This window comes from Pelodiscus sinensis, chromosome 1, assembly GCF_052426305.1.
Source record: "Pelodiscus sinensis isolate ZL-2025 chromosome 1, ASM5242630v1, whole genome shotgun sequence".
Lineage (NCBI taxonomy): Eukaryota > Metazoa > Chordata > Testudines > Trionychidae > Pelodiscus > Pelodiscus sinensis.
The window spans coordinates 232,920,790-233,042,685 of NC_143052.1; the positions used below are offsets into that span (position 1 = coordinate 232,920,790).

The 121,896-nt window shown below is 42.8% G+C and overlaps 1 protein-coding gene across 7 annotated transcripts; it reads left to right on the forward strand.

Annotated features, from left to right (window-relative positions):
• The first annotated feature begins 29,331 nt into the window (after positions 1-29,331).
• Positions 29,332-119,825, forward strand: UBE3A (ubiquitin protein ligase E3A). 7 transcript variants are annotated; one of them, XM_075916491.2, is made up of 15 exons: positions 29,332-29,704; positions 68,779-68,847; positions 70,303-70,395; positions 72,000-72,146; positions 73,822-73,937; positions 78,131-78,175; positions 87,065-87,375; positions 94,657-95,909; positions 100,073-100,217; positions 106,494-106,699; positions 108,051-108,215; positions 115,337-115,492; positions 115,586-115,659; positions 117,702-117,845; positions 118,159-119,825. In XM_075916491.2, the coding sequence occupies exons 5-15, from the start codon at positions 73,918-73,920 to the stop codon at positions 118,277-118,279; spliced, it is 2,640 nt and encodes an 879-aa protein (XP_075772606.2). In that variant the 5' UTR covers positions 29,332-29,704; positions 68,779-68,847; positions 70,303-70,395; positions 72,000-72,146; positions 73,822-73,917; the 3' UTR covers positions 118,280-119,825. The 7 variants fall into 7 exon arrangements, with proteins under 7 accessions (XP_075772606.2, XP_075772624.2, XP_075772600.2 ...); XM_075916509.2 differs by lacking the exon at positions 70,303-70,395 and adding an exon at positions 74,418-74,483; XM_089775372.1 differs by lacking the exon at positions 29,332-29,704 and adding an exon at positions 63,048-63,140.
• The last annotated feature ends 2,071 nt before the right edge of the window (positions 119,826-121,896 follow it).

Sequence of the window (121,896 nt, forward strand, 5' to 3'; positions counted from 1 at the left end):
TATCCTACACCAGTGAAAATTGCAAATATGTATCAGTAATACATAAAGGGACTGAGCCACAAAAATTCTTTAAAATCAAAGGGTTCACTCAGCTCAGACCAAACACAACACTTGAAAAAAATGCAAAGAAACAGGCTTTCTTACATGATCGTTGCCAATTCTGACTGATTGCTGAAAAGGCAAAATATAATGCAAATTCAAAACTAAAAATAAAGGAGGCAAGTCAGATATTTTTAGTTCAGGGACTTTTTGCTTTTTGCCTGGTACCCTGCCTACTCTTCAAGCTTGGCTTTGCCCTTCAGATTTTCTATAAAAAGTTTGATGTGAAAGTTCAAGCTCTTATCTCTCTGTACTGGTAGGAGACCAAAATCCCAGATTCCAAGTGAACTGCTGAAACAAAATAAAATAAAGGGAGAGAAAAACTGCTGAATCAGTGAGTCGATAAATAAGGTCAGCCCTGGGCTGGACAAGTCTATACTAGAGAGAGGGGGAGCAGAAAAGGAAAAGCTAGAGCAAAGTGCTAAGAATTCACCCTCAGCAATAGTTCTGTTTTCAGAAGCATAAAAGAATAGGTCAGTCACTTTGTAGGAAACTAGAAGAACCCTCTTTATGCAGAAGGTAATTACTATAGAACCCGTTAGAAAAGGCAATAGGCTGCAACCACTGCGGGGAATCCAAAACACAGTGGCGAAGTTAGTGGAATTATGCTGATTAACTTTACCTGAGGATGTAGCCCTCAGACCATGCTGATTTCTTATTGCTCTAGCCATAACTTTCTCAGTGCTACCTTGTGCTTCTCCATCTGTTTGTTGGAGATTATACACCTATATCTCTTTTCATATGTACACTGTTAGGTCTTTGGGGGTAGGGACTTTCCATTATATATACACAGTGCTTAGCATAATGGGAGCTTGATCCCAGATTTTGGGATGGAGGCGCCCTGGGGCACTACATGCAATAATAATTCCAGGAAATTCCAGCTACAACCACTGTCCAGTCTAACCTTAACTGACACAACTAGGTTAGGCAATAACAGTGCTTTTGGTGCCAGGCCAAAATTTTGTATACACAAGCACCTTATTTACTAGGTCCAGTCAGCTTTTAGAAATAATTATACTGCACAGTTCAGTTCTAGAACCAAGATTTCATCTGCTGTTTCTCTGGCTGTAACCTGCAAATATGTCTCAAACTTTCCTTTGCCATTTGCCACTGTTTGGAGGGCTGTGTACCTTCAGTACAGTATGTATGAAAGTTGCTAAGGCATGAGTCTGGAAAAATACAAAAAAAAATTTCTCATGATCATAAGAATGACCATATTGGGTCAGACCAAAGGTCCATCTAGCCCTGCATCCTGTCTTCTCACAGTGGCCAGTGTCGGGTGCTCCTGAGAGAATGAACAGAACAGATAATCATCAAGTGATCCATTCCCTGTCACTCATTCCCAGCTTCTGGATAACAGAGGTTAGGGATAGCATCCATGTCCATCCTGGCTAATAGCTATTGATGGATCTATCCTCTGTGAATTTATCTGTTTCTTTTTTTAACCCTGTTATAGTCTTGGCCTTCACAACATCCTCTGGCAAGGAGTTCCACTGGTTGACTGTGTGTTGTACGAAGAAACAGTTCCTTTTGTTTAAAACCTTCTGCCTCTTAATTTCATATGGTGTCCTTTAGTTCTTGTGTTAGGAGTAGTAAATACCACTTCTTTATCTACTATCTCTACACCAGTCATGATTACAAAGACCTCCTATCATATGCCTCCTTAGTTGTCTCTCTTGCAGGCTGAAAAGTCCTAGGCTGTATCTAGACTGGCCAGTTTTTCTGGAAAATCAGCCGCTTTTCAGGAAAAACTTGCCAGCTGTTTACACTGGGCGCTTGAATTTCTGCAAAACCACTGACTTCCTACTGTAAAAAATCAGTGCTTTTTGCGGAAATACTATGCTGCTCCCATTCGGGCAAAAGTCCCTTTTGCGCAAAACTTTTGTGCAAAAGGGCCAGTGTAGACAGCTGAGATTTGTTTTGCGCAAAAGCGCATCTAGATTGGCCATGGACACTTTTCCGCAAAAAGTGCTTTTGCGGAAAAGCGTCAGTGCCAATCTAGACGCTCTTTTCCAAAAATTCTTTTAACGGAAAACTTTTCCATTAAAAGCATTTCCGGAAAATCATGCCAATCTAGATGTAGCCCTACTCTTACTAATCTCTCCTCATACGAAAGCTGTTCCAAACTCCTAATCATTTTTGTTGCCCTTTTCTGAACCTTTTCCAATTCTAATATATAATTTTTGAGAAGGAGCAACCATGTCTGCACACAGTTCTCAATTCCATGGATTTATATAGAGGCAATATGATATTTTCTGACTTATTCTCTATCCCTTTCTTAATTATTCTTTTTGTTTTTTGATTGCTGCTGCACATTGAGTGGATGTTTTCTGAGAACTAACCACAATGACTCCAACATTTCTCTTTGAGTGGTAACAGCTAATTTAGACCCTATCATTTAATATGTATAGGTGGAATTATGTTTTCCAATGTTCATGACTTTGCATTTATTAACATTCAATTTCATCTGCCATTCTGTTGCCAAGTCACCCAGTTTTGAGAAATCTTTTTGTAGCTCTTTACAGTTTCCCTGGGACTTAAATCTTGAGTAGTTTTGTATCATCTGCAGATTTTGCCACCTCACTATTTACTGTTGACCCTTTTTCCCAGCTCATTTATGAATACGTTGAATGGGGCTATGGTGTGCTTAGTGTTACTATATTTAAAAACAGAGTAAATGATCCATAATATTGTAACACGTTAATGGTCACTTACATGTACCCTAGTTGCCACTCTATTTCAGATGACCACTTGGAATATCTTGATGCTAACAGGGATCAGAGCAAAAAGCAAAGATCCTCTACTATTTGACCAGATGGAGAACTGTCTTTAACTCTTGGCATTATAGGACCTAAGGCATGGAGCTATTCTTGCATGCAGTACAAGACAGTGGTGCACCCACAGCCACTAGCCAGCTTATCACAATTTTTAAAAAATAACCAGACTTCATTTCCCACAAACAAAATTATTGACACGTGTAAATCAAAAGCATGAAAGCTCAAACATGAGCAAGGCGTCTACCCATCCTCCTGTTTTGTGCATGGAAAATTGCATGATTATATATTTGTTCATGCATTTGACAAATTCTAATACTTGATATTTCCATAGTTTCTCCTGGGGGTTTCTGGCCAGCACACACTGTCATGATGGCCACATCACCTTAAGAGAGGGTGCAGAATGGTTCCTTCACTCTGCCATCCTAAAAGGGGAAGGTTGGGTCATGACCCTGGACCCAGCAGTAGGTCCCAAGAACCTCATCCCCCATGTATTAGGGCATCACATCAAGCAGTTGTCTTGAAGGCAGAAGGGTTAGGTTCCACTTGTTCAAAAGTCTCTCCTCCCCTTCCCTCTGATATAACAACCTTTTCCTGCTGCCAGCTCATGCAGTTAGTCCTCGTTTAAACACATTTTTGTGCAAGTATAAATTTCAGTTAAGTGGGGTAACTTTTTAAAATGTATTTATCCCAGCACAACTTTTGATGTGGATGCCGTTATACTAGTAGAAAGGCACCTTTATACAGGTGTAGCTTAATTCCCCTTCCCATATAGGAATAAGCTAAACTGTTATACATAAGCACATTCATACCTCTGTACTGAGCCCACAAGCGGAGTTGTGCCCCTTCAACCATACCTACAGAGTCAAAGCAGCACACCTTGTATGCAGTGCTTGCATTGTGTGCAGGTGGTAACAGTCTGTGTTGCAGTGCCAGAGAGTCAGGTGTCAAACCTTGCTGATTATGTGGGATAGGGAGGGTTACTGTTGAACATAGTAGATGTTTTTAACCTCATGTCCTTTAAAAAAGAAATAAACTAGGTCAGGGGTCAGCAACCTCCGGCACAGGTGCTATTTTCCTTGGCATGTGAGGTGGGAGCTCAGCCCTGCCTCTCTTCCCCCAGCAGCCGGGAGCCTGTGCCATTGTTCCTTTAATGTGCATGCCTATGTGGCGGCACACAAAAAATCTAAGCCTGCCCACCTCTGCAGCAGCACTCACTTTCCTTCTGCTCCTGAAAGGGATGGCCCAGGGCTCCATTGGGAAGGGCGGGCGAGTGGGTAGAGGACCTAAGAAGGGGGTATTGCAGCAACGGGTGGCCAGTGCTATGCTGGAGACTAGCTGCTGCTGGGCCTGAGGCTGCATTGTGGAGAGGACAGTGATTCAGGCCTAGAACACGTGGTAGCCAGGCAAGTTGCTGCCATGGCATGTTGAAGCCAGGGACGGCTTGGGGACTGAAAAGGGAGGGGTTTTGAAACTGTGAGTGGCCTGGGAACTGGAGGGGGGGTTTTGCAGCCACAGGCAGCCAGTGCCATGTTGGGAGCTGTCTGCCACTAGGGCTGAGGCCACATTGTGGGGCAGACGGCAATTCGGGTCTTGAACACATGGCGGCTGGGCGAGTTGCTGCTGCAGCATGTTGAAGCCGTAGCCAGGCGGGTTGAGGACCAGGGGGTGTTGAAGCTGAGGGCAGCATAGAGATCGTAGAGGGGGTGTTGAGGCCATGGGTGGCTTTGGGACCGGAGGGAGGGTGTTGCAGCTGTAGGCAAGTAAGTTGCTGCCGTTGGGGGTTGAAGCCAGGGGTTGGATATGTATTGCATATCCTGAAAAAACTATTGCTGTTTTCATATGCACAGTGCTGACTAGAAAAACTATCGCTCTTCGACTATCTCCTGCTTCCCCCAGGTGCACTAGCCTTGTGTTATTCTGAGGAAACCAAAGCTGGAGGGAGAAGAAGCAAATCCATCAAATTAGTAAATAAAAAAAAATTACATATATCCTGAGAGCAAGAAGAATTCATTCTCAGCAACTAATGGGATACCATCTCTGTGAACTATAGGGGCAGTGATTCTTGTGGCCATTTCTCCCAGGTATTCCCAGGTTCTGCTCATATTAACCCCATGTGCAGATAGTATACTTCTGACCCTACTAAAAACCGAGTATTGTTTTCCACAACCTGGACTTACCATACTGGTTTTTTGGAACATTTTCATTCATACCCACCCCCAAACCCAGACTGTAGGAAAATGGCTGAGGTCCAGTCCCCCTTACCAACACCCTAGATGGTCAGGATATATCTGAGCTTAAGAAAGCAAAGTTAGATGTTCGCTCATTTCAGCCTTCTTGGACAGACAAAGACAGATTTGTTCAACATAAAGATCATGCTGTTTGTGTTCTATGTTGTAAGAGAGTTTGCTGCACATCAAGTGTCGAATGACATTTTCAAAGCATGAGAATCACTTCAAGGATGAGGCGGACAAGGCTGAGTCAATCAAATAGGCCATCACAAGGTTCAAAAAGCAAAGCAGTGTCTTCACTAACTTCTCTGTTATTAAATATCAAGCCACAGAGGGAAGTTACAAAATCGTACATTGTGTTGAAAAACATGGAAAGCCATTTACAGACGGAGATTATATAAAAGAGGCTTTTCTCAGTTGTTGGGATATTTTGTTCAATGTCTTGCCCAGTAAAGACATAATCATCTCCAGAATAAAAGACTTGCCTTTGTCTGCCAGTTCACTGGTGAGGTGCATAGGTGAAATGGCAGAAAACATTAACAAACAATAGATGGTGGAACTAAAAGATGCAGTGGTATTTAGTATTGTGCTTGATGAGTATGTGGATTTAAGTGATGTACCACAGTTAGCACTTCTTGTGAGATGCTGTGCCTCAAACAAAGTTCAGGAAGAACTATGCTGCCTAAAACCCATGCATGGCACAACAACAGGAGAAGATATAGTGAAGATGTTTGTTAATCATTTTGAGGAAAGAGGAATTGACATCACAAAAATATTTTGTGGGACAACCAACACTGCCCCTGCTATCGTTGGAAAATGGAAGGGATTTGTAAGGATCATTGAGGATCATATTGGCCACCCAACAGTAAATTTTCATTGTATTATTCACCAAAATAATCTTTGTGCCAAGATTTCTAACTCTGAGCTTAATAACGTGATGACTACAGTGGTGAAGATTGTGAATGTTCTTGTTGCTCCATCTGCCTTGATGCATCAGCAGTTTCAAGCCCTGCTTGAGGAAATGGACAGTGATTACAAGGCCATTCTGCTTCACAGCAATGTTTGTTGGTTAAGCCATGGGAAGGTTTTGACTCGCTTTGTAGACTGTTTTGATGCAATCAATATATTTTTAACTTTTTCTGACAAAAACTACCCAGAACTGGATGATAAAAAATGGCTTCTGCAATTAATGTTTCTAACTGACACCACCATGCATCTAAACAAACTCAACCTCCGTCTGCAGGATGCAGGCCAAACTATTATGGGTCTTTTTGAAACATGGAAGGCATTTGTTGTAAAATGCCATTTTTTCTCAGGACATTGACACCTTGACTTTCTGCTATTTCCAACATCTTAAAGAACTATTGAAACATCACACCATCAGTGTTGCTAAGATTAAAATGTATATGCAAGAACTCGCATCAGAATTTTCTGTCCGAGTTCAAAATTTCCAAAGGTTTTGGCCCAATGTTTTCCTTTCTGATCAAACCAGACAACTTTGCTGCCAGCGACATGGATTCAACAGTGTTTCAGTGAATGAGTGTTGAGGATTTAAAAATGCAGCTCATTGAATTGCAATGCTTAGAATTATGGGCCTCAAAGTTTAGGGATCTGCATCACACACTTGAGACTACCAAGATAGATCATGGGGTCTCTATTGGAATTCCTGTTGGGATTCCCTGCCTGTGAAATTTGACTAGTTGAAGAAAGTGGCATTTTCACTGATCTCAGCCTTTTTATCTATGTACTTTTATAAACAGATATTTTCACATATGAAGACTGTTCTTTGTCCATCCCAGAGTCAGTTAACGACTGAACACTCAGAGGCTTGTGTGCTGCTTAAAGTATCAAACTATGAGCCCAATATCAGAGAATTCAGCGAGGCAAAGCAAGACCAATGATCACACTAAAAGGTAAGATCTGCATCTTAATTTTATTTTTAATGAAGCTGCTGTAAGTAGGACTATTATTGACTTTAAAAAGTATCACCGGCACTCGGACCTGTACATAAAGGTGAATAAGTCAAATCTCGGCATTCCACCGGTGAAAGGTTGCTGACCCCTGAACTAGGAAATGACATAGAAAAGCACCTAAGCTCTTTGAACAGCTTTTTGTTCTGTGTTTGTGCAGCACTTTGCACAATTATTATGGCTCTTCGTCCATACATGTTGTTTCAGTATGAATAATAATGATACATCAATGTTATTTTGTTTGCAAAGTCACGCACACATCAGGAAAACAAGACGTATGGCTCGGATGAAACCTTAAATTCTATCCTTTGTGTGACTTCATTATGATACAGGTTTTAATCCACAGTATGTTCACTGAATGCAGAAGGGACCAAATTAAAGTTGCACAAGCAACAGTAAATCTGGCATTCCCTAATTTATGAGCCCTTGACTTGATGCCCTTGATGGGATTTTCAGTGGCTCCTTTGTTAAACTTCTGCAACCAAACTGAAGCAATGATTGTGATGAGTTCACTGCTGAAGATGAACAGTATCCACTTTGGGGATATAGCTTAGGCTATGTCTAGGCTATGGTTTTATTGGAAAAAGGTACGCAAATTGCACTTCGTAATTTGCGAACCTTTTTCCGATAGTTTTGTCTGAAGAGGCTTTTCCAAAATTTGGCCTGTCTACAATGGGCCAACTTTCAGAAAAACCTCCTCTTTCAGAAGAGCCCTTCTTCCTCATGGAACGAGGAAGACAGGGCTTCCAAAAGAGCACTTCTGCTCTTCTGCAAAAAAAAGCAGAAGAGCAGACGCATTCCCTGGATGCAGCAGAGTTTTTCTGGGATACTTCTGGTAGCTCAGAAAAACCCTGTAGTCTAGACATAGCCTAAATCATGCCAGATTTTGTTTCAATTATTTTTTGTCTTTGGAATGAACAAGGGTATGTCTGCACTACAGCGCTAATTTGAACTAACTTAGTTCGAATTAGTTAATTCGAACTAAGCTAATTCGAACTAGCGCATCTAGAATTAAAAACTAGTTTGAATTAGCGTTTTGCTAATTCGAACTAGCATGTCCACATTGAGTGGACCCTGAACCGGGGTTAAGGATGACTGGAAGCAGTGCCGGCAGGGCATCAGATGAGGACTTAGAGCGTGGAGCTGCTGCCTCAGGCTAGCCGAGGGCTGTGCTTAAAGGGACCCGACCCCCACCCCGGACAGACAGTTCTCAGGGGTGCCCCGCTTGCAAAGCAGTCCTGGCTTGGATTGCCCTGAGTGCCCACACTGGGCACATCACAGCACTCGGCCATCAGACCGGCTGCACTTGCCGCAGGCTGCCATCTGGGGAGAGGGGGCAATTGGGGGGCTGCAGAAGAGCTTCCACCCCCAGAAGCCCGCAGAGCCAGCCCAGTCCTCCCCATCGGGGGCTCGTACCCCATTCCTCCCTCACCTCCTTCCACTTACCCTTCCCTAGCCCCCTTTCCTGATGTACAAAATAAAGAAAATGTGTGGTCAAAAATAGAATCTCTCTTTATCGAACAAAACTGGGGGAGACTGGGAAAAGGAGGTGGGAGAGGGGAAGAGAGAGGCTGGGAGAGGGGAGGACAACTACAATGATCAGAGGTTTGGAAGAGGTCCCATATGAAGAGAGGCTAAAGAGACTGGGACTTTTCAGTTTAGAAAAGAGGAGACTGAGGGGGGATAGGATAGAGGTCTCTAAAAGCATGAGTGGGGTGGAGAGGGTGCATACAGAAAAGTTCTTCATTAGTTCCCATAATAGAAGGACTAGAGGACACCAAAGGAAAGGAATGGGTAGCAGGCTTCAAACTAGTAACAGAAAGTTGTTCTTCACAAAGCAAAGAGTCAACCTGTGGAACTCCTTGCTGCAGGAGGCTGTGAAGGCTACAACTAGAACAGAGTTTAAAGAGAAGTGAGATAAAGTGATGGAGGTTGGGTCCATGGAGTGGTATTAGCCAGGGGGTAGGAGTGGTGTCCCTGCCCAAGGTATGTGGAAGGTTGGAGAGGGATGGCACGAGACAAATGGCTTGGTCACTGTCATCGGTCCATCCCCTCCAGGGTCCCTAGGGTTGGCCGCTGTCGGCAGACAGGCTACTGGGCTAGATGGACCTTTGGTCTGACCCAGTACGGCCATTGTAACCTCAGGGCTCAAGGTCGGGGGTCTCAGTGGACCCCCTTGATTTTCATGCACACCTGGTCCTGGGTGGCCAGGCTGGCAGCTCTCCTGCCCTAGACGGCCACTTTCCTGTGCCTAGTGCGGAGGTCGTGGACGAGGTCCACGATGTCCATAGTAGACCAGGCGGGTGCCCGCCTCTTGCGGTCCCGGGCAAGCTCCCGGGAGCTGCCAGCCTGGTCCCGGGAAGAGGGGGAGGGCTGGGGGGCATCGGGTGGCTGACTCGAGCCGTGCCAGGTGCAGGGTCTGCTAGCTGAGCATCGTAGCCAGCCCGTGCCCCTTTAAGGGGTCTGGGGCCGGGAGGGGGGCAATAGAGTTTCCCTGGTGTTGGCCACAGTGGCCACCAGGGAAAGCTGGGGAGGGCTAACCTCCCACTAGTTCGAATTAAGGGGCTACACACCCCTTAATTCGAACTAGCTAGTTCGAACTAGGCTTAGTCCTCGTAGAATGAGGTTTACCTAGTTCGAACTAAGTGCTCCGCTAGTTCGAATTAAGTTCGAACTAGCGGAGCGCTAGTGTAGCGCCAATCAAAGTTCATTCGAACTAATGTCCATTAGTTCGAATTAACTTTGTAGTGTAGACATACCCCAAGAGTGTACCATGTGTCAGATATTTTTAATACATTTTTCCAGTGGAAGAATCCTTTGTTCAAAGACTTTAACTTCCTCCCCAAATTTCATATTCCACAAATTGGACAAATTTGGAGCCAGTTCTGTTCAATATCTTCATCAAAGATTTAGATGATGGCATAGAGAGTCCTATTATTAAGTTTGCAGGTGATACCAAGCTGGGAAGGGTTGCAAGTGCTTTGGAGAATAGGGTCAACATTCAAAATGATCTGGAGAAACTAGAGAAATGGTCTGAGGTAAATAGAATGAAGTTTAATAAGGGCAAATGCAAAGTATGCCACTTATGAAGGAACAATCGGTTTCAAACATTCAAAATACGAAGTGACTATATAGGAAGGAGTGCTGCTGAAAGGGCTTTATGGATCATAGTGGATGACAAGTTAAACGTGAGTCAACAATGTGACACTATTGCAAAAAAATTAAATATGATTCTAGGATGCATTAATAGGGGTGTTGTGAACAAGACATGAGAAGTCATTCTTCCACTCTACTCTGTGCTGACCAGGCCCCAATTGAAGTATTGTGTCCAGTTCTGGGCACATTTCAGGAAAGATGTGGAGAAATTGTAGAAAGTCCAGAGAAGAGCAACAAAAATGATTAAAGATCTAGAAAACATGACCTATGATGGAAGACTGAAAGAACTGGGCTTGTTTGGTTTAGAAAAGAGAAGACTGAGAGGGGACATGGTAGCAGTTTTCAAGTATCTAAGAGTACGTCTACACTACAACGTTAATTCGAACTAACTTAGTTCGAATTACTTAATTCGAACTAAGCTAATTCGAACTAATGGATCCAGACTAAAAAACTAGTTCGAATTAGCGTTTTGCTAATTCGAACTAGCATGTCCACATTAAGTGGACCCTGAACCGGGCTTAAGGATGGCCGGAAGCAGTGCCGGCAGGGCATCAGAGGAGGACTTATAGTGTGGAGATGCTGTCTCAGGCTAGCCGAGGGCTGTGCTTAAAGGGTCCCTACCCGCACTCCGGACAGACAGTTCTCAGGGGTGCCCCACTTGCAAAGCAGTCCTGGCTTGGAGTGCCCTGAGTGCCCACACTGGGCACATCACAGCACTCAGCCATTAGCCCGGCTGCACTTGCCGCAGGCTGCCATCTGGGGAGAGGGGCCAATTGGGGGGCTGCAGAAGAGCTTTCACCCCCAGAAGCCCGCAGAGCCAGCCCAGTCCTCCCCATCGGGGGCTCGTACCCCATTCCTCCCTCACCTCCTTCCACTTACCCTTCCCTAGCCCCTCTTCTTGATGTACAAAATAAAGATAACGTGTCTTCCAAAATGGAATCTGTCTTTATTGAACAAAACTGGGGGAGACTGGGAAAAGGAGGTGGGAGAGGGGAAGAGAGAGGCTGGGAGAGGGGAGGGCAACTAAAATGATCAGGGGTTGGGAACAGGTCCCATATGAAGAGAGGCTAAAGAGACTGGGACTTTTCAGCTTAGAAAAGAGGAGATGGAGGGGGGACAGGATAGAGGTCTCTAAAAGCAGGAGTTGGGTAGAGACGGTGCATACAGAAAAGTTCTTCATTAGTTCCCATAATAGAAGGACTAGAGGACACCAAATGAAATGAATGGGTAGCAGGCTTCAAACTAGTAACAGAAAGTTGTTCTTCACAAAGCAAAGAGTCAACCTGTGGAACTCCTTGCTGCAGGAGGCTGTGAAGGCTACAACTGGAACAGAGTTTAAAGGGAAGTGAGATCAAGTCATAGAGGTTGGGTCCATGGAGTGGTATTAGCCAGGGGGTGGGAGTGGTGTCCCTGCCCAAGGTTTGTGGAAGGCTGGAGAGGGATGGCATGAGACAAATGGTTTGGTCACTGTCTTCGGTCCATCCCCTCCAGGGTCCCTAGGGTTGGCCACTGTCGGCAGACAGGCTACTGGGCTAGATGGACCTTTGGTCTGACCCAGGACGGCCATTGTAAGCTCAGGGCTCAGGATCGGGGGTCTCAGTGGACCCCCTTGATTCTCTTGCACATCTGCTCCTGGGTGGCCAGGCTGGCAGCTCTCCTTCCCAAGCTGGCCACTTTCCTGTGCCTAGTGCGGAGATCGTGGACAAGGTCCACGATGTCCGCACTAGCCCAGGCGGGTGCCCGCCTCTTGTGGTCCCGGGCAAGCTCCCGTGAGCCGCCAGCCTGGTCCCGGGAAGAGGGGGAGGGCTGGGGGGCATCGGGTGGGTGGCTCGATCCGTGCCTGGTGCAGGGTCTGCTGGCTGGGTACTGGCAGGCTTGCACCTGGCACGGGCACCGTAGCCAGTCCGTGCCCCTTTAAGGGGTCCGGGGCCGGGAGGGGGGCAGACGAGTTTCCCTGGTGTTGGCCAGAGTGGCCACCAGGGAAAGCTGGGGAGGGCTAGCCTCCCACTAGTTCGAATTAAGGGGCTACACACCCCTTAATTCGAACTAGCTAGTTCGAACTAGGCTTAATCCTCGTGGAATGAGGATTACCTAGTTCGAACTAAGCGCTCCGTTAGTTCGAATTAAGTTCGAACTAACGGAGCGCTAGTGTAGCGCCTATGAAAGTTAGTTCGAACTAACGTCCGTTAGTTCGAACTACCTTTGTAGTGTAGACATACCCAAAAAGGGTGTTATAAGGAGGAGGGAGAAAAATTGTTCTCCTTGGCTTCTGATGATAGAACAAGAAGCAATGGGAGGGTTAAGTTGGACATTAGGAAAAACTTCCAATCAGGGTAGCTAGCCACTGGAACAAAATTGCAGTTTTCAAGTATCTAAAAGTGTGTTACAAGGAGGGAAAAAATTGTTCTCCTTGGTCTCTGATGCTAGGACAAGAAGCAATGGGTTTAAATTGCAGCAAGGGAAGTTTAGGTTAGACATCAGGAAAAACTTCCTGCCTGTAAGGATGATTAGGTACTGGAATAAATTGCCTAAGGGAGGGTTGTGGAATCTCCCTCACTGGGGATATTTAAGAGCAGGTTATACAGACACCCTGTCATGGATGATCTAGACAGTGCTTGATCCTGCCATGAGGGCAGAGGACTGGACTCGATGACATCTCAAATCCCTTTCAGTTCTAGTGTTCTATGATTCTTTGATGATATGATGTTATGTTATCAATATACTATGTATACTTTTCAGAAACATGGTGTAAGCATTGCCAGCAATAAGTGCAGATGAATGTGTTTCTTTACCACCCTGATGTCTCCTTCCTTGGTTATAAGACAATGTCTTGTTTATTTTATTATCATTTTAATAGGCAAACAAATGAACATTTCCCATTCCTTCACCTCTCCACACACAATCCTGAAATAAGGGTTTAATCACCAGCTAAGGGGAAAGAATGCTGTGAGAACACTTTGTTGAAATATTGGCAGTACATCAGGGCTGTCCTCTGATAAAATGCTTTTATATTTACATAGCGACTTTCATCTAGCTGCATCCTAAAATATGTCTGTTAATTGATTTTTATGAACTACAGGTCAGATCATATCTAGCCTTCCCATTTACACATCTCGGAGCAGAATCAGGCTGATTTACATGAAGGAAGGCAGTAGTGTCAAATTGTCATCAATTCCCCACTCACCTGCTTTCAAATCAGTACATGATTTTCCATGCACACACCACAGGGTTGGAGCTCTGGCTTTGATGTGAGGGGACGTGGCCAACTGGAGGCAAATTAAGTCTGCTGTCAGCACACTGTGCAACTTCATTCCCCAGTCATTTCAAAGAACTTAAATGGGAAATTCCAGCTGGAACTTAATACTGACTTTTCCTGTATAAAATCTTCCTCTTTTGGAGGAAAGGGTAAGTGCAGGCTGGTAGTCTGTGATAGTATGACTGTTTAAAAAAAAACCTGGCTATCACATGAGAGGGTGGCCTAGACAGCAGTTGAGGGTGACTGATTCATTTTCTACGTAGATGCCCTAAGATCCATGGACTTTTTCCCACAGAACCTGAGAACTGCTTATTTATGTACACATGTAAACTCCTTTCCCCTGTGGGGCTGATGTCCTGAGAACTCTGTGCTGTTTGCCCCCACAGAATTTCTCAATAACTTCTCCCTATCTTTCAACCCCCCCTCCAAGATTTCCCATAGAATGGGACAATTTAATCATATTATTCATGACTGAATTACAGGCAACTAACCTACATGAACTGGGGCCTAATATGGGAAAACAAGACTTTGGCACTCTTCCAAAAGTTTGCTAATTCTCTTCTTGAGAATTCTAGTCACCTCAGTTGACCTACCCTGGCAATGTGCTGTATGTGCTTTTGGCCTTGAGCCATATTCCTAGGAATGATTTCTCATGCCACAGAAGATATTAGTTAACTAGAGATTGTCATACACTAAATAACAGGCTTATAAATCTATATTGGGGACCCTAATGGTGTCAACCTTATTCATGAGAGTAGCCCAACTGACTTCAGTGAACCTACTGGTGTGAGTGAGCGCTTTCCAAAGAGTGTAAGGGTTGAACAAATCATGAACTTATTATTTTTTAAAATAGTGTAAAGTTCAACTTTGCATTGCTGAGGTTGGACACCAGAAATAAAATGAAGGAACTTGTCTTTCCTCTGTTACTTAGGGTTACCATATTTCTCTATGCTGAATATGGGACACCTGGTAAAATTAGTCATATTCATGTGAGTTCAACTGTAGTCAATCAAAACTATACTGTACAAGCATTCAAATTAACATTAAGTTAACTGAGCCCCTATTAAAAAAACTACATAATTCGATTATTTTTGTTTACGCTCTTATCTTTAAGGCATCAGGGTTCAGAAGGGGAGAGGTGACACACAGGTGATAGTCAGCTACCAAAATTTGTTTGACAAAGTCTATGATATGTTGCATGACTACCACCACATGCTCCCCTTCAAATAACTTCTAGAGAACATATACTTTTACATAAAACTTCAAGAAACAGAACCTCTGAAGACAACAGTAAAATAGCCTCCAATAAAACCATGTGCTAGCACCAGACCTCTTCAACATATACACCAATGACCCGTCTGCATAGAGCAATACAAGGAGCTTCATATACGCCAATGATCTATGCATCATGTCACAGGAGAACTTTGCCACTGTCAAGAACAAATTGTGAGCACCTCACAACCTGAGGTTATGGAATGAACGCCTATGTGCAGTTTAATGCACTGAAACAAGTCTGGAACCCCAGGAGGATCTTTCCAGAGGGGTCATAAAACTGGTCAATGTGGCAATGGCTGAACTGCCTGTGCATGCAAACTGGCAGATTAAAGACTAACATGACCAAATGGGGCTCCTCTAATATAAAAAATACATGTGGGTGCAGTAAAGTGCAGACAACGGAGCACCTGGGCATTTGCCAGCTCCTTAGGGAGACCAGTACAAAGAAGAACCCTGCTGCAACAATGGAAAGAGTCATTGCTTGTGCACAGTGTCAGCAAAAAACATCTAGTTTGTGACAAGGACATGTGAAGAAAAATGGACTCGTCAGTGGTTTCTGGATGTTGAGACAGCAGTAGTAACCAACATTGTTTTTATCGTTTATATTTGTTATGGGCATTCTGAGCTTTTCTTTGAGATGTAACCTTTGCCAACTAGCCATGGTTACTGCAATGTACTTAACTTCGAGGTAAAGACCATAGCTATTTACTTGTGATACTGATACCCATTTACTTGTGATGTCTCTCACAGAGACCACATTATAATAATACAGTAATTCCTCATTTAACAATATAGATATGTTTCAGAAAATGACCGTGTTAAGTGAAAACGTGTTATGTGGGGTCAATTTTTCCATTGAAAATAATGGAAAAGGTGGGGGTTGTGTTTCAAGCGGTGGTGTCTGTTGGGACCAGGACATAAGATTGGGGAGAAAGGGGACTGGGTTACAACAGGGAGGGGAGGTGTTTGGCTCTGGGGATGGGAAGGGGAGGAGACAGGAGAGGGATTGGATTGGGAGGATGCCACTGTGACGGGTCTGCTGGGACCTGCACTGCATCCAGCGAGGGGGGGTCACCGGGGAACGGCGCGGAGAGTGGCGAACCCTCCGCCGCTTTGCAGGGAGGCGGGGGAAGCCCCACGCAACCGCCGGCGATGGGCCAGCTGGAGAAACCCAGCTGCCAGCCTGCAAGCAGGGGCAGAGGAGAGGGAACAAAGCATCTGGCGAGGGGGAGTCAGTGTGGAATGGCGCGGTGAGGGGCAAACCCTCCGCCGCTTTGCAGGGAGGCGGGGGAAGCCCCGCGCAGCCGCCGGCAATGGGTGGCTGGGGAAATCGTGTTATTCCAGGGACGGTCGTGTAATTAAAAAACCGTTCCCTAAAAAAAAATTGTGCTATCGCGAAAACGTGTTAAGCGGGCATGTGTTAAATGAGGAATTACTGTACTCCATGGACTTTGCTAGTTTCTACTGTATTTTCCAGGTGCAAATCAAAAAGGTGGTTTTGATCTGTCAAGCACTGTAAGCTAAAGTGCTTACTTAGGTGAAAGCCTAGGATTAGACTACAAATAATAGAGTTCATGATCTTAAGGAAAGGTAGAAGGGAGACCAGCACAATTGAGGTAATGGATTTCAGGAAGGCAGATTTTGATAAGCTCAGAGAACTTGTAGGTAAGGTCCCATGGGAAGCAAGACTGAAGGGGAAAACAACTGAGGAGAGTTGGAAGTATTTCAAAGGGACGTTGTTAAGGGCCCAAAAGCAAACAATTCCGCTGTGTAGGAAAGATAGAAAATATGGCAAAAGACCAGCTTGGCTTAACAAGGAGATCTTGCACGATCTCAAAATAAAAAAGGAGTCATATAAAAAATGGAAACTAGGACAACTAACAAAGGATGAATATAGGCAAGCAACACGGGAATGCAGGGGCAAGATTAGAAAGGCAAAGGCACAAAATGAGATCAAACTAGCTACAGGCATAAAGGGAAACAAGAAGACCTTTTATAAATACATTAAAAGCAAGAGGAAGACCAAGGACAGGGTAGGCCCACTGCTTAGTGAGGAGGGAGAAGCAGTAACAGGAAACTTGGAAATGGCGGAGATGCTCAATGACTTCTTTGTTTCGGTCTTCACCGAGAAGTCTGGAAGAGTGCCTAACGTAGTGAATACAAGCAGAGAGAGGGTAAGTTTAGAAGATAGGATACACAAAGAACAAGTTAAAAATCACTTAGGAAAGTTAGATGTCAGCAAGTCACCAGGTCCTGATGAAATGCATCCCAGGATAATCAAGGAGCTGATAGAGGAGGTATCTGAGCCTTTAGCTATGATTTTTGAAAAATCATGGCAGACAGGGGAGATTCCAGAAGACTGGAAAAGGGCAAATATTGTACCCATCTATAAAAAGGGGAATAAGAACAACCCAGGAAACTACAGACCAGTCAGTATAACGTCTGTCCCAGGGAAGATAATGGAGCAGGTAATTAAGGAAATCATATGCAAACACTTGGAAGGTAATAAAGTGATAGGGAATAGCCAGCATGGGTTTGTGAAGAACAAGTCATGCCAAACTAATCTGATAGCTTTCTTTGATAAGATAACGAGCCTTGTGGATAAGGGAGAAGCGGTGGATGTCATATACCTAGACTTTAGTAAGGCATTTGATACGGTCTCGCATGATATTCTTATTGATAAACTAGGCAAATATAACTTAGATAGGGCCACGATAAGGTGGGTGCATAATTGGCTGGATAACCGTAGTCAGAGAGTTGTTGTTAACGGTTCTAAATCCTGCTGGAAAGGGATAACAAGTGGAGTTCCGCAAGTGTCTGTTTTGGGACCCGTACTGTTCAATATCTTCATCAATGATGTAGATATTGGGATAGAGAGTACGCTTATTAAGTTTGCAGATGATACCAAACTGGGTGGGGTTGCAACTTCTTTGGAGGATAGGGACATAATTCAAAATTACCTTAGCAAGTTAGAGAAATGGTCAGAGGTAAACAGGATGAGGTTTAATAAAGAGAAATGCAAAGTGCTCCACTTAGGAAGGAACAATCAGTTCCATACATACAAGATGGGAAGCGACTGCCTAGGAAGGAGCATGGCGGAAAGGGATCTAGGGGTCATAGTGGACCACAAGTTGAATATGAGTCAACAGTGTGATGCTGTTGCAAAAAAAGCAAATATGATTCTAGGTTGTATCAACAGGTGTGTTGTAAGCAAAACTTGTGAAGTCATTCTGCCACTCTACTCTGCACTAGTTAGGCCTCAGCTGGAGTACTGTGTCCAGTTCTGGGCGCCACATTTCAAGAAAGATGTGGAGAAATTGGAAAGGGTACAGAGAAGAGCGACAAGAATGATTAAAGGTTTAGAGAACATGTCCTATGAAGCCAGGCTTCATGAACTGGGCTTGTTTAGTTTGGAAAAAAGAAGATTAAGGGGGGACATGATAGCAGTTTTCAAATATCTAAAAGGGTGTCACAAGGAGGAAGGCGAAAATTTGTTCCTCTTGGTTTCTGAGGACAGGACAAGGAATAATGGGCTTAAAGTGCAGCAGGGGAGGTTTAGATTGGCCATTAGGAAAAAATTCCTAACTGTCAGGGTGGTCAAATATTGGAATAAATTGCCAAGGGAGGTGGTGGAATCTCCCTCTCTGGAGATATTTAAGAACAGGTTAGATAGACATCTGTCAGGGATGGTGTAGACGGAGCTTGATCCTGCCTTGAGGGCGGGGGGCTGGACTCGATGACCTCTCGAGGTCTCTTCCAGTCCTATTATTCTATGATTCTATGATTCTATGAAGTTGTCATGGCCTACATATACAGTCTCTTGTTAAACTGGCATGTTATATTGCACTTGCCAGGCTAACTACACTTTTTCATTGAACAATACAATAAATGGTAATGTAGAACGTAAATCAATTGTCACTTACTGAGATGCTCTGTTCACTTTTCTCTTGGTATAAATAACACGTGAGGAGTAACATTAGTTTGGACTAAGGGCTTTAGTCCGAACTAACGCGTCCCGGCGCGCACTTCCTGGTTCGAATCAGCTGTGATTCGAACTAGCGCGCCGGCGAGATCATGTTAATGGAGCGCGGGATATTTAAATCCCCGCTTCATTAACTACTTCGATTGTCTCCATTTGCATCCCTAGTTCGAACTAGGGATGCAGTGTAGACGTACCCAGAGAGTAAGATCAACAACTGAGGTAAATCTGCATAGCACAGATCTGGCCCTGAGTTTTTAACTAATTTTAATAAACAATATCAAAATTAGTTTAAAATGGCCTTCATTGTACTGAGGTACTCCATTCAGGATTTCTCATGTTGACCATAAATTCTCTTTATGAAGAATAATTTCGGTATGACAGATACAGTATTTTGGATAAGTATTTTCCTATCTAGTAGTTAATCCATAGGGCTCACTTACAAATACTGTATCTAAAAAGTATTGATGCCAGCATTAAAAAGTAAATGGTGTTACATAGTACCCTAACAGTATGGGTACAGCTACACAGCAGGGCTAAAGTCAGAATAAGCTATGCAACTTTATCTACGTCAATTGCGTAGCTGAAATCAAAATAGCCTGTTTCAGCCTTTGGCGCTGTCTACTCAGCAGGAAGTCGAAGGGAGAACACTCTTCCTTCAACTTCCCTTACTCCTCATAAAATGAGGGCTACCGGAGTCAGAGTAAAAAGTCCTCCAGCTCGACATTATTTCAAAATAAAGGCTTGTAGTATAGACAGGCTCTTTGTTATTTCAGAATAACATCCGTTATTCCGAAATAACACTGCTGTGTAGACATAGCCTATGATTCTAGTTTTCACAAGTGATTACAACCACTTGTTATGTCAAGCAAATCTTAATTGAGGAATCTGTATAATTGTAATTATGGTTTTGGGAAATTAGAAGCCTTGGCAGAGAAGTCAAATCACAGAATTTTAATTCAATGGTAAAAAAAAAAAGTGTACATATCTTCTTTAGGTCTAGTAATGAAAAAGCTAGCTTTTTGTTTTCGGGGCGGGGGGGGGTGGGGGGAGGGAGCAGGAAGGTGTTTGTTTTTTCCAGGTCACATTGCAGTGTAACAATGTTAATTGAGAATCAGAGAAAAATGCATTGAGCAAAATAACAACATATTGAATTTAGAAATATTAATGTAAACATTTTAATAAACAAACTGTACAAAAGTAAATGTTGACCTGAAACAATGCATTGTCTCATACTTTACTTGCCAACAATAGAGAATCTTCAACATCTTTCACTTATTTTGTTTTTAATTTCAAATGAGAAAAGGGGTACTTTATACCATGGGGTAGAAAACATCATTCTAAAATAAACCAGTGCATTGTCAAATGGATTGATTTATAAAAATACATTTTTCTTGACCTTGACCCCAACAAGAAGCAAAATCAATATTTACTTTTCACCTCCCTTCTTGTTGTAGCAAGCAGTAGCTTTTGGGTTCTGAATCATACATATATAGATTTACCAGTGCTTTTAATTTTTGCAAACATTTAATTGTCCTCACCAAAAAAAAATTGTCTTAATGAAATGATTTTTTGCAAGCATTTAATTGTCCTCATGAAAATTAAATCTATCACCAAGCTTCCATAAAAAAGGCTGAAAATACATGGCTGGGTTCTAGCAATATACAATAGCTCAGTAAGATGTTCCTCCAATGCAGGTAACATATACATTGATTTTCAACATCTGTTTTAAAATAGTGAAGCTTCCACATGAGCTACTTGTTAAATTCCCAGTTGCCTGCACAGAAATACTAGGCTATTACCTGCTGCTCTGCTGCTTCTCTTAACAAAAGCAAGGTCAGCTCAACCTTTCAGGATTATGACATAATCCCAAGGGCACAGAATCACTTCTAGTTTGAGTCATTAGTGCAAATATGCCAACAAAGTACTTCATATTACTGTCTGTATTTCCTAGACTCTTGGGGAACTGAACATTTACTAGTCAAAAATGACTATAGGTCACATTTATGTTTTACTATATTTATTTGGCCCTGATTCTCATTTACATTAAGACTACTTTATACTGCTCTGGCACCCATTTTACATCTACTTCAAGACCCCTTTATACTCCCAGGCTACATCTAGACTAGCAAGATTTAGCGCAAATACTCTAAAGGCAAGAGTTTTTGCGTTAGAGTATTTGAGTAAGAGAGCGTTACTCAAGCAATGCATTTCCGGAAAATCATGCCAGTGTAGACGTAGCCAATTAGATCAGCTACTAGCATAAGGGTTGTCACACTTTCTCCTGACAGTACTGTTTCCTGCTGTTTCATAAGTTTCCCCCATAATTGGAGGTTATGTGACAGAAGCCTGTCCCTTTGGTGCCTTCCCCTCTCTTCCCCCTCTCCCCTACCCCTCCGCACAAGCCCCTTCCTCTCCCAGCCCTTCCCCTTCCTTCTGCCTTTCACTTTACAAGGCTGAAGTCTGCGCTCTGTCCCCGGACTCTGAACCCGCAACTCAGCTGCATGGCGCAACACAGCGCCCAGCAGTTTTAAAGTCATGGGCCGTGATGTTATGTCACGCCCAGGCATCTCCCCGCCCACCAGTTTGAGCATGCTGCATTTGCGCAAGAGGGCCAGTGTAGACAGCACAGTACTGTTTTGCGCAAAAAAGCCCCGATGGCTAAAATGGCGATCGGGGCTTTTCTGCGCAAAAGCGCATCTAGATTGGCATGGACGCTTTTCTGAAAAAAGTGCTTTAGCGGAAAAGCGTCCGTGCCAATCTAGACGCTCTTTTCCACAAATGCTTTTAACTGAAAAGTTTTCCGTTAAAAGCATTTGCGGAAAATCATGCCAGTCTAGACGTAGCCTATAGAGTATACATAGACAAGGGATTACAAGGTCTCCAATTACAGGGTACATGCCACATCACATTTTGCATAAAGCATTTTCGAGTTAAATAAATTTATATTCCAACATACCTTTCCATAAAAATATGGAGGCCACATCACATGCATATCTCCCTTGTATGTTCCTTGGTAGTATGTTCCCATGGTTTGTACAACAAAAACTGTAGCAAGTTGGTGGAGCTTATGTTTCTATTTGGTATACTACCTTACCATCTTAAAGGTAAAAGCCAAAAGGTTCCCCTTACAAGAGTTTCATATAAGCAGCAACAGAGTCAGAGCAAAACTACAGGTTCTACTCTGGAAAAACAAAGTTAATTACAGCAGAAAATTGATAGGAAATTAATTGTTTCAAGTGGCATTAACCTGGTATTAGAAAAATCTGAACCTTGTGGCAAAATATATATGCTTTATTGCACGTGAAATCATAGCTGGACCATCTGCAAACAGTGGGAACTTGGGCTTCACCGCAGACTCTAATCAGCTTTGAAAAGTTGAACATTTCTTTATTTCATCGCTCTTGCTTGGCTCAAACTTGCTCCCTCTGAGGTGGAAGACCCAGAATCCAGTCCCCCTACTCTAAAGACCATTTAAGCATATACCAAAAGTGAAACAGATTCAGAAACCCTTGAGAAAGCCCCACAACAGAATATCCTATAATTTACTAGTCAGCACTAGTAGTGAGCACTGCTAGTGAGAGGTGGGGGAGTGGAATTGAATCAGCACAGTAAATGTTATAAAGTTGCAGTACAGGCAGTCCCCGGGTTACGTACAAGATAGGCACTGTAGGTTTGTTCTTAAGTTGAATCTGTATGTAAGTCGGAACTGGCGTCCAGATTCAACCGCTGCTGAAACTGACCGCCAGTTCTGACTTACATACAGATTCAACTTAAGAACCCCAAGCTTCCCCAAGTCAGCTGCTGCTGAAACTGATCAGCGCTGATTCCAGGAAGCCTGGGGCAGAGCAACTCTGCCTCAGGCTTCCTGTAGTCAGCGCTGGTCAGTTTCAGCAGCGGCTGACTTGGGGACGCCTGGGGCAGAGCAGCTGGGGTGCTGCTGGGTTGCTCCAGTAGCACCGCTCCTCGGCGCTACTGGACCAACCCAGCAGCACCCCAGCTGCTCTGCCCCAGGCGTCCTGATTCAGCCACTGCTGAAACTGACCAGCAGCGGCTGAATCAGGACGCCTGGGGCAGAGCAGCTGGGGTGCTGCAGGGTTGGTCCAGTAGTGCCCAGAGCGGGTGCTGCAGGACCAATCCGCAGCGCCCCAGCTGCTCTGCTCCAGGGTCCAAAACAAAAGCCTGGTCTGCTGGGGGGGGGGCACACTATCCGCGCCCCCCCCCCCCAGCAGACCAGGGACACGGGGAGCAGAGCAGCAGCGGCAGCGGGGTGCCGCGCCTCTGAGGCTTTGCTCTGGCAAAGTCTCAGAGGCGCGGGACCCCCCCCCCCCGCGGCTGCGGCTTCAGTCCCGGAGCCTGTGGTCTGCTGGGGACGGTCCCCAGCAGACCACAGGCACCTGGTCTCAAGTGGCAGCAGCGGCGGTTCCCGCGCTCCTGAGGCTTTGCTGTGGCAAAGCCTCAGAAGCGCGGGAACCCGCCCGGTGCCCCTGGTCTGCTGGAGACGGTCTCCAGCAGACCAGGGGCACCGGAGCAGCTTACGAACGGGGCTTTCTCGCCCCGGAGCTCGCAGGTAGCAATCCGCTACCTTGACCTCCGGGGCGAGAGCCCCGTTCTTAAGTGCGGATCCGACATAAGTCGGATCCGTGTAAGTCGGGGACTGCCTGTATACCTCCTTCCACTATTGTGTATGGCACGAAACAGGCATGAACCTCCTCACAAAGAAATGTTTTCGGTGCCTAAACCACCTGACTCCAAGAATTTCCTGGTAGTGAATCATCATCAGAGTTAGGAGCCTGACTGTAGCCTGGATTTAAGCATCCAATTCCATGAGAAACAGGCTTAGCACAAACCCCTTTTGTCAACATCTCCCTTTGGCTAATTTAAGTGGGTCCATGTCCATGTGTTGGCTTTTGTGGCTTATGTTCTTAGGCATTTGTCTCACTGTAGATTTGTGGATTGCCTGTAAGGGTATGTCTACACTACCCCGCTAGTGCGAACTAGCGGGGTAATGTATGCATACCGAACGTGCAAATGAAGCCCGGGATTTGAATTTCCCGGGCTTTATTTGCATAAGCCGGCCGGCGCCATTTTTAAAAGCCGGCTTGTTCGAACCCCGTGCCGCACGGCTACACGCGGCACGGGCTAGATAGTTCGGACTAGCAAGCCATTCCGAACTATCTGTACGCCTCGTTCCACGCCTCGTTCCACGAGGCGTACAGATAGTTCGGAATGGCTTGCTAGTCCGAACTATCTAGCCCGTGCCGCGTGTAGCCGCGCGGCACGGGGTTCGAACAAGCCGGCATTTAAAAATGGCGCCAGCCATCTTATGCAAATAAAGCCCGGGAAATTCAAATCCCGGGCTTCATTTGCACGTTCGGTATGCATACATTACCCCGCTAGTTCGCACTAGCCGGGTAGTGTAGACATACCCTAAGTTAGGAATTGTGACATTCAACATTGCAGTGGGTAAGATCCTTTTTACACTACCATGGGCAACTTCAGAAATGTTATTTCATGTAGCAGAAGTTGACATACTTAGGTCTGATTACCATGGTATTTTCACCACAGTAAGTCGACAGCTGATGCTCTCCCATTGACTCCGCTTACTCTTCTCATTTTGGTGGAGTACCGGAGTCAATGGGATAATGCTCAGAGGTTGAGTTATTGCATCTACACTAGACTAGATGCAATAAATCAACCCCTCTGGATCTTTCACTGCCTGTTGAGCTAGCTCATAGTGAAGATGTGCCCTGTCTTTTTGAGGATGTAGGCCTAAGACCCCAGTATTGCTTTCACTGTAGTCAATGCCCAAACTCATAGCTCTATAGTTATGAACAAATACCTTCAAAAGGCAAAGACCCAAACAACAGAATATTCAGAGGTCTGCACATACAAAATTTGTATCTGCATCTGCAAAAATGAGCCATGAATATATGTGAATATAACATAGATATAGATGTGCAGGATTCTAGATACTGAGTTTGTATCTGCAACTATATCAGCAAAAATGAGCCACAGATATCCACATCCACATATAAAGTGGATATCTGTGGATTTGCAGGGCTCTAAATACTCATACTAAACTTAATACATTCACATTAGGTCTAGTATAAGGTGACCACTGTTGTTGTATGGAAATAAGGAAAAACCCCACAAAAAAGAAGAGTGCTTTATTTTAAGGGACATTTGGGAAATAATATTTTAGGCCGGTTCCCCACTGCTGCTGGTGACACCTAAGCTTAATCTGCAGGCAGGGAAGGATATAGGGCAGGGTGAGTGGGGCGGCTGCCCCGGGCCCCGCGCTTCAAGAAGCCCTGCGCATGCGCCGTATCAAAGGGGGGCCCCACGAAATTGTGCTGCCCTGGGTCCCACAAAATTGTCATCTGCCCCTGCCTGCAGGCATCCTTAACTAGCTCCCCATGACTTGGAAAGGTTACACGACCTCTCATGTCAAATGAATAAGGTCAGTCTCTTAAAATAAAATATTAGCCATCCTAATCTGGTACTACAGGTTTTAGAAAATAAAACAGGTGTCGCCAACTGCTCTCCCCATCCATGGAGAATTGTGTCAGTCAATCTGTATTGTATTCAGACGTCCTGCTAGTTCCCTAGAGCAGTATTTCCCAATTGGTGCTCGGGAGAAACCCTGGGGTTCCGCGAAGCAAGACTAGGGGTTCCACGAGGAGCCGGCACTCCCCCGCCCCCTCTGAAAGAGAGAGAGAGCCGGCTAGCCAGCAAAGGCATGGGCAGCGAGTTGTATGGGCTTGTGGTGCTCATGCTCCACCAATATTTGGAGCTGGAGTGAGCCCCGGCCCCCCCGCACGTCCTCCCACCCCAGCCCCAAAGCATCTCTCCGCCAGCCCTGTCCCTGGCCCGTCCCTGCTGTGCGCAACCTTCACTGAGCTCCCCCTTGCCAGCTGCTGCTGCCTTGCGCAGCGTGCTCAAACTGGTGGCCGGGGAGATGCCTGGGCGTGACATAACATCATGGCCCGTGACTTTAAAACTGCTGGGCGCTGTGTTGCGCCATGCAGCTGAGTTGCGGGTTCAGAGTCCGGGGACAGAGCGCAGACTTCAGCCTCGTAAAGTGAAAGGCAGAAGGAAGGGGAAGGGCTGGGAGAGGAAGGGGCTTGTGCGGAGGGGGAGGGGAGAGGGGGAAGAGAAGGGAAGGCACCAAAGGGACAGGGTGGAGGAGAGACTCTACCAGGGAGCCAAGTGCAGACAATGAGGAAAAAAGCAAGAGGGGAGGTGTCAGTGGGAGCGGGATAGAGTGATGCTGGGAGGGGAGAGGGTAAGGACATTGGGGGCAAGAGGGGAAGGGGGAGGTGCTGGGAGAAGGCTTGAAAGAAGAGGTGGGCATGAGGAAGGCCGGGATGGCGCAAGTCATGTGTGAGGGCACAGAGGGACACGAGGGGAACTGGGGCAGAGGGTGGTGAGGGGGTGGGCATCAGGGAAAAAGAGGGCAAAGAAGGTAGGGGCAGTGAGGGAAGGGAGAGGCACCAGGAGGTTGCAGGAGTAAGAGAAGGTGCAGGTGCCAGGGGATTCTGGGGTGAAGCAGAAGGGCAGACACCTGCAGGGGAGGGACCAGCACCAGAGGAGAGATGCAGGGCAGGTTTGTAGAGGGAGGTGTTAGAAGACGGGATGAGGAGGGGTGGCTCACATGATCAGAGTGGGGCTACTGGAGGACTGGGTACAGAGGGGAGAGAAGGGCTGGTGGAGGGGGGCAGGTCGCAGGAGGGCTGAGGGCAATGAGAAGGGCAGGAGTTAGGACAGCAGAGGAGGGTGAGGAGATGGGGGGCTGATGGAACAAGGGGAGGAGACATGGCAGCAGAGAGAAAAGGTAAAGGTTTAAAAATATGTATTAATAACTTGGGTGCCACTGTGGCACACCCAAACAAGCCACATGAACTCAGTACTTGCGAGCTGTGCTTTTGCACAAGAGCATCTATGGCAGTGTGGATGTTCTCTTGCCCAAGAAAGCGTCGATGGCCATTTTAGCCATAGGGCTTTCTTGCACAATAAATTCATGTTGCCTGTCCACACTGGCCTCTTGCGCAAGAATAGTTGCGCAAAAGGGCTTATTCCTGAGCGGGAGCATCATAGTTCTTGTTCAAGAAGCCCTGATTTCATACAGTGTACTTGCATAAGAACATGCAGCCAGTGTAGACAGGAAGCAAGTTTTTGCGCAAGAGCGGCCACTTTGGCGCAAGATCGTGCCAGTGTAGACACAGCCAAGGGGAGGGCAGGAGGGAGACAGGGGCAGGGAATCTGCGCTGGCTCAGCATGTCTGCATGGTTTGGGGGAAGGTGCAGGGAAATTGAGCTCAGCTGGGTTGCAGAGTGGGGAGCTCTGGGGAGCTGGGCTGGGCTGCGGGGTGTGTGTGGGGGGGCTCAGAGCTCAGTTTGGCTGCAGGAGGAGGAAGGTACTGGGAACTGGGGCTAGACTCAAGGGGGGAGGGAGGGGCAGGGAACTGGCACTTGGCTCAACAGTTTTGGGGAGCTTGGGAGAGGTGCAGGGAAACGGGGCTCAGCTGTACTGTGGGGGAGGCATGCAGGGAACCAGTGCAGGGCTCAGCTAGGCTGAGGTGAATGGGGGAGGGCATACGGAACAGATGGGCAGCTCAGCTGGGCTGTGAGGGGCTGCAGGGAACTGCTGCTGTACTCCCTTGGATTGTGGGGGATGGTTTTGGGGGAGGTGCAGGGAACCAGCAGGGGTGGGCAGCTCAATTGGGTTGCAGGGGATAGAGGTGCAAAGAAGCCTAGTGGGGGGCGGGGGGGGGGAACCAGGAGCCCTGAAATGACCTTCCCTGGTCCAAAAATCCCTCATCTGGCACCAGGGCAGGTCCAGAGGGTGCCAGATCAGGGAGGTCCAACTCTACCCAAGTCCCCTCCCTGTCCCTGGCCCCAGGACCCTGCCAGTCACCTTAGTGCCCAGCAGGACCATGTCCCTGACCCCAGCACCCTGCCACCTGCCTGCTTGCCCCAGCACCCTGCCACCTGAGCCAGCATCCTTCCACCCAGCAGCACCCTCTCCCCAGCCCCAGAACACACTTTCACTCTGCCCCCTGCCCCCACCAGCACATTTGGGACCACATCAGTGAGGCTTGGGGTTTTTTGGAGGGTTGTTGGGCTTATTTTGCATCTCACTTGTGTGGCCCCAACTGACTTTTCTGTGGGTCAGTGACCCTTGACTCAAAAAAAGTTCCTTACCCCCGTCATAAATAAAGACAACGCTAAAACTTTTTGAGTTTGACATAATATTTTATTTAAAAATGAAGCCTGGCCAACAAGCCCCCAATTGGGTCCAAACCCCCATCTCACTGCAACATCATAACACGCCTGCATCACCTGACCCCAAATCTGAGCCTGTCATACACTGGAACCCCCTGTCCTGAGCCTCTTACTTCCCTAAACTCCTGCATCCCCACATCCTCGTCTTCTGCCACAACACTCCTGCACCATCCACACATCACAAATCTGTGTCCGGAGCCCATCATTCTCACAATCTCCTGAGCCCCTCACATATTCAACCCAAACTCCTGCACCCTCACATCCACAGGCCTGTGACATGCTCGGCAACCCAACCTTCCACCTGAGCCCAGCACTCCCTAGCCTGGAGCCCCCTCCCTGAGCCAGCATCCCCTTCTCCTGCATCCAAATTCCCTCCCAGAGCTTGCACTTCTCACCCCTTCCCACACCCAAATCCCTCATTCCCACCCCAGAGCCCGCACCTCCTGTCTCAACCCAGGGAGAGTGTATAAGGGCTGGGGATGGCAAGTGATGGAGAGGAGGGGAACAGAGCAATGAGGCCTCAAGAAAGGGGGTCGTGGGGAAGGAATGTGATTTTCATGCATTGGTGGGGATTTTCCCTCCCCCCCCCTTTTTTTTTTTTGCTTAACAAACCTAGGGGCTCCTTGAAATTCTGGAAAGCTGAAAAGGGTTCCTCGGCCAAATAAAATAGCGAAACACTGGCCTGGCCTAGCGCGTCCCCAATCCCCCCTCCCCTCTCTCCCGCAACGAGGCCCATCCAGCACTTGTATGCGGGGGAGGGCCCCGCTCTAGGCGCTGCTGCGCTCACTTCCCACGGCTGCAGCTACCACTTGGCGCTGCTGCTGCGCCGGGGCCCTGACATTTGCCGGCGGCCAGTGGCGGGATTGGACATGGCGGGGGGAGGGGCCTTGCAAACGAGTCTCCCTACAGCGCTCCCCCCGTGGCAGCCCCCGGAGAGCCGCGCGGCGAGGCCGTTCCACGGGCGGGAGGGTGGAGGCGACACAAGGCGCGCGGGGCTAACGGTCGAGATCGCGCCGCTGCAGCCTGTTCCGGCGCGCGCGCACGTCACACCCCTCTGCGCGGGGCGGGGTTTGGCACCTCCCCCCTTCCTTACCCCTCAGGGCCCCTCCCCCACTCCCGGCCCCGCTAACTAGGGGGTGGAGGCGACTTGTAAGCGCGTCTCCCCTGGCGGCAGGAAACTGCCCGACCCCAAGATGGCCACCGCGACACCCGGCAGGGCCAACTTCCGTGTCCTTCCCTCCTCCCCACCCCCTGTCCAATGGGAAAGGTGGGGGACTCTATGGTTCCGGGCGGAAGGTAGAGCGTCCTGATCAGGAGCGCGGCGCACGCCGGGATACCCTGCTATGCCCGCGAGTCCTCCGAGGCTGCGCCGCGCCGATATTCGCGTTTCGCCCAAGATGGTGGCGCTGGGCTCGGGGTGAGAGAGGCTCAGAGCGGGCCCTGCCCACCTCCCCGGCCGACCGCCGCCACTGCCAGACCCCCAGCCCGCCCCGCCGGCCTCGCCCGCCCTCCGGAGCCGCCGAGGCCGCAGCTCCCGTCCCCGCGGCGCAGCCCGGCCCGGCCCAGGCAGCAGCGGCGCCGCCTCCCCCGCCCCGAGAGCAGCGCGGGCCCCGCATGAGCCTGGGGGCAGCAGCTGCAGCGTCAGGCCCGCGCCGGGGAGCAGGCCGCAGCGCACAGGTGCGTAGCGGGGCGGGGGGAGGCGCGGCCCGGAGACGGGCGCCGCGGGGCCCAGGCCCGCGTGTCCCTGCTGGGGCAGTTTCGCTTTCGTCGCTGGGCTTTGCAGGGAGGCCTCCGCAGTCGGGGTGGGGCGGGGATGGGGCGGTCGGCGGGAGATGGGGCTCAGTGGTGGCCCCGAGGCCGGCGGGTGGGGGGGTAGAGTGCGGGGTGTCCGGGGGTACATGATGTAGGAGATCTCCCAAACATGGGGCTGCTGCTTTCTGACTGGGGACGGGGGGTGAAGTGGAAGCACGACCCAGTGCTTTGGGCAGTAGCTGGGGCGACTTCAGGGCCCTGCTCTGTCACCCACTTCCTGTGTGACCTTGGGCACGTCACTTAGCCTTGCTGGGTAAGTCTGTGCGGCCTTTTGGAACTGACCAGGAGCAAGCGTCCCAGCCCGGGAGCAACAGGCTTTGGATAGCAGGGCTTGTTCTGGTGCTTTAAAAACTGCTGCATAGACAGTGCTTAGAAGTTGTGGTGTGGGCTGAAGCTGGGTTTTTGACACCCTGGCCTCCACCCTGACCCCGGGCTTCACAGCATTGTCCACTCACCTACTTTCAGTCTGTGAACCCAGGCCATGAGGCTTTCTTCTGTGGGTTCCAGATTATAAAGAACTGAGACACAATCTTTAAAGTACAACTGCTAGAGCTATAGACAAACTTTATTAAATTGATCAGTTGTGTGTATGTAAACTATAAACACAAACCTTAAATGCTGATCTTGTTAAGGTTGTTACAGCTAAGGAAAGCTTTCCTATACTTTCTTAGTAATTTTGTCTTGAGGTTGTAAGCATCTTTGGGCTGGAAATGTGTTCTGGGCATCACTATGTGATCTGACACCTGTGTGTATGGACTTCAGTGGGCCTCTGTACACACACACACAGGCCTGCTAGAATCAATTTGCTGGATCTTAGTCTTATTGGTACAGGACATCAAACCTAAGGTATCTGTGGCGGGGGGAGTGGTGGAGGAACAGTTTTAGGGCAGAAATCTTGATGGGTTTTTTTATTGTATTTTATTGAGACGTGCCAAGCAGTTTTTGTGTGCTACCAGATAGAACAAGTAATATAATACATCATGTGAACTGAAAACACAAAAAAGCTGGGAAACAGAATCTGTATCTATTAAACCTATCATTTTATGATACTATGAAAATGTTTATTAGTGTGTGTGAACTGTAATCACATTTATCTTGTAACTTAAATCTCTCAAATGTTTGTATATGAAATTAATTTGAATGACTTTCCAAAATAACTTCCATCATATTGACTTATCTGAATATGCAGATTTTAATTATTTCTAATTCTTGTCACTTTTATTTGCACATTTCTGTCAGAATAACTCTAGTTTTGTGCCAACTGTTCTAATATTAAACCACTCTTAAAACAATTGATAATGATATCATAAGGTAATCTAGTGCACTACTCATCACAGTGGAGTTTAAAAGAAGATATTTGTTCTGTCTACATTTCTGTTTTCCATCACTACAGTATTAATACCTCCCAAAAAATTTAAAATTAAAATGCATAAGAATGGTAATACTGGCTTACACCAGTTATCCATCTAGCCCAGTATCCTATCTTTTAACAGTGACCAGTGTTCAGGTGCTTCAGAGGGCATGAACAGAATACAGGTGTCCCCCAACTTGTGACACAGTCAATTCCCGGGGAAGTGTCACAAGTCGGGGGCATCATAACTCAAACCCTCATTTGCGATAGGTGCTGTGTGCCATCGTAAACGAGGGGCTGAGGACAGACCTCTGGGATTTTCAGCCCCCTCCACTCTTACAACCATTTTTATAAGTACAGGGGTTATAACTTGGGCGGTCGCAACTTGGGGGTTTCCTGTAGATAATCAAGTGATCCATTTGATGTCTTCTGTTCCCAGCTTCTGGCAAACAGGCTAGAGCCATTTAAGGGCATGATATGCATACCTGCTCAGCCATTGAAGGACCTCTCCATGAAATTATCTTGTTCTTTTTTGAATTTTGTTTTATTCCTGGCTTTCAAAATCGTTTGGCAGAGAATTCCACAGATTAACTGTGTTGTGTGAAGAAATCCTTCCTTTTGTTTGTTTTGAACCTGTGCCTCTTAATTTCATTTGGTGACCCCTAACTCTTGTGTTATGAGGAGTAAATAATACTTTCTTATTTATGTTCTCCACGGCAATTTTATAGACCTCTATTGTATCCCGCCTTAGCTATCTCTTTTTCAAGTTGAAAAGTACCAGTCTTATTTTTTTTTCTTTATGTAGAAGCCCTTCAATTACCCTAATAATCTTCGTTGCCATTTAGGGGTGTGAATGATGAACTGGTATGCATCACTGTTAAGTATCATCATCGCGGTTAACTGCTGGGGGCTGGAACAGCCTTCTCCCACCCTCCACAGGAGGCTGCTCCAGCCCAGAGGGGCCCATTGTGGGTGGAGGGCGCACTAGCCCGGTCGGAGCAGCCTCTGTCCTCATCTGGCCTAGCTCAGCAGCCCCTGGGTGGTGGGGCCCCCCTACTTGCCTCCATGTAATCAAGTTAACCAGTTCAACTTAACTTTTAACTGATTAAACGGAATTTTACATCCTTATTGGCCTTTTCCAATTCCAATATATATTTTGAGATCTGGTGAGTATACATGTATGCAGTATTGAAGATGTGAGCATGTTGTGGACTTCTATAGTGACAATGATATTTCCATTCTTTTTATTTATCCCTTTCCCAATGATTTGCAATATTAGCTTTTTTGACTTTTACTAATGTTTAAGTAAAAATATTAATCTTCAGTTCTTACAATTTGAAAAATAGTTTTATTTGCTTGTAACTTATTTTTTGTTTCGATTTTAATGTGAGGGTATATGTGCTTCTGTATCTGAGAAAAGGCGTTATTGAAGGAAATGTAGGTTGAAGAAATTAGTTGGATACAGTAAAAGCTGTGTTATCCTGCCCCAAATCATCTGGAAAGTTCTATAAAACTAACATTTCTGATCTTCATTGAAAGTCCCATTGGCGTGGGGCCAGAAAATTCCCTACCTCACTCCGTGTGGCTACCCAGAAGTGGTGACCTGTCCCTGCTTCTCTTATGTGAAAAAATGGCCATGGAGGCTCTGTGCACTACCCAAGTGCTGGCTCTGCAGCTCCTGTTGTCCAGGAAATGCATCTGATGAGAGCTGTGGAGACAGCAACTGCAGGCAGAAGCAGCATGTGCAGAGCCGCATAGCTATGCATCTGCCTAGAAGTAGCAGGGGCGCGTTGCCACTTGCGGGGAGCACAACCTGAATCTAGGTCTGTAAAATCTCATTTAATTGGTTAATCCATTAGATGTAATGATTATCTGGTTAATCAATTAAAGGGAAGGTCATTATTTTGATTAACCCTTCCTAGATCTGGCACTGAAACCCCTCCTGTGTCCTAATGCCCTGCCCTGAACCCCCCCCCCCCCTCCCCCCCAGCTAGACCTGCTTTTCAAGCCCAAACCCTGCATCCTCTTCTGCACTGCTTGGCCCTAGCCTGGAGCCTCCTCCTGCATCCTCAACTTCTCATCTCTGGCCTACCCCATAGCTCATACCCCCCCCCCCCCACCCAGCTGGAACTCTCACCCAGTCCCACACCTAACTTTTCCCCAGCCAAGATTCCCCTTGTTTTTGGCTTTACCCCAGAGTTCTCAGTCTCAGCCCAGAGCCTGGAGCCCCTACCACAATCCTAATTCTGACCACAATCCTAATTCTAACCACAATATTTGACTTCTCAGCACCCCGCCCACCTCCCCCCCCCTCCCCCCCCCCCCCCCCCCCCGCAAATCCTCCAACATGTTGGATAACAAAGACTTTATTGTATTTAGCTCTGAAACTGGTGAGGACCGTGGTCATTATTACTTTTTGTGCGAGTGAATTCCATTGGATAAATCTAGATCCTGTAGAAATTCCAGCATTGTACCTCTTTCCTTTAAAAATGCACACCAGTTTGTTTATAACTCATTCTACATATTACTGCAGTTACTTAAAGACAAATGTCAGCGATGTTCCCTGTGATTGGCAGCTAAAAACTATAAAAACTAACTAATTAATGGGGATGTAAAAATGTGTTTAAAAATGTAACCATGTAATTGCTGAAAATCATACCAGTTACACAGTTACATGCACTGTGGGCTCTGCAGTAGGGATATTAGTTACCAATTAATTTAATAATCATGTAACTGCATCAAATCTTGGTGGTCGCACAATTATTTGATAGTCCCTTGGGGGTGGGGATAGTAGCCTGGGTACTTTTGGCTCCACTCGTGGGGAGCCCCCTGTCACTTCGCATTGCTGCCAATGATACAATATTACAGAACTTTGTAGCCAAGATAGATGTTTCTGAATTGAAGCTACACTTTTTGCATGCAACTTCTTAAAGTAGAATTTTGGTTGATTTCAGAAGCTATACAATAAGGATATGATAGTGTAACCATCTACAGTAAACTTCCGATAATCCGGCACCTTTAGGACCCAGGGGGTGCCGGATTATCAGATATGCCGGACTATCAGAAGGGGGGGCTATGAGGGGTCTGGAGTGGGGTGGGAGGGGATGCCACCCCAGACCCCTCAAAGCCCCCCCTTACAGTAGTCCGGCTCTGCCCCAGGCGTCCCTGATTCAGCCGCTGCTGGTCAGTTTCAGCAGCAGCTGAATCGGGGATGCCTGCAATAGAGCAGCTAGGGTGCTGCCGGGTTGGTCCCGCAGCGCCGAGGGGCAGCGCTATGGCACCAACCCAGCAGCACTCCAGCTGCTCTTGGGGACGCCTGGGGCAGAGCAGCTGGAGTGCTGCCGGGTTGGTCCCGCAGCGCCGAGGGGCGGCGCTACGAGACCAACCCCGCAGTACCTCAGCTGCTCTGCTCCAGGCATCCGGATTCAGCCTGCTGGTGAAACTGACGCTGCTGGTCAGTTTCAGCAGTGGCTGAATCCCAACTCCTGGGGCAAAGCAGCTGGGGTGCTGCCGGGTTGGTCTTGTAGCGCCGCCCCTCGGCGCTGCGGGACCAACCCGGCAGCACCCCAGCTGCTCTGCCCCAGGCATCCCCAAGAGCAGCTGGGTTGCTGCCGGGTTGGTCCCGCAGCCCAGAGGGGCAGCGCTACGAGACCAACCCCGCAGCACCCCAGCTGCTCTGCTCCCGGCTTCCCCGATTCAGCTGCTGGTCAGTTTCAGCAGCAGCTGAATGGGGGAAGCCTGTCCGGCTGCCCCAGCACTTCCGGGTTCCTGATGGTGCCGGACCATCAGGAGTCCCGGAGCATTGGATGCCGGACTAATGGAGTTTTACTGTACATGTTTAACTGATGAAACTGGTTAACCTTCAAGGTTACATGCTGGCTCCCAGTATGTGCACACCAGCTCCCAGGAAGCCGCCTACCTTCCTCCCCCCACCATGCTGACTCTGTATCAGAAGCAGTAAAGGGAGGGAGGCCGGGTGGGATCCCCCCCATCCCTGTGTGTAACAGCTGAAAATTTCAGCAGTTACATATTTACTTGATTAAACACATTTGAACATCCCTACTATACAGTTGAACCCTTTAAATAAACCATGCTCACTTGGAAAAAGTTAGAAAGCATGATGGTGATGTTATTGCAAAATCTTAATGGGCTTATCTGCCCTATGATACCTTCTAAATTTTCACACCATAACTACCACCAATCCCTGATAGTTGTACTAACATAGACGGGTTATTTGAATTTTAACTAACACCACGTCAACTAAACCAATATACCACTGTTGCATTTTCAGTCCATAGACTCTGAAAAGCTGTGCATCTTGTATATGGCTAACATTTTTCAGCTTCATTTTTTGTAATAAATAATAGAGGAAAACTATTGTTCACTTATTTACTCTAGAAAAGTTTTCTTACCTGTTAATTTACACATCTCACAAAACCTGCTGTAGACATCAATGTATCACTGTAAGAAGTATTTAATAGCTTAATTTTTACTATTTAATAATCTGCCAATTTAAGTGTTGATTTACAAATGCATCATGACACGATAGGTGGGATATTTTAATCCTGTATTCTTGCTTCAGCAACTTCAATAATCCTTTGGATATGACACTTGTAATGGTTGATAAAATATTATTTGAATGTAAAAAAATCAAGAAGTCTGGTTGATGTGCAACCACACCTTTTCTGCATTGCAAATGTATTTTCTCATCTATTTACCTATTTGTAAAATAGGTGTATACTTATATAACTTATTGAGGTATTCTGAGATATTATGTACATTACTTTGACATCTGCCATAAAAAGCAGTTTACAGTACATAAACTATTTGTGTTAAAGCATACACAAACTATAGCTGTACTTTTCTTCTTTCTCTCCTATCTCTCAAAAATATTATCAGTGAAAGCTGAAGATATTCAGAACTCATGGGATTGGGTCAGTGTAATAAATTAAGCTCAGAATGAATTAACACACAAATTCTCATGAAGGAATAAGTCCTTCCTACAGCTGGTGGTGATAATCGGGTCCACTTGTAGTTCCCTCTTAGTAGATTATTCATGTAAGCCAGGGCTACTCAACATGGAGCCACAGCCTAAGTGTGGCCCATGGCCCACGGTGCAGTTTGGGTTTATGCAGGGCTCAACAAGCAGCCCACGGGTGGGACCCTTTGAACATGGCCTCCAATGGAAACACGCTCCTCAATGGCAAGTCAATATAATGATCTTCCATTGATACGCATTTTAGTAGTTAAATTCCTGGACGGTCATTGTTCATTAAAAGTGCTGTCATAGGTGGAAATCGGGTAAATATTGCATTTTATTACTATCAGCAGAACAGACTTAAATGAGGTGTGTTCTGTAGTCTTGCTTTAATCTTTGTATTCATGCCTGTCAGTGTGGTGAAAGAAGCTATTTGCGCATATATATATATATATATATATATATATATATATATATATATATATATATATATATATATATATATAAAATTTGCAAGTATATGCAACCACACTTAAGTTGCGGTCCTCGGCATCTGCTGTATCATTGTGGCCCCTGGAGCTTCCAAATTGAGTAGCCCTGATGTAAGTAACCTGCAACAACTTTGACATAGAGCCCATGAGCCCAGAGAACAAGTACTTGTACTACTTTGGTGTGTGGTATTCCTTGGGTTATCCTTTCTGCTTTTGTCTTGCATATAATGAAACTGCCTGTGCACTATAAGGGCTTAATTTTCAGAGGTGTTGGGCATTAGCATTTCTCTCTGATGTTAATTGGACTTGCTGTTGCATGTCTTTTGATTTCCTTTCCACCACCTCTCTACAAATGAATGGAAAAGTGGTTCCACTGATGCTCCTTTGTCTCCCAGTCTTTCATGAAGTAGGGATTTGGCATCTTATACACACATACTTGGGACAGGAAAGTGACATAAGATATGGTGATATTCAAACTGGTTACTTTGAGTGGGTGCTCTATAACAAAGGAGACAGTGCAACGTCTCTGTAGGGGGTTGAACATGAGAAAGTTTAGGTGTTCAGTTTTTCTCATAGGTATGAAACAGGCCCACCCTTCTCTCCAGGAATATTCATGCATGTAGTAGCTAGATCTCCAGAGGCATTTAGGGAAAACTGCCAGTACTTTACTGTATGTCTACACTGCAGTAAAACACTCCTGTGTCTGCTGATATGCGCTCACAGATCTCAAGTTGCAAGGTTGTAAAATTGCATTGTAGCCCTTCAGGATTGGGCTAGAATCAGGCTTCTGAGGTTCCAGACCAATCTCAAATACAGGCAGTCCCCGGGTTACATGGATCCGACTTACATCAGATCCCTACTTACAAACGGGGTGTGGCAACCCCGCACTAGTTGCTTCCCCCCCCACAGACCAGGGAGATAGGAAGCTAGCACCCCCCCACCCCCCCAGCAGACCAGGGAGACAAGGAGCGGCTTTTCTCAGCAGACACCTCAGCTTGAGAATAAAGGACTGAGGGAAGTGAGGTGTGGGAGAATAAAACTGAGCTCTGGAGAAATGTTTGGCTAGAGTTTCCCCTACAATATGTACCAGTTCCGACTTACATACAAATTCAACTTAAGAACAAACCTACAGTCCCTATCTTGTACGTAACCCGGGGACTGCCTGTATCTACACTGCAGTTTAATTGCCCTGCAGCCTGATACCTCGAAGCCACAGCAGCTGTCAGTGGCCAGCTGCAGGTGTTTCATTTTAGTGCAGAGAGACCCTTAAAGTTTAATGTCTCTTCTGGCTGCTACTTTGTGCTGTCATGGATGAGATGTTTCCAAGATCTACCTCCTAACTCTGCAATAAGGGAGAAGCATTAGACAAGGACCATTGCACTCTAATGTTAACTGGAATTTTCTTGAAGGAAAAAATTCCAAACGATCAATGAGATCCTGAAGAGAGGAATTTTGCTTTCATTACCAGCTTGAGGAGGTAGTCAAAAGTAGTAAACATATGTCTGGTATTGTGTAGGTAAGAGATTAAATGAAATAAAAATAACTTCACTTTTTTAGGGAAGATGACAGTACTGAACATGGAGAGAACAGATTTGAAATAGAGGAAGCTTGCAGATTCCTTAGACTGCGGCATGGAAACAGGATTGAAGGAAGCAAATGTGAGAAATAAGCCAGGGTTGAGATTTAATAGTAATCAAGATAGAAAAGGTTCTATTGCTACCTTTACTTCTATGCTGCTGCTGATGATGATCATGCTCCCTTCACAGCAGAGCATCAGGAAAATGGTGGCTTCCTGTCTGGGACCCCAGCTCTGAAGGTAGCCCCCAGCCAGAAATAAGGGTGAAAATTACCATATGCCATCTATACTTCTCCACTGCTGCATGTAGATCTGGGCCCTCAGGCAACAGCTGCCACTTCCCAACCACCCAGCTCTGAATGCAGCACAGAAGTAAGGGTGTTAATATCACAAGTCCCCTAAAATAACCTTGGGAGGGCCCCAGCATCTCCCTTTTGCATTGGGACCTCTAATTTGAAACACTGGTCTACCCCATGAAATCTGTATACGATAGGATAAAAGCACACACAAGACCAGATTTTAGGCTCCATGACAAGTATATTTCAGGGCCGTGAATTTGGTAGGGCCCTACTTGTATAAATTAATAGATCTGTAGATGCGAGTATATTAATTAATTTTGACACGTGGGGAGAGGAAGACTTTCATGTAAAGAGGAGGGGGACAGATTGTGGAGCAGGGAATAAAGGATAAAATGGCTTATTAATTAAATTATAATAAAATGAAACAGTAGTTTAAGAGAATAGATTCATTAGAATGAAGAAAAATATGTTCCAGGAAGTAGTGATCTGCTTCTGTTTTAGGCTCCCCTAAGACATTCTCCCAAACTAATTCTAAAAAAGCATTTCATATCAACTGGAGGAAAAGGCCAGTTGATTAAATATAAATGCCTCCTTTTTAACCATCGTTATGTAGGAATGAGGAGGTAAGTTGTCACTGTGTTTGACTTTTTATTTTTAAAAGTTGAGCATGCTTCCTCTTATCACTTTTACAAATCCCCTGGTTGGAAGAAACTAGAGATGGTGTCAGCTACTTCAGTTTTTTTCTGCTACCTTTCTTCCCCTTTTCCACCGCCTTTTGCAGAATTGTGGAGAACCCAGAGGAAGAGCTACAATTGCTCAGCTGAGTAGAACTATGTAGGGGGTGTTTTTGAATCCTCACCTCAGCAGCTGAGGCAAGAGGAGTGAGCCACCCACTTCTTTGAAGTATCCTGCTGCCTTTTTTATTTATTTATTTATTTATTTATTTTTAGGGGTTGGGGGAACTGTGTTTAAGAGAAACTTCTGAAACTAATCTGAACAGAAGACTTGGGCTTTCCTTGGTAGGTGAAAGAGACTTTATAGCCTTGATGTGTGCATTTGTTGTTGGGGGTGTTAGGTACATGATTATTTAATTACACTATAACAGCATGAAACTTTGGTCATTATACAACTATTCAATAGTCCTTGAAGGTGGGGCTGGAAGCCAGTGCACTCTGGCCCCGCTCCCAGGGAGCCTCCTGCAACTCTGCACTGTTGCCTGTCTATCAGAGGCAGCAGTGTGGGGTGGCGGGCAGATACACTTCATGAGGGGAGCTGGTTTAAAAAAAACAGCCTCCCACCTGCCATCCTACACTGCTACCTCTGGTAGAAGGGTAGAGGCAGCCTCTGTCCACAGGTGGTCCAAGCTCCCTGCAGACAAGGCTTATCCACAGCAGCAGTCCCTGTCCACGGGGAGCTCGCGACCCCCCCCATGGAGAGGAGGAAGAGCCCCAGGCCCACCATGGATACCTTACTCCCTCCCTCCGCCCTGCACTGCTGCCTCTAATAGGAGGAGGCAGCGAGGGCGGGGAGAGAAAGTGCCGGAGAGTCTATGGAGCCGGCACACACTGAGAGTAAGCTTAAAAGTTGGCTCCCCACGTGTATTGGCTCCCACATGCCCCCCTCACCCTCTGTACTGCTGCCTCTGTCAGATGCAGAGGTAGCGGGGGTTGAGGGTGGGAAATGCATGTACAGTAAACTTCCGATAATCTGGCACCTTTAGGACCCAGGGGGTGCCGGATTATCAGATATGACGGACTATCGGAAGGTGGGGCTATGAGGAATCTAGGGTGGTATGGGGGGAATGCCACCCCAGACCCCTCATAGCCCTCCCTTCCGATAGTCTGGCTCTGCCCCAGGCGTCCCCGATTCAGCCGCTGCTGGTCAGTTTCAGCAGCAGCTGAATCGGGGTGCCTGTGGCAGAGCAGGTGGGGTGCTGCCGGGTTGGTCCGGTAGCGCCGCCCCTTGGTGTGGCAAGACCAACCCGGCAGCACCCCAGTTGTTCTTGGGGATGCCTGGGGCAGAGCAGCTAGGGTGGTCCCGCAGCGCCAAGGGCCGGTGATACCGGACCAATCTGGCAGCACCCCAGCTGCTCTGCCCCCGCGTCCCCAAGTCAGCCACTGCTGAAACTGACCAGTGGCTGACTCCGGGAAGCCCGGGGCAGAGCAGCTCTGCCTTGGGCTTCCCAGAGTCAGCTGCTGGTCAGTTTCAGCGGTGGCTGAATCGGGGAGAGCTGAGGTGCTGCCGAGTTGGTCCCGCAGCGCCGAGGGGCAGCGCTACGGGCCCTACCGGCAGCACTCCAGTTGCTCTGCCCTCAGCTTCCCCGATTCAGCTGCTGGTCAGTTTCAGCAGTGGCTGAATCGGGGAAGCCGGGGGCAGAGCAGCTCCAATGGTCCAGCTGCCCGGAACACTTCCGGGTTCCTGATGGTGCTGGACCATCAGGCGTGCCGGACCATCAGGTGCCGGACCAATGGAGTTTTACTGTAGTTGACAGGATTAACTGATAAACCCAGGTTTATTGGTTAATCGTGTAGATGTCTACACATTGACATCCCTGTTTGCTGTCTCATAGCTACGTGAATTGTATCTAGCAAAGCAGTAAATTAAGCTTCCAAGCTTGTCATTTGAAGGTGGTCTGTAGGGTTTCTTTGTGGACTAGAACTGAGGAGTCAGATACAAAGTGATCTCTTTGTAAAAGTGTTCACCCACCAGTAATATGGTGTGTCTGTCTTTGAGTTGTTTGGGGCAAAAAGATAAGGGAAACTCTACAATCTCATCTTCAACAGACCCAGTCCTGAGACCTTCTACATGTTTCCTAAGATACATAAACAAGGGAACCCAAAAAGACTTCCCATATCTGGCCACAGCACTTACTAAAGGAGTATTAGAACTCCTATCCTTAAACCGCTCACCAGACAAAGGGCCAGATTCCACCAGAACACAATCAACTTTCTTTGAAAACTGCAACATTAACATCTTCCATCAGAACACCATCCTTGCCACCATGTGTGTCACTTCTCTGTAACCAACATCCCTCACAATGACAGCATCATTACCTGCCTCAAATACTTACAAGATATAATGGACAACCATAAGATATCCACAACAAACTCCTCTCCAAACTTATACTCCTCTCCAAACTCATACATTTCATCTTCACCTGTAACAGTTTTACATTCATCCTCTGAACAGACAACCTAAACTTCGTCATAGATTCCCACCACCGCTTCAATAAGCACCACCCATTAAACTCTCAAAACACTCCCACATGAGCATCAACTTCCTTTGCAACTTAATCAGCTTCAATAATGGAATACAACAAAGACCCCATGAATCACCACACCTTCTTTCACAGGTCCAGTAATCCTTCAAATGCATCAACAAATCTGTTTGACTGCTAGGGGCTCATGTGTCATAGAATATGCTCTAAGAAGAAAGTCTGGTATATACTCCTTAACACCACCTTCACCAAACAAGAATGCTGCACCGGAGAAGTAGATCACATCACGGAATGTGTCACCCAAATATCATGCGTGATCTTTCTTCAGTGCAGAAATAAAAAGCACTCTGGCTATACCCATCTGGTTATCACCTACCAACCCACTGTGGAATCATGTGGCATACTGTCAAATAGATACAACTTGTACGCAATGGGTACAACATTCTGAAAAAATCTTTCCTGAACTTCCTCTTCTAAGCTTCAAACAACCCCCAGTCACTCCAAATTTATCACACAGGGCTCACCAACTGAGGCACAAAACCTTGCCAGAACATCAGTTGCAAAACCTATGGAAATATGTGGATATTTCTCCACTGCTACAACAGTTATTGCTTAACATAACTCACCTTTCAAGATGCATTGGTTCTAAACATACCTATCACAGCCTCATCCAATGCACTAAATGATCCAGTAAAAACTACTTGGATGAAACTAGACAATCACTATGTGCTCAAAGGAACTCTTACAGAGTAATCACTTTGTGAAAAGTTCTCTAGATCTGACCTCTCAGTCCTCAGCGTAAAAAAGCAAACACTCCAAAAGACAAATCTGAAGTTATGAATTTAAGCTTTCAACAGACATTAAAAAATCATGAACTGAATAGAAACTCAGGATTTATGGCTTTCTATAACCCACTTGATTTCCATACTTCCCCCCCCCCCCCCCCGACCCCCAACCCTGCATTCCTTCACAAGTGACTGGAGAAGTGTTAGCAAGCTACTTCCTTGTATGATCCCTTGAAATAAGCAATCTGTTTCACCTTATATTTAGCTGTGATGCTCTTGATTTCCTTTCTCCACTACAAACTTATATAGACTCAAGTTACATTGATACATGGACACCAAAGTTAGCCATCACTTGTGCATGTACATACTTGGCTTCTGTCAGCAGTGTGCATATTCACCAAGTGTGCTTGTATCACTGTCAAGTGCAATGCATGATGGATAGGCATATCATTGCACAACTCACCACCATTAAGTGCATAACATTTCTGGAAGTTTTGGCAATGCATGATGGAGCCAAATGACTTGCATGGGATGACTGGTAGCATGACTCAGATTTCCAGTTTGCAGCTGCATCCATTCCATAATATTAGCCTACTATTCTTACTTTTTTTTTTTACCAAATTCCACAAACTCATGAAGTCCTCCTGGCTGTTTGCCATCTCTGAAAGAATCATGGAGTTTTTCACAGCTCTGTGCTATTGTCATGACTATTAAAAGCACAGGGCGCACAATCCTGGAGCACCACAAGGAAAAACAAATGAATAGGGAACAGCCTTCCTTGGAGGCTAGATGACTGTGGGACAACATAGGAATGCAGGAGCACGATTATAAAAAGGCAAAGGCACAAAATGAGCTCAAACTACCTACGGGAATAAAGGGAAACAAGAAGAATTTTTATAAATACATTAGAAGCAAGAGGAAGACCAAGGACAGGGTAGGCCTACTGGTCAGTGAGGAGGGAGAAACAGTAACAGGAAACTTGGAAATGGCAGAGATGCTTAATGACTTCTTTGTTTCAGTCTTCACCGAGAAGTCTGAAGGAATGCCTAACATAGTGAATGCTAGTGGGAAGGGGGGAGGTTTAGAAGATAAAATAAAAAAAGAACAAGTTAAAAATCACCTAGAAAAGTTAGATGCCTGCAAGTCACCAGGGCCTGATGAAATGCATCCTAGAATACTCAAGAAGGTGATAGAGGAGGTATCTGAGCCTCTAGCTATCATCTTTGTAAAATCATGGGACACGAGAGATTCCAGAAGACTGGAAAAGGGGAAATATATAGTGCCCATTTATAAAAAGGGAAATAAGAACAACCCAGGAAACTACAGACCAGTTAGTTTAACCTTTGTGCCAGGAAAGATAATGGAGCAAGTAATTAAGGAAATCGTCTGTAAACACTTGGAAGGTGGCAAGATGATAGGGAAGAGCCAGCATGGATTTGTAAAGAATAAATCGAGTCAAACCAATCTGATAGCTTTCTTTGATAGGATAACGAGTCTTGTGGATAAGGGAGAAGCGGTGGATGTGGTATACCTAGACTTTAGTAAGGCATTTGATACGGTCTCACATGATATTCTTATCAATAAACTAGGCAAATACAACTTAGATGGGGCTACTATAAGGTGGGTGCATAACTGGCTGGATAACCATGCTCAGAGAGTAGTTATTAATGGTTCACAATCCTACTGGAAAGGTATAACAAGTGGGGTTCCACAGGGATCTGTTTTTGGGACCAAAATACAGGGCTATGTAGCACTTTAAAGACTAACAAGATGGTTTATTAGATGATGAGCTTTCGTGGGCCAGACCCACTTCCTCAGATCAAATAGTGGAAGAAAATAGTCACAACCATATATACCAAAGGATACAATTAAAAAAATGAACAGGCATTTTTGAGACCGGCTCTGTTCAATATCTTCATCAACGATTTAGATATTGGCATAGAAAGTACGCTTAAGTTTGCAGATGATACCAAGCTGGGAGGGGTTGCAACTGCTCTGGAGGATAGGGTCATAATTCAAAATGATCTGCACAAATTAGAGAAATGGTCTGAGGTAAACAGCATGAAGATTAATAAAGACAAATGTAAAGTGCTCCACTTAGGACGGAACAATCAGTTTCACACATACCGAATGGGAAGCGACTGTCTAGGAAGGAGTACGGCAGAAAGGGATGTGGGGTTATAGTTGGACCACAAGCTGAATGAGAGTCAGCAGTGTAATGCTGTTGCAGAAAAAAGCAAACATGATTCTGGGATGTATTAACAGGTATGTTGTGAGCAAGACATGAAGTCATTCTTCTGCTCTACTCTGCTCTGGTTAGTTGGAGTATTGTGTCCAATTCTGGGCACCGCATTTCAAGAAAGATGTGGAGAAATTGGAGAGGGTCTGGAAAAGAGCAACAAGAATGATTAAAGGTCTAGAGAACATGACCTATGAGGGAAGGCTGAAAGAACTGGGTTTGTTTAGTTTAGAAAAGAGAAAACTGAGGGGAGACATGATAGCCGTTTTCAGGTATCTAAAAGGGTGTCATAAGGAGGAGGGAGAAAACTTGTTCATCTTGGCCTCTGAGGATAGAACAAGAAGCAATGGGCTTAAACTGCAGCAAGGGAGGTTTAGGTTGGACATTAGGAAAAAGTTCCTGTCAGGGTAGTTAAAAACTGGAATAAATTGGCTAGGGAGGTTGTGGAATCCCCATCTCTGGAGATATTTAAGAGTAGGTTAGATAACTGTCTATCAGGGATGGTCTAGACAGTATTTGGTCCTGCCACGAGGGCAGGGGACTGGACTTGATGACCTTTTGAGGTCCCTTCCAGTCCTAGTATTCTATGATTCTATAGCGAGAACCAATTAAAGGTTGTTGGAGATCACAGAGCAACTCTAGACAGTGAAGCACTGCTTCTGGGCCTGAGAAACACACTGACAGGTGGAATGGCAATCATAATGCTGGTTTGGTATGATGCGCAGCAGCTTCAGAATTTTTGGATGCACAAGGCCACATTTCTAGGTCTGCACTGAGCTCATCTCAGAATACAGGGACACCAAAATGAGAGTTCCACTAGTAGTAGAGAAGTAAGTTGTGATCACACTGTGGAAATGTGCAATTCTAGTTTGCTACTGGGGAGTCAGAACATTGCCTGCAAGGGCAGTTGCAAGTGTGCATGGGTAGTAATCAACTCCAGCTATGCAAGAATGTGACTCGGGGCTACTTGCAAGGCATAGTTGATGGATTTGTAGCACTGGTGTTCCCAACTGCAGTGTAGAGAGAGAGATGGTGCCCACCTCCCGGTTTTGCCACCAGACCACCTTTCTACTGAGTACTTCAACAAAAAGGGCTATTTTACTATGATTATGCAATCCATTGGTAGATCACTGGGGATGCTTTACAGGCGCCAAGTTGGGCTGGTCAGAAAAGATACAAAACATCTTTAAGAACATAGGACTCTTCAGAAACTACAAGCAGGGACTTTTTTTTCCTGACCAGAAGATTTTGAGTACCGTATTTTCCGGCGTATAGGGCGACTGGGTGTATAAGACGACCCCCTATCTTTTTAATTAAAAGATAGGGTTTCATCTTATACCCCAGCGCCCCTCCGCCTCCTTTGCTCCCGGTGTCCCTGGTCTGCTGGAGATGGTCCCCAGCAGACCAGAGGCACCGGGAGCAAAGCCGCCAGGAGCGCCTGGGCTGCCCCCCCCCCCCCCTCCCGCCGGAGCCCCTCCGCGGCTTTGAAAGCCTCGGGGGAAGCCGGCAGGGGGGCATCCCAGGCGCGCATGGGCTGCCCCCCCGCCGGAGCCCCTCCGCGGCTTTGAAAGCCTCGGGGGAAGCTGGCGGGGGGGGCATCCCAGGCGCGCATGGGCTGCCCCCCCGCCGGAGCCCCTCCGCGCCGCTTCCCCCGCTTCAAAGCCGCGGAGGGGCTCCGGCAGGGGGGCAGCCCATGCGCGCCTGGGATGCCCCGCCGCCGGCTTCCCCCGAGGCTTTCAAAGCCGCGGAGGGGCTCCGGCGGGGGGGCAGCCCATGCGCGCCTGGGATGCCCCCCCGCCGGCTTCCCCCGAGGCTTTCAAAGCCGCGGAGGGGCTCCGGCGGGGGGGCAGCCCATGCGCGCCTGGGATGCCCCGCCGCCGGCTTCCCCCGAGGCTTTCAAAGCCGCGGAGGGGCTCCGGCGGCGGGGCATCCGGCGTACAAGACGACCCCCGATTTTTGGGGGATGTTTTTTAACATCAGAGGTCGTCTTGTACGCCGGAATATACGGTAGATAAAAATGTTGAAATGCCTTTAGTGATCGTGTGAGGGATTCAGCCTTCCCTGGCACATGAAGTCAAAATACCTGCCACCTTGACAACATCAAAGAAACAATTTCAGCTATCAACTCAGCAGATGAAGAATGATGGTTGAATGTGCTTTTAGTCATCTGAATGGTCACTGGCTTCATTACTCAGAAGATTGGACTCCCAGTGATATTTCAGAGCTGCTGTATCCTTCATAATATATGTGAAACAAGGGGGGGACTTTCCCCCAGAATAGAGGTGGAAATGCTGTCTGCTGTGTTTTAACACCCAGTTAATAGGCTATTAGAAGAACTCAACATAGAGCTGTACTGTTCCAGGAGGCTTTGAAAGACAGTAAGCCAGAGTAGTGTGTGGTGTACTATGCCTCGCCTGGCCCTGCTCTTTCTGTGGCTTGATAAGGATCATGTGGTGACTGTTATACATATAGGAATATAATGTTTCATGCACCTATTTTGTTTCATGTGATCCTGTGAGTGGTAAGTTTTCTGGTATGAACTGCTTTTCCACCAGAACAATTCAGTCAGTCCAAGAGAAAGCAGGTGGATTTTAACCATTTACTGAAACTACAATAGAAGTAAGTACAGTCTCATTGCCTGTTGAGTGGTCCAGTGAGACATAGGAGTTGCAGGCAGATGTACCATTTTTGCTATTTAGAGTTTGTCACCACTCCACCACACAGAAGCTTTTAACACTTCCCTATATAACCAGTGGGGAGGGGGGGATCCACTCTCAAGTATCACAGAGCTGGAAGAGACCTTAGAAGGCCATCAAGGCCAGTCCCCTGCCCAAGCCAGAACCTATCCCAATTAAATCAACCCAGCCAGGGCTTTGTCAAGCTGGGACTTAAACATCTCTAGGGATGGAGACTCCACTACTTCCCTAGGTAACCCATTCCAGTGCTTCACCACCCTCCAAGTGAAATAGTTTTTCCTAATATCCAACCTGGACCTCTCCAACTGCAACTTGAGACCATTGTTCCTTGTTCTGCCATCCATCACTACTGTGAACAGCCTTTCTCCAGCCTCTTTGAAACCTCCCTTCAGGAAGTTGAAGGCTGCTATCAAATCCCCCCTCACTCTTCTCTTCTGCAGACTAAATAAACCCAACTCCCTCAGCCTCTCCTCATAGGTAATATGCTCCAGCCCACTAATCATTTTGGTTGTTCTCCGCTGGTCCCTCTCCAATGCGTCCACATCCTTCCTGAAATTGGGGGCCCAGAACTGGACACAATACTCCAGATGTGGCCTCACCAGAGCCAAGTAAAATGGAATAATCACATCTCTAGATCGACTGGCAATGCTCCTCTTAATGCAACCTAATATGCCATTAGCCTTCTTGGCTACAAGGGCACACTGTTGACTCATGTCCAGCTTCTCATCCACTGTAACCCCCAGGTCCTTTTCTGCAGAACTGCTAGTTAGCCAGTTGTCCCCAGCCTGTAACAATGCTTGGGATTCTTCCATCCCAAGTGCAGGACTCTTCACTTGTCCTTGTTGAACCTCATCAGATTTCTTGTGGCCCAATCCTCCAATTTGTCTAAGTCACTCTGGACTCTATCCTTTCCCTCCAGTGTGTCTACCTCTTCCCCTAGCTTAGTGTCATCTGCAAACTTGCTGAGAGTGCAATCCATCCCCTCATCCAGGTCATTAATAAAGATCAGGGCTCGCCACTGCACTGTCCGGCGATCTGCACATGCGCAGATAGCCCAAACCCAGCTCTTCTGGGTTGCAATCTACTTGCCACGGGTGAGTAGATTGCATTATTTGTCGAGCCCTGATAAAGATGTTGAACAAAACCGGTCCCAGAACCAAACCTTGGGACACTCTGCTAGAAACCGACCACCATCCTGACATCGAGCCATTGATCACTACCTGCTGGGCCCAACCTTCCAGCTAGCTTTCTATCCATCTTACTGTCCATTTATCCAAGCTACATTCCCTTAACTTGCTGGCAAGAATGTTGTGGGAGACCGTATCAAAAGCCTTGCTAAAGTCAAAGTATATCACATCCATTGACATCTCCATATCCACAGAGCCAGTTACCTCCTCATAGAAGCTAATCAGATTGGTCAGGCACGACTTGCCCTTCATGAGTCCATGCTGACTGTTCCTGATCACCTGCCCCTCTTCCAAATGCTTCAAAATAGATTCCTTGAGGATCCCCTCCATGATTTTTTCCAGGGACTGAGGTATAGTTCCCTGGATCGTCCTTCTTCCCTTTCTTAAAGATGGGCGCTACATTTGCCTTTTTCCAGTCATCCGGGATCTTTCCTGATCTCCACGACTTTTCAAAGATAATAGCTAAAGGCTCCTCAATGACATTTGCTGACTCCCTCAGTACCCTCGGATGTATTAAGTCCGGCCCCTTGGATTTATGTACGTTTAGCTTTTCTAAATAGTTCCTAACCTGTTCTTTCCCCACCAAGGGCTGTCCACCTTCGTCCCATATTGTCACTTAGCACATTAGTCTGGGAGCTGACCTTGTCCGTGAAGACAGAGGCAAAGAAAGCATTAAGTACTTCAGCTTTCCCCATATCTGTCACTAGGTTACTGCCCTCTTCCGGTACGGGCCTTACACCCTTTCTGATCACCTTCTTCTTGCTAACTTTGAATTAGCATTTGGTAACTGGTCAGAGACTGTACTTTTCTACAGTATTAATGGATGGTTCAGGGTCTGGGGTGGAATTTGGCTACAGAAAAGAGATCTGGATAGTGGATTTGGGTGCAGGAGGTGGTGTGGGTTCTGGGAGGGAGTTTGGGTTCAGGAGAAGTTTCTGATGTGCTGCACGAGTGCAGGATGAGGGAAGGGAGGAGATTTGGGTGCAGGAGGTGGTGTGAGTTCTGGGAGGGAGTTTGGGTTCAGGAGAAGTTTCTGATGTGCTGCACGAGTGCAGGATGAGGGAAGGGAGGAGTTTTGGGTGCAGGAAGAGGTTGAGACCTAGGATGGGAGTGTAGGAGGGGTTTAATACCCAGATCACATATTTGGGGGGAGTAGGGTTTGGGATGAGGTTTGGGTGTGGGAGACATTTCTGACCTGGAGAAGTGGTATAGGAAGGAATGAAGGGTCTGAGAAGGAGTTTGGATACAGGAGGGGATTGTGGCTTGTAGCAGGGATGAAGGAGGGGGTGCAGAAGGTTTGGGTGCACAAGGGATTGCGACTTAGGCAGTAGAGTGGAGTTCCAGATGCGAGTTCTGGCCTGGAGGCACTTACCATAGTGGTTCCTGACTGTGACCCTGTGGGACTGTCTCGCAGGCTCCCTAGCTGCCGCAGCCCCAAACACCACTCAAAGTAGCTGGCTGCTGGGCCAGCATGTGTGTCTGCATGTTGTAAAGGAGCAGTAGGTTTCTGTTTGCTGCACATACCTGCAAACACTGGCCCTGTAGCTCCCATTGGCTGGTTTCCGGGCAGTGGGAGGCTGTGAAGATGGTGCTGGGGGCAGCACGTGGCGACCCACTCCCCACTTCCAAGGAGCATGTGCCATACACAGACTTATGCTGGTCCCAGTAGCCAGCCACTTTGAGCAATGCTGAGGCACTCAAGGAGCCTGCCTGAGAGTCCCCCTGGAACACAGCAGGCCTGATCCAAATGTTTGGCAGGATGAATACACCTATGAATGGTATTTTGCTCACTCCTGATATATCCTAAGTTATGCATGCATCTTGTGTGGATATGGCCCAACTATATAGGCAAACTAGAAGGTCATCTAGGGCTATAGACTTTAAGGGATACCAAATTAGACGGCGGTCAATTTTTTCTCTTTAAAAATATATTCATCTGCTATCTCTTACAAAGTATCAAATATTGTACTTGTAAAACAGTACACCATTGCCATGTCAGAAACTGAGTTATATTATTTATTTCACTTTGTGGAGCATGGCTATGTATGTAAATATAGTTAAAATATGTCACAGAATAGCTTCAAAAGAGCACCATCTGGATTTACTGCCTGGGGATGAGGTCTGGCAGTTCAGTCATTCTCAGTAGCCCCGTGTTGGCTAGTCATACAGTTGAGTCAGTGTTGCTCACTGCTTAGTGAAGGCCAGTCAGTGACCCGCAACAGCTATTCTGCCATGTTACAAGCCACGATACAGAAAATGCTGTGCCCACAAATAATTTGTATTGTGTTGGATTTGAAAAATTGAAGAGGTTTTATGAAGATTCTAAAAGGAGAATCACAAGTACTTGTAAGGTTGTGTATTTATTGTAGACTATTACTGCTAAAGTAATAGTAAAGCCCTGATGGTTAATGTTAACAAATACCATTTAACATAAACATTCCTTCCTTTCGAATTCTAATAATATTTGATAGAAATTCTGGCCTTCTGTTTCATTTTTCAATACTTTTAAGTTAATGTTGAAATGATAAAATTAAAATTTACCAGACTTATTAATATGATGTCATTGAATGTCCAGTAACTCACCAGGAAAGATTTCAGTAGGTAGAAAGCTACATGCTCTTTTGTCCAGTGGCATTGCAAATTCATAATTTTTCCCTTTCTATGCATAATTTACTCCACGTTTAATCTTTCTTACTAATCTTTTTTATTCATTTGTCATTTAGTTTAATGTAAATAGTATTCTATTTTGTTTTCTATTTTGATAATTTAGTTGAAACACTTGCTTAAAATTTTTCAGAAAATTAACACCATGGCAGATAAAAAGAAACCACCTGGAGTTCAGTATTGTTAAAGGAAAACTGAACAGATAAAAGAACAAGCAAAACAAAAAGGTTCCTTCCTTGAAGTTCACAACATCAAGATGAAGGAAGCTTACTTCAAGTTGGAGGCAGCTCACAGCATGAAACGATCACTGAAATTGAGAAAACGTATTCATCTGTGGACACTTGTGCCAAGGTTCAGGTTTAAAAAAAAAACCTCAAGGGACCAAAAGGTTAAATGTGGAAGATGAACTTTCAAGCACCTTATAGTATGGAGACCTTGCTACATGGCCTAGATGTGGTGATCATGTACAACACAATCTGGTGGAACATGGTTCTGAACAAGTTCATGAAATTCATTTCCAGAAGGATGAAAATAAAATAAAATTCTCTGTACAACACTACAAGAGGAAACTCACCGATGGAAAGAAAATTCATTGACAAGGGTTACAATATTCAGTATCAAGACTCATTGTTTTGCTTCTGCTGCAAGCTGTTTAGTAGTCATGCAATTGGTACCTCACTGAAAACAGTTCAGAGATTGGAAAAATATATCTTCAATTCTGTCTTCTCATGAGAAAAGTCCTGAATATTTGGAAAATTCATAAAATTGGAAAGAACTTAAACTGAGATTAAAAAAAATAAAACTATTGAAGAAAATATATATGTACTCAAACTAGAAGAAGAGTGCTGGAGCCGGTATTGGAGTGTCTGGTTACTTTAGTGTGTTCTTGGTGGGCAAAACCTGGCATTCCACAGGAGAAATGAAAAAAAAAAATAAATTATACAGTGCAGTAATGGAAACTTTTAATGATTTTTTTAAATAGCTAGCTTTGTTTGATCCAGTCATGAAGGAGCATCTGCGTAAAATAAGTGATTGGGAAACACATATTCATTATTTTGGGAAAACTTCAGACTGAGATGGTTCAGTTCCTAGTAAATGCTACTAATGAAAAGCTTAGAAGCTGCCCAGTCTTCAAAATGCTTTTGAATAATTCTGGACTGTACACTAGATATAAGGAATACTAAGCAGATGACAGTGACCATTTACTTTGTAGATATACCAAAATGTGCCGTTGAAGATAATGCTGAAGTGATAATAAAGGAACATTTTGAGAGGTTTGTTCCATTGAAGGAGACTGGTACTTCTATGACTGGATGTATTCTAGGAAAGTTTGAAAGTATGTCATTATCTGCTGGTAACTTAGCCTTGGCCAAGGCTATGATAGGGGAATAATGTGAAGGGCAAAGACAGTGTTGTACAAAAAACCATAATAGAAATGAATCACTGGGTGCTTTTTGTTCTTTGTAGGACACATTCCATGAATTTGATTGCCAATGATGCTGCCAGATGTTGTTTGTAGACCAATAGATTCTTTGACCTGGTATAATGCATGTAAGTGTTTTTTTTTTTCCAAATTCAGCACACCATTGAGAAGTTATTCGTGCCAATGTACATTCCTAACTCTGAAACCATTATGTTAAACAAGATGGGTGAGTTGAATTGATGCCTTTAAGCCTCTTTGGTATGACCTTGGAAATGTCTTTGGTGCACGAATTGAAATTTTGGGTACTACCTTAACAATGTCATTGCCAGTACATGCAGCTGCAGAAGCGCCTGCAAATGGCTTTTGCAAGATCAGATTAGTAGTTTCACTCTTTGATATATCTTGTTTTGAGATTAACGTTACCAGTAAGAAACTTCAGACAAAGGACTTCAACATACATTCTGCTTTTCAGCAGCCACAACAGACCAAGAAGTTTCTGGAGGAATGCAGGACTGATGAAGCATCTGAAAAGGCACTAGTAGATGTATGTAAGCTTGTTGAAGATTTGAAATACCAACAGACTTCAAGCCAGAACCAGCACGTATTCAGAGAAAGAAGCAGCAGCAGTTAACATATAAGCAAAAGATCAATCCGTTCAGGATCCAAAACAAAAATTCTAAGTAAACTTCTACTTTTCAGTCCTAGATACTACAGTCCAGGCAAAGAATGATACAGCAGCTTGATTCAATATTTGGTTTTCACAGTGATGTGTACAGTTTGCCAAATGAAACTTCAAAACCTATTAGAACATTGCTTGCAGCTAGAGTCAATATTACAACATGGAAATTCAAAAGATATTGATGCAGTAGAATTTATACAGTGAACTGAAGGCTATTTCATGACTTCCAAGACATCTTAATATCAAGATGTACTGAAGTTTACTTCTGAATACACTCAGTTTTCCCAATATCTTCATGACTCTTCAAGTTTCTGTGGCTAGTGGGGAACATAGCTTTTAAGAGTTAAAATTGATATTCCTTCATTCTTCCATGCTGAAAGAGAGACTTGTTGGATAGGCCACCAGCCCAAAATAGCTTCAAAACTTTGTTTCAAACAACTTATTTCTCAATTTGCAAAAGCAAAAACACGAAAGCAAAGTTCAAAATGTTTACATAATCGATGGCCCAGTGCAAAAGGGTTACAACTCAAAAACAGACTTCATTAAGTATTAAGAAATAAAGATTTTCATATTTTCAAAAAAAAAAATCAGTTCATTTGGAAGGAAGATGGCTGTAACTTGAAATGCAACTGTTTATGGCGGTGACCACAACTACTGTGTACAGCTTAAAATGGTTGACATTTTAAAGTATCAGCTGCTGGGCAATTTATCCTGTATGATTAATTGTGTTACAATTAATGAAAAGTAGAAAACACAAAATATTTTTTTATTGCATTGTTAATTTCTAATGCCAAGTAAATAAAGTTAACCTTTCATTAAGACTTCTCATTTTTCTCTCTGTTGAATGTGGTGGGGAAGGCAGCACCGAAGTCATAGTTTATCGAGGGTGCAAATAAGGCTAGGGCTGGTCCTGATCTTGTGATCGTTACAAGCACAAATACAACATGTCCACACATTACCAATCATAGCACCGCCTTCTGCTGGAAAACGTGAAACGCATGCTAAAAGTCTCAGTGGGCTAGCTGTGTTAGGCTGTAACTTAAAAAATAACAGTGGTCCTGTGGCACCTTAGAGACTAGCAAAAATATATAAATAGTATCATGGGCTTTGGGCACAGCCTTCTTCTTCAGGTGACAAAAGGTACAGGTGCTTTACTCCAGAGATACAGGATCCTTTAACAAAGTGTCTGTATGGGGGCTCTTTGGTCCCCTAACAGTTCTCACCTCTGGCCTCACTGTTGGGGGGGGGAGGAGGGGTCACACAAATACACAGCTGTACCCATATTTTAGTGTGTATCCTGATAACCACTTCTTCCCTGCCCGGTTAACTCCTTCATAATAAGTTGTAATTCCCATGCAAATAACACTGTCCCAGCATCAACATTACAATTTTGAATTACATGTGTTACAGCTGGATCACTACCTTGAGTATTTTGAAGGTTGACCAACCCATCAGAATGTTTCATGTGACTAGTTTTTAACTGGCAGCTCTGTTGCTTTTAATGGTAAACTTTTGAAGTTGGAAAATAAGTGATGTTAGCAGCAAAAATAGTACAGTATTCCCCTCAAACTAGAGATTCTCTTAATGGATGAATTATTAAAAGGTGATTTTAACACATTTCCATGGGCTTTTTTTAATTTGGAATAATAACTAACCTTTATATTTGTAACATGTAAAATTAAGCCATTCCCCACAGTACATGCCTGCATAAATACTACAGTCCCCATCATACCAGATTTTGGTAGTTACAGTAGATACAACTGAATTGGCAGAATGGATGTTCCATGCACAAAAAGACCATCTGTTACTGTATGGTTTAGTAATTCAGTATTCTAAAACAAGTCTAGAAACATGTTTTCAGTAATGCACATGGTTCGAAGAGATTTTATTTCTCTCACTATGATCTGCCAATGAGAGCTCTGTCTGGACCACAGCCGCTCCTGAGCTGTTGAGCTCCCTGAGTGATGAATGGGTCTCTTATGTGTGCCCACTGCTACTGGGCTCAGACAATTTCAGTCATTTCTATTAATCTCATAGCCATTCCTCCTTAATGCCACATGATGTATACAAATGTTTTCATAAGCATAAAGTATGAGTTTTTTGCATATGTTTCTGAAAAAAAGAAAACAAAACCAAATAGCTTTTTGCTCTTCTATCCCTTAGAACTCTCTGATTTTTAGGATTTACCAAAGGGTTTAATTGTCCCTTGTGCTAACGCTCTAACAGTCTTCCTTTTTTAGGTAAACGTATTTGATAGGCAGAGGAATGTAGCTCATCGGCAATGATATAGGGCGTTACACAGGGAGGGAAGGATTATTTGACTCCCTACTTAAAGTTCAAGTCCTCTGTTACAGAGAAATCCTCTTTTCAGTTTCCATCTTCTTTTCTTCTGCCTGTTGAGTTGTTCTTTTGCTCACATTAGCAAATCTTAGTCCAAGAATTTAAGTAAAAATATCAGCTGATACTACTGCTTGCCACTTTTCTGGAACAGGAGTGTACCAGATCTCTGGCAACTGCATTTATCTTTCAGGAAAGTTGTTAATTAGCTGCTGCTCAGGGAGCCATCAGAATCCGTGGTAATTTAATATTCCGGTCCTTTCCACTTTGTCACAGTTTTTTTTTAAATGTCTCTCTAACTGTGCAGTTTGAGTGCTCCATGTGCCCAATTGCTAAAGAATGGGAAGGGATGTGGACTCTGCTTGATACTGGATAACTTATGTACTAATTAGCTTACATCTCCCTTAAAATGGGATCCCTGGTCAAATCCAAATTCCCCACCTGGTATTACATGTTCAGTGAGACATCTAGCAGCATTTAAAGCAGTGCTAGTTTTTACAGGGAAAGCTTCAAACCATTTTGTGAAAGTATCTTCTTACTAAGAGGTATTTATTTCCTCTAGATGTGATAGCAAAGGGCCCACTGGCACCCTAATCCATGGACCATGTAGCTCTGAGTTTAAGGGAATCTTGTTTCATCCCTAATCTGCATTGATAGCAACACACTGTAAGCAGTTTGACACATTGGTCAATATCAGATTGTACTGTTTGAATGAACAATGCTGTACTGCTTTGTCTGTGAAAGATATGTAATCTCATTTTGTACATTTTTAGCAACTACTCACAGCCACTGGTTTTGTGACTTTGCTATGAATAGAGCACCCCGTTTGGGTAGTACTCAGAGGAACTCCTACCTCCATCTTTTTTAAAGAGAGATTTCATGAATTGTTCTGCATTTCAGCAAGACTCTGTTTATTGTTTTGACTTCTTGCTACAACATTTTTTTGTGGAATCTGCCATTAGCGTCCATTTAATGTTTCCTGTTTAGGTTCAAAATTTGTTTGATAGAACCTACTGCAGAGTGGAACATTCTTTTGATGAACTTAAACTTTAATTGGCAAAGTTATACCTCTTCTCCTTTTTAAAAGGGTAATTATGCAAATTTACCATCTGAACTACATATAGCATTTTCCTCCCATTCTGGAAGACATTCTGAGCCATGAAGATCCACTGAGAATTGGAATACAATTACAGATCTTTTTCTAAGAAAACATTGTCCAAAGCTCAGCACTCTGCAGCTAATTCAGCTTACTGTGCCAAAAAGATATTACATTTTCTTGCAATCATGGACAGGATCTGTAAGTGCAAAGCCCAATGTAGACTTTTCCGTTAGTGGGATATAATGAATCATCAATAAACCACACTTAACTAAATTTTTTTGTTTAGGAAAAGGTTTCCCATCCTACATGAGGCCTTAGAAAGGTATTTTTTTCAGGTGGTCATTTGAAGTGAGCACTCATATGAGGTTCCCACCTACCTTTAAACATAAAGCAGTTTTAGATGATCCAGTGTCTTTACTTTCAAATGTACCTATTGAATTTGCCCAGAGAAAAAAATATTTTAGAAGAATGTGAGGCTGTGTTATCTGTAAGCTGGGTGCTTGTGCTCAGGAGAGAATCAGTTAGGTGGCATCTGAATAACACAGCACCCACAGCTAAGTTTGGTTTCTACTGGTGGTGCACATTTGCATATGCCTCAGTGCACATACATTTATTCTACACATTGATGGAAAAGATTATAGAAAACATTGGTGTGAGAAGGACTAAGGATGTTAAGAACTAATTGACTAGTCTATTTGCCCCCTTTTCCCCGCTGCCTCTATTAGAGGCAGCAAAGGGGGGGAAAGAGGAGGTACTTCAAAGCAGCAGCGCCACATGGAGCCCGTACCTGGGCTCTGTGCAGTGTTGCCTCATTGAAACGCTGCTATGACATTTGCGTGAAGCCAAGGATTAGCTGGGAGTTCCCAGCTGACCCCGGGTTCTGCGGAAATGCCATACGGAGCCTGGGATCAGCTGGGGAGTTCCCAGCTCACCCCAGGCTCGGCGTGGCATTTCAAAGCATCAGCAGAGCATGGAGCCTGCAGTCAGCCGGGGACTCTGAGTCCCCTGCTGACCCCAGGATTTATGAGAACACTTCTGCTTTGAAATGCACAAGAGTCCCCGCATGTCTCCCTGTATTCATTAACCTGATTTTAACATTGGGGCAACCACAGGGAACCTTCCTTTGTTGGTGGGACAGGCTGCCCTATTGTGGAAAGGGAGAGATCACTAGGCGCAAGTGTTGGGTTACTTCTAAGGTTCAAGCTGTCCTGCCATGCTTGCATATACAGGTCTGACAGCATTCAGCATTTTGCCCTGAATATTGTTTGCATTAGCCATCAAGACAATCCTATTATTAGCAATTTTTTATAGACCAGATTATCACAGTTGGCATCTGAGAAGATAAAATCACAGCCTCCCCAAAAGCAAGCTCCAAAAGCATGACAAGTCTTTCTCCCTTTGTTTTATGTTGTGTAAGTTTTCTCCTAAGAGTGTGGCACTAGATTATTTTTAGCATATTTTAATTGTGATTTCTCATTTAGATGCTTGCCAATAATTTCAGTGGTAATAGCTGATTTGAGATTGAGTTTCAGTGAAGCCACAACCACTAAACAAAATAAATTGATGGACATATCAAGGTTTTTATATTCTCTTCCCAGTTTGGAAGACAGCTGCAGTTAAAGGCCCCACTGACTGATAATGGTTTGAATTTGTTCAGGAAAAAGTCAAATGGTCTCATTTACCACTTCTTCGCAATCACCATTTTGATCGTTATTCCCCCCCTCTCTTTCTTTTTTTCTGATATGATGGGGTCTAGTGACCGAGACCATTGAATTAGGGCAAGGGTTCTCAACCTGTTTACCATTGTGGACATCATCCAGTACTGCCAGCAAGTAGAGTCCCGTGCGGATACAAAATTTTGTATCCACATCCAAATCCACAAAAAGGAGCCATGGATATTTGCATCCACATCTGCAGATACAAATACCAGCGGATATAAAGTGGATATCCACAATTTTGCAGGGCTCTACCTGTATAGCTCTGAGGATGTCACATGGGCCTCAGCTGTGTTCTAATAGACTGACTAATAGACTGACTGCAAGAGGTCCAAGGGGCACAAATTGAGAACCACTGAATTAGGGTGACAATCTTGCTGATCTGGATCATCATGCCATAAATCATACTCATAATGTCCACTCATCATAATCTCATAGTTGTTACTTTGAGGAGGAGGGCGAGAACTCTGTTGCGTGGGAGCCTATAATGACAACCATCGTGTCTCGCAATTGGATTTATAATTTAGGAATGTTAGATTGCAGTCGCTGGAGGTGGCTGCCCTTTCCATCCCTGATTTTCCTGTAAGTTTGAAGGACAGATATCTTCATTCTTTTTATAATTCCCCTACTTTTTTTGCTCATGTTGTTTGCAAATTTCTTGGATAGTATCATGTTTTCATTGACTGTTCCCAGGGAGCTCAAAATGGAGGCTTGATCTGCCTGTAGACTGTTGTAATGCTGACAAGGATGTTTGTCTCCCACCTAGTGGATTTGTAAAACCTTCAAGGCTTTTAAGGACCTGACTCAGTCTTTCATGGGTTTTGGTGCTAACTTTCCAGCATGCTTGAATGAGGATATTTAAATCTAAAAGGGTCATTAGGAAAGTTGCCATTAATTTTCCCCATTGCTCTTCGAGCAAATCTCAAAGGGAATGATTGAGAGTCTGCCATGAAGGCATCTTGAGATCAGGAAGGCACCTTGATGGAGGAGATGTAATTGAGTACTCTTCCTCTTCTCCCTCTTCTCCCCCCCCCCATCCTCTTTTATAGAGAGATTTTAGCTCACTACAATCTGTCTTCAACAGATTAAAATAGCTTCCCCCACCTGGATTGTACGATTGCAATCTGTGTTCCCAGAGACTAAGTTTCAAATCTGGCAAGATCCACTGATACCCAGGCCATCAGTTATTACAAACTGCCTTTCTCACCGATGACCACAGATTAATTCTGTCAAGATCAAGAGAGATCAAGTGGATTTTAACCATTTATTGATAGCTTACAATAGAACCTAAATTTGATCCTAGGCCACGCTAACGCAGATAAGTAAACAATGACTCCTGGTGAAGCATACGAGTTGTAGGCAGGTGAACCTTTCTCTCTGTTTAGAATCTGCCATCCCTCCATTACACATCACAAAGAGAAACTCTAAAATATATGCTAAGTTATGCATGTGACAGTTGTGTATATAGCATGTTTGCTCATAGATATTGACATTTATATGGCTGGTCCGAAGCTGTACCCACACAGCCGTCTCCTCCCCACAGGCCCAGAAAATGCAGTATCTCTTGTGTACTCTAGCTGGATTGCATATGGAGCATGAAGCAAGCATGATCAATTGGACAGTTGCACTCAACTATGGACAGCTGTTAGATGTGCTTGCCATGCTGGGCAGCCAGTGTAGACTGTGCACAATTAGGACAAAGTAAACTGTGATGTCAAAATAATTGGGTAGTGTAGAACAGGGTGGATTTGATTTAAATCGCTGGTCAAGAAGACTCAATTTAATCATGGTTTTCTACATAAAAGTGCATTCTTGTTGGTTATTTATAATCTTAATACATACTCTTCACAAATCAGATTGATGCAGGTTTCATTTTTTGTAAAGTACACACTATGAATTCTAAATGGTGATTTATTTTAAAAACTCTTCAGATTAGTTTTACAGCTATATTAGAAAATGAATGATTGGTTATTTCATTTACCAAAGGTAATTGAAGCAGGTATTTATGAAGTCATTGGGAAGTGAACTATCTCCAATTCTGCTGGTTAATCATTAATATTTGGAGGATTTTCTTACCATACTGTATTAACAGAAGAACATCACAAAGCAAGACAGACCCAAGAAAACCAACAATAGAACACCACTTGTCATCACCTACAACCCCCAACTTAAACCTGTCCAACACATTATCAATAAACTACAGCCTATATTGGAACAGGATACCATACTCAAAGAGGCTCTGGGAGACAGACCCATAGTCTCCTATAGACAACCACCTAACCTCAAGATGATTCTTACCAACCACCACAGGACATACCACACTAATACCAACCCTGGTACCTTCTTTTCAACAAACCCCGTTGCCAGCTTTGTCCACATATTCATTCTGCTGATACCATTATTGGACCTAACCAAGTGAGTTATAAGATCAAGAACACATATTCCTGCGCATCCAGAAATATAATCTATGCTATCATGTGCCGAAAGTGTCCGTCTGCTATGTACATTGGACAAACATCTCAGACACTTCGCCAAAGGATTAATGCCCACAAAACAGATATCAGACAAGAGCACAAAGAGAAAACAGTTTCTTGCCATTTTAACCAGAAAGGACACTCTCTCAATGACTTAACCACCTGCATTCTGCTACAAAGACCTTTTACATCTGCACTTGAAAGGGAATCCTCTGAACTGTCATTCATGTTAAAATTCGACACTTTCCAACAAGGACTTAACAAACATTTGAACTATCTCACCCATTACCAAGATAGTTTCCCCAATTATCACCTCTAATACCATTAACTCACAAACATCCCACTCTCCCTACCTCTAATATCATCAATTCACAGACACTTACCTTCCTTCCTCCTCCCCCCCCCCCTTGCATCCCCCTCCTGTTCTGCAATGTGATTTGTCCTTTTCATATTTGTTCATTTTTTTTAATTGTATCCTTTGGTATATATGGTTGTGACTACTTTCTTCCACTATTTGATATGAGGAAGTGGGTCTGGCCCACGAAAGCTCATCATCTAATAAACCATCTTGTTAGTCTTTAAAGTGCTACATTGTCCTGCATTTTGCATCACAAAGCAGACATTTAAATTGTTATACTTAACTAAAACAATGTTTATATCCTATTTTAACAAAACAAGCATTTGACTTTAGTTAAACATTCAAGCTTTTTAAAATAAGGTTTGTTTTGTTAAAATTAACTAAACTAGTTAAATGAAATATTTAAATTGACTGTCAGCCAGATCAGCGTGAGAAACTTAAAATACTGGCTTCTGCAGCTAACTGAGTAATCTTCACCTTCACTTTCCTGTTTGCTCATAACCTGAAAAAGAAAGAAAAACAAGTTTTCCTGCTTTTTCAGGTCCCTAACGATTTCTCAATTTTGAAATTAATTTGTCCAAAGGAATAAAATCTTCTTCTGCTGGTGTAAAAAGAAAGTACAGTAAACTTCTGATGATGCGGCACCTTTAGGACCCAGGGGGTGCCGGATTATCAGCTATGCCGGACTATCAGAAGGGGGGGCTATGAGGGGTCTGGGATGGGGTGGGGGGATGCTACCCCAGACCCCCTCATAGCCCTCCCTTCTGATTGTCTGGCTCTGCCCCAGGAGTCCCTGATTCAGCCGCTGCTGGTCAGTTTCAGCAGTGGCTGAATCGGGGACGCCTGCAGCTGGGGTGCTGACGGGTTGGTCCCGCAGCGCCGCTCCTCGGCGCTACTGGACCAACCCGGCAGCACCCCAGCTTCTCTGCCCCAGGTGTTCCCAAGTCAGCCGCTGCAGAAACTGATCAGCGGCTGACTCCAGAAAGCCAGAGGCAGAGCTGCTCTGCCCCTGGCTTCCTGAAGTCAGCCGCTGGTCAATTTCAGCAGCAGCTGAATCCGGAAAAGCTGGGGTGCTGCCGGGTTGGTCCCGCAGCCCTGAGGGGCAGCGCTACTGGACCTACCTGGCAGCACTCCAGCTGTTCTGCCCCCTGCTTCCCAGATTCAGCGCTGGTCAGTTTTAGCAGCGGGGAAGCTGGGGGCAGAGTAGCTCCAATGATCCGGCTGCCCGGAGCACTTCCGGGTTCCTGATGGTGCTGGACCATCAGGAGTGCCGGACCGTCAGATGCCGGACCATCTGAGTTTTACTGTACTGCTGTAGTGAGATTATCATTTCAAGTCTCTGAATCCAAGTGCTTAAGTGACTTCCACCAGTTCACTGGTGTGACTTTCTTTAAAACCCCATCAGAACATGTATATTTCTTGAATGATTCACCCTTAGTTCTGAAGTTCATTCAATTGGCATTATGGAGGAGTGATTTCTGTGTATGCCCATGTCCTAGCCAATTCCTCCTCTTTAGCAGTTGAGGTTTGATCCTGGTACTGAATATTAAAAATATTTGCAAGAAAATGAGCTGGGAATAGTGCTTGTCCCATTCAGCTTTTTAAGGCTTGTGATTTAACTGTATTTTTCTCTTTTTAAGATCTCATGCAGTTCCTTCCAAATTCCAGCAGCGTCAGCAATAAAACAGCTATTTCCCTGCATTTTGTTCAAGGTTACAGAAATAGGTTTTAGGGTACGTAGTATGTGTCCAGCATTTGTCTTCAGCTCAATGTTGAAAATTTTGTCTGTGATAGTGCCATCTTTTTTTTTTTTTTTTTTTTTACAATTTTGTTCACAAATTGTCATTAGGTTAGGCCAAGTCTTGGTATAGTGCTCAAAAACCGTCCAATACTGAGTTCCATCACACGTCATGTGGGAGAGTTATCTTGGTTCCTCACACTTATTTCAGAGCAGCTGCTGCAAAGCAGTTATGGAAGTATTTTGCAATTTCAACAACATTAGCCTTTATTTCTGGAACACTGAAGTCTTGGCTAGGAGGTGCATCAAATGAGCACTGCAAGCATGTTATTAGCTTGGGACTCTCGTCTAAATTTCTTTTCATCTTAGATACATTTGCAGCATTGTTTCTGACCTAGCTGCATACTAGACATTTGATTTTTTTTCCACAGTTTATTATAGCTTATACTGCTGCTACTTGTAAAAATTCTGATGTGTGTGCATTTCTTGATGCATCAGTTGTTTCTGTGAAGAAGATATTCTCTTTTCTGTTTGAAAGTCTCAGAAGGGTAGCACTGTTAGTCTGGAACTTTAAAAATGAGTAGTCCTGTAGCACATTAGAGACTAACAAATATCTCATCTAAAGAAGTGAGTTGTGCCCACAAAAGCTCATATAAATAAAATTAATACATTTGTTAGTCTCTAAGGTGCTACAGGACCACTCATTTTTTGTTGGTTTTGTTTTGTTTTGTTTTGCTTTGTTAGAGGCTGATATGGTTACCCCCTCTGAGTCCAGAAGGAAGACAGGCAGTCCTTAAGAAAGAAAAAACGTAAACAACAAGTAGTCTGGTAGCACTTTAAAGACTAACAAAACATAGATGGTATCATGAGCTTTTGTGGGTACAGCCCACTTCTTCGGATGACCGGAGTGTTGGAAGTCCAATATTACTAAATTGGGTCTCTATTATGGTCTGCTGCCATTGTAAGTTTTTTCCCTTCTAGTGAGAGAATGGTATGGTAGGTCTCAAATCGATGAAGTCTACACTCAGGAAAAAACTCAAGACTTACAGAATATACTGCTCAAAAAGTTTCACTTTCATTTTTACTGCCTGTCCCTCTCTTTTCACATTTATCTTCATACTTCTCCTTGTTCAGATCTCTTCTGCTCCCAACAATCTTCTGTTTGTTTGAACTTTTTGAGACTTTGCATTTTTAGACAGAGATAAGGGATTGACTCTGTGTACACACATTTGCAGAGGCACAATAGAGTTGAGATCTTTTATTTCTCACCTGTACTGTATATATTATTTATTTATAAATATTTTTGCTGTTAACAAACATCATATATCTGGAGAGACAAATCCACAGTTTGAGAACTGGAAAACTAAGCATCTGTCATGGCTCCTTCCCCACTGTGGCACAATAAATGCAGAAGTGGGGGCCAGCAAGTACCCCAAAACCTTATCTACCGGGCTTTGGTATAAAACTTCCTGCCAAAATCTTAAAAACCTAGATTTTTGGGAATAAAACTTCCGCTGCCACCGCCCATATTAATAAAGAAACCAGGAGAGAGACCATTTGGGAAGATCTCACCCCTAAAGTAAAAAGCAGGACACCAACATTACCAGGTTAATAAAAGGAAAAGAGAAAACTTTTATTATCACCACACTATTCCTGTTGCAAGTATAACAATTAGGTGGAAAAGTGACAAAATAATATACTCATGGAGAAATTCCATGGGCCTGGAACTTAGTTACAAAGGAAAGCCAAAATATTTTTTTAAAAGTGCAAAGACAGCAGATCCATATCCAAACCATAAAACAATGAAACCTAATGGATTTATCTAACCTTTACCCTACTTACAGATGGTGAAGGAAGAGTCTTTTCTTGAAGGGATACATAGTGTCTGTCCCCCTCAATAGCTGGAGAGAACTGCCCCCAGAACAAAGGAGGGAAAAACCAAAATTTCCTTTGACCCAGTTTGAAATTCCTACATTCCTACTGGCCACTCCACCTGGCTAGGTAAGGGACATAGTAAACCCTTTAGTCTCCAGGCTGCTGGCTAGCCCTCGTGATCATGACAGCATCTCTGGTGGTATCTTCTGAGCAATGAGTCCCATTGGGTAGATTAGAAAGATTAACCTAAATAATCTCTACCAAAGCCTCTGGAAACCAATAAGATTGGGTCCCTAATTCATGAACCTTTGGAACTCATTTACAAAATTTTTCTCAAACGTTACATTAATATAGTGAAACAAAAAACAGGACTATGAGGAAGTGGGTCTGGCCCACGAAAGCTCATCACCTAATAAACCATCTTGTTAGTCTTTAAAATGCTACATAGTCCTGTTTTTTTGTTTCAGCTACACCAGACTAACAGGGCTACATTTCTATCACTATTAATATAGTGACTCACACTATAGAATTGAAATTTATAATCCCTGTTTAATGTATCTTAATTAAAACTATTTTAGATAGGTTTTCCCCCTTCCCCAAAAAGCTTTTTATCAAAAAATCTGATCTAAATAAAAAATATGATTAAAAAAAGATTAAATCATTGATTTTTATCCATCCTGGTGTAGACTTAAGCCTGAGTACACTTCTCAGACCTGAAGAGAACTCTGTGTAAGCTCAGAAGATTGTCTCTACAAGAGAAGTTGATCCAATAAAAAATATTTTTGTTCACCCACCTTGTTTCTCTGAATATTTCATAGCAGTCCCAGTGTTTAAAGTCTTGATCCTAAAGGAAAGAGTTAGGATCGCTTGTAAACACCATATGTTTTAAACTGAAGCTTATAATTACATATTTGTTGTTCTATTGCAATCAGGTATCATCTTCCCAAAAAGCTACTATGTTGAAGATGATGTAAGATAGAGAACCTAGTATAAGCATGAAATATTCCACTTGCATAGTTCTGATGTCTTTATCCTTTTTGTTAGAAAAGGGTTTACATGATTTGCTGTTCTTGAACTATAATGCTGTTTGTTCCACCATTGACCAAAGGGATGCTTATTTTAAACTATATAGGGTTTTTGTGCACATCCACAATACTGAACAGTATGTCTCTAGATTCCTTTAAAGTATCTGGAAGGGGTTTTTTTAACCACTTGTTGCTGGTTGCAGTTGCACTTGCTGGTGACACTAATTCTGTCTGAGAGACCATGGGAAAACTGTCTTTGTCCCCAGTTATCCCACTGTCTTTTTATATTGTAAACTCCTAGGGGTAGGAACTATGTGTTTTGTAGAGTGCCTAACATGGTAGGGTCTCAACCATAATTGTACACTTTAGGAGTTATCCTTCTAATTGTACTCATAAATACGTTAATTTGTAGTACTTTTCTTGGTGTATGTTGCATTGTTAGCTGCATTCTGGATGTCCTCAAACAGAGAGGTACTGTCTTCCTTAGTTTCATCATGTGTATTAAGTTGATATGCATGGTATTGCTTTGAAGATTGCTATTTATCTTTTCAGGTTTCCAGCCACTTTGATATCTGATATTCCTATGTTCATCGCAATATTCTTGACATTCTTTCATTACTTATTTAGTCATTTGTAATCCTCTTTGTGCTACTTTTGAACTATATTGTAGCTCTTCAGGGCCTCTAGACCTCCCACGTATAGCAGTCGAGTACTTTGCTTTTTCAGATTCTATACAATGTCCCCTACTTCCAAGAAAATTGTAAACATTGCAGTCACTTCCATTTTACTCCTTTCCAGATTGAGGAATTCATGTGGCTTCCAATAATCCGTTTTTAAAAATGTGGACATAAAATAATAATATGGCACACTGGTGCCAGTAAGTTAATTTAAATCTTAATTTCCTCATCCCAGTCACATGTCATGGGTGTCATGATAGTTATAAAAAGTATTCAGTAAAGTAGTAGCTTTGTTTCACATGTCATCAAGCTATATTTTGAATAAAATTTGTCAAATTTTCATGTGGTTTGCATAACTTAATGAGATTGCAATTCCACTTGTGAGCACATAACCTCATACTAGAATACAGTGAGTGTGAGTGTGTGTGTGTGTGTGTGTGTGTGTGTGTGTGTGTGTATCCAAAGATAACTCATCTTTATTAGTGGAATCTGTGGGCTAATAATATTAATAACTATTTGAAATAATTGCAGATATTTGTTGCTTGTGTGAGAAAAGTTTGGTCTTGAAAATTTTGCCATATAGTTTGAAACTAAGAATATGTCTACACTAGCATTTTTGTCAGCTTAATTTGTCACCCCCTCTGAGTGACATAAGTTATGGTGACAGAATCATCAATATGGAGACAACACTGGCAATAGGAGATGCTCTCCAGCCAACATAGCTAACATTCCTCATTGCGGAGGTTTAATTATATTGATGAAAGAACTCTCCCATTTGTGTAGAGCATTCTTACAGTGGCATAGTGCATCAGTACAGCTGCGCCTCTGTGAACTTGCTACACTAGATGTAGTCTTAAAAAAACGCAGTCTTACTTAGTGAGGGTAATTTGGGACAATTTACCTAGAGATGTGATAGATTTTCCATCATTTAACATCTTAAAATCAAGAATGGATGTTTTTCTAAATGATGTGCTCTAGCTCAACCTGAAGTTACGGATTTGAGGCAGGGAATTGCACGGTGAAATTCTATGCCCTATGTTGAAAGTTAGACTAGATGATCACAATGGTTCCTATTAGCCTTAAAATCTATTAACAACTATAATTTCATTTTTACAGTACCCAAAAGTACTAGAGAATGTTCTGTAGTAAATTAATCATCTTTCCATTTTTTACCTATTGAACTACAGTTTCACAGCTTTAAAAGACTTGGCATTAATTCTGAGTATTTCTTTGAAGCCTAGTCCCCCAAAAAGAAAATTCTAAAAGAGTAATTTAATTGCCACAGAAATAAAATAGAATAAAATAAGGTAATAATGTGCTAGGCACTTTTTTTTTTTGTTTTATGCTTGAGTCCATTGTTAGTTACATCTCCTTGAAAAAGAAGTCATTATAGCAGTGCCCTCAAACCTGACACTTTGTCGACATGAGAGTGTAGACGCAAAGGACAGTGTAGATGCAATAACGCCTTCTGTCGACAGAACTGTTGACAAAAGGCGTTATTCCTCGTAGAATGAGTTTTACAGCCGTCAACAGAACTCAGCGGCAGTGTAGACGCGGGTATAGTTTTGTCAACAAAAATCCACTTTTTGTCGATCGACACAACCTGTAGTCTAGACACACCCTAAGTGCTCAGTAAAAACAAAAAAAAATAATTTATTTTTCTTTACTGTTGCTTTATAATGTGTAAAGGCAGCCTTAAACTTTTTTCAGTTACATATGTCAGTTTCTCGTAAACCTTTGGCCAAGATCCTCCATCAAAGAGAGGGAAATGGATATTTATATTATATTTTGTGGGTCTCTTGGGAAAGTCTTTTTACATCATTCAGGAGAATAGAAAAAGGCATTCTTTTTGTTTTGATTTTTCTGTTTCCCTTGACAAAGCATATGTTTGTAAATATTGTGTCTGTGAATCATAAAGAAGGTGCTTCTTTTGTGCACGTAAAATGCTTTGTGTTTTGAGAATGTTCATTCAGAAAATGACACTTTTCAAGGCTGCTTTGTTTTGTTCGAGGTCGTGTTCCTCATTTCAAAAACTGAAATATGTTTTGTATTATAGGTTCAAAAACAGTGGAAATCCGTTTTATAATTTGCAAGGACAAACTTCTGAAGCTGTGAAAAAAATATGGTATGTCTGCTGTTATTTTCATGTGTTGTATATGCAACTTGTCAACTGTCTTTTGAGTTGTAGTTGTTACCTTAAAAAATCTTGTATATAAAAATGAGAAGTTGTAACAGACATTCCTTTTCAGAGAAGTACAGATGCACAATCTCTTATTTTCAAACATTTGAGTTGCAATAGCTCTTCCCTTATGATGCACAACAGTCACTTGACGCAAAATGTTGTAGCCTTGATGAGTCCCCTTTAAAGTAGTTTCACAAGCCTTAATATCCTGCTGTTACTATATATCTATACTTATGTGGTTTGAATCACAATTGACACAACTTTTAATTTTTATTTAACTGCTGAACACATTTGCTAAATTTCTAGACGTTTGAAATTTCAGTTTCATATTTAAAAGTTCAACATAAAAGATATACAACAGCCTTCAGTGCGAAAGCCAATATTAGATAGCATTAAGATACAAATTAAAACATCAGAAAATGCAGAAATTAAGGTTATAATGGCAGTGTTAATGTGGTCCTATTGCACACAATGTCTGTTTATACTTTTAGCGATGAAATCTAGAATTGAAAATATCGTGTGTGCAGTGTAGGAAAATTAATGGTTTAATTATTAACTTTTAAAATATCTTGACGCCAATTAAAAACGTATTGGGAAAAATATGAGTAAGCGAAGAAAATCATAAAGCATTCAAAAGAGTTTCACAGCTAACTAGGTTTTCAATTGCACTATATTGTAGATACATAAAAATGTAGCTGCTGTACCATGGAATTCTAAAATATCCAAGTGCAGTAACCAGTAATTGACTGATAGCGGTGAGGAAATGTTTTTTATTCATGCTGAATCTGAGTTAAGAGCAACCTACCTGAAAGTAAATCTAGGAAAGAATTTGAAGTGCAAGGCTGACCGTACCTCATGTAGAGAAATAAATCAGAGTCCTCAAGGTAGCAATAGAAGATACAATTGAAAAAGTAAAAGAATCACCATATGGGGTCAGACAAATGGTTCAGTGGTTTTAACTGCACATGCCCAAAGTGTACAGAATGGTTTTTTTAAACAGTTTAAATGTGGGGAAGATTTAGTGTTCCTGATTCAAGAACTGCTGAACACCTCTAGAGAGGGAGGTGTGTGGTGATAAGGGAGTGGGGGTTTTGGAGGGAGGGGAATAGCAATCTCAAAAGTGTTTTGACTGAACTCACATTTTGAAAGTTTTAGACCAGAAGGAAAGAGTTTTTGAAGAGTTTTATGAACAATGTAAAACTGTTGAAGGGTGAAGTTTATAATGAAAGTTGAGTTACAACTTTAACTATAGACTTTGCTTTCATGAAAGCTGTAACTCTTTGCAAGAGCTGCGATGTTTCCATAACACAGTTGTACTTGCAAAATTTTAGGTATTGGTCCTCTGCTCTGTCAAGCAGGTAGCAGCTAGTGACTGATCAGTAATTTTTGCATCCACAGCACCTCTGAGACCATAGACCTGCTTCTTGTTCTCCAAAAATTAGCTCTTCAATTGCAAAAAGTTTTGTGGATGGTGACAGCTCCTGTTGAAATGTAGGCCACTACTTTTATGCTGACTTTTCTCTGCTGTCCACTCTACTCTGAATGATGTAACTGTCATGGTTGGTTTTTTTTAAACATGGTTCCTAAAAGTGTACTAGACAATTTAGGCACTTAATAAAATAAGGGCATGTTCCTTTCCCCATTTCAGAACTTGAAATCTAATTTTAAATATAGCAAATACCAAGAAGGATAGTGATTACAGGAACACAATCAAATGGTTATTCAGGTGTAGTATCTGTACATCTTAGTAGCTGCAGAAAAGAAGGGTGGGAAGAGATGTGTGTGTATGACAGAGTGAGAGTGCTGTCACATCCTGCAGGTAACAGGGAGGAAGTTTGTATTTAGGACTGATCCAGGGGATGGTGAGGGCTAGTGAACAGAAACTGGGAAAGTACAGTAAAACTCCAATTGTCCAGCATCCAGTGGTCCGGCACTCCTGATAGTCCGGCACCAACTGGAACCCGGAAGAGTTCTGGCTAGCCGGACAATTGGAGCTGCTCTGTCCCCGGCTTCCCCAAGTCCGTTGCTGCTGAAACTGACCAGCGGCTGACTTGGAGAAGCTGGGGGCAGAGCAGCTGGAGTGTTGCTGGGTTGGTCCCGCAGCGCCGCCCCCTACCACACTGTGCAGTTCCCTGCCGACCCCAGACCCCTCATAGCCCCCCTTCTGGTACTCCAGCATATCTGATAATCCGGCACCCCCATGGTCCTAAAGGTGCTGGATTATCAGAAATTTACTGTAGTCTGCATACGAAGCAACATGTAAGAAGACAGGAGTGAGAGAAGGAATAAAATGGCTTGTCCTAGTGAATCAATGGCAGAACTGGGAAGCTTCGAAAAGTGTGGAGTCTTTAAGGATCACAGTGATCTGTTAAGTACTTCAATAAAGAGAATAAGTGACTATTGATAATGTTTGTCAGTTAGACCTTTTCTACAAGGGACTTTGACCTGTTAAGCTAAAAGTGGAGAGACTTAAGTGGGTGACATGTACTGAACTTTCACGTGCACTCCTTGAACATTCACCAAATGATTGTATGGTTTGGCCATTAGCAGATGTAGAATGCTGAATCCTTTTCTACCTCAGAAGGCCATTTACCTTTGTTCATTTGTGTGTGAAGATACTGGTAGTTAGAGCGCTAAGGTCTGTACAGGTCAAAACGAGAGAGCTCACTGAAAGAAATTTCCTAGCTATTGCCCAGAGCTGGTCTGTTGTGGCTATTAACTGATCACTGTTTTTGGAAGGAACTAAACTAAAATCAGATTTATTTTTTCACTCACTTAGAACATTGTTAACATATGCACATGATCAAACAAAAGACAGTGCTTGTCTTGAATAAATACTTCTGTACTAGGAGATCAAGTTACATAAATATCAGTGTTGTATTTCTTTTTCTGAGCTGACTCCATCTCAGGATATAGGATCCACATTTTTTTCCTATTCTTTACTCCTATCAAGTCCTGCTATGAATGTGGTTTTGGGGTGGAGGAGAGAATGGGGTAATTGAGTGATTTTGAATGGGGTAATTGTTTTTTATCCATTAATTTTGGTTTAGGGCAGATAATAGAAATAGGTAAGAGTCTAACTGGTTCCTTTTCAGACATGGAAGTAATCAGCTGGGGTGGTCCCAGGGCGCTTTGGGCACGAGTATTGCTGAGTTATCACTGGCTGCCACCTGCCTGACAGAGTAGAGGACCAACCCTACAATTTATGCCTGTGGAGCCAGATCACAGGAAACAATTGCCAGGTAAATTTTTTTTAAATGAAAGAAGACTAAAAAAATCTGTAATATAAATGGGCTTGACACAGTAATGCAGAAGTCGGGGAACCTCTTTTGGGTTGGGGGCCACACACAAGTGAGAAGAAAGCAAAAAAACAAAACCCCTCACTGATGTGGCTCCAACTAAGGAGAAAGATACTCCCTACATTATCCTTGCACACCAGAGCCTAAGGGGAGCCAGCCTAGTAGATTGTGTGCTCCAGCCCAGCAGTGTGCTATGCCAGTTCAGGCTCCCCAATGCTGGAGGTGGGGGGAAGCTGAGCCTCAGGGGGGCCCGGATCCAGGCGGCCCCTGGGCCTGAGATTCCTCACCCGTGCTCTAATGAGATGTCCAAACACTGTAAGATTTATTGCTCCTGTCAAATATCTGACCAGTTTTATGCATGGACTTTGTGCATTCTGCTTTTGACGTGTTTTTTTGGAAGAAACATGCAGCAAAAAAATAAGCTGCATGGAAGTCCCTGGAAACCCAGTAGTCTTTCTAAAAACAAAATAAAATAGTTATATTATTGAAACATTATCAAATACAATATTATACTGAGAGCTGAACAGTAATTCATGTTTATGTAATGTTTCAAAGTTTTTGAGTGTTGACTATATTGAAATAAATATCTTCCATATGTTGGTGAAGTATGTGTGTTTGTTTTTAAAGAGTTAACAAGTTTCAGGGTTAATATTAAAATTGACTTATATGGACCAGTTCCATCTGTTATAGTAAACTAGCTGGAGTTACCCCGCGTTGCTTGGGGCGGGCAGTGGGGTCCTGCCACGGGTGCCCCATGTGAGGGGCGGGCGGGAGGGGGCGAGCACAGGACCTAGGGTGGGCAGGGAGGCCCAGCTCGCGCCCAGGGCTGCAGGTGCTGCGGGGGGGCACGACCCCACCGCCCGCCCCGAAACTTTCACCCCGCTACCTGCCACACAATGGGGCCGCACCAGGGGCTCCCCTCTCCTGCAGGCTGCGGTGAACAGGTGCCGGGCTCCTCGCCATGTGACCAGGAAGCTGCACTGGACCCTGGGCCGTTCCCAGCGCCGCTGCCACCGCCTCCCCGCTGGGCTCGCCCTGCTGCGCCCACAACTGCCCTGTAGCAATGGCTGTGAGCTCCAGCCCGTCGCTTGGCAACCCTTGGCCGCCGCCAGAGGGGAGGGGTCCGGGCCGAGTGACATCACGGGCAGGAGGGAGGAGGGGGCTCCCCCACCCAGGACGCGCCTGCGCAGTGGAACGGACTGGTAGAGGTGAGTGGGGCAGCTGCTGCTCGGAGCGCCGCCCCTCCCCTCGCACCTCCGCCACCGGAGTGACTGTCCCCACCGCTTCCCGCAGGAAGCCGCTTCTCCCCGCACTGCCAGAAGTACCTTAAAACCTTCTCCTGGAGGAAAAGTTACTCCATGCAAAGTTTGGTTGCGGTAGCTCTTATAGTGCCCAAGTTATTTGCGCACAATCATAAAAACATTCTCCCTTTTATATTAGATTAAAGTAGAAATAATAGGGACGCTATAATTCTTTTTGGCAGTATAGCCTTAAGTTTATCAGCTAAACCTATTTTTTTAGTACATATAATTATTTTATGTCTTTCTGTTATGTTTATTCAGTGTCCTGGCTGGAAATATTAACATTTAGGGACGTGTAACTGTTTCTGTTTATTTAGACTTGTTAAGCCTAGGGCTTAGTTCAACTTAATGACTGGTGTGACGACCTGGTTTTAATCAGTGACTCAAAACTGTGATCACCCCGATGTCACCGAATGGCCACAGCTTGTAAAAGGTAAAAATAAAAATACTGGATCATATTTTTGTGAATTAACTAAATATTATCATTAGTGTAATACTTAAATAATAGCTGATTCATATGACCTGGACATAATTGTATAAATTGAATACAGCCTTTTGAAGGATAGTATGAAGGTTAATTGAGACTTAACGTTTGACCCTACTCTTTTTCTTGTGTTACTATGAAATTGTAATTCTCCCTATGCTCCCTTAAATATCAGCATCTTTGCACTCATGTCCATCCTCCAACAGGCCACTGTATGCCAACGATCCAAGAAAAACATTGGTAAGAAGCAGATCACTATTTCAAACTTCCAACTATTATTATAATATAAAAAATTAACGATGAAAAATATTTTGCCAGCATCTTATTAAAATTAATTTAATTAGTGAGTGTTTTCTAAAAACATTAGTCCAGGAAACTTGTTGATACTGAAATTCAGTAGACTTGCATACCTTTACTTTTCTCTCCTAGGGAGTTACAGTGGAGGTAAAAGGAGTGGCTTGCAGAATGGAGAAGTTGCTCCCAGTATTGTTGGAAGTGAGCCATCATTTGAATTTGCTAGCTCATGCTGCAGTATTCAGATTAGTTGGTGTCTTGTGATCACAATTTCTGCAATCTAATTCAAGGTTGAAAGTTGTTAGAGCATTTGCTCTGGGGTCTTGTTTAAAACTGTTATTGTAAAGTAACTTAAAACTCCTCAGATTTTTAAACAAATGGCATTTGAAAGAGAACATTTCAGCATGCTATGTATTCTTAGAAAGTTTAATGTAATTGTGTCTCCAGTATTTTACATATTTAGAAAAGTAGTACTATATTTTGTTAATTCTGTTTCATATTAAAGAATAAATAGCTGCTCATCAAACTAGTGAACTTCTGGTCCTGTAATAAAATTTGATTTCCCACATTGTTTTAATTAGTGTTAAAGCTTAGCTTGAATTTTTTGAACTTGACATGATTCTTATATCCTCTCTATATTAAAAATATATCCTGTCCTTTTTAATATCTGAAATTCTGAGAGAAAATTAATAATTCAATAAATTATACTATAAACAGGGCCACTGGGAACCTAGGAAAAATTATTATTGGGACTTATCTTTTGCACTTACTTGGTATCTGCAGAAAAGGTTTTGCGAGACCCCATACTTATTCTGAAGTTTTCATTTTTCCATAAACATAAAGGTCTCTGTTACTTAAAAATAAGCAAATTGGTCAACCTGTACAGTAACTTGGAGTTGAGTATCTACAGGTTAAAAAACTGGGACTCTCTGGTCAGACACCATCTGTGGTCTGGCATGGATGTCACAGGACCAGAGAGTCCTGGTGGAGGGCCAACAGCAGGGACCGTTATTGTAGCTTGGAATTAAGGCTATTGTTGAGAATGCAAGAGCCGCAGTAGATTAATATATAAAAAACTACTGAACCCTACTGACTCAGATCAAACAAATGCTGCCCATTCGTCTAGATGCTGCAGTTCTCCCAGTCAAGTCCACTTGTCTCTTGTTTGGACTAAAATTTAGTCAATGACTTTAATGCAGGTTCTGATTTCAGTCAGATGCTAGGAGACAAACATTTAACAATTCTGAGTTTGACTAACGGGAGGCAAAGTTAGGCATCAGCTATGCTGAATTAAGCTGCAGTACCTTATGCCTTGTCATCATCTCTCTTTGCTCTATGTAAGAGAGCATAGAGGTGGAAGAGCAAGAGGAGATATTAAAACACAGTTAAAAGTTGTTTGCAAAATAATCAGCCTGGAAATGTTTGCTTTGTCTTTAATTATCTCTGTACAATGAAAGTACTTTAAATGCAGTAGTAAAGCTTTACAAGACACTATTTATCAAATGATTAAGATGGTTTTTTTGTAAATACAAAAAAAGATTAAAGCAACTAGATGGGCTGACAGGTGTTTTTTTCCTTGAGTTTTTGGTCAGATGCGTATCACCAAGGTTCTCTCTAAGCTGTATGGTAGCAGGGCTCCACAGCTGCTCAATGAGCACCACCCAGCCAGGGGCTCACAGTTCCCTGCACAGAGTTGCCTGGCTAGGGGAGCTACCGGCTGGGAGAGACTTGGTGCTCAGTCTTTGGCAGGGAGCTGCTGCTGTAGCTGAGGGGGAAGTGCCCAATCCCCAGCCAGGCAGCTGGCTGAGCAGCGCTTATTAAGCAGCTGTGGGGCTATGCAACCACACACTTTAGAGGAAATCTTGTGTATTACTGTAGTATGTAAGGGCTGATATTTGTAGTTCCAGAAGAGTGATTTGGTAATTCATATTTACTTAATAGATTTCATTTGCTTTATCATTTTTTATCATTTTAGATGAGTTTGTACACCGTTCAAATATAAATTATTTTTGTAACTAAAAATTCACTTCTGTATTTTGTTAAAACTTCTTCAGAAGAAAATCTCAATTGGTAATATTGTTGGTAATGATAATTAGCTAAGCATCTGGACTAAATCCATGCCTTTACTAGGCTATGTAATGCAATCACAGAATTTTCTTCTCATCTGGGAAAGGCTGATTCCCACCCTCTCCGAAACAGCTGTGAGAGTTGATAATTCTCATAATTAACAGTGCTGGAGAATGATTTTAGGTGAGGCAGTGTTTCTCCCTGACCCCCATTGGAGTGGAAGTGAACCTGATTGGGCTGGGCTGGGCTGGCTGAGCTATAACTAGTAAAGTGTGATGACGTAGTGGGGCATGCTGGGAATGTTTACCTTCCAAGTCATCCATTTTAAGGTGGGAAGGAAGAGCAGAAAAATACCTGGAACCCCTTGGTCTCATCACCAATAGCTCTGGGATTATAGCAAGCCTATAGCTGCAGTTTATGGACACAACGTTGTGAGGGAGGGGTGATTGGAATCTATATTTAGTCACTTCAAGAGGTGGGTACTTCCCACATTGCTTCTGTTGGATTGCTCTGTCTTTCTGTCCCCATGTAGGGCTCAATCATGTGCAAGATAAGGATGTTACATTGTGGTTAATTTACTAATCGACTAGTTGATAGGCACTTCCACATTCCACCTTTGAAATGTACAAGAGCCCCTATTGGGGCTCTTGTACATTTCAAAGGTGGAATGAGGAACGCCGCGTACAGCAGCGAGAAGCCCCACTGACTCTGGGCTGCATGCAACGTGCCAGCTTTGAAATATACAAGAGTCCCCAGCGGGGGCTCTTGCGCATTTCAAAGCGGAAGCACACTCATGGAGTGCGAGGTCGGGGGGGGGACTCAGAGTCCCCCGCTGACCCCAGGCTCCATGTTGTGCTGCCAATATGAAATACCGTGCGGAGCCCAGGGTCTGCTGAGGAATCCCCAGCTGATCCCAGGCTCCTCACAGTGTTTCAGTAGAATCCAGGATCAGGTGGAGAGTCCACAGCTGACTGTGGGTTCTGTGCAGCATTTCTCCAGAACCTGGGGTCAGCTGAGGACTCCCCACCTGATCCTGGGTTCCGTGGAAATGCCACACAGAACCTGGGATCAGGTGGGGAGTCCACAGTTGATCCCAGGCTTCAGGCAGTGCTGCCCCCTTTGAATGCCACCTCTGCGTTTCAAAGGGGCAGTGCCACACAGATGATCCCGTGGTCAGCTGTGAGCGCTGCCCTTTAAAGTATTCCCTCTTCCCCTCCCCCTTTGCTGCCTCTGTCTGATAGTGGCAGCAAGGAGGGTAGGGGGGGAGAGCTGACTAGTCTTCAGCATCCTTAGTGCAAGATCAGTCAGTTTAGGAGGGAACTTAAAGTAACTGAACTTACTGTGACAATTTGGCCCATAATTGACTGTAAAACCTGTGAGGGGAAAATGACTTGTAGAACTCAACTCCCTTTTGAGTCAGGGCCCGTAATTTAAGAAATGTGGGTCTCCCCTAGAAATGTGTCATCTAGAGTAAAAGCACACAAAAGACCAGATTTCATGAGGGAAGACTAGATTTTATAGTCCATGATGTGTTTTTCATGGCTTTGAATTTGGTAGGACCCTAGTAATAAGCCATGTTTTCCCTCAGTTTATCTAAACTAATGAAAATAAATAAGCAAGTTATATTTCAGTAGCTTGTTTATAGTGTTTTAACAGTAATATAAGTATTCTAGAGCACACAATATATATATAACATTTTCTGTACTGATTTTCCTATACAGTATGTTTTAATCACTTAAAATAAAGAATGATGCTTAATATTTCATTTTTGCATCTTGCAGATCACCAGGAGAACCTCACTCTGAAAACATTGAAACTAGCCGAATGTAAGTATAGCAAGCAGTAAATAGATTATTTTTGTGTACTTTGTTTTTAAAGGTGTTCTGAGCTAAATGTGATGGCCCCTTTCTTTCAAAAATAAACCTTTAAGTGTACATTTTTAAAACAAACAAGAAAATAATTTGGTTGTCTGCTTGTAAAATATGTGCTTTGTTGTTGTGGCAGAGTTGGTCCCAGGATATTAATGAGTCAAGATGAGTTAAGTAATATCTTTTTATTGGATGAACATCTATGGGTGAGAGGTGCTTTTGTGCTACATAGAGCTCTTCTTCAGCCCTCTGTATAGCTCAAAAGTTTGCCACTCTCAGGATCCACTCTCAGCCCAAAAAAGATGCCACCTCATCCAGCTTGTCTGCAAGACCTATGCTTAATTGGTATTTTGCTCCAAAGAGTAATATTTCCTCAGTCTATAAGTTTAATTATCACTGAAATAAAAATATTTTTAGAAGTTTCATTTAGTATCAACCAGCAGGTGGTAGTATACTACAGGATCTAAAATTTACAACCTTGCATTTTGACCTAATAGCATGTCACATTATACTCCTGAAGACGAGCTCTATGCAGCTCAAAAATTTCACCTTACTAACAGAAGGGGATCCCATAAAAGGAGTTCTCACCCACCTGTATCTCTGAATTACATTCCTAGAGTTTTAACACCTCATTGCACACATTCGAAAACAAGTTGATTAGTCAGATACTTAGAAAGCAGCAGATTTTGCATATCATGGCAAGAAAGTTGCAGAACTACAGAGAGAGAGAGATACCTGACCTGATATGGACAAATGTGTGTGTGCTTGTCCATGTTGATTATTGCAGCTTGAAAGTTAGCTAAATTTCAAAGCAGTTTTATAATAATTAGATGTGTTTCCTGTTTCTACAAACTGAATAGATTCTAAGGATCTGTCTTTATTGGCCCAGGTTGTGATTATTTCCAGTTTAACTGGAAGCACAATGAAGTTATGCAGAATATTCATTCATATTTCAAAATGAAAAAGAAATTTGAAAGCCAGTAAAACTACTCTAAAGTGAATAGTTTAAATTATTTTCTAAATCAGCTCAAGGGGATCCCTTTAAATTCTCTTATGGTTGGGGAGAAAAACTCCAGAATTTAAAAAAACAAAACCACAAATATTGTATATAAAAGCCTAGCTGACATATGAAGAGAGATAGTCTAAATGTATTTAATGGAGGAAGGATGGCTCGGTGGTTAGGGCCATAGCGTATGAGTTAGATTTATGTTCAATTCCTTATCTGCCACAGTCATCCTCTGTGACGCTGGATAGTCTCTCTCTTGAAGGATGCCTCTTTCAAAGCTAGTGTCCTGTCCTGCTGTGTTTGGTTTCTGTTACCCCTTCCTCCTTATTCTTTCCAGCGTGAGGACTTTGAAACCCCAGGGGTTTTGAGTTCTCTCATTTCCAACCACACAGTTTTTCTTGGGGTTTTACTTAGTACATAGTCATCTCTTTTGATGCTGCATTTTTGTCATCACTTTTGAAAAAGTAGAGGAATGAAGACTCCAATAACTTCCAAATATATGCCCAAACATATTCCTTACAGATAGGCATGAATGCTACTTGTCTGGTCAAGGACCGGGTGGATATACATTAGGTCATCTCTTTTTCAACTGTCACCCTATGCCTTCAGTCCTGAAGAGTGGGCAAAAGCCATCCTGGACTCTTCCAAAAATGAAAGTAAATCCAACACATAGTTAACTCAAGACACTCTAGCCATAGCCTCTGAATTAAACATCCACACTTAATAAAAAGACTGCATTGGCACAAGTTCCTTCATTGTAGGCCTAAAGACAGGTTATGTCTACAGCAATACAGATTGGATCTCCCACGTCCAGCACGCTCAGGACATGGCCAGACCAGAAAAGGTCAGTGCCCTTCCACTGTGGACCTCTGGGTTCCAACCCCAACCCCCTGCTCTGGCCTCCAGGCTCCAGCCCCAACCCTAGCCGCCAGCTCCCTGCCTGGCTCTGTCCTGACCACCATCTCTGGCCACCAGGTTCCAGCCCTGGGCTGCCGACTCCATGTCACCAGCTCTGCTACCCCTGGTTCAAAGACTTCTTATGAAGAAAACCGTCATCTGTCACATTGGAGAATAACTGGGCTCTATTGTTAGTAGCATTCATTCTCCAGTCTATATCTAGGAAGTTAATTCCTCATTATGACACAATTCCAGGTAGTATTTATCTTTCTGATAATATTAAAGAGATCTCTGTTCATATATGATGCCAGCCATAGAGGTCTGTAGCAGACACCAACTGCTATCCCATAGAACTTCTTTTATAATCCTTTTCTTGAGTGACAGATTTGTTTTGTCCATAGTATCAGTTGAAAAGAACAGTCTTTCTGTGAATATCTTCCATGGTCAATAATCCCAAAATCTTCCTCAGAGCACCAGTCCTTGAGCCATCAGTGCATTATCTTGTCACACTTTCTCCCTCCTTCTGTAGAGCCTGATTGAGCTTCCACATGTTTGAGCATCTTCTGGAGCCTAGCATAAATTACTCTTGATCTAGTTAATTGGGAATCTGCAAGGTAATTCATCCTGATATGCAACACAGTCAGTGGATTTTGTCCCCACTTTGATCAGGATCCTATGAGCTTTATGTCCAGATCTTGTTGTATCTTACAGATAAAGAACTCTTCTGTCTCTTAGGTCTAATGATAGGCCTCTCGGGGGTTCTTCATATGGAGTCTCTGGTCACATAGACCTGTCTCTTCCTTAGATGTTGGTGTGACTTTCATATTCTTTCGCAGACCCTGTATCTCATCTTTATTTGTCCTTGAGTTCCAGTCTTTCCAGTCATGTCCTTCCAGTCCAGGCCATTCTCTCATCTGCAGAGATTAGCTTCCTTGCTTTTCTTCCTGACCATCCCATCGTCCTTTTTCTTTTCCTTGTTCAATTCTGTTTCATCTCCACAGTGGTGAAATAGCTGGTCTTTTCCTATTCTTTGTGTTTATAGTCATGTTCTTCTTTGGATCACTCTTCTCTGCTGGCAGTCTGCAGTCCAAGTTCCTTTGTGGACACCTGATGAACAAATACTGAGTTGTTTTTGTACTGCCACCTCCTTTTAGATTAAATCATCACATCTCCTTCTGAATTCAATTCTCCAGCTGCAACTCCAATCTGTGAATCTTCTCTACCATGAATCCATCATGTAGCAATTCATGCAGAAGGAGCTTCCATCAGATATATGTACCACAGCTACCACATTTGACCATCTTCTTTGTCTCCTCTTAACTTTGGGGCACTTCTAGTGTGCTGCCTCAATAGCTATTGCTGTCATCACTTCATAGTTCTTACTTCTAGGGGGGAAAAAAGAATAAAAATCCCTGTAAATGCCTGCTTCCAAACTCCCACAAAAATTCACTGTAAGCTGCTAGATGTTCATGTTTCAGCTACAGTTATTTAAAGAAGTGTTTTCTAAAAATATTCCAGTTGTATTGGGGATTTAAAGTGTTGCCTTACAAGATCATCTATTTGCACTTTATTGTATAAATAAAATGGATTACGTATTTATTTTTCTTCTGTTTTACATAGAAAATTGACACTGTTTTCCTTCTTGTTCCATAATTTCCATGCAGTTTTTCATTGTGCTTATTTAAGAAAGGAATTGGATAAAATAGTGTTTCCTTGTTACTTTGAGTTCCTATTAAGCACATTAGTATAGGAGATTATAAACTTTAGTAAACATTAATTCATATGTTTCCTAAAGGTATTAAGATACTGATGCTGCTCTGTGCAAAAGAGTACATATGCATTTTTAAGAATACTCGCTATAATTCATAATGTTATGCTACATTACTACAAAATCTCTTGCTTCATGCCAAAATCTGTGGCTATGTAAATCAAACACTTAAAGGTTGTTTTTATGCACCACTTTATAACTGAGGCTAACATTAGATAACAAAACTTTGAAATTTTAATTGTGAATTACTTGATGTGGTTTTAAATTTCTTCTGAGGCTGGTAAAATATTTATACGTCTCTCACTTGATTTAGCTGGTTGCCTGGTTATGTATGTGTTGCACTTATATGTTTAGCTTATTTACCATTTCTGTGCAAGTGTTTGAGAAATCTAGATTCATGTACTATGTATTTAAATTATATGCTCTCTTTCATTAAGAGGAAAACTGTTCTTGAATTCTTCAATAAAACCAATTATCCCCCATAATCTATTCCACAGTTTGCATACCAGCCTTAGATATTCTTTATGCTATGCTCTTGCAACCCAAATCATACTATTGATCTGTAGAAACTTATGAGGCTAGTTCCTAATAAAAATTGAAATACCTCTGAACTTGAGGTTATTTGTAATTTAATTATGACATATTTATAAAGAGATGTCTGTAAACATTCCCTGTTTTTCTACAAAAACGGTATAAGTGAAAGTTTATTTACAATAATAGCCAAGATTTCCTATATCTCTTTGTAATATCCAAAAGTAAAATTGTGTGTGGTTTTGGGAAAATTTACACACACACATTTCTGGAAGATACTAGACTTGCCAGAAAAATTATGGTAATGGAATAGTATGTTTCATTAAACAGTGTACAGTTGTAGCTATTAATGTATAATAATTTTAATCTGAGGGAAGTCTACATAGGATTTCTACTGTTTTGTTTGACTTAAGACTTTTCTACATTGGGGAATTTACTGATATTATCATAACACTGTAGTTGTACTAGTATAATTCCTCATGTGGATGAACATTCCAAAATAAGAGTGCCTCTTTCCCTATTTAGCTTATGTCACTTCCACATACTTTTTGCTCGACAGAAAAATAGTTAAAATAGAAATATATTTAAATTGGTACAAAAATAGTGTTAGATGAGTCTTTAGTGTCAACATTAGCAATTTCATTGCTGATCTATCTCCAGATAGGTATTTATATTGCCTCTCCATCATGAGATTTTTTTGTCATTATTCTCGGATGTTTAAGGATGTTTCATTTAGATTAATCAATTAATCAAATAGTCGATGTAATTTGCATTCCCTATTTGATTAGTTGATAAGGGCGCCTCCACCTTTGAAATGTAGCAAGAGCCCTGCTGGCTCTTCATTCAATGTATGTAAGGTTAGATGTATTTTGTCATTTTTGAGAGAATTAGAAAGTTATAGTTCTTCCCCTCCAGTGGGAATGTCCCCCTTCCCTCCCCAATGGGGATTATGCTCCAGATTCTAGGATACACTGCTCTACAGCCAAAATGCTTCTGAAATAAATGTAGTCAAACTTTACTAATTCTGGGTCACTGAGAACGAAATTGATGCTTAAAATTGTTGATTGGCTCTAGTTTTCAAGATATGCTATTGGGTCAGTATATACGACCCTTGACTTGTGAATGGCGGAGGATAAGTGAGTTATAAAGGCAAGGGATCTCAATTTAAACCAGAAATGACTAAAATACATCTTTGACTGGATCTATGAATAAATCTATGACTGGGTTTGGACAGTGCATCATTCATTGTTTTGCCTAAAAAGCAAGTAATCTGAAGCTGGTATTGCGTCATACATAATATGAATTGCATCATGTTATACCTAGAAGTCATGGATGATGCAACCATAACGAAGCTTACATCACACTGCTGAACAAATTGCCCTATATCAGCTCTAGAAATCATACAGTGTCGTGCTCTCTTATTTGTCAGTGTTTGATTTTGCAAAGGGACACATTTCTGTTTAGCCAAAGTGAGCAGAGATGCCTCATACTTGTGTGAACAGTGCAGATAACTTCTGCTATGTTTGTGGTGAAGTGACTTTTGCATCATAAAAGCGCAGTAAAACCACTATGGTTAAGAAAGCCTATCACCTTTAGTTTGGATGCAAAATTGGAGATCAGGACAAGAGGTGGGCCCCACACGTATGCTGCAACACTTGTGCAATAAATCTTCGCCAGTGGTTGAACAGGAAAAGGAAATCCTATGCCTTTTGCAGTGCCAATGATTTGGAGAGAGCCAACAGATCATACCAGCAATTGTTACTTCTGCATGGTGCCTCCAGTTGGGAAAGGTGTGTCAAAGAAGAAAAAGAGGACTGTGCATTATCCAAACATTCCATAAGCTATACGCCCAGTACCCCACAGAGAAGGACTGCCGGTTCCTGATGCACCAGAATCATTCTCACTTGAGTCAGACGAGGAAGAGGATGAAACTTCTGGTCCTGAACCATCAATGTCACAGGACCCACATTTTCTCCCATCCTCCTCCTCTGAACCACACCTCATAACACAAGGTGAACTGAATGACTTTGTCAAGGATTTGGAACTACCCAAGAGTAAGGCAGAGCTGTTGGGCTCCAGACTACAGCAGTGGAATCTCCTGGCAGGTGATGTTAGGGTTTCCATGTTCCGTGACCATCAAAAGGATCTTGTCCCATTCTTCTTCATGGAAGGTGATCTTGTAGTCTGCAACATCGATGGTGTGATGGCAGCCCTCAACATCGTTCACGATCCAGATGAGCGGAGACTGTTCATTGATTCATCGACGACAAGTCTTAAAGCTGTTTTGCTGCATAATGGCAATGTTTTACCATCAATTCCAGTTGGTCATGCAGTCCATATGAAGGAAACCTATGACAACATGAAACAACTTTTGAGGTGCATAAACTATGACCAACATCAGTGGCAGCTTTGTGGCGATTTGAAGGTTGTTGCTCTCTTGCTTGGTCTGCGGACTGGATACACAAAGTACTGCTGTTTCCTCTGCGAATGGGATAGTCGTGCAAGAGATTCCCATTACATCAAGATTAGCCACTCCGACAGTGGTTGGAGCCTGGGAGGAAAAGTGTTCAGCATCCACCACTTGTTGAATCAAGGAAGATTTTGTTACCACCCTTACACATCAAGCTGGGTCTGATGAAGAACTTTGTCAAGGCCATGGACAAAACACAAACAACTTTCAAATACCTCCGTAGAAAATTTCCAAAGTTAAGTGAAGCTAAGATAAAGGAAGGTGTCTTTGTTGGTCCTCAGATTCGTGAACTTCTTCGAAATGATGCATTTGACCATGCACTGTGTGGCAAGGAAAAGACGGCATGGAAAGCCTTTCAGTTAGTGGCAATAAATTTTCTCGGAAACAACAAGGCAGACAACTACAGGTTGTTGGTGGAAAACCTCCTCTAGGCATGCAAAAGCCTTGGTTGCAACATGTCACTAAAGATACATTTTTTGCACACTCATCTAGATTTTTTTTTTTCCACCGAACTGCGGAGCAGTGAGCAACGAGCATGGCAAGCGATTTCACCAGGACATTGCAACAGTGGAGAAACGCTATCAGAGCAAATGGAGCCAATCAATGCTTGCAGACTATTGCTGGACAGTGACAAGAGATGCTCCATTTAATGAATACAAGAGACAAGCCAAGAAGCGCCGAGTAGATACTGAATAGGACTAAACTATGTACATAATAGTTTTTTGCCTTTTGTTTCATAAAAATTTTATTTATGTAACCCTTTTGCTGATTTTTAAAGTGTTACATAAACAGGACAGGTGAAATCTTATCTTGTAAAGCAACCATAAACACATGAAAAGACCTAGGTTTACAATTTATGATTAAAACTCTACTATCTACACAATATACATAGACGTAAAATGTAAAAACTTAAATATCTTGGAAACAGTAGCCACTCAGTTGTTTTAATTGTCATATTTGAATTCAGCACATCAAAATACATAATAAATAGCACATTTTATCTCTGAAGCAGACAACGTCTAAAAAATTGTAGACCAGTGATATAAAAACTTTCTCCTGCCCATGTTCATTCTCTATGGGCGATGAGCACCGGAAGTGTCTTTGATGCCATGGCACGGCACACATTGGGGCTCACCGATCCCTCTGCAAATCCTTCCCACCTCAAACCAAGGAAGCTTGAGAGCTTTCCCTCTGTAGGTACTTGATGGAAGAAGCCATGAGCCAGAGCCCCTAATAAAGTGTTACTGGTGGTGAGTGCCCCTCTGAGCACCACCTATCAGGGATATGAACAGGAAGCTGGGAGGCCTATGGGGCTGCCAGCCCTGCTGGTGGGTAGGGGCTGCTCCAGTCTGGGGGGGATCCCATTTAATCAATTATCTGGTTAAATGTAACATTTAACTAGTTAATTGGTTAAACGGGATTTTACATCCCTGTCTCCTATGCTCCATATCCATTAGTACCAAAGAGAAAGGACAAGTCCCAACATAGGACAGAATTCTGTCTTGTTTCTAGAATGCTGTAAAAATGGAAATGTAATTTTTAAAGAATCTACGTGTCTCAGGTTTCAATGGCAGGGGAAGGTGCTCGGCACCTAAAAGGTCCTAAATTAATCAGTTTCTCAGCTTGGACAGACTTAAAGTCTGTCACTCTGGTTTGTTTGTTTTTTAATAAAAATATTAAACTTACAAGATCGTGTGACAATGCTTTCAGATTGTGAGACAGTGCTTATTCAAGATGCTGATAGGGTTTCAAAGAGAAATGTTGCCTGTAACATCACAGAACACTAATTCTAGATTTGGAAAATCGAGATACTTAGCTTCAGTTAATTTATACCTTGGTTTTAACAGAATGACCTAATTTTCCTCAGCAGAATTTTGATAGTAAAAAAATATCACATTTGAATATAGATCTAAGAACTTTTAGTGCCAGAGAAACATTATAAAATCATGCTTCTCCTTCAGTTTAAATATAACCTGCAACTAAATTGTGCATTTAAATATACTTTCTTTTGTCAAAATAAGAATCCTAAGTTTTCAAAACCACCTGGTGTGTATCCTGTGATTTAGAAGTGTTTTATTTCAGTGTCTGACTAATCTCAGCTTTGATAATTTGAATGAGCTTGTGTGTTGAAAGCCATACTAATCCTTGTGCTTACTGTTTGAATGTTTGGTACAGGAAGCGAGCAGCTGCAAAACATCTAATAGAACGCTACTACCACCAGTTAACTGAGGGCTGTGGAAATGAAGCCTGCACGAATGAATTTTGTGCTTCCTGTCCAACTTTTCACCGTATGGATAACAATGCAGCAGCCATTAAGGCCCTTGAGCTTTATAAGATTAATGCAAAACTGTGTGATCCTCATCCCTCCAAGAAAGGAACAAGTTCAGCTTACCTAGAAAACAATTCCAAAGGTGCCCATAATAACTCCTGTACTGACAGAAAAATGAACAAGAAGGAAACGCAAGGCCCGAGAGATGACTTTAAAGGTAAGGCATTCTATAATCTTAACAAAATAAAAATTCTGAAAAACTGTGTTGGAAGTTTGTAGATTGGTTGTTCTCATGTCAAGTATGTAGAGCTGAAATTATAACTCTAGATAACATCTATAAACAGTTATACAGAACTTTGGGGTGGAAGTAGATACTATAATATAAACTAGTGATTATAAGGATGTTTGGAATTGTTGGGTAGCAATTAGTGGTTATGAATATCTAACTGCTCTTACAATGGATACTGGTAGCTTTTACAGAGGAAGAGAACCGTGCTGGAATAGGCTAGATATTGCAGGAAACTGGATGAAGATTTCTGGAGACAGATGGGTTATATATGGAAGTAGAAGGCATAGAATTCAAGTATTGTGAATAAAATTCTAGAAAGGGAACCTAAGGCTTTCAGTGGATAAGGAGTACAGGTTTGGTGTGGAGGGGAAAGAAGCCAGGCCATATTTAAAGTGATTGTTGCTACAAAACCATTAAAGTATTCAGTATCTGGGCTGCATATTAGAATAAGATTTGTATAAATAATATAAAATAGCTGGATTCATGTCCAGAATTTATTCCAAGTTTGAGTATTCATTGCATCCCTGCTAAAATATATCTATGAAATAGATTATTGTAGAAACATATTTTCTTTTGCCTTAAATTTCAAAAGTTGGTGTTTTCATGTGTTCGTGTAATAGGTACTTGAATACTGCCAGTTTACTGCTCAGTCACGTGACTCTGCAATTGAATAGCTTCTCAAGATTGCACCTTTCATTTTTTGCTCCTGAATTCTGTGTTTGGGAACAAACAGGGAAAGGAGGAAAGGAACTGCAAAAAGGCCAGCTAGGTTTCATGGTTTTTAGGCTTGGATGAGGCAGAGCCAGTTGAAATTGTGTCTATTCTAGAGTCTGGCTTTGGATTATACCTCGCCTTGCCACTAGGATGAGGAGGATTTATGGCCAAACTCCAGAAAACCAGCCAGCCCTTACAGTGGCTCTGTGTTGAGCCTGTCAATATTCCACATGTACAAATCATTAACCTACAGATAAGTTTGCTACAGTAAACACAAACTTGCTGGCTTAATGTCATGAATTTAAAAAAAAAACCTGAGGGTGTAAAATGTTAAGGCCTGGGAGTTAATGGGAAAAATACCTGTCTTGTGGAAAGATCTTGTTTAAGACCTATGTGTATAGAAGCTAAAATGTGCTAAAACAAATTCATTTGTTAGAGATCTGGAAAAAAATAACATCCCTTGTCACTTCATACTCTTTTGAACTCTTAAAGTTACAAGGTTGGGAGACCATTTGTATTGGTCACTATAAACAAGAACTTAGTGAGAAATGGACTTGTCCCCTAATTGCTTATGGGGTTGAGGAAGGGGATCCAAGGTCTAAACAGAGAGATTGTCACAAGTGTCATGTTCTGCATTTTGTGTTGAGGGAACATTCTGTCTAATCTATATCTTTAATATTTCTGTATTTATATTTAACAGGATGTTTTTAGTTTCTCTGCTTTTTCACAGCCATGTGCACAAATTCTAGACAATGGTTTCCTTTGAACTCTGGAGGCAGACCAATCCTGTGAGTCACTGCTTCAGGCTAGGCCCCAACCTCTGCAGAATACGCCAGTATTGACCTGTCTCCATAGCTGCTTGGACAGAGTGAGTGCTGCAGAGCATTAGTGCCTAGAGGAAAAAAACTTCTGAAATCCATTTGAGGCTCCCAACTAGCTTTGGAACCAAAATTTAATTCTGAGGAATTTGAAATCCTGAATTACTTCAGTGGTCCTTCTGCAGCTGCAGTTGCTGAGGTAACAGCAATCAAACTTTAGAATGCCAAGGAAAAGGGTAAGCAGTCTGCTATTGCATTTGATTCTGAACAGCAACTTTGAAGTGACCAAATTCAAAATCTGAACTTCCCCAAAGCAAAGCCCACCAAGTCCTTTGTTAAACAAGCACCTGTGTTTGCTTTAGCTATCTGAACTACTGTCTATAAACCCAACAGTGAGCTTTCCCCTAACTAAGGCTAGCTTACAAAAGGAGCAGCCACAATTAATAGAAGAAAGTGGGGGAGCTTTGTTTTATTTAAGAAGTGAGACCATTTTCTATTGGTCAGAACACTTCAGGAAAACAGTCACATCAGCTTCGGTCTCTTCAGCTAACTCTTTGGAAGGTTGCTTCTTTCTTTTGGGCTAAGTGTTCAGAGTGACGGGGAAGAGTTGTCAACCACTGCTAGAATTTCTTCTGACTCATTGCTGAAAATTGTCTGTGGATATGCTTCATGTTACTGCTACTGACCATGGCCCCAGCACCATGCTTTTTCTGCTCTGGGACAACTCTCAGTAAGAACACAACATCTAGCACGGGGGGGGGGCAATAATTTTTGATGGGGGGCACTACAAGATTTTGGTAAGTGGTCAAAGGCCACGCTTTTCTATAGCAGGAGTGTGGGATGTGGGGCGGAAGCTGGATGCAAAAGAGAGCTCGGGGAAGGGATCTGGGGTGCAGGAGAAGGTATGGGGTCTGAGTGTGTTTTGGTGAAGGAGAGGGTTGTGATTTGGGGCAGGGGCTTGGAGTGCAGGAGAGGATTCTGGCTTGTGGGAGGCGTATTGGAGGGGGTGCAGAGTCTGGGAGGAAGTTGTGTCTTGCGGGAGAGGGGTGCAGAGAGTTTGGGTGCTGGCCTGGAGTAGAGAGTTGGGATGCAGGGGTGGGAAGAGATGCCAGAGGCAGGCTGTTACCAGGAGGCGCTTACCTAGGCACAGTGTTCCATGTAAGCTGCATGGCGGCACAGCTTCACAGGTGAATAATCAGCCCTGCCCAGTCAGTCAACTCTGCATGGAGCCCTGAGCTTCTGACCAGGTGGGGCTGCTTAATCACCTGTGAAGCTGTGTTGCCCCACAGTTTAGAGGGAATGCTGTCTAGAAGTCTCCCGGCCAGCAGCCCTGCAGAACCCTGAGGCAGCCTTCCTGCATGCCAGTGGCCCCAGACTACTCAAAACGGCTGGCTGTTCCCTGTGGCTCTCTGCTCTAAGATGGTGTGGGGGGGGAGGGAAGGGGGAAGTCTCACACTGCTCCTGTCTCTCCCCCTCTCTTCCGCCCCCCCAACAAAATTTCTCCAGTTGTCAGCCAGAAACTGGCTGTTTGAGCTGATAGATTTTGCTGTAGGATAGGGACAGTGTGCAAAGCCTCGCCCTCTCCCCAGTGCCCAGAGCAGAATGCCACGGGAAGCAGTCAGCCACTTGCTGCTTCTATGCCTGAGCGTCCCGGCGGATCTAATGGCTTGGGGGCCAGATCTGGCCCATGGGGGCCATATGTTGGCTGCCCCTGATCTAGCACAATTAACAGAGTAGGAACAATTTAACAAGGCAGAAGACTTGTAATGTAGTATCCCATGTTAGGATTGTTGTTCTTTAATATATATATCTTCAAGATCTGAGAAGCAGGGTAAATAAAATTTGTATCAGAAGGATGCAACAAGGATAGGTAAATGAGTAACATAGTAGCAAATATATCCCTGTTAAAAATGGAAAGTAATGTACTTAGAAGAAATAACATGAACTACTTATATTGCTGGGTCCCAAGATGTAAGCGACTAGTCGACTACCCGATAAGCAAATGCTTATCGGGTAGTCGACTAGGAAATTGACTAGTCACATCCCCCCCATCTCTATCAGAGAGAGGCATCAAGTGAAGGAGCATGAGTCAGTGCTAAGGGGAGCTGGCTTAAAAGCCAGTGTCATCCCGTCCCTCCCACCTCCCAAGCTCTGCCTCTGCAAGGAGCAGCAGGGTCCCATTGCTGCTCCTCTCCCTTTGAAATGTATAAGAGCTGCCTGTGGTTCTTGAACATTTAAAAGGAAGAGGCACGGAGGGGAACCCAAGCCAGCTTTGCTCCCTGCTGGCGTGGGTTCCCGCTGCTCCTCTCCCTTTGAAATATGTTTAATGGCTCTCAAAAAACAAACCATGTGTAAAGATATATAAAGAATGCCCAGCAAAATGTTTCCAAAAATAATGTCACTGAAAATCAGTGGTGCATTCTCATCTGGAAGGCTGAATTCAGTTCTGATGGCTCTCTGGGCTCATCTAGACTATGGGGAACGGTCGAAAGAAGATACGCAAATTCTGCAGGAATTTGCATATCTTCTTCTGATCGCACTTTCAAAAGTGAAAGTAGTTAAGACGTGGCTTTTTCGGCTAACCCCAAACCCCCTTGTCAAAAAGCCTCTCTTCCTCAAAAAAGGAGGTTTACGTGGCTTTTCGACAAAGGGGGGGTTACCGAAAAAGCCACATCTTAACTACTTTCACTTTCAAAAGCTCTGCTTTTGAAAGTGCAATTGGAAGAAGATATGCAAATTTCCACCGAATTTGTATATCTTCTTTCAACCGTTCCCTGTAGTCTAGATGAGCCCTCTCAAAATAATGGTAGAAATAGCTGTCCAGAAATGACACACAGTTAGAGGCCTAAAAAAGCTTCCATATAAAGAGAGAATGAAAAGATTGTTTTGTTAAAGAAACTCCTAGTAAGAAGGAAGATGATAGAGAGAAAATAACGAATGGTACAAAAGTGAGTTATCTGGTGATCCTATTTACACTTTTCATAACATAGGGACATTCACTGAAATTGAAAGGCAACACACTTAATGTTAGAAGGAAAATATTGTGCATGACACACAAATGGAACTCATTGCTGTAAGACATTGAGATCAAGTGTTTAATATGTGTCATCTATCTATATTGGTTGTGTGCATGATCCACAGTTGATTTAGAAAAGCTGAAGGTGAAAAAATTTAGACTGCTTATGTAACCTCATGCTACTGATAGAAACTTTCCTGTGGTCATTTTATTCTGTAATTGTTCACTGTGGGAATTCTTGCATCTGTTACTGATAATTATTTGAGAAGGTATTGGAGTGATCCAGTATGATAATTACTATGTTACTAATAATGTTACCAGTATGTAAACAAATTAACTGGCTTCCTTAATAAGGTATAAAAATATAAAACTTGTGTTAAGTGTCTGGAATGCAAGCTATTTTTGTCAGAAACATGATGCATTCATTAGGGCTATGTCTAGACTGGCCCCTTCTCCCTTCTCTTCTCTAAGGAATAAGAGATCCTCCGGAAAATGGCTTTATTCCGGAGGATCGCGCCAGTCTAGACGCGCTTTTCCCCAAGCCGGAAAAAAAGCGGCAGCCATGTTTATTTAAATCCCACGGGGGATATTTAAATCCCCCACGGATTTCCCTATTCTGACTTGCCTGCTTTGCATGCCTCTTCTGGAGAAGGGGCCAGTCTAGACGTAGCCTAGATGTGTTTTTATTATGTTTTTCGGATGTTTATGTACAATACAATACATGTGTCCTTAACTGGAAATGGAAGAGATTTGAAATGCATTATATTTCAACAATAATCACAGTCATGAAATGATCGATTTGTAATACAACTAATAACCTTTTTACACCAGAGCCAGTGAAATTAATGGTACATAAACCTGGCTTGAGATTTCTCATGTGGCATATATCTGAAAATGTATGAGATAGTTGACTAGCGTTTTGTTTTTATATCACAATTTGATTTCTATATGTATGCTGCAACAAACCTAAAGTATATTTCTTTTAGTTAATAGAATTACTTTATAGAACATTCGGTACTACAGCTTTATTTTTTACCAGTGTAATTTTTATGCGAGGAATGAATTTGCTTCTTTCCACATGGACAAGAAATTTGAGTCCTTCCTTTATTTTCAGAAACACAGTTCCTATAGGAACTTCCACAGAATATTAGAAAAGTTGAATTTTGTTTTTTCTGTACACACTTCTGTAACACTTATATGTTTGCAGTTTTCTCAAGTCTGCAACATAATCCTTAGAAAGTTAACTTTTTTTCCATTTTTCATTCTCTGTTTTGAGTAGCATAACATGAACTTAATCTTTTCCTTTCTCATGTACTATAATAACTTCTTTGGTAAAACTGTAAGGTGTGAAGGGTTTTTTGGTCTTTCACTTGCACCATTTATTTTACCTGCATAGACCTGTTAAGACTGGGAACTGATATTATGAAATAATTTAAAAATCAATATAATTTAAAAACTTTATAACAGTAATTAAATGATGCATGTATTATGATCCATAAAGTTAGCTGCAGCAGATTGTTCTATCATGTAGCAATACATTTTAATGAAAGCAGTGTGAATACTAATGTAACACCATTTCCAGTTTGTCGTGAACAAGTAAGTAGTCTTTGGAGAAGAACCCTAACTCATAAGAATGTTAAACAGCAATTACATAAGTTTAGACATTTCTTAATTATCAGGTCTGGATAACCTGAATACAAGAGTTTTAAAAGAGCTGGCTGCTGTCCTTGCTGAACCATTGACGTTGATTTTCACTAAGTATAGGAACCGTGGGAAAGTTCCTGAACTGGAAGAAGGCAAATGTTATCAATGTTTTAAAAGAATAAACAGGGATGGCCCATGGAATGATAGGTCTGACAGTCTAATGTTTATCCTAGGCAAGATAAAGTGATACAGAGTGATCTGGGTCATCTCATAAGCTGGTCATAAGCAGCAAATATACCTTAATTATTGATGTAAAAGGTTAACCAGTTATCTGGTAAGCATAAGTCTTACCAGCATGCTTATCCGGTAACCAGTTATCTATCTTATGAAGATCTCTATTTTTTTTAAATGTTAAAATTTCTCGTGGTACCTTAAAATAGTTGCTGCTGAACAGTGACCATGCTTTTAGTAATTTTCAGCTTAGTTACTTTAATGTGCATTTGATCAACAGATGTTTAACAACTGTGCAAAGATTAATTAAAAACAGTGGTATCCTGTCCTATAACACCAAATGAGGGCAGTTTTATGAAATTACACAGGTGGGTTGGTCTTACGGCTTTAAAGTTTTTAATGTGTTATAAGTTATGCACATTTAAACATTTTACTGACTTTGTTTCCAGGATATAATACTATTATATGTTATCAAATGTATTTCATTTTTCCCACAATTCTGCTATCTCATTAGTGCAATTGACTCCTAGGTCCCAGAGTTCCATAGAAGTAAGGAGTAAAACATTAGAGTATGATGAATGCTATAGTAGATAAGTTTGTGTTTCTTTTTATTAATAAAATTACATAGTAAATTTATCCTAAACTCATTCAAGACTATCAGAATAGAAGGAATTAAATGTGAGGTTCTGGTAAAAACATTGTGTACGTCATTGCAACTTGATAAAAAGGGAATGTATTTACTGAGTCAAGTACATTTCAAATCTGGTCTCTTTTTTAACTTTATAGATGTGACTTACCTAACAGAAGAGAAAGTAGATGAAATTCTTGAACTGTGTAGAGAGAAAGAGGATTATTCTCCTCTAATCCGTGTCATTGGGAGAGTGTTTTCTAGTGCTGAGGCATTGGTACAAAGTTTCCGAAAAGCCAAGCAGCACACCAAGGAAGAGTTGAAGTCTCTTCAAGGAAAGGATGAAGATAAGGATGAAGATGAAAAAGAAAAAGCTGCCTGTTCAGCTGCTGCAATGGAGGAAGATTCAGGAGCATCATCATCTTCATCAAGAATAGGTGACAATACACAAGGAGATAACAACCTACAAAAATTAGGCCCTGATGAAGTATCTGTAGATATTGAAGCAGTCAGACGGGTCTACAATAGATTACTTTCTAATGAAAAAATAGAAGCTGCCTTTTTAAATGCACTTGTGTACTTGTCACCTAATGTGGAGTGTGACTTGACTTACCATAATGTGTACTCTCGGGATCCTAACTATCTGAATTTGTTTGTAATTGTTATGGAGAATGGTAATCTTCATAGCCCTGAATATCTGGAAATGGCTCTGCCATTGTTTTGCAAAGCAATGAGCAAGCTACCCCTTGCTGCTCAAGCAAAACTAGTCAGATTGTGGTCTAAGTACAGTGCAGAGCAGATTCGGAGAATGATGGAAACATTTCAACAGCTTATCACCTACAAAGTTATAAGCAATGAATTCAGCAGTCGCAATCTAGTGAATGATGATGATGCCATTGTTGCGGCTTCAAAGTGCTTGAAAATGGTTTACTATGCAAATGTAGTTGGAGGGGATGTGGACACAGACCACAATGAAGAGGAAGATGAAGAGCCTCTCCCAGAATCCAGTGAATTAACTCTTCAAGAGCTTCTGGGTGAAGAAAGAAGAAATAAGAAAGGGCCTCGAGTGGACCCACTGGAAACTGAGCTTGGTGTAAAAACTATAGATTGCCGAAAACCACTTATCCCATTTGAAGAATTTATTAATGAACCACTGAATGATGTTCTAGAAATGGACAAAGATTACACTTTCTTCAAAGTAGAAACAGAAAACAAATTCTCTTTTATGACATGTCCCTTTATATTGAATGCTGTTACCAAGAACCTGGGATTGTATTACGACAATAGAATCCGCATGTACAGTGAACGACGCATAACTGTGCTCTACAGTTTAGTTCAAGGACAGCAGTTGAACCCATATTTGCGACTCAAAGTAAGACGTGATCACATCATAGATGATGCTCTTGTCAGGGTAAGTCATTCAATAGTGTAAAACTTAAATATGTTGTGATGTAATAGTAGCTAGAACCCTTCACTACCTCAAAAGCAAAAATGTACTTACTAGTTATTAGGTTTCTTCAAGGTGAAATGCATCCTACAAATTTAAGGTCATATCCTGCACACACTATTGGGGGTATAGCATCAACGGATGATTGATATAGTAAGCATAACCCTTCTGATGTTTGAAAACTTTGAACTTAAATTTCTAAACATCTTGTCCATTATTAGTACAGTATCCAGTATTGAATGCAACCATTGCTACGGGATGTTGGCATGCCAACTCTGTTCATAAGTATTAAAGCTCCTTATTTTCCCTTATTTTATTTAAATTATCCTTTAAGATGAAACGTTCTTTGGACTACAATGAAGTATAGGTGAATTTTATTTTCCAGGAAGGAGCTTTAACAAAAGCTATTTGATTGTTTTGTCTCTCTTATTTAAAAAAAAATGTTTTGAATGCGCAATGAGTAAATTAAAACATTCTTTTGGCTTTATCTAAGTATATTAGTAAACCACAGCTTGTAGTGCAGAAGGAAGAGCGGTGACCCTGTTGAAGCTTATTACTGTAAGGAAATGGTTTATTAAATTAAAACCCAGTATAGAAACAAATTGCTAGAACAGCTTTTGAGCACAAACGTATTAGTAGATTATGCAAGGCATCCACTATAGTCTCTAGTAGATAAATAAAATGTTTTATTTTATCTATAATGGATCAACCCAAGGTTCACTCATCTCCTCAAAATAATGGATCAACCCAAGGCTCACTCATCTCCTCAAATCACGTTTCCCCTTTCAATTCTTTCCATGTGCTCTGCTGCTGTTTCCCTGTACAGGTTGCACTTCTAAAAACCAGAACACTCTGATCCAGAAATTCCAGGATGAGAGAGTCCCAGTGCGCTGCTGGGAGTAAAGGGGCAGGGAGCCTGGCACGATGCACGGGGCTCCCTTGCGCCCTTCTGCATCATCTTAGACCACGCAGTCTCTCCACAAAAAAGTGCGGCCCTTGACCACTTTTGAAAATTTTGGAGTGGCCCTCCACCAAAAATTACTACCCAACCCTGATCTACATGGTGCTTGGTCCTGCCGTGAGGGCAGGGGACTTCACTCGATGACCTTTCAAGGTCCCTTTCAGTTCTAGTACTTTATAATTATGACCAGACTGGGAAGAGACTTGTTTCAGCACTGAGAAACAGCCATGTTGCTGTAAAACATAAATTTACTCTGTGTACCCATCTTTTCTCATTTGAGTAAGAATGTGCTTAGTGATTTCACTGCTTGAATAGTTTATAGCTATATCCAAATATGCAGTTTTGTGTTAACCTAATAGAATTATTGCAATAACTCCAGGTGCTGCCCCACTGCAGGACTTGATTACATAAAATCTACTAGGTTGGGCCTACCTAGGCTCTGGTGTGAGAGGGGAATGTCTTTCTCATTAGTTGGGGGGCACATCAGCGAGGGTTTTTTTTTTTTTTTGTTTGGTGGTGTGTGTTCTTTTCTTTTCACTTGTGTACAATCCCCAGTTGACTTTTCTGTGGGTCAACAGCCCCCGAGCCAAAAATGGTTCTCCACCCCTGTGTGCATAAACTGCTGGAGCTAGCGGGAGGCAAAGTACACTTTTTCTGTTTATAATATTGTTTATAATAATGAGAGGATAGCCTAAAACTAGATAGCAGTCAGTTTCAAAGGATAGAAGCTTCAGAGGGTAGCCGAGTTAGTCTGTACAGGATAAACATAAACAACAAATGGTCTAACAAAACACGTAGATGGTGGTATGAGCTTTTGTGGGCTCCGCCCACTTCTTCAGATGACCGGAGTTTGAAGAAGTGGGCTGTGCCCACGAAAGCTCATGATACTATATACATGTTTTGTTAGTCTATAACAGTGATTCCCAACCTTTTTCCCATGGAGAAACCCCTAAAATAATTTTTCATATCCCGAGGAACCCCTGCCTATGAAAACATTTGTTTGGCCAGAAAAAGTTGACAGCGGGGAGCGCAATTCAGTTACTGCTAAATTATTGACAAGAACATTTATTTGTAAAGAGCTGTTTATATATAAAAATAAATGTCAGCTTACATTGTAAGAAAAAAAAATGGAGCATTTTCCTGTCTTTTTTTATCTTTTTTTTTCAAATATAAATATATCCATACAAAGTGTGACTTTTCATTTTTGTGCAACTTGCTCAGTTACTAAATAGCTTGCTTCTTCAGCCTTTTCACTGATAGTTACCTTTTTCTCAAAAACTTTACGTTGTTTTCCTTGTGAATCCAAAAGTCATTGAAAGTAATCAACTGTTTTATTTGACAAGTGGCCATTGTTAGCAGTGAAGTGTCGATTTAACTTGGCCAGGACCATAGCTGTGTGTGTGTGTGTGTGTGTGTGTGTGTGTGTGTGTGTGTGTGTGTGTGTGTTTTTCCCCCGCAAACAATGCACAATGGAATGGGGCAATTTTCATCTTCAGTTCATGTAAAACCCATGGCAAAGTAACTATGATTCTAAAGGCGAATTTTTTTAATATCAGTCACTTCTCTTCCTGTTTCACTCGTACTTGCCTCTGATAATTTTGATTCATTTTCACTGCCCTCTCTTTCACTGACGTTCCTTTTCATATACTTCCACATTTTTTAAATTTTCAACGGCTGTATGAAAATATTGTTACGTAGATGAGATTTTACATACACGAAAACAAGTTTCAGTAAAAATGTTAATTACAAAACTATGCAAAGACTACAAATCTATAAAATAGCGAACGACCATAAGGTGCACTAGAAAAGACTAGAAATGCAGAGAATTCTGGGAAGCAGAAGGGCAGACACAATACAACTAAATATAACCTTAGATATGAACCAACAAGAACAAAACAAAGAGGCAGTTGGTAACGTATGAAGATTACTCCAGTATTGCCAATTGCCGGACAAAAATTCCCATGATATTTCGAGGGATATTTGGAATTGTTCATGGCATTTCAAAATTTTTATTTATTCATTCCACGATTTCTCGCGGAACCCTGGTTGGGAAACACTGGTCTATAAAGTTCTACCAGACCATTTGTTGTTTTTTAAGTTTCAAAGGAGTATTACATGCTGTACATTCATGAAGGAAGACCTGATTGGGGAGGAGAAAAAAATACTGTATATACTCGAACATAAGCCATTTCGTTTATAAGCCGACCCCCCAAATTTACAGAAGAAAAAAATGGTAAAAAGTCACTGACCAGTTTATAAGCCAAATCCAGAGGCCAGGTTAAAATAACCTTTTAAATTTTCCTATCAGCAGATTCAATCATTCATTTAATGTAAAATCCATTAGTATGACAAGAAAATCTCAGTGGAAAGATTCTTTGTTCCTCCTAACTTCTGTGATTCATAAAACTTACAATACAGTGTTCCTTGCCAGCAACAGTTTACTTCAAATTCACTTACGCAACCCCCGTGTGTAAAATACTGCACACGTGTACAGTTATTTACACAAGTGTGGAAACGGCACTAAGATACACCACTGTAAGCTACTCCTTAATTTCATGCATCTGCTTGTATTTCTGCTGGTATCAAAAACTCCAGTGTAGGAAATCCATAAGGCTAGTTGTTTCTATTTTCTCCAATGGTGAAAGTAACTTAAAATGTATTACAAGTACTGTCCTATTGCATCTCAGGTCCCTGCCAGGTCTTTAAATAACCCCCTGCTGGCTTTTGCTGCAGCTCAGCCAGATTTTGCTGGAGCTGAACACCAGCACGTACCTGCTTGCTTTCACCTCTGGTTTTCTCAGGCCAAAAGAGTACTCGTTAGAAAAGTGATACGGTCCTATTAAAGATTCTTGTATAGAAACATCTCAATATTTCACAAAGATTCAATTATAGGATGAATGAATTTACATGTATATGAAATCAGTGTATTTGTTTTGTTAAAGAAACTACATAAATAAGTACAAGAGACTTCTTAAGGGTTCTTCAGTAGATTAATACTGGTGAGTCTGATTCTCTCAGTCCTTCCCTTTCTGTTTTTATCTTTATTTTCATTTTTTATGCAGCGGGATTTAAATGTGGCAGACTGTTGAATGTAATGATAATTTTCACTGAAAATTAACAGAAAGGGAGGTGATATACTAATGACATGTTTGTATTGACCCAATAGCTAGAGATGATTGCCATGGAAAATCCTGCAGACTTGAAGAAGCAGTTATACGTGGAATTTGAAGGAGAGCAAGGGGTAGACGAAGGAGGTGTTTCCAAAGAGTTTTTTCAGCTAGTTGTGGAGGAAATCTTCAACCCAGATATTGGTATGCAATTTAATTTTCTCATCTCTATGAAATCCATGCATACATAGCTTCTTCTCATACCTACTTCCTTATTATAGGTATTATACTTTTTTTTCTTCTGGATCCCTTGTTGAGCCATAAGGGCATCTGATTCAGTTTGGGATCCTGTATCTGATACAGCCACCATCTAAAGGGCAACTAGAATGACTGCATTATTTTTTGCCACTAGTTGAAAGTTACCATTTTGTTTTCCATTAAGGAAAGCAATATTTTTATTTCTGCCTGCTTCTTAAAACCTGAATCTAAACCTTCTTTCAGCTTATCCATTGGCTGCAAGTTTTACTTCTACAGCTAGTAATCAAACCTTAGAAATAAAAATAAAATTCCAAATGCTGAAGGCAAACCCAAATAAATAGATTTTTTTTTTCAAGTTTTCAAGATTTGGCAATATAAAAGGAATTATTTTTGTTCTCAGATAGTGATACTGATTTTAATTTTTGTTGACAGTTTATAAATAGTGTCAAATTCAAATCAATTTAAAAGAAAGTTTAGCAGTAGTTTCTGGTATTACACCTGCCCCTGAGTTCCCCTACCAGTTTTTGTGGTTTACAATTACATTTGCCTTGTGTGTGGCTTTTTAAAATGTTTTTATGTCCTCATCTCACTTCGCTCTCTACTGCTGTGTGAAAGATCCACTCAGATGAGAGTACTGACTAAAGAATATACACACTTCTACCCAAAAACATAAATTGAACTTGAAAAAAGGTCTGTCTAGTTGCTTAGAATTGTTGTTTTAAAATTCATACATGTATGATTTATCTAGTTGAACATTCCCCTTTAAAACTGAATATAACAGAAGGGTATTATGTGAGGATGAGGAAAGGGAAGAAATGTAAAAGGGATTTTTGGGTGTCCACTGTATCTCCTAATTTAGGTTTTTATAAAAATGTTTTTACAAAATTTAAAAGATCACTAGAGACTTTAGCAAAACTTTTAAAAATTGTAATAAAAATAGTTTGATTACACAAATATTACCTTGTTATAACACAATCATTGCAAAACGTGAAAATGAAACTGAATAGAAACAATGATAGAAATGATAGAATAGAAACAAGTATGAAATTGGCTAGTTTCTTTTCATTGTCAAAAATCAGAATAATAACAGAAAATAAGTTTTTTGGGGTGCTTTCAGTTTCACTATTACAATGCATAATGTAGGAAAGGAATTCACCTCATAAACATGCCTATTACAGTTTGAACTGTTTTGTATGTAACAACTTTTATATAGCTGTTGTGCATGAAGTTTTTAAATTAAACATTTCAGGAAGTCTGTTTCTTTATCTGGTGCATTTCAGTGGACTTATTTCATGCATGCCTTTATGACCTATTCAGTGAACCTATATCCCTGTGTTAACGTCTTCATCTAAACGGATGTCTTATTTCATTAAACTCACACTTTGAAGAGTAAATAGAGATGCAGTTTTGGCCACTTTTTCATTCATTGTAATTTAGTTTGTTTTGAAATCTAGTCCCCCCTCTTTTATTTTATTTTTTTTAAACGGAGGAGGGGGGAGTGAGAGGAAATTCCATGCCCTTAGTTATACAGTCAACATTGATGGGATCAGCAACTAAATTGTCTGAAAACAAGCTTCTCATGCCAGCAGCAACCCTAAAAGGACCTCAAGGGGAGAGAATGTATTTTGAGTTACTAGTAGCCGAATTAGAAGGGCAGAGAACACACTACTGCTGAGGAGCATTTGGGTTTGGCAGGCATCAGAGCTGGCAGTGAGATACCTAACTCTTGTCATTTTATAGAACCACTTCTCAATTAAATGTATTTTCAATTAATTTGTCATATTTCATGTTGTGCATACCATAAACCTGCACCAACCAAAAAGGATCACATTCACAATCACCATCACATATGTATTAGATTGAAGGTTTTCTCCTGTTAGTCCCCTTTATGAAATCAGTGCAAGAAATATATAGGTTATTGGTTTTTATTGAACAAATATTTAGAGAGATTTTTCAAAGACATGCCATGCAGTAAAGTGGAAGTTAATGGGAATTAATGACTTTGTGCCTTTGAAAATCTTTAATATAACAAAAACCTTCCGTGTATAACTGTGATATCTAGAAAAATTTAAGTTGGAATCTTCTTTCATTTGATAGCAGCAGTTATTCCAAATTTTATCATGTTCCTTACAAAAGTGCATTCTTAAATGTTGATGTTTTATAGATTTTTTTTTTTAGTTGAATAAGCACAAACCTCCAAAAGCTAGCAAAATTGGTTACTCTTTAAATAAAAGTAAATTCAGTTATACCCATTTTCTGTACTCTCCACATAAACTAGGCAGCAAATTTATCTCAAACTCTGTGTGTTTTGTCCTTGTCATGTGATGCTAGATACTTTAAGCATTGCTTACTGCAGTTTATGCAGCAGGTATACCAGGTTTAAGATATCTATAGCCATAGGAATTTAATCATTGCAGAGAGTAAAAGGTTTAACAGGATGAAATTATCCAGACTCTTGCGCAGGAAAAGTATATTATGAAGGTAGCACCGGAGTCATGTAGGACTTTTGATTTGAATGTGAAGTGTGATATGTCCCTGCATTTTTTTCAGTGCCTTCCATTAAAGAAACTCATCACACTCTACAAACTCCCGTTAGTTTGGCTTTAGCTCTCCCTGAGAGTTAAGAATTATCTGCAATTTGAGAGAGCTGAAGAAGTGAGAGAGAGAATATGATTTCACCAAGGTCACAGAGGAAATCTATCCTATTACGGGGTGGAGGCCACCTTGGTCCCAAACAGTGAAGTTTGCCAAATCAAGGGAGATCAAAGTTCTCCTCTGGCCCTGCTTCCTGCTGCTGGCCCCACTGCCCCCATTCCTGCCAGGGCCGTGCTCCTCACCACAGGGGGCACCACTACAGCTGCTCTCCTGGCCTCCAGCCCTACTGCTTCTGGCAGGGCTGGAGTTCCACTTCTCACAGTGCTAGCTCAGGCAGGGCTGTGCTCCCTGCCCTTGTTGGTTGGAGCTGTGCTTGTATGTGCCAGCCCACTGCTTTCAGCTTGAGCGGGGCTGCGTTTCATACTGTGCCAGCCTCACTAGGCTGGTGCACTCTCGGGCACCGGTCCTACTGCCTTTGTCCTATGTAAAGGTGTGCTCCCTGCCACCAGCCCCAGCAGGGGCTGTGTTCCCCACCATGCCGGCCTTGCTGCCACTGAGGCTTCACTCCCCACTGCTACTGAGGCTGCACTCCCTACTGTCAGCCAAATTCCTGAACCTGGCCAGCTGGGGCTCTCTGGTCCAGCAATATCCGTGGTACTGTTGCTGGACGAGAGTCTCAGACTTTAGAGGTTTAACCTGTAGTGGGAATGGAACCTAGACCTTGGATCATCTTTGCTGCACTTCTTCCAATTTGTGTAGTGAATGAGACAAGATGAGTTTCATTCACCCACCACGCTGTGCGCTGATGGCCTGATTACAATGGGATTTGGATAAGGCTCTGAATTAGGATCACGTCCTATGGGAAAAAATATTGATTATGTAATTAAATACTGCCAACGCTCAATCGGACAGAATTAAGGTTTGTCTTCAACAGCATAGATGAGTATTGATAAATTATTTCCATTAATTCCCTTTAATTAGAGATTTATAGTGGATAACTTTAGACTTTTTCCTGTTTTCAGTTTGCACTCGATTTAGACTAAACATGATTCATTGGTGTTCAGAAAATATGAGAATTGGTATGGTATGATGAGATTATTTTTGTTGTTATAGCGCAATTCTATATAATATGTCCTGCAACTAGAAATACAACTTATATAATTTCAAATTTTTCTACTTGCTTTTGTTTTTTGCATTTTTTAAGAGATAACATGCCATTGTGGCATCACAGTTATGACCTTATATGGCAGGGCTACTCAACTTTGGAAGCTCTGGGGGCCACAACGATACTCATAGTACATGCCAAGGGCCACAACTTAAGTGTGGTTGCATATACATGTAAATATATATGCAAATAGCTTAGTTCACACTGATGGGCATGAATACAAAGGTTAAGGCAAGACTACACAACACACAGGCCCCAATTAAATCAGTTCTGATTATATTAATAAATGCAATATTTACCCAATTTGCACCCATATGACAGCACTTTTAATGAGCAATGACAATCCAGGAATTTAACTATACTAAAACACATATCAACAGAAAACCATTATATTGACTACTTTTTTATTTTGGCTCCCATTTGCAGGCTGCGTGTTGAGCCACGCGTAAACCCAAACTGCACCGTGGGCTGCAAACATACACCCACTGGCCACGTGTTGAGTAGCCCTGGTGTAAGTTATCACTTCTGTGAATTTGAACAACCTCTGGAAGTGTTAGTGTAAGAAATTCTCAAAATCAGAATTTAGAGTGTTTGAGATTTTTGTAATAAGTGTCATAAAAATAAACATGTATTTATTAGGAAATTAGTAACAGATGAGTTATCTTGCCTATTCCATATTAAAATCTGTTTAAAAGTCAATTTACAATAGCCATGAAAAATTGTACTCACGAATAAAGTGAAGGGGAGTAAAAATTATTAGGTTTGTTATTGAAAATCATTATAGTAAAGGGGATGAAAATAAGTACATTTTTGTGCTGAGAACTGAGTTAATTATGATGACTTTTTAAAGCATACTGCAATCTTCATTGTTTACAGTGGCTCTCGTTGTTGTTTTGTAACAATCTTAATGTGTTTTCCATCTAATTTTTGATTGGTGAATAAAAATATTAAAGTAACTTCCTTTTTTGCCTTATCTGTGGTATCTTATGTACGTGGATGTGGATAAACTAATGTTCTAAATTATTCTCCCAACAGCAAATTCTGCAAGAGTTGCTCATACTGTATGTTTTAAAACTGTTCCCTTTGCCTACAGAATGTATATGCCACCATTTTTCTTGCAGTGGTAATCTAGAAGACCACTTGATTCAGAAACTTCAGTGATTCAGAAAGCAGAATGCAGCCTTCACTTTACTTAGTGACGTGTTTCATAGAGAAAATATACTTGTTCCAAAAACTGCTTGGTGTTTCCAGTTCATTGTGTTGCTGTCTGAGCGCTTGTTTACATTTGAAAATTAATTTGGATTAAGGAGAGTCCACCTCTGGAATTATTCCTGAATAGGTATTCAGGAATAATTGCACATATTGACAGTCCCAAAGACTGCTTCTCTCTTTTATGTACCCTCCAACTGATTGAGATCTGTTAATATCCTTTTACAACCCTAGTTTCTGCAGGTGGTCCAATTTTTGTGAATGGTCACAAATCTGGATTTGGAATTCACTTGCTATGTTTAGCTGGAATTTGTTGACCTTCAAGGTTTTGTCAGTGGGGGACTGCTTTAGTGGGATACCTTGTTTTGTGATTTGGGGAATGTGATATTGCACTCGGCCCAGGGTCCCTTCTTGAGACCTCCGGATTCTACCATACCAGGGAGAAGCAGAACAGAAGTCCTCCAAATGACCTAGAATGTTTGGAGGGAAGCAGCCAAACGGCGCTGCAGGGCCCGTGTCAGTCAGTTGCTGTCTAGAGCTGGAGGAGTGAGAACTGTGTTCCTGGCTGGCTAACTGAAGGAGCAGCAGAATCATGGACAGATTGGTTGCTGGCAGGGACTGAGGGAGCAAGAGGGAGCTCCTGGCTTCTAGGACTGAATAAGGACTGGGTCCAATGAAGGCTGCAGGAAGACAGTATTTACAGGGAAGAAGTCCTAGAGATACGCCCCATGCTAGGCTTGGGGACTATTTAAAGACTGAGCCCACAGAGGGTTACCGAGATACTAACAGAGAGGTCCTGGGATAGACCTCTGTTTGTCTGTATGCCCTAAAAGGGGTCTGTTCTGTTTGACATATAGACTGAGAGAGAAACTCGGCTGGAGGGCTGAGTTGTTGAAAACCCTCCTGAGAAACCACAGACAGGGTTCACCACAAATTGAGAGACTGCAGGATATGCATTCAATCAGAAGGCATGCGAGTGAGGTGGGTGCCACCCCACTGCAGGGAGACTTTGGGAGATTGGTTATATAACTGATGTATGTGTTACTGAAGGCTGGGATCATCACATTTTATAAATCTGGGACAATAAATTCATGCTATGACTATGTAAATTTTTTGATAAAATGAGACTAAATTTAAAATGTAATTTTAGTTGTATATCTGGTGTAGATTGATTTTTAAGATGGATTTTTAAACTGCTCTACATTATTGTTTTTCTAAATATAAAAGTAATCATTTAAAATCATTTCTTATAGGTATGTTCACATATGATGAGTCTACAAAACTGTTTTGGTTTAACCCATCCTCTTTTGAAACTGAGGGTCAGTTTACGCTGATTGGCATAGTACTGGGTCTGGCTATTTACAATAACTGTATACTGGATGTACATTTTCCCATGGTTGTCTACAGGAAGCTGATGGGCAAAAAAGGAACTTTCCGTGATCTGGCAGATTCTCACCCTGTAAGTTCATTATGTTTCTAGAATTTATTGCTACAGATTACAGGAAATATATGTTAATTTAGTTTAATTTTTCAACACAAACTGACTCAGAATAAGAGAAATAACCACAGAATGTGCCCACGAATGAGGTATGTGTCAAAAAGTAGATGATGGTATCAAGCACATATAATTTGGAAGAGTATGCATTTTCAAGCAATAGGATAGCTAATAGCTAATAGGTCTGGAGATCAAGCATTGCTGACTCTGCCTCACTGTATGAATATGGGCAAATCACTTAACATGAGCAACAGCAAACCAGTCTTTAAAATGAGAAATATTGGTAAATAATCTTTTGTAAATCATTTGTTAGAAATCCCTATGAAAGTGCAAAGCTGTAGTGACAGTGGTGGTTTTTTGTTTATTTTTTTAAGTATAAGGCAGTTGTGGCAGGTTGTGATAATTCACAAACTCTGGAAGCAGTTATCGGTTTTCTCACATGATCTTTGTAGTCTCACCATCTTAAAAACAGTAGAGATAAAGGAGAGAGGGAGGGTGCTTTTGCTGATGGCTGTATAATAGCAATAAACCACAGTAAGTATGTGGTGTTAGATGGTTAAGCACATCTCACATATTGGGACTCAGCTGTCCTGGCTCGCGCCTTTGGCAGCTCTTACTACATTTAAAAAGCAGAGCCGCAGCGAATCCCCTTATCGTCTAGTAGAGTAGTTGATGGACATTCCATCAACTACTCAATTAGCTTCCTAACCACTATTTAACATCCCTAATAGTATCATGAGCTTTCGTGGAAAAAACCCACTTCTTCAGATGAGATGATCTTGAGACTCATATGGGGAAAGTTCACTGTACTTTCTCTAACCTTCAGTTTGTATCTTTGAGCAATTCATACCTGTCACCTCATGGCAGTCCTTGAACTCTTGCTGCATATTCCCTGCTGCTGTGGGGAGGTATTCCTAGGCAGCGACTCAGAGGTGTAGGGCTTGTGACTGCTTGAGCACCCGGACTCAGAGTGCTCCCCAAAACCTTTCAAATAACTTAAATTATTTTTTTTAATTCTACTTATGCAAGGCAATTACTGACCCTAACTTGTACTTATTTTCAACTTGAGGGTTAAGTATTTAGTAATGCTTTAACTTCCTCTTCTTTGTGTTATGTACGCAAACATTTTTCCCTGGTATTTTTAGTAATTAAGTTGGGATTTGATACAAAGTTGTGACTTCCCCTAAAAGGGTATAGCTGACCATCCAAGCATGTTTTTGACAATCCGTATCTAAAGCCCTACTTTGATTATCGTTGGCAGTATATAGTCGAACTTGTATTTTACAACTGTCATCAAATGTTTTTATTTTATTAGGTTCTTTATCAGAGTCTGAGAGACTTGTTACAGTATGAAGGAAGTGTGGAAGATGATATGATGATAACTTTCCAAATATCTCATACGGATCTATTCGGCAATCCAATGATGCATGATTTAAAGGAAAATGGTGATAAAATCCCTATTACAAATGAAAACAGAAAGGTAACTCACAGGGCACTCTTGTCAGTGGAATGATCTTGGTCATTATGTGTAGCTCAGAATTTCAGTCGTTCTCTAGGCAAGTTACAGAAACATTAATTTCATCTAGAGATAAATAGTTAAATTTAAAATTCTAATAGTCCAGTTTAAGAAGCAGAAGAAAATACTTTTGTAAAATTCTCTAGCATGTATGATTTTGAAAATATCAGTTGAATATACAATTGCTGTACCACACATGTCTATATATAACAGGTCAAATATTTGAGACTCTTTAATGTCAAGCAGCTATCAACCTAGATATCTTTTCAGGATTAAATTGTGCATATACAGATTGCTGCGTAATCAGGTTATAAAACTAATATATTGAAATATGCATACCAAAGTTTACATTGTGTCTCCCCAAACAAGTTTTGGACTCCGTATCAGGATCATCTTATAAGAAAATGTGCCAGACCAAAAGACCATCTACTCTATCCTTTAGTTGCTGAATGGTCTTAGATTTCATAAAAATGTAGATTTCTTCTTCGAGTGATTGCTCATGTGCATTCCAGTATAGGGGTCTGCGCGCACAGTGTGCTCGCATCGTCAGAAGCTTTTCCCTCAGCAGTATCCTTAGGGCCAGCAGGGAGCCCCTTGGAGTGGCACCAGTATATCAGCACATATATACCCCGGCTTGACCCTTCACCCACTCAGTTCCTTCTTACTGCCGTGACGGTCATTGGAAGAACCCTCAGCTTGCCCTCGAGTTGTTTTCCTTTGCTAATTCCTCTTCTTTGTTATCAACGTTCTTCAGTTAAGGACCCATAAATCTATTTGAAAAAACTTTCCTTTGTGTTTACTCTTTCGCCCTGCTGCACCGCACCGTGCGCCCGCAGCAGGGCATGCCTGGCCCGCAAGACTTCAAGCCCTGTAGGAGGTGCAGCAAGTCTATGCCGTGTAGTGACCCACACTCCTCGTGTCTGAAGTGCGTGGGGGAATCACATATAACATCTGTGTGCAAGATTTGCAAAGCGTTCAAGCCCAAGACCAAACATGAGCGTGAATCGCAGCTCAAGGTGCTTCTAATGGAGGTGGCACTCCGGCCGGCACCGGCTTTGGCACCAGGGCCCAGCAGCACACCGGTGCGCAACACCTCCCCAGCACCGCACAGGGCCAGGCACTGCTCCCACTCGCCAGCACCGCCTAGGAAGAGGCAGCCTGCTAGGGGTCAGTCCCTGCTCAGGCACGCACCCTCCATTTACTCTACAGTGGGGCATGTGGTGCCAGTCAGTCCACAACCTGGATTGACGGGCAACTACCCTTCTCGTCGACGGGACGCCAGCCCCCAAGACGACTTCCTGGGCCCGTCTACCCCGGAGGCTTTGGAGGCGGCGAGAGTACTCATCAAGTTGTCTCTCTCCCCTCCACCCACCTTGCCACCCTCTAGACGTCACGGGGATGCTTGGCACTGCTCTCCCTCCACGGCACCACAGGAGTCGGCGCACAAGGTGTGAAGACATTTGCCACATGTGGCACCGCACACAGAGGGGCACCAACACCGGATGCGACCTGCGTTACCTGCCAGATGCCTGTACCGACCCCTGGCACCGCAGCCCCATCTCCACCCGGGGAACCTGCCACAGACATGCCCCCCGCCCCCTTCATCCTGGCACCGTGGCAAGCCTGAAGCCATGTCGCGGCATGCCACAGCACATTCGGCATCTGCACCACCGTAGTCTGCATTGGACTATTCTTCTGACTCTGAAGTGGAATCAGCATGGTCATCAAGGGCCTCCAGGTCCCACTCACAGCACCTGTCCCGGCACTGCTCTTCTCCGCAGCGCTTCCAACAGCAGTGGGGCCGCTGATCCCGGTTCAGATGCTGCAACAGACTTGGCCTTCCCAACCACCTGGGCAGTGGCCTTTTTGGACTCCCTGGGCCTACCATCAGAGCCAGGGCTCCATTCCTCCCAGACCGGCCTCCTTAACTTCAGACCCGCGGGTCCCTCCATCGGCTATTCCTCTGGTCCGATCTCCCACCTCAACGCACTCATTGCCTCCGGGACAGTCATCCCCGAGCCCAGGGGGGAGTATGGCCCCTTTAAGCCAACCTCCCCCTCCTCCCTCTGGGGCCACCTCAGAGGGCTCAGGAAGTATGGATGCCCCGGTGGGTGACGTAGCAAAGGAGTCAACATCCTCTTCCCCGGACGAAGCACTGGCCGACGACGACACCCTGCCTCCCCCTTCCAATATGCCATCGATGGATACAAGGGCCCATCAGGACCTGTTCCGCCACCTGGCTCAGAGTCTGGGGGTCCAGGTGGACAAGATCGCCAAGGACTCGGATCCAACCGTCAACATCTTGCACGCCGATACCCCATCCAGAGTGGCATTGCCTATCAACAAGATGGTCGCCAAGATTTCGGCAGCCCTGTGGCAGACCCCGGCCTCCATCCCACCCATGGATAAGTGTGCAGAGCAGAGGTATTTCGTCCCTCAGAAGGGTAACGAGCACTCTCATACTGGCTCTCTGGTCATACAGGCGGTTAACCAGAGAGGCAGGGGCAACCCGCAGTTACTCCAAAAAACAGAGAGGCCAAGAAGACAGACTTATTGGGCAGGAAGTTCTACGCCTCTGGGGGCATCCAATACCGTATTGCCAACCAGCAGGTCCTTCTGTCCAGATATGCCTATAACACCTGGGCGTCGATGGCCAAATTCACGGACTTACTTCCCCAGGACTCCCGGATAGAATATAAGGCCCTTCAAAAAGAGGGGAGGGCAATTCCTTGAGCAGCATTGCAAGCAGAGCTTGATGTGGCTGATGTGGCTTCCCGAGTCATGGCCACTGGGGTAGTCCTACCCCGCAGCTCATGGCTTCACGGCTCAGAGGTGCTGCCAGAGGTCCAAAATACACTCCAGGACCTTCCTTTTGAAGGCACCTCTCTCTTCTCGGAGCACACTGACCAGCGGCTACATGGCCAGAAGGACACGAGAGCCACATTGAAGTCCTTAGGCCTACACACTCCTGTCACTCAGAGGCGTTCGTATGTTAACAGGCACGCTACTAGAATGCCCCCGCAGGGTCTATGCCCCGACTACACCTGACGTTGGGGTAGGGGTCATAAAACAGGAACAACCGACGCCACTCCCGTCCAGCCCAGGATTCCAACCAGGGGCCCTCCAGCAAACCCCCCGAACTCCGGCAGGGCCTCGTACCAGTCTCCCTATTCCCCTTCTTGGACTGCTTATCCCACTTTCTCCAAGCCTGGCAGTTAGTTACATCAGACTGATGGGTCCTGGAGATAGTGGAATCAGGCTATGCTATTCCCTTCCTCTCTCCCCCATCTTCCCAGCCCCCTACACTGTCCCTTTTCAGAGACCTCTCTCATGAGCTTCTGTTACAGGAGGAAGTAATTCACCTCCTCTCGTTAGGGGCAATGGAATGTGTCCCCCTCCCTCCACCCCCAAGCTTCAGAACAGGGGCTTTTATTCCCACTACTTTCTGGTCCCAAAAGCAAAAGGGGGTCTCTGCCCTATCCTGGACTTCAGAGCCCTAAACCTTTTCATCATCAAGAAAAAAATTCAAAATGGTGACGCTGGCGTCCATTATTCCCTCCCTAGTACCCCGAGATTGGTACACTGCCCTCAATTTGAAGGATGCTTACTTTTACGTTTCGATCGCACCTTTCCACTGCAGGTTTCTACCTTTTGCCGTGGGTCACGACCACTACCAATTCACGGCCCTTCCTTTTGGCAATTCTGCAGCTCCCCGGGTCTTCACCAAATACATGGTGGTAGTGGCCGCACTGCTCAGAAAAAGGGGAGTCCAAGTTTTCCCTTATTTGGATGATTGGCTGCTCAGGGGGGAGTCCGATACCCAGGTGAGAGACTACATCATCGTAGTCCATGAGCTCTTTCAAGAACTCTGTCTCCTTCTGAACCTGGACAAATCCACCTTAACTCCCACCCAGGCAATAGAATTCGTGGGTGCCACCCTGGATTCCTGGTCCCAGAAAGCCTCTCTACCCAGCTCCAATTTTCTCACGCTGCAGTCGGCGGTCAAGTCACTTCAGAGCTTTCCAGTGACCACCGCCCAGACTTGCACACGCCTGTTGGGCCTAATTGCCGCCTGCACTTATGTAGTGCAACATGCCAGGCTGCACATGCGCCCGCTACAGACGTGGCTATCGCAGGTCCACAGGCCGACTGTCCACTCCTGGGACAGGGTGTTAACTGTCCCTGCGCATGTTCTCGCTCTAGAATGGTGAACTCGTCAAGCGGAAGTCTGCTCAGGGTCCCGTTCTCCTTACCAGTCCCATTGATCCGGCTTGTAACAGATGCATCGGACACTGGCTGGGGAGCCCACCGTGGAGAGCTGCACACCCAAGTTATGTGGTCCCCCCACGAAATCTCCCTGCATATCAACGTCAGGGAACTCCGAGCTGTCCGACTGGCTTGTGCGATTTTCCTTCCCCAGTTGAGGGGTATGTCGGTCCTCATCCTGTTGGACAACACTACAGCAGTAGCATATATAAACAAGCATGGTGGGGCCCAATTTCCCCCCCCCTCCCACCCTCCGCCTGTGCTCTGAAGCAGTCCTCCTATGGGAGCTCTGTATCAGGGCAGATATCCACCCAATGGCCTTGTACCTCCCGGGCTCGCAGAACATCCTGGCGGACACACTGAGTAGGTCATTTGCGAGCCACGAATGGTCTCTGCACTGGGACATCACCCAAATCATTTTCCGTGCCTGGACCTGTTCGCCACCTGGACCTGTTCGCCACCTGGACCTGTTCGCCACAGGACGGAACACCAAGTGTCCCCGCTACTGCTTCCTCATGGGTCAGGGTCGGAGTTCCCTAGGGGATACTCTCTTGCTTTGCTGGCCTCAGGGCCTCCTATACGCTTTCCTGCCATTCCCACTAGTCCACAGGGTCCTGTTGAAAGTGCGGGAGTTTAGAGCATTATTAATCCTAATCGCCTCAGCGTGGCCCCAGCAATATTGGTTCTCGACGCTCCTCAGTTTTCCTCAGAGAAAGACCCATAGTCCTCCCATTAGTTCCGGACCTCATATCCTAGGACTAGGGCAGACTTCACCACCCAGACCTCCAGTCCCTCCATTTGACAGTATGGAAGCTCCATGGCTAACGGCTCAGGAGCTCTAGTGCTCTCAATGAGTCCAGGAAGTCCTTCTGGGTAGCAGGAAACCCTCCACTAGATCCATGTACCTCGCTAAGTGGAAGTGGTTCTGCTCTTGGGCATCCCAAAAGGGGGTACACCCAAGATGGACTCCAGTCCCCTTGGTCCAGAATTACCTGCTGGACCTCAGGTTCCAGCATCTCTCTCCCTCCTCCATTAAGGTCCATCTGGCGGCCATCTCAGCCTTCCACCCAGGGGAAGGGGCCAAAACGTTGTTTGCTAACCCAATGGTTAACAGGTTCTTAAAGGTATGGACAGGCTCTACCCGCATGTCCGACAACCCGTTCCCCAGTGGGACCTAAATTTGGTCCTCTCCAAGCTTATTGGGCCCCCTGTTTGAGCCACTGGCCACGTGCCTTACTCCTTCACCTATCATACAAGGTCTCCCTCCTAGAGGCAATCACATCTGCAAGGCGGGTATCTGAGCTTAGGGCACTGACAATAGATCCCCCTTACACTGTGTTTTTTAAGGACAAGGTTCGGCTCCGCCTCCATCCGGCTTTCCTGCAGAAGGTGGTCTCTTCATTCCACACTTCCCAGGATATTTTTCTGCCAGTGTTTTACCCAAAACCGCATGCATCTGGGAAAGAACAAGCCTTACACGCATTAGATATATGTAGGGCGTTAGCCCTTTATTTAGACAAGACAAAACCATTCCGAAAATCACCGCAGCTTTTTGTAGCCATCGCAGAATGTATGCAAGGCCAACCCGTATCCACCCAGAGAATCGCCTCATGGATAACTGCCTGTATCAGGGAGTGCTACTCCCTAGTGGGCATATCTGCCCCTTCCCTTAGAGCACATTCCACAAGGGCGGTGGTGGCATCCACCGCCTTCGCAGCGCAGGTCCCCATCCTGGACATCTGCAGGGCCGCCACATGGTCCTTGGTCCACACGTTCACCAATCACTACGCACTCCTCCATCAGGCCAGGGAGGATGCTGCCCTAGGAAGGGCGGTCCTTAACTCTCATATGTGGTTTCTTCCTCCAGCCCTCCGCCTAGTTAGGTTCTGCTTTGGAGTCACCTATATTGGAAAGCACATGAGCAATTACTTGAAGAAAAAAGTACAGTTACTTACCTCGTAACTGTGATTCTTCGAGACGTGTTGCTTATGTCCATTCCAAATCCCCACCCACCACCCTTTCCGGAAATATACCGGTAAGAAGGAACAGAATGGGTGAGGGGACCAGCAAGGGTATATATGCGCTGATATTCCAGCACCACTCCAGGGGGCTCGCTGCTGGCCCTAAGGATACTGCTGAGGGAAAAACTTCCAACTATGAGTGCATGCTGCGCGTACACACCTCTGTTGGAATGGACATGAGCAACACATCTCGAATTATCACAGTTACAAGGTAAGTAACTGTTCTTATTGACAAATTTACACAAAATGTGTGTGTGTGTGTGTGTATATATATATATATATATATATATATATATATATATATAAAATAAGTGAGTTTTTTCTTCTGAATCCTACCATTGTTTATGGTAGCTTAATATTTATTTACTGCCTGCTGTGTCTTCTTACAGTCCTTCAGATTGATGGATGTGTATGTAGTAGGAAGAGAAATTTTTTTCTTATTCATAAATTTGGTTTCTCAATGAAAATGTCCACCAATGGGGAAGAATCCACCTGAACTATTTTTGCGTGCATGAGAATAATTTCTGCTTAAAAATCTGAGTACATGTGAAGTTGACAGACTTGTCCAATCAGATCTTAGTTAGATCTCTGAGCTTGGTTGTAGGTGGGCCAAGTCCAGCAGTACACTTTGGCTTCTTTACATTTGTTTTCTCATTACTGGATACAATACCATGCAAGATTTGTTTTCCTTATTTAAAGCGTTAGACAAAAATGTCTTGTTGGATGTATCTTGTTTTTTGAAGGGAGTAGGGTTTGGCTTTTAACTATTAAATAATTTTTGGGATTATTGTTTTATAGGAGTTTGTTAATCTGTATGCAGACTACATTCTCAACAAATCAGTAGAAAAGCAGTTCAAAGCCTTTCGGAGAGGATTCCATATGGTGACCAATGAATCTCCACTGAAATATTTATTTAGACCAGAGGAAATTGAATTACTTATTTGTGGAAGTAGGGTAAGAAAGCTAGAATGTGCAACAAAACAAATTGCTGGTTTTCTTATCCCAAAGATACAATTATGGTGGTGATAAAATGTCTTACATTTACAGAATCTAGACTTTCAAGCACTAGAGGAAACTACAGAATATGATGGTGGCTATAGCAGAGACTCACTTATTATTAGGTAAGTTCTCTAACTTTTCAAGTAATAGGAAAGAAAACTATTTTACTAAATTTATGATAAGGCAGCATCTGGAGTGTTAGGTTAGTTTTCTTGAAGTACAAAGTCTATCAGGAGCTATCTGTTGTTAATATCAATAATAGTAATGAATTATCTGTAATTTCACTACAACAAGAGTATTTGAATAAAGTCAGCAAATGATAAGATGCTTAACATGCTGTTAAAGAATAAGATCTTTAAACAAATACAAAATTATCAAAACCTGTAGAAGCTGATGGGTAAAAGTGATGGTTACTTTGCTTTTGCAACTTTTTTACTCTTTTGCTTTGTTGTGGAGAGATGGAAGGGACTCATTAGGTAATCCCCAGTTGGGTAGGATTGTTTCTTACACTGTGCTACTTTATTTGTCTAGTTTAGTAAAAATGTCTCATAAATGTTTAGGGCCTTTTCATCTTGCAGACTTTCCAATTAATTCTTCTCTTAGGATGAGAGAATATGAGAGAGCTGTGCTGATGAAATTCCCCAGCAATTCATTAGCCAAGCCTTCAAGAGAGAAGTTTCTTAGTACACAGCTGGGGAAGCAGGTAGATTAGAATCCTTTGTGGTTGCTCTTAGGGGATCGATGCTACTGTGTGCTCAGCCACATTCTTCTCACCCACAGAGCCCACGTTGCACAGAAGAGTTCTGTGGGGTCAGAAGTGGAATAATGTTATAGAGGGTTTTCTGTCCTCCTCTGGGTGAGGTGGGCATAATTCTTATAATCTTTGGCTGTCTGACTTTATCTTCTAATCCTTCTCCAGCCTTCCTACATCATTCTGGTATTGAGTTCCCAGATCTGAATAAAATATTTTGTGTGTAGGCTCTCTCATAAGTATAGAATATATTCAGATGATCTTCAGGACCATGAAATAAGAGATGGTGATGTTTTTGCTCAGTGATGAATTAGTCTAATAGGGTGGAAGTGTCATAAATTGTTATGATAGGCCTTTAGTGGGTACATTCATGATATCATGTAATCCAAGTAAAAGGCCTTGAAACCATGCCATTTGTCAAGAATGAGGAAGTGCAAAATATTGTGTTTACCATAGTTATGATCAGGGCTTGCCAAGCGGCGGTGAGCCCCACTCGCCAGCCGCATGGTTCTGCGAGCTGCACATGCACAGATCGCGCAGAGCATGCGCAGATCACATGGTGCCGGCTGTGCCGGCTTGTAATCTACTTGGCACAGACGAGTAGATTACATAATTTGTTGAGCCCTGGTTATGATCATGAGAAAATGTAGTGGCTCAAAAACCTTCTGCATTGATTGTTTTACATATAATCAGACTGACACTTTTCTGATAAATTACTGGTTTTGTTCCTCTAATATTGCAGGAGTCATCTTTTCTGATTTTTATTTTAACCTCAGTTTTTATCTTAAAACATAGTTGTTAAATTGACCATGACTTCAACTGCTTTAATCTAGCTAATATTGATGTGGGCACTGCATCATGTTTTGTTAGTCTTTAAGGTGCAACTAGACTATTTGTTGTTTAAGTTTTTCCTGTTACAGACTAATTTCCCTTTGAAGCTTTTTAATATTGATGTGTTTGGTATTATGATAGAAGGAAGAGAGAAACAGAATTATCAGAGAATAGACAATGAATGGCAATAAGGATAGTTGAAAAATATAGAAAATAAAAACTATAGAAAACACATAGCAGCCTCTGCACCTATTTGCTAATTTTAAAATAGTCTGAAACACTTCTGAAAAGTTAACAATTTAACCTTCAAAGATTTTGAAATGCTTCATCTGTATTTTCAAAACTACAGCGGTTAGCAAATGTTTGAATGTAATTTTGTTCTGTATGCTCAGTTTGTACACTGATGTGCTAGAGGATTAAATGTGGTGCCATATTTGATGATCATCTCAATTAACAGCTGCAAATTGCATAATTCTGACAATTGTGAAAGTTGCATACAGAGGGAGTAGTCTTGTTTGTATCAAATACTCCTAATTTTTCTCTTGCTTTCTTAACTTTTTGTTTTTAATTTCCCCTCTATAGGGAATTCTGGGAAATAGTCCATTCGTTTACAGATGAGCAGAAAAGACTATTTTTGCAGTTCACAACAGGCACAGACAGAGCACCTGTAGGAGGACTTGGAAAATTAAAGATGATTATAGCCAAAAATGGCCCAGACACTGAAAGGTAAAATATTGACCTTCTGTTGGGGGGTTGCGGGGGAGGAGGAATATTTTGACTTCCTAAAAATTAAGACAAATTCTGCAAAGTGAAAATACCAGACCTCAAATCTTTAGGTTAAAGCTAAGTATCTCTTATATCAGTGTTTTAATAACCTTGCGGTCACTGCATTATAAAGTATCAATTTAAAATCAAAACGGAAGTATTGTTCTTTCATATGTAAGCAGATGAAATAGCATGGTATTTTTCAAAGATGATGCTTATATGCATGTGTTGCACATTCCAGTGACTGAATTGTTCCTTTTCTTTTTTTCCTCAGATTACCTACATCTCACACATGCTTTAATGTCCTTTTGCTTCCGGAATACTCAAGCAAAGAAAAGCTTAAAGAGAGATTGTTGAAGGCCATCACATATGCCAAAGGATTTGGCATGCTGTAATAAATAAATAAATAAATATAACAAAAGGGATTAAAATTGGTGGTGATGATGTCCCTGTCCAAAAAAGGCCATAAGATAGTGAGCTACAGTAGTCACCTGTGTTTGTGCCTCCCTTCTTTACTGGGGACACTGGGCTGGAACAGCAGATTTCAGCTGCTTATATGAACAAATTCTTTATTTTTTCTTTTAGCGTGAAAGTATTACATATTCTTTCACTTGTATGTACAGAGAGGTTTTCCTGAATATTTATTTTAAGGGTTAAATCACTTTTGCTTGTGTTTATTACTGCTTGAAGTTGAGCCTTTTTGAGTATTTACAAGAAAACAAACTGTACTCTCCCAAGGAAAATATTGCCATCATTTGTAGACCATGTAACCTTCAAGTATGTGCTATATTTTTGTCCCTGTATCTAATCAAATCAGGAACTGTACTTTTTTGAAGAGTTTGCTTTTGAAACTTGAAGTCTTGGAAAACAGTGTGATGCAATTACTGCTGTTCTAGCCCCCAAAGAGTTTCTGTTCAAAATCTTAATCAATAAAGATGGAAGGGAGAACTTGGAATGTTAAACTACAGCCTTGAGAACTTTACTTTAGTCACAGCACAACAATTAAAACTCATTTCACTATGTGTTGTCTTCACATGTCTTGTAATATATTGTGTTTTAATTAGCAAAACTTATTTCTTAGACTATGAAACGGTAGGAGTTTTAGTTACATTGTTTTAAAAAAAAAGTTTACTGGGGAAAGTGCATTTTCAGCCAAACAACTTTAGAGTAGAGAGTGAAGTGTGTTGAAAAAAGGATAGGAAGTTTCTGTACTATAAACAAAAAGCATGTGGAAGTGCACTTAAAATGAAGTTTTATTAATTGCCTATTACGTTGACATTTTAAATAGACAATCCAAAGTCTTCCCTACATGTTATGTCATCATCCTTATTTAATGAACTGTTGTTCCTTTATCAAGGCACATGATCAGTGTTGCAACAGAATCAAAAGGGATGGCTACTGTACCTTATATGTTTCATCTGACAGTAGACAAAATTGAAACGGACTAAAACTAACTTTTAAGGTCTACTTTAAATTGTTTATTTCCCACTACAAATATACCATTAGAAAGGAAATACTAAGATTTTTCATCTGCTACATAAAATATACAGTAGATTTTTAATTTAAATCTACAAATCATATCAACAGTAAATCCTTTACCCTTTGTAGTCTGTATGTGTAATGTTAACTTCTCCTGTTGCAATATAAAATAAAGGGATTATGCATTTTTAATGAAAAGGACACAATTGGCATATCTCGTTTGTCTGCAAGCAACAGCAAATGTGCAGAGCTGAGCTTGTGCCTTGACAATTGTTATGACTACTACAGATCAAATCCATTTGATGATTTGTGTGAAATTGGCATTAAAAGGCATAGTTTTGAAATCATTGGAGGGAGAAAAGATGTCTTTCAGGATTATTTTAATAAATTCTTTCTAGTAATAGAAACACAACTGTTATGTAACTATAATGCTGAATAAAACAGTGACATTTTTCACCATGGTTCAGTAAAAAGAAGATAGTGATTTCCTTACTTTTATAAATTAACAAGGGACATCATTAAACTATTTATTTTGAAACCCTATTTAAAGTATGCTATATGCTGAGGATTATACAAATGTAAAGCTCTCCAGCAATGACATAACGCAGTGTTGTCAATCCTGAGTATTCTAAAATCATGAGCCAGGCCCCAAACCAGGAAAATTGTCTTAAAAATGAGCTTCTTTTAAAAACGGATTATTTTTATCTGGTTTTTTGAGCCTTGGGGCTGCACTACAATATGTTTTAATGATTTTTCTCCACTGCTATGTATTTTGTTTAAATGAAAGCTGAAATTCTTACCTCATCACATTTGCAGGCGCCCGGGCTTTATAAATTCAATTCAAACATTGCAAATCTCTCACTAGAACACTGCCTTACTGTATCATTTGGGCTCTTTGCCCTCTTCCTGTGCTGTAGATGGGGAGAATAGATGATATTCCTGATTGCCTTGAGGTAGTTCATAAGTATGAAAAGTTCTCGGTACCACATGTTTATCCTCGAGGTGTTCAAACTATATCCCTTTAATGTGATTTGCGTAGGAAAAGCTCTGAATGATATTTATGTCCAGTTGTCTCTGGATAAAATTTCTGGTGACGGTTATCTTATATAGCTCCAAAAACATGCGAGGCATTTCAGTCAGGTAAAAAGACATGGTTCTTGCTCTGCATCAATTACATTCTAAATAGATGAGAGCTTTATACTTTTTTCTGTAGTATACATTCTTTTAATGTTACTTTATAATTGTACTAGCTTTCAAAAGCATGAATTGCTTTTGAGGGGGCATTACCAGACACATAGGATCTTTCTAGAATTGCCAGTCCTCTCGTTTAAAGATACTGAATCATAGACTTGAGTTTTATCTCCTTAGCACAGCGCTGGTGGAATTCTCTAGATGTCAAGGGAGGGTTTTTTGCTTGTTTTTTACCCTTGAGGGAGATAGAAGTAGCAGTAGTAAACCAGAACCCTCTCTGATAGAGATGTCCACCATAAATTCTGCCCAAAAGTGTTCAGTCAATTTCGTTTTCTGACCCTGTTAAGAATTTCCCTCAAAGGACTGACTTTTCTTTCTTTGGCTTTTCAAGATTCCAATAACATTGAATATCCTTCACATTAATTATACTAGAGTGGCCTGGGAGTTAAGTAAAGTCCTACAACATTTATATTGGGAACTTGGTACACTTGTACAGTACTTCAAGACCTGTTCCTAAACATTTTGGTGCACATCTTTTTTTTTCTTCCCCAGAGATGGTGAGGAGGGCATTTTGGAATCTCCTCTCTTCTCCCCTCCCCACCTCCAACACCTTGGTGTTTTTACTAGATTCACAGAGCTCTAGCACTACCTTTGTCCTCAGTGCACACAGATACCATCATATCTTAGGCACCTGAATGCCCTACAGTCAGACACCTACCCTGATTCACTGTCCTGTTTTGATGGCACAGAGGGAAGAAAAAACATTGCTCATATGCTTCAAATGCTTGCCAAGAGGGCTCACCTCAACAGTTGGGAACAAGAAGCTTGAAGTCCGTGATACTGACTTCTACCTTATCATATGCAGAAGGCAGGCAACAAGGTTAACTGCTCCCTGAGGTATCACTGACTTAAAGCAGCCTATATTGAAGTTTCCTGACTTTGCTTCAAAGCAGTTAATACAGAGGAGGAGAGATGACATTAGTTCCTAGTGTCACTCTTCCTGACATGTAGTCATTCCTATCCTCTGCAAGGAAGCCATGAACCTTTAGGCTACGTCTACATTGTACTCTTGTGCAAGAACATAAGCAAATGAGCTCCATTTTTGCACAAGGGGCTGTTGCACAAGAAGGAGCAATGTTGGGGCTTTTGCTCCTTCTTCCGCAAAAGCCCCTTGTGCAAAAAAGGTGGCTCCTTAAATATGCAAATGAGGCACGGTGATATTTATCGCTGTGCCTCATTTTCATATGTTCTTGCGCAAGAGAGCACAATGTAGACGTAGGCTTAGTGTCAAATTAGAAACACTCCTCTTGCATGAGGTCAGCTGGGCTCTTATCTCAGTGCT

Excerpts from the sequence above, each read along its gene's own strand:
- UBE3A (XM_075916491.2), top strand. The coding sequence starts at position 73,918 with ATGGCCACAGCTTGTAAAAG. Across the intron at positions 108,216-115,336 it reads TTACAAATGAAAACAGAAAG|GAGTTTGTTAATCTGTATGC; the intron begins GTAACTCACAGG and ends ATTGTTTTATAG. Across the intron at positions 117,846-118,158 it reads AATGGCCCAGACACTGAAAG|ATTACCTACATCTCACACAT; the intron begins GTAAAATATTGA and ends TTTTTTCCTCAG.